The sequence below is a fragment of the Chelonia mydas genome, chromosome 1 (assembly GCF_015237465.2).
Source record: "Chelonia mydas isolate rCheMyd1 chromosome 1, rCheMyd1.pri.v2, whole genome shotgun sequence".
In the NCBI taxonomy this organism is placed as follows: domain Eukaryota; kingdom Metazoa; phylum Chordata; order Testudines; family Cheloniidae; genus Chelonia; species Chelonia mydas.
In genome coordinates, this window is record NC_057849.1 from 347,862,518 (window position 1) to 348,005,536 (window position 143,019).

Genomic DNA, 143,019 nt, shown 5'->3' on the forward strand with positions numbered 1-143,019 from the left:
ATTATTTTTGTATTTAAAGATATAAGTATTGGCTTTATACTGTCTGTATTTCAAACTTATGCTGTGCTTCTGGGGGACACCCCAGACAAGTTGGGGTCAGCTCTGCCTAGCCTGCTTGATGGCCCATTAAGGACCATCAGCTACACAACTGACCCATTGAGAGAAGGCAGACACGCCTTGCGACTCAGCCAGGCATGCAGGGACCTGCCTATGGACAGAACTCTGAGGGTTTTCCAGGCCATGGGATGGGCAGCTTGTCTTTGGGACACAGAAAGAGAGACCACATGGCAAAAGAGTATAAAGAGCTGCTGCAGCTCCTCCATCTGGTCTTCAGTCTTGCTTCTGACCTCTGGAGGGACTTTGCTACACTGAAGCTTTGAACCAAGGACTGAAGGACCCATCCCAGCTGGGGACGTTCTCCAGAGACTTGATTTGAACCTGCCGTTTATTCCATCACTGCTGCAAGCCTGAACCAAGAACTTGGCCATCACTGTATGTCATTGATTCCATTTCACCAATTCTAGCTCTCATCTATATCCTTTTCCTTTTATGAATAAACCTTTAGATTTTAGATTCTAAAGGGTTGGCAACAGCGTGATTTGTGGGTAAGATCTGATTTGTATATTGACCTGGGTCTGGGGCTTGGTCCTTTGGGATCGAGAGAACCTTTTTCCTTTTACTGGGGTATTGGTTTTCATAACCATTTGTCCCCATAACGAGTGGCCCTGGTGGTGATACTGGGAAACTGTGGTGTCTAAGGGAATTGCTTGTGTGACTTGTGGTTAGCCAGTGGGGTGAAACCAAAGTCTTCTTTGTCTGGCTGGTTTGGTTTGCCTTAGAGGTGGAAAAACCCCAGCCTTGGGCTATGACTGCCCTGCTTGAAGCAATTTGTCCTGAACTGGCACTCTCCGTGGGGTCCCGCCAGAACCAGCATCGTTACACTAGGTGATCTGCTTTGATCTGTTTGCTATCACTTATAATCACTTAAAATCTATCCTTTGTAGTTAATAAACTGGTTTATGTTTTAATTTAAACCAGTGTGACTTTGACTGAAGTGTCTGGAGAAAATCTCAGCTTGGTTTAACACAGGTTTATTGTGCATATTCCTCTCCACATCGAGGGAGGGGGGAAGACATATTAATGAGCTTACATGGTACAAATCCCTGTGTAGTGCACAATGGTGTAATTTGGGGTTTATACTCCAGAAGGGGGGTGCATACCAGGGGAGGTGGGAAACTGGCTGGTGTCTGCTGTTGGCACTCAGGTAGCCCAGTCTGGGTGAGGTGCACCACTGCTGTCGTGTTGGGTGATAACAGGCCCTGGGTGAGGCTGGCTGTGTCCCCAGCCCAGCTGTGTGTCTTGGAGAGGCACAACAATTCCCCCGGCTCCCAGACTGCACCTCAGAGGTAACAACCCCATCACAGGCATAAGCAAAAGATGCCCACCGCTTAGCTGGGTTAGCCCTAAAGGACACACAGAGCTGGCTTATCACAGAAGCTTCCATTCCTTTTTGGAAATTTAAGTTTGTAACTCATTTGTGTATCTGTGTCTACCTGCTTTAACCTTGTAAATAACTCTCTGGTTTCCTTTTCCTGATAATAAATCTTTAGATAGTTTATTATAGAGTTGGCTACATGCATTGTCTGGGGTGTGAGATCTGAAGTGCACTGGACCTGGGGTAAGTGACCAGTCTTTTGGGACAGAGTAACCTGAATATTGCTGAGATATTTGGCATAAGGGACCATCTATCGCTAAAGGCTAGTCTACATCGGCAATGCTAAAGTGCTGCTGTGGCAGCCCTTTAACGTGGCTTGTGTAGTCATGGCAGAGGGCCTGGAGAGAGCTGTCCCAGCGCTCTAAAACCCACCTCCGTGAGAGGCAGCTCCCAGCGCTGAGCGCTGGGGCACTGTCCACACTGGCACTTTACAGCCCCGAAACTTGCTGCACTCGGGCGGGTGTTTTTTCACTCTCCTGAGCGAAAAAGTTGCAGAGCTGTAAATTGCCAGTGTAGACAAGCCCTAAGGCAGGCTCCCCTGGGTACCCAGACGGATCAGCATACCCACCGGACTGTCGGGGACTCCATGTTACGGCTATTATGCTGTCTGAGCAGTTTACACTGGATAATTGATGGTGACATAACAGCCAGTCTGGGATTTGTGCCCTGGTTCCTGACAGCCTGCCCTGAGGTTGGGATTCATGCTTTTGAGTCCTTGCGGGACAGCTGGACACTGAGGCCTTTCTGGAAGATGCTTTAGCCGAACGCATCAAGAGAAGGTTTCACAGTTCCACAGGCTCGGCGCTATGCCCTAGCTTCAGAACAGACTCTTGGAGGAACCCCACAGGGTGAGCCACACAGCCTCATCCCCCAGAGACACAGCGTCTGGGGCGTCAGCCCTCCTGCTTTACACCGTGAGCTCTGCCCCGCAACTCCAGCTGAGACAGACCTCAGCAGAGACTTGTCCGCGTTTCAGGGAAGAATGCACCCTAGCAGATATTCGCAGTGACACACAAGCAGCATTTTCAAAACTGTCAGGTTTATTAATCAGCGGGAACGTAGCATTGGAAGTCCTTAGGTCAGCACAGAGACATGCAAAGTAAAGCGTGGTCCATTCTGATCAGCCCAGAACAGTTCACCAGCCATAGAATCATAGAAGATCAGGGTTGGAAGGGACCTCAGGAGGTCATCTAGTCCAACCCCCTGCTCAAAGCAGGACCTATCCTCAATTTCTACCCCAGATCCCTAAATGGCCCCCTCAAGGATTGAACTCACAATGCTGGGTTTAGCAGGCCAATGCTCAAACCACTGAGCTATCCCTCCCCCATTTTCAGGCTCAACCCACTGAGCTATCCCTCCCCCATTTTCAGGCTCCGCGCCTCTCTGTGACTTCCTTCCTTAGTCAGTTCCCAGGTGAGATATCTAGAGTCCTTAAAAGGCAGGCCTGCTTATAGTTCAGTTCACATCCCACTTGCCAGGGTTTCCTGTTTGTCAATGTTGATGGTTCAATCACTGGGGGGGTCGCTTTGTCTTGCTGGATCCTCTGGAGGTCTGGGTCAGTTTCAACGCAGTCATTCCACCCGGACAGCTGGGTGACACACACTCATCTCCTGTCCCTGTGCTGTTCCAGCAGCAGTGGAACCCCCATGGGTGGCCATTCAACACACACACACACACAGGGAAACTGAGGCATGCCTCGGATTAATGAAAATATTAGAGAAAATTCCCACTTCATCATATGGGGTAACTGGGTAACAGAGTCTGGCGTGGGTCCTGCAGGAGGTCAGACAAGATGATCTAATGGTCCCTTTTGGCCTTAAAAAATCTATGACCCTGCCCTCCAGCTTGCTTATCTCCCCAATCCCAGGCTGGCTTGTACCCCCGGCCTCTCTTCCAGGCTGGTTCAGCTTGGCCCAGCCCCTCGGGGAGGCAAAGCCCAGCTGTGGGTCCAGCTCATTCCAGCCTCATTATTCTGATCGTCACACCGTCTCCTAGCAACACATGGGAGAATGTGGCTATGTCAGCCCAAAGCGAGGCCTGACGATGTCACAATGGTGTCAGGGAGCCGCGTCTGGTGATGGGGACCCTGGCCTGGCTGCCCTTGGGGCTCCTGCCCCTGCTGCTCCTGGCGACGCAGGGATACAGCTCGACGTGTGAGCAGGATGTGGGGGCAGGGGCACTGGAACAATTTGTATAGTTCGGGTGCTGAGAGCCATTGAGCCAAATTGTAAATCCTGCCTATAATGGAAACCACTTCAACTCAAGGGGTGCTGGAGCACCCCCCGCAGCCTTAGTGCCAGCACCTATATGTGGGGGGCTCCCACGGAGACGGCAAAGGGCTCATGCCGCCCACTCATGCCATGAGCACAGCCCCATGGTGGGGCCTGCCCATGCATCGGTGCCCAGACACACTGCCTGGGAGAGCCCCAGCCCCTCCCATGCCCCCAGGGGGCAGCTCCCTGCAGGAAAGGAGGCGGTGAGGCCAAGACCTTCCTTTGCAGGGGAAAGTGGAGGAGGGCAGAGCAGGAGGTGTTGTGGGGCTGAGGCCTTTTCCCACAGGGAGGTGGAGGATGCAGCAGGGTGGAGACATCTTCAGAGGGTTGAGCCTGGCCCTGTGAAATATCCCCCAGGCCCCAGCCCCAGGAGTGAGAGACATGGGGCAACCCGGAGACATGGGGCAACCCGGAGATTGTTTCCAACTGGCCACAAGGGGTCGCCATTGCCTCGCACTAATTCATCTGAGCATCGTTAACTCCGGCAAGGCCGATGCCAGAGGCGGGGAGCCCAGGGCAGGGGTCGCAGGGGGCTGTGGGTTGGATTGAGGGGTGTTGGCAGAGCTGGGGGGGGTGGAGCCCAGGGCAGAGGTCGCAGGGGGCTGTGGGTTGGATTGAGGGGAGTTGGCAGAGCTGGGGGGGAATGGAGCCCAGGGCAGGGGGCTGTGGGTTGGATTGAGGGGAGTTGGCAGAGCTGGGGGGGTGGAGCGCAGGGCAGGGGTCGCAGGGGGCTGTGGGTTGGATTGAGGGGTGTTGGCAGAGCTGGGGGGGTGGAGCGCAGGGCAGGGGTCGCAGGGGGCTGTGGGTTGGATTGAGGGGAGTTGGCAGAGCTGGGGGGGTTGGAGCGCAGGGCAGGGGTCGCAGGGGGCTGTGGGTTGGATTGAGGGGAGTTGGCAGAGCTGGGGGGGGGTGGAGCGCAGGGCAGGGGTCGCAGGGGGCTGTGGGTTGGATTGAGGGGTGTTGGCAGAGCTGGGGGGGGGTGGAGCGCAGGGCAGGGGTCGCAGGGGGCTGTGGGTTGGATTGAGGGGAGTTGGCGGAGCTGGGGGGGGGGTGGAGCGCAGGGTAGGGGTCGCAGGGGGCTGTGGGTTGGATTGAGGGGAGTTGGCAGAGCTGGGGGGGGGGTGGAGCCCAGGGCAGGGGTCGCAGGGGGCTGTGGGTTGGATTGAGGGGAGTTGGCGGAGCTGGGGGGGAATGGAGCCCAGGGCAGGGGTCGCAGGGGGCTGTGGGTTGGATTGAGGGGAGTTGGCAGAGCTGGGGGGGGGGTGGAGCGCAGGGCAGGGGTCGCAGGGGGCTGTGGGTTGGATTGAGGGGAGTTGGCAGAGCTGGGGGGGGGGGTGGAGCGCAGGGCAGGGGTCGCAGGGGGCTGTGGGTTGGATTGAGGGGAGTTGGCGGAGCTGGGGGGGGGTGGAGCACAGGGTAGAGGTCGCAGGGGGCTGTGGGTTGGATTGAGGGGTGTTGGCAGAGCTGGGGGGGGGGTGGAGCCCAGGGCAGGGGTCGCAGGGGGCTGTGGGTTGGATTGAGGGGTGTTGGCAGAGCTGGGGGGGGGTGGAGCCCAGGGCAGGGGTTGCACTGGGCTGTGGGTTGGATTGAGGGGTGTTGGCAGAGCTGGGGGGGAATGGAGCCCAGGGCAGGGGGCTGTGGGTTGGATTGAGGGGAGTTGGCAGAGCTGGGGGGGTGGAGCCCAGGGCAGGGGTCGCAGGGGGCTGTGGGTTGGATTGAGGGGAGTTGGCGGAGCTGGGGGGGGGTGGAGCGCAGGGCAGGGGTCGCAGGGGGCTGTGGGTTGGATTGAGGGGAGTTGGCGGAGCTGGGGGGGGGTGGAGCGCAGGGCAGGGGTCGCAGGGGGCTGTGGGTTGGATTGACGGGTGTTGGCAGATCTGGGGGGCGGGGGTGGGGTCCAGCCCTGGGAATGCAGGGGGCTGTGGGTTGGCAGAACTCGGGGTGGGGGGGGCACCTCTGTCCCCTGGGTTCTTTGTTGACTCCATCTCTGCTCTCAGGGGAGGGGAAATGGCTCTCGGGAACTGCCTGGGGTCTCTGTGTTTCCTTCCTGCCCTCGATGGGTCCCTTCAGTCTCACACAGCCCAGCCATTGCTTTCCACGCACAGACGGGATCTTCTCACCCTGTCTTTGATCCTCTCCGCAGCCTGTGGGCGCCGCCCCCTGGCGTCTGGCTACGGCGGGATGCGGATCGTGGGTGGCGTAGATGCTCTGCCGGGGGCCTGGCCCTGGCTCGTCAGCATCCAGATCCCCACCCGAATGGGCCCCCGGCATTCCTGTGGCGGGTCCCTCGTCAGCCCCCGCTGGGTCCTCACTGCCGCTCACTGCTTCAAAGCCAAGAGAAGGTGAGACGGGGGCAGTCTGGGCCAGGGCCCTAGGGGGACAGTGGGGGGGGGGAGGCCGCGGGCAGGAGGGGAAGCTGGAAGACACTTGGGGAGCACGAGCAGCTGATCCATAGAATGTAAGGCTAGAAGGGACCATGAGAGCCTCTCGTCTGACCCCCTGTATTAAGCCCAGTAACTTGGGTTTGGCTAAAACCTTTTCCAGAAGCATCTAATCTGGATCTGGAGACACTGCGAGATGGAGAATCCACCACTGCCCTTGGGAGTTTGTTCCAGTCCTTAGTCACCTTCACTGTTGAATATTTGGGCCTAATTTCTCATTTGAATTTGTCTGGCTTCTGCTTCCAGCCACTAGTTCTTGTTTGGCCTTTCTCTGCTAGATTGAATAGGTGTTTAGTGCCTGGTACGTTCTCTTCATGAAGGCCTTTACACGCTGTACTTGAGTCACTTCTCAATCTAAGCTGAACAGACAGTCTGACTCTCACTGTCAGGCATTTTCTACAGCCCTTGTGTCATTTTTGTGGATCTTGTCTGCACCCTCTCCAGTTTTTCAACATCCTTTTTAAAATGTGGAGACTAGACCTGAATGCAGCGTTCAGCTGGGACTCACTAACGCTGCAAACAGAAGTAAAATCCTCTCCCAGCTCGTACTCACGTCTCCCCAGTTTACACATCCACAGATCACAATAGCCCTTTTGTCACAGCGTCACAGTGGGAGCTCATGGTCTATTACTTGTCCACTATGACCCCTAAATCCTGTTCAGTGTCACTGCTTTCCAGGCTACAGGCCCCCATTCTGTAGCTGTGGTCTGTGTTTCTTGTTCCTAGATGCATAACTTTCCATTTGGCTGTATTAAAATCTATGTTGTTTGAATGGGACCAGTTGACCAAACAATCCTGATCGCTCTGTACGGCTCCCCTTGCCTCATCATTATTTACCACTCCACTCATCTCTGGGTCATCCCTAAGCTGTACCAGCAGCGATTTGATATTCACTTCCAGAGCACTGATGAAAATGGTGAATGGCATCGGGCCCAGTGCTGAGGGAAGGGCCGAGTGCCTTGGCGAGTGAGACGGGGCAGAGCTCTTCACTCACCTTCACTGTAGATCTGATACTCTGCTAGCTGTGGGCTGCTGGGTCTCTCTCTCCCTTCAAGCCTGCACAAAGGGCGAGGGAAGGGTGTGGATCTGGGGCCCCCCCCTTTCCCTGGTCCCTGCACCTCATTCACTGTTCACATGAGATATGCTGCCAGGTGCTGTGGTTCTGCACACAGGCCATGCCTGCCTTGGGGAGGTGGGTCGTTTTAGAAAGCGGTCCCCCAGATTAGCCACAACCAGCTAAGAAGATTTCACCGTCGCCTGCCTCGGTCTACACTGGAGGCTAAGTCATGACAACACATTCTCTGAATGACACACTCCACCCATGCAGACGTGGCCTCAGCAAGGGTCAGAACTGTGGGCTGAGGGCACGCGGATAAAGCGGACTCCTGGAAAATATTTGGAAATTGCTAGCAAATACTTCAGAGCCGTGATGTTCACGGTTAAGCACCACATAGCTGCTTGGCACTGGTGCTGCAGACTGACAGGGCCTGCCCTATGCCCTGGATTGTCAGCACTCCCTTGGGAGGACCTTGCAGTGTGCCGGACCCCCAGCAGGTCACACCTTTCCACAGGGGTAAGCCATGCGGCCTCAAAGACTGCTAGACCATGTCTCCAGGCTGCAGCACTCCTGTTCCTCCTTGTGAATGCTGCCCGGAGAGTCTGACTGAAGCAGAATCCTGTCCAGAGACTTTTCTCCCGGTCAGGGATTCATAGCTTCCAAGGCCAGAAGGGTCACTGTGAGCATCTGGTCTGACCTCCTGTGTAATGCAGGCCAGAGACCTGCCCCCAAATTAATTCCTAGAGCAGAGCTTTTAGACAATCCTCCAATCTTGATTTAAAAATTGTCACTGACGGAAAAACCACCGTGACCCTTGGTAAATTGTTCCAATGGGTAATTACTGTCACCATCAAAAATTTACACTTATTTCCAGTCTGAATTTGTCTAGCTTCAACTTCCAACCATTGGATCATGTTAGACCTTCCTCTGCTAGATCGAAGAGCCCGTTATTAACTATTTGTTCCCCCTGTAGGTACTTATAGACTGTGATCAAGTCGCCCCGAACCTTCTCTTTGTTAAGCTAATGATTGAGCTCCTTGAGTCTATCGCTATCCGGCAGGTTTTCTAGTCCTTTGATCTCTGTAGGGTCTTCCATTGATATAGAACCATGGGACTGGAAAGGACCGTGAGCGGTCGTCTAGTCCAGTCCCCTGCACTCCTGGCAGGCCTCAGTATTATCTAGACCATCCTTGGCAGGTGTTTGTCCAACCTGCTCTTAAGCATCTCCAATGAGGGAGATTCCACAACCTCCCTGGGCAATTTATCCCAGGGCGTGACCACCCTGACAGTTGGGAAGCTTTTCCTAATGTCCAACCTAAATCTCCCTTGCTGCAATTTATGCCCATTGCTTCTAGTCCTGTCCTCAGAGGCTACGAAGAACAATTTTTCATCCTCCTCCTTGTAACAACTTTTTATGTAGTTGAAAACTGCTGTCAAGCTCCCCCTCAGTCTTCTCTTCTCCAGATTAAACAAACCCAATTTTTTCAATCTTCCCTCATAGGTCATGTTTTTTAGATCTTTCATCAGTTTTGTTGCTCTTCTCTGGACTTTCTCCAATATGTCTCCATCTTTCCTGAAATGTGGCACCCAGAACTGGACACAATACTCCAGTTGAGGCCTAATCAGCGCTGAATAGAGCGGAAGAATTACGTCGTGTCTTGCTTTCAGCACTTCTGCCAATACAGCCCAGAATGATGTTCACTTTTTTTGCAACAGTGTTACACTGTTGATTCATATTGCTTGTGATCCACTATGACCCCAAGATCCCTTTCCACAGTACTCCTTCCTAGGCAGTCATTTCCCATTCTGTATGTGTGCAACTGATTGTTCCTTCATAAGTGGAGTACTTTCCATTTGTCTTTATTGAATTTCATCCTATTTACTTCAAACCATTTCTCCAGCGTGTCCAGATCATTTTGAATTTTAATCCTATCCGCCAAAGCACTTGCAACCCCTCTCAACTTGGTATTGTCCACAGACTTCATAAGTGTGCTCTCCATGCTATTATCTAAATCACTGATGAAGATATTGAACAGAACAGACCCAGAACTGATCCCTTCGGGACCCCACTTGATATGCCCTTCCAGCTTGACTGTAAACCACTGATAACTACTCTCTGGGAACGGTTTTCCAACCAGTTTTGCACCCACCTTATAGTAGCTCCATCTAGGTTGTATTTCCCTAGTTTATTTATGAGAAGGTCATGCAAGACACTATCAAAAGCCTTACTAAAGTCAAGACATACCACATCTACCACTTCCCCCCTATCTACAAGGTTTGTTACCCTGTCAAAGCAAGCTATTAGATTGGTTTGACATGATTTGTTCATGACAGATCCATGCTGACTGTTTCTTATCACCTTTATTATCTTCTAGGTGATTGCAAATTGATTGCTTAGTTATTTGCTCCATTATCTTTCCAGGTACTGAAGTTAAGCGGACAGGCCTGTAATTCCCCGGGTTGTCTTTATTTCCCTTTTTATAGATGGGCACTATATTTGCCCTTTTCTAGTCCTCTAGAATCTCTCCTGTCTTCCACGACTTTTAGAAGATAATCACTAATGGCTCAGATATCTCCTCAGTCAGCTCCTTGAACATTCTAGGATGTACTTTATCAGGCCCTGGTGACTTGAAGGTATCTAACTTGTCTACATAATTTTTAACTTGTTCTTTCCCTACTTTAGCCTCTGATCCTACCTCATTTTCATTGGCATTCACTATGTTGGATGTCCAATCGCTACTAAACTTTTTGGTGAAAACCAAAACAAGAAAGTCATTAAGCACCTCTGCTGTTTCCACATTTTCTGTTATTGTTTCCCTCCTGCCCATTGAGTAACGGGCCTACCCTGTCCTTGGTCTTTTTCTTGCTTCTAATGTATTTGTAGAATGTTTTCTTGTTACCCTTTATGTCTCTAGCTAGTTTAATCTTGTGTTGTGGCTTGGCCTTTCTAATTTTGTCCCTACATACTTGTGTTATTTGTTTATATTCCTCCTTTGTAATTTGACTTTTTTTAGGACTCTTTTTCGAGTATCAGATCATTGAAGATCTTCTGATTAAGCCAGGGTGGTCTCCTGCCATACTTTCTAACTTACCTATGCAGTGGAATAGTTTGCTTTTGTGCCATTAATAATGTGTCTTTGAAAAAACTGCTAACTCTCTTCAACTGTTTTTCCCTTTAGACTTGCTTCCCATGGGATCTTACCTATTAACTCCCTGAGTTTGCTAAAGTTTGCCTTCTTGAAATCCACTGTCTTTATTTGGCTGTTTTCCCTCCTATCATTCCTTAGAATCATGAATGCGACCATTTCATGATCGCTTCCATCCAAACTGCCTTTGCCACTTTCAAATTCGCAACCAGTTCCTCCCTATTTGTCAAAATCAACTCTAGAACAGCCTCTCCCCGAGTAGCTTTCTCCCCCTTCTGAAATAAAAATGGTCTCCAATCCATTCCAAGAACCTGTTGGGTAATCTGTGCCCTGCGGGGTTCTTTTCCCAGCAGGTGTCTGGGTGGCTGAAGTCCCCCATCACCACCAAGTCCCGGGCTTCGGATCATTTTGTTAGTTTATAAAAAAGCCTCCTCCACCTCTTCTTCCTGGTGAGCTGGTCCGTAGTAGACCCCGACCATGACAGCACCACAGGTGCTAACTTTTGTTTTTCCCAGTGGGGTGGGTGCTCCACCCCTGTTCCGCCCCAAGCCCTGCTCCCATTTGGCCTCTTCCCCCAAGGCCCCGCCCTCATTCTGCCTCTTCCCAACCCCACTCCGCCCCCTCCCCCAAGGGCTCCCACCCACCCACCTGCCGCTCGCTCCTCTCCCCTCCCCCAAATGCCTCCTGCCAGCCGCTTGCTGATCTGCGGTGAGCCCCAGGGCCCCAAATAGCTGATCAGTGCCCAGCCCCGGGGCCTGGAACCACTGGCTGGTGGGTGCTGAGCACCCCCTGTTTTTTCCCCTGTGTGCTTGAGCCCTGGAGCACCAACGGGGTCAGCGCCTGTGGCATCACCCTTCCCTTTTATCCTTAACCAGAGACGTTCAACAGGTCTGTCTCCTATTTCCATCTCAGCCTTGGTCCAACAGCTCCTCCCTTTTTCCCCTGCCTGTCCTTCCTGAGCCAGCTGTACCCTTCTATACCAATATTCCAGCCATGTGCATCATCCCACCAAGTCTGTGGTGCCAGCTATGTCATAGTTGTGTTTATTAACTAGCATTTCTAGTTCTTCCTGCTTATTCCCCATACTTGTTGCATTAGTATACAGACCCCTAAGATACTGATTTGATTCCCCTCCCACCCCGTCCCCAGTGTTCTCTCTTGTCTCTCCCTTATCCTGGCTGTAATGGCCCATGCCCTGCCCCCCAGATTCCAACCCTTCTCCGAGGTCTCCATGTTTTTGACTTACCTGTGGGCTTTTGTCACCTGCCTCCATCAAACCTAGTTTAAAGCCCTCCTCACTAGGTTAGTCCCTAGTCCCTATATGGGCTGGTCCCAGCCAGTCCCTAACAATCCATTCATACCACCCCAGACAAAACACCTTGTGTCTCCTGCTTTGTCCCAGGGGCAGAATTTTAACCCTGCTGCACCCACAGGGTAGCAATACCGCGGTGATAGGTATGGAGTCATACAAATAGTTCATAAAAATATTGCAGGAAAGTCCCACTTCTCTCCCAACTAGCTAAATGTAGCCCCTTTGAACAGAGCTCATATTTATAGTGTCCCAATTAAACAGTTGTTATTCACTGTCATTAGGTTTAGCAAAGTGCCCAAGGGATGGGGCCCCAGTAGCGGGAAATGGAAATTGAAACAAAATACAGTGCAGCGATGTGAGTGGGGCAATGACCCACTGGAAGAACTGACGTGTGGTGGGTTCCAGGCTGTCTCTTTCCAATGATACATCTACCCTTGAAGCTAGGGGTGGGAGTCCTAGCTCGAGGAGCCGTGTGCATGCTAGCTCTGATTGAGAGAGCGTGTCAGAAATAGTAGTCTTGGTCTGTGCACTAACCTGGCTGTGCGTGTGTAACCCACTCACCTCCTGGGTGCGGTGTTCTCTCCCTCTCTCCCTCCCCGAGACCACTTAGAGATTAAGCCATGTGGCTTTTAGCTCATGCAGTAGAGGCTCATGCATTAAGCTCCAGAGGTCCCAGGTTCGATCCCACTTGTAACACCGACAGGCCCCGGTCGATAGCTGTGTGTGTGTGTGACGTACAGTGGATGTTTTGGATCTGTGGGACCGTCTGTAGCTCTGTGCACTAACCCAGCTCTAGGTATGTGACATGTAGTGGGTGTTATGGGTCTGTGGGGCCCACATCTGTGCAGTAACCCACCTGTGTGTGTGATGTACGGTGGGTGTTACAGATCCGCAGGGCTCGGGTCTGTGCCTTAACCCAGCTGTGTGCGCGTGACGTACGGTGGCTGTTACAGATCTGCAGGGCCCCAGTTTGTGCAGTAACCCAGCTGTGCGTGTGACGTTCGGTGGGTGTTAGGGGTTTGTGGTGCCCGGGTCTGTGCACTAACCAGCTGTGTGTGCATGACGTACGGTGGGTGTTACGGATCTGCAGGGCCCCGGTCTGTGCACTAACCAGCTGTGTGTGTGTGTGACGTACGGTGGGTGTTACGGAGCTGCAGGGCCCCGGTCTGTGCACTAACCAGCTGTGTGTGTGTGTGACGTACGGTGGGTGTTACGGAGCTGCAGGGCCCCGGTCTGTGCACTAACCAGCTGTGTGTGTGTGTGACGTACGGTGGGTGTTAGGGGTTTGTGGTGCCCGGGTCTGTGCACTAACCAGCTGTGTGTGTGTGACGTACGGTGGGTGTTAGGGGTTTGTGGTGCCCGGGTCTGTGCACTAACCAGCTGTGTGTGTGTGACGTAGGGTGGGTGTTACGGATCTGCAGAGCCCCGGTCTGTGCACTAACCAGCTGTGTGTGTGTGTGACGTACGGTGGGTGTTAGGGGTTTGTGGTGCCCGGGTCTGTGCACTAACCAGCTGTGTGTGCATGACGTACGGTGGGTGTTACGGATCTGCAGGGCCCCGGTCTCTGCACTAACCAGCTGTGTGTGTGTGTGACGTACGGTGGGTGTTACGGAGCTGCAGGGCCCCGGTCTGTGCACTAACCAGCTGTGTGTGTGTGTGACGTACGGTGGGTGTTAGGGGTTTGTGGTGCCCGGGTCTGTGCACTAACCAGCTGTGTGTGTGTGTGACGTACGGTGGGTGTTAGGGGTTTGTGGTGCCCGGGTCTGTGCACTAACCAGCTGTGTGTGCATGACGTACGGTGGGTGTTACGGAGCTGCAGGGCCCCGGTCTCTGCACTAACCAGCTGTGTGTGTGTGTGACGTACGGTGGGTGTTACGGAGCTGCAGGGCCCCGGTCTGTGCACTAACCAGCTGTGTGTGTGTGTGACGTACGGTGGGTGTTACGGATCTGCAGGGCCCCGGTCTGTGCACTAACCAGCTGTGTGTGTGTGTGACGTACGGTGGGTGTTACGGAGCTGCAGGGCCCCGGTCTGTGCACTAACCAGCTGTGTGTGTGTGTGACGTACGATGGGTGTTACGGATCTGCAGGGCCCCGGTCTGTGCACTAACCAGCTGTGTGTGTGTGTGACGTATGGTGGGTGTTACGGATCTGCAGGGCCCCGGTCTGTGCACTAACCAGCTGTGTGTGTGTGACGTACGGTGGGTGTTAGGGGTTTGTGGTGCCCGGGTCTGTGCACTAACCAGCTGTGTGTGTGTGACGTACGGTGGGTGTTACGGAGCTGCAGGGCCCCGGTCTGTGCACTAACCAGCTGTGTGTGTGTGACGTAGGGTGGGTGTTACGGATCTGCAGGGCCCCAGTCTGTGCACTAACCAGCTGTGTGTGTGTGACGTAGGGTGGGTGTTACGGATCTGCAGGGCCCCGGTCTGTGCACTAACCAGCTGTGTGTGTGTGTGACGTACGGTGGGTGTTAGGGGTTTGTGGTGCCCGGGTCTGTGCACTAACCAGCTGTGTGTGTGTGTGACGTACGGTGGGTGTTAGGGGTTTGTGGTGCCTGGGTCTGTGCACTAACCAGCTGTGTGTGTGTGTGACGTACGGTGGGTGTTAGGGGTTTGTGGTGCCCAGGTCTGTGCACTAACCAGCTGTGTGTGTGTGACGTAGGGTGGGTGTTACGGATCTGCAGGGCCCCAGTCTGTGCACTAACCCAGCTCTGTGTGTGTGACGTAGGGTGGGTGTTAGGGATTTGTGGTGCCCGGGTCTGTGCAGTAACCAGCTGTGTGTGTGTGTGTGTGTGTGTGTGTGTGTGTGACGTACAGTGGGTGTTAGGGGTTTGTGGTGCCCGGGTCTGTGCACTAACCAGCTGTGTGTGCATGACGTACGGTGGGTGTTACGGATCTGCAGGGCCCCGGTCTGTGCACTAACCAGCTGTGTGTGTGTGTGACGTACAGTGGGTGTTAGGGGTTTGTGGTGCCCGGGTCTGTGCACTAACCAGCTGTGTGTGTGTGTGACGTACAGTGGGTGTTAGGGGTTTGTGGTGCCCGGGTCTGTGCACTAACCAGCTGTGTGTGTGTGTGATGTACGGTGGGTGTTAGGGGTTTGTGGTGCCCGGGTCTGTGCACTAACCAGCTGTGTGTGTGTGTGACGTACGGTGGGTGTTAGGGGTTTGTGGTGCCCAGGTCTGTGCACTAACCAGCTGTGTGTGTGTGACGTAGGGTGGGTGTTACGGATCTGCAGGGCCCCAGTCTGTGCACTAACCCAGCTCTGTGTGTGTGACGTAGGGTGGGTGTTAGGGATTTGTGGTGCCCGGGTCTGTGCAGTAACCAGCTGTGTGTGTGTGTGTGTGTGTGTGTGTGTGAGATGTACGGTGGGTGTTATGAATCCACAGGCCTGGGTTTGTGCACTAACCCAACTGTGTGTGCGTGTCTAGGGTCCTGGCTCGGTGGAGGATTGTGACTGGCATCTCGGAGCTCTCCCACCTGTCGGACTTAGTGCAGATCCGCTCCGTGCACAGGGCCGTGCTGCACCAGGAGTACAATCCACGCAAGGAGACAAATGACATCGCCCTCATCCAGCTTGACCGTCCTGTGACCTTTGATGACCTCACACAGCCGGCCTGCCTGCCCAGCGCACTCATGGCCGTCACCACCTTCTCCCCCTGCTACATCAGCGGCTGGGGCAGCACCACCCAGAAGAGTGAGGGGCTGCGCGCGGGTGCCGCCTTGTTACCCCGGCGGGTCTAGGAGAGAGATGGACCCAGCCCTTACGGCTGGGCTGCACTAGATCAGCCACGCACATGGGGACATGCACACGCAGCTACGCCCAGGGGGATGCACACACAATACATGTATGGCCACACACACATGCAGATACCCTCATGGCCACACACACATGCACTGCACTTATGAATGGGGTTGGAAAATGGGTTGTAAGCCCCTCCTGCCCCACACTGCCAGCAGCCCCGTGGGTGGGGGCTCACTTATGCTCTCCGATGGACAGAGAGGCAGGCTCTGCCTGGCACGGCACCTGAGCTGTGGCTTACAGCTGGCCAGCTGCCTCAGTGGTGTGAATGGCGAATGCTGGGCGGAGAATACTTGTCACCTGCTCGGGACAGGTGTAGGTGACACACAGTGCTGGGCAGTGGCATGCAGCTGTTATTGGTGGGGGGTGTTATCGTTCATGGTCAACTTATCCATCAGCATGAATTTCATCCTGCCCCTTCCTCCTGAGTCCCTACCCTCTGTTCACTCCTCTCCCCGTCACTTGCCTCTCTTCCCCTCCCCCTCCCTCCTACAATAGTATTTGCAGCTGCTTCCAGTGCAGGTGAAATCCTGGCCCTGTTGGAGTCCGTGGGAGTTGAGTATCTTCTGCCTAGTTCATGAAGTTCATGTTTGCTTCCCTGCTGTAGGCTATTATTGAAATTGCCGTAAAGGACCTGGCCTAAGCTACTCCCCGCAGTCCCACCTCTCCCGGCTCACATCTACTGACCAGACACTACAAGTCTAGTTACTATGGGCAGGGCAGGTGAGGAGGCCCCGCGTCATCATCTGCGCCAGCCCCTACTCAACTGGGGCTGCCTCCTACCTGCATCTGGTGGCTGCAGCTCCTAGCCCTGGCTCTTCAGTCACATCGTTGCACTAACCTGCCCCTTGAGCATTACCCCCTTTCCCCAGTGTCTTTGCTTTTTCCTCTGCAGGTTCTACAGAGCAACACCCACCTCTCCAGTCTCCTAATATTCTTTCTGTGTGACACTGAAATAATGGGGGAACCAGCTGATTTATTTGGATGTTCCAAAGGCCTTTGAGGGTGTCCTCTTGAGAGGGTGTTAGGGAAAGGCAGCCAGTCCTGGGGGGAGAGGCCATGTGCTGTCTTGGGCGAGAAACTGGCTAAGAGAAGAGCACAACTAAATGGTCATCTCTCATCCCGGCAGAAGGTCAGCAGCAGGGCCCAGGAAGCTGTACCAGGACTGGGGCAGGTTCATGTGTTATTAATAATCTGGAAAGGGGGCTGTGCAGCAAGGGGGCAAGTCTTGCAGCCGACACAGTCAGTTCCAGAGATGACAGTGAGGCCCGTCAGAGGGACCGGAGCCAGCCAGGGCATGGGCAACACGAGGGCGGATGGAATTCAGTGCTGGGCACTGCACGGGGGAAGGACTAGCTAGACCAGCCCACACCTTGCTGGGTTCCAGCGTAACTGTGACCACAGAGCACGGGGGCCTGCAGCCCAGGGAAATGTCTGCTCAGTGTGCAGCAGCCACAGACGGGCTGTTAGGGTGCATCAGGTAGGGGACAGCATGTAACTGGATGTTAGCACAGTAACTGGCCAACCCTCCTCCGGGCACTCTGTGCAGTCACTGGGTTGGGAGGGCGGGAAATTCAGAAACAGGCCAAGAACCAGCAGATCTGGGAAGAGAGACTGGGACTGTTTGCCTTAGAGGGGAGACAAATAAGTGATGGAGGGATTCAGAAGAACGACTGGGATAGAGAAACCAGTCAGCCAGCGGAGTATAGGTTGTTGGGAGGCCGGCGTGCCGGGAGTACTGCTTAGTGTGAAACACAATTGTTACCTTCTCCATTTCCCCTTTTCCCTTCAACCCTCCCGCCTTCCCAATTGACAGCAGATCAAACCTCGCCTCTGCCAGGAGGCCTGCAAACCCTCAACAGTGGCTAGGCAGTGGGGGAGCTGGGCCCAGGGCTCGTCCTGCTCACCAGTGTTGTCTCACTGCTCTCCCCTGAAGTCACCTGTTGTCTTTTGGTCTTAGAGGGTGAACTCCTGGGGCAGGGACTGGCTCCTTGGTCTGCGTTTGAATAGCACCTGGCAGTGGGGCTGGGACCTGTGTCTGGCCGCACCTAGGGACTCCCACCATACACATAAATAGCAATAACTGCATTAAACTCCCTGGGGCAGGGACTTTCTGTCTTTTCTGCTTAATGTCTGCACGGCCCATGGCACAATGAGACAGCTGTAGTGGAGACAGCTCCGGGAGTACTGGTGGAGGGCCGCCTCCTGCTCAGACCTTCGGCTTCATCTGCCAGTGGGATTTAACGCTGGGACCATTGACCTGCTTTGGAGACCTAGCAGGGCGTGATGGAAAACCTGAGAACAGCTCTGTTGCTGCCTGTGAGCCTGCTCACAAACCGTGTGGTGGATAACTGTCCCACTGCCCTGGAGCCATCCCATAGAGCTCTGTACCCACGTTCACAACTACCCCCATCCAGAGAGCACCAGCAGGGAGGCTGAAGCCAAAGCTGGGCCAAGCAGGGCCAAGCTGGCAGGCAGAGGCCTTGTAGCCCACTATGGATGGGAGCTACTCTCACAGCATCACAGTAGCCAGCATCCTCTGCCCGCCTCATTCAGCCTGGACACAAGGACAGCCGTGGCCACAAACACGCTCCCGTTCAGCTACACCGAATCAGAAACCGCACCACCCTGTCTGCGGTAATCCAGGCTCTGTGAGCCAGGCTGGGCTATCAGCACTCATTGCACGGAGCTACACGTGCTTAGACTTGGTCCAGCATGCATCAGACACCATGCACGCACATACACACCTCTACCTCATGCTACGCCCACTGCATGGCTTCCGGGGAGGGCCCAGCCCACTTCATGGTCTCAGGGTTAATCTTCAAGGTCCTCCACAGAAGTGGTGCCAGACACCGCCGAGCGCACGTGTCCGTGACACCTGTATGCCTGGGGAGCTGTGACGCTGTCAGCCACACGGAGGAAGCCTGGGAAGCAGAAGCCTGGCTTTCTGGGCAGCGGGGCTGAGGTGTTGTGGCTCATTAGTGAGGAGAGGCGAATGAGCACAGCTCTCACAGCATCCTCAAGTGTTAGAGTCACGTCTTCGCCTTCCCCAGCCGTGGTGGGGAGAAAGAGACAGGAATAATCACTAAAATCCCCAGCTGCCCTGTGTGGGTCTGGGCGGACAGGCGGACCTGGGCTTGTTGGGTGCCATGGCTGGGGGGCGCGCCATCCCTGGGGTGACTGCACATTGATGACTTGACTGTTATTCATGGCAATGGGAGGGGGAATAGTACAGTGGCTGAGAGGGGCCTAGGCTGCTCCCCCCAGCCATTGCCTTTGGGCCCCAGCTGCTGGAGCAGGAGTCAGAATGACAGTTCCTGGCGCTCCATGGGGCACGGTGAGAACTCCAGGAGCCAGAACTGGCCTGTGCCGGGGCATTGAGACACGACGCCGTGGTAGGGGAGGGGGACACGAGGGCACAGAAGGGAGGGGCAGAGCTGCGGGCGGGGTCTGGGCTGGATGAACAGGGAGAGAGCTGAAACCCTCTCCTTCCCTGCAGCGGTGGGCACTGCCGACATCCTGCAGGAGGCCAAGGTGCAGCTCATTGACACTGCGACCTGTAACAGCAGCCGCTGGTTCAACGGGGCCATCGCCAGCAACAACCTGTGTGCAGGGTACGAGCAAGGAGGCATCGACAGCTGCCAGGTACGCAGGCCGGCGCCCTCTCACTGCACAGCCCTGCCCCAGCACTAGCTCTTCTCCCCACTGGCCTCTTTGGGCATCACCAGCCTGTCCCCAGCCAGCAGCGGCTGCCAGGTACACAGGCCCTGCGCTCCTGTTAACACCCTCTCTCCACGCCCCCAGAAACGAGTGCATGACGGGGGGAGAGCTGAGCTCTGTAGGTATCAGGGCTGCTTGGGCCTTAGGGGCTGCCGCTGGGGCTAAGGAGTTGGAGGTCACAAGTCCTCAGTAACACTCCTTCCCTCTTTCTGCAGGGGGACAGTGGGGGACCCTTAATGTGCAAAGATGAGGTCACATCCCGGTATTATGTGATTGGCATCACCAGCTGGGGCCAAGACTGTGCCCAGGCCCACAAGCTGGGCCTCTACACCTCTACCCAGCCCTTTCTGGAGTGGATCCTGGAGAACACTGGGCTCCTGGAGCCCGAGGAGAAGACACCTGAGGAGATATTGCCACCACAGATTGTGCCCCTCCAGCCTCCTGCTGCTGCCACCAAAGTCGGGCCTCTCCTGCTCCCTGTCCTGCAAGAGCCAGTCGCCCCGCTGGAGCCACCCTACGTACCTCCAGAGCCACCCTACACACCCCCAGAGCCCGTCGCCCCGCTGGAGCCACCCTACGTACCTCCAGAGCCACCCTACATACCCCCAGAGCCTGTCGCCCCCCTGGAGCCACCCTACGTACCCCCAAAACCACCCTACGAACCTCCAGAGACACCCTACATCTCCCCAAAGCCAGCCATTCTCCCAGAACCAGTAAGCCCACACAGAGCATTCCTCACCCACAAAGCCATTTATCCCCCACAAATTAATCCCCCCAAAGCCAGTTATCTCCCCAGACCAGTAATTGTCCTGAAACTACTGATCCCCCCCAAGATACACACCCATTCCCGTCACAAAGAGAGCGGCCCCTCCCCACCAGCTGTCTCTGCCCTGTCTGCACCCCAGGGGCCTGGAACCTCCCAGGATTTTAAGAATGACTGAGACAAACTGGGAAGAAGAGTCTTGACTCCATCAATGGGGGGAATGTAGCAGCTGGTGGGGACCAGCCGCGCCTGTTGCCCTGAGGGACAGTGATCTGAGTGACCCAGCCCCTGCATGGATTACATGTGTTGAATTTCCCTCTGGGTGCCCTTCTGGTCTGTTTAGCCTGGGGCCCTTGGAAGGCACCAGTGTCCCTGCGCCACCCCAGGAACTGAGGCGGGGCCTACATGGCTCAGCACTGCTCTGGCAGCCAAGGCACGAGGACCAAGTCACACCCATGGAGGCCCTGCCCATAGGGGCCCACCTGTATGTCCACCCATCCCCTGCTGCAAGCACCTTCCTAAAATAATCTGCAACCCCACAGATTTGGAGATTGAGAGGACAAGGATGGTGAGGAGATCATGCAGCGTGTCCTGCTCTCCTGACGTCCCTTCCAGCCCATGGTCTCCTGCGATCACAGGTTCTGCAGCCAAGATAGACGTGGGGAGAGGAGCGACGGTAGATAGTCTAGGGGTACCATATTTGAACATTCAAAAAAGGGGACACTTCCCTGGCGGGGGGCGGGGTATTTGCTCGCGCCCCCGCCCCCTTCCCTGCCCCCATTCAAACCCCTTCCCCAAAGACCTCGCCCCCACTCCACCCCCTCCCTGCCCCATTGGTCCCCTTCCCCAAATCCCCGCCCCGGTCCTGCCTTCTCCCCTGAGCGCGCAGCGTTCCCCCTCTTCCCCCCTCCTTCCCAGCCATGCGAAACAGCTGTTTCGCAATGCAAGCACTGGGAGCTACGGGGAAAAAACAGGCACTCTCTCTCTCAAGTGATCAGCATTCACTCTCTTTCTTGAATGATCAACTTTTCTTTGGGGAAAAATAATAATGGCAAAATCCCGGACGTTTTTAGATATTTTAAAATTCCTCCCGGATGGGGATTTAAGAACCAAAAAGCTGGATATATCCGGGAAAATATGGACGTATGGTAATCCTAAAGTATTCTGGTTCCTGTGTTGCAGTGGGGAACTGAGGCACACAGGAAGTCTGTGGCAGTGCCAGGCATTGAATCCAGAGCTCCTGAGCGGCAACCCTTTGCTTCAGCGACCTAGGCTCTTTCAGGTCATTAGCACCTCTGTGTTTTCTCAAGAGCCTCACTCCCAAGGACGCTGGGCCTGCCCCACACGTTGTGTGACCCCAGCTCTTCAGTTACATTGTATGTGGGACCCAATGTAGCCACAAGGGCCTCCCACCTTTGTGACGTGGAGGAGTGAGGCCAGTTCAGTCGCTCACAGCTCCCAGGCGGTACAAATGAATCAGACTGTACCTCAGTTGTTCTCACCTGGCCGCTGTTCAGCCTCCTGGGGAGATCAGTGCACACTAAGCTAGGACTAAAGCCTCCACGTTGGCTCCCTCCCTAATGTATACAAAGCCACACTTTGCAGCTCTACACACCCCTTACGCAGCACGACTCCCTCAAGCTGATGCCCAAGTTACCGGCACTTTTGCAGCTAGTGCGCCTGGAGGCCCAGAGCTGCTTGTTAATTGCCCAGCATGGGAATCTATGGGACAGTTCTCAAAGAAAGAAAAGTGATTCCTCACCAGTGTAATTATGACCCTGCTCACTTTCCCCTTCTTCAGAGTCTTGGGGAAAGCATTCACAGAGTAGGCGGAGGGAATATGGGATGTTTGGGGTCCTTTTATGCCTTGAAAGCCAGGATGAGGGGCCCCAATGGATGCTGGTTTTAGGGCTTCCGACCTTGCCTCTTGTGAAAGTGTTCACCCTAATGGTGTGGGTCCACATGGATAATCACCAGGAAGAACCAGTCAGGAGGGGAAAGAATGAGTTTGGGGAGCTGGGAGAGAGGGGAGGTGAAAGCAAAATCATGACACAGTCCCCTCCCACACTGCCATCAGCTGCAGCGCTAGGAACAAAGAATGTAGGTCACACTTACCAGCCGGGGTGTGTGGGGGGGGACTGTATCCTGGAAAGCAGTGCCTCTGAAAAGGACTCAGGGGTCATGATAGAAAACAACTGAAATGAACTCCCAGGGCAATGCTGTGGCTAGGAGGGTGCATGTGAGCCATGGCTGTGTTAGCAAGGGGATATCAGGTAGGGAGATGGTATTACCTATATATACAGCTTTAGTGAGACCACTGCTGGATACTGTCTCCAGTTCTGGGTCTGCACTTCCGTAAGGATACTGATAAATTGGAAAGTATTAGGAAAAGAGCTATGAGAACGTTTCAAAGTCTGGGAAACATGCCTTAGAGTGAGAGGCTAAGAGCAGGTTGAGCGGTGACTTGACCATGGTCTACAAGTACTTACATGAGGAGGAGATTTCTGATAGCACAGGACTCTTTACCCTGGCAGACAAAGGCAGAACAAGATCTCGTGGCTGGAAGCTGAAGCGAGACACATTCAGAGTAGGAGTAATGCACAATTTATTTAATGATTCTGTTCTCTTCTCATCTTAAAATCTTCCAGTGCACCTTGCTCTGCTAGGGTTACTTGGGCACTCAGGCTCCCTGGCGTTCCCCACCACGGAAGAACCCTGATACCAGCTGCAGGGAGTTTACAAGCCTCAGAGAGGCACCCCCCAATTCCTCATTCAAATCCACCATGCCCACAGGAAGTGACTATAGTAGAATTATACGGGAGGACAATTGTTTTCAAAGGCCTCACCCTTTGCAGCAGGTTGACTTCTCTGGCAAGGTGTCCCCATTGCTGTCACACTTAGAGGGAGGCTCTCGTCTGGAGGGCTCTGCTCGTGCCTTCAGAACTTAGAAAGCTTTTTCCTTGCTGCTGGATGGCCCAGGTCTGATGGGTTCCTTGCAGCTAGACTGGGGTGTGCAGCTGGAAAAGCTAAGCTCTCGAACAACACTGACTTTCTAAATGCATCTGTGCTGTGTTCACTGCCCCTGGCAGCACAAGCGAAATGAGTAATGATACTGAGCTATCGGTTGGTGCTTTGCAGCTTCAAAGCACTGTTTAAATACTCACTAAATACCTCTCTGCTGTCATAAACAGAGCCAGTCTGTGCAGTACTGGGCTTCCCCCAGTGCAAACTGTGAGCAGGGCCTCTGGCCAGGCTCTAGCAAGACTTCACCATCCCCACCCCCGTGACACACCCCACCACACTGGGCACAGCTTCTTACCTCAAAACCGTGCACCATGTGGGGACATCTGTCTGCCCACATTCAATGTAGATAAATGCAAAGTAATGCACACTGGAGGGGAAAATCGGAACTACTCATACACTGTACAGGGCTCCATCAGCTCAGAAAGGGACCTGGGTGTCGGTGCAGCAGCTCAATGTGCAGCTGCAGTCAAAACAGCAAACAAGGTGCTGGAGTGCATAAGGCACGGACTGGAGTCTAACAGCAACCATTCCAATGGTTGAGGTTCAACAAGGACAAGTGCAGAGTCCTGCACTTAGGACGGAAGGATCCCATGCACCGCTACAGACTAGGGACCAAATGGCTCGGCAGCAGTTCTGCAGAAAAGGACCTAGGGGTGACAGTGGACGAGAAGCTGGATATGAGTCAACAGTGTGCCCTTGTTGCCAAGAAGGCCAATGCCATTTTGGGATGTATAAGTAGGAGCATTGCCAGCAGATCGAGGGACGTGATCGTTTTTCTCTATTCGACATTGGTGAGGCCTCATCTGGAGTACTGTGTCCAGTTTGGGGCCCCACACTACAAGAAGGATGTGGAAAAATTGGAAAACGTCCAGCGGAGGACAACAAAAATGATTAGGGGACTGGAGCACATGACTTATGAGGAGAGGCTGAGGGAAGTGGGATTGTTTAGTCTGCGGAAGAGAAGAATGAGTGGGGATTTGATAGCTGCTTTCAACTACCTGAAAGGGGGTTCCAAAGAGGATGGATCTAGACTGTTCTCAGTGGTAGCAGGTGACAGAACAAGGAGTAATGGTCTCAAGTTGCAGTGGGGGAGGTTTAGGTTGGATATTAGGAAAAACTTTTTCACTAGGAGGGTGGTGAAGCACTGGAATGGGTTCCCTAGGGAGGTGGTGGAATCTCCTTCCTTTGAGGTTTTTAAGGTCAGGCTTGACAAAACCCGGGCTGGGATGATTTAGTTGGGGATTGGTCCTGCTTTGAGCAGGGGGTTGGACTAGATGGCCTCCTGAGGTCCCTTCCAACCCAGATAGTCTATGGTTCTATGATTCTAATGCCTTTATATATTCAATGGTGCGGCCTCACCTGGGTATGGCAGAATTTGAAGGAGTGCAGAGAAAGGTGTTGGGAATGCTCAGAGGCCTGGGAAAACTATCATATGAAGAGAGATTGAAAAGATTGGGATTATTACTTTAGAGAAGAGATGAATAAGAGGGGACATGATACAAATCTGTAAAGTAATAAATAATCTAGTGAAGTTAGATCAGGAGCTTCTGTTCTCCCTGTCTCACAGCACAGGGACAAGGGGACATTTGATTAAATCAAAAGGTGGCAAATTCAAAACCAGTAGAAGAAAACACTGTCCATCACAATACATAGTTTGCGGAACTCATTGCCACTGGAAGTTGTTAAGGCCAAAAACTTGGCAAAAGTCCAAAAAGGACTGGACATTTATATGGATAATGAGAATATCCAGATTTATAAGAGTTAATGCAAAAAGAGGTGTGGGAAGGAATATTAAACATTGGATTAAATCCTGAAGCACAATCTCCAACAATTAAAGATTAGAATCAGCCCTTTCCGGGGGAGGGGCAGATTGCCCCGCATCTGCTGCTTTGAGGTTCTTACACTTTCCTCTGGAGTATCTGGTTCTGGACAGTTGGGCACAGGACAGTACTGGCCAGTCCTATGTTCCTTGTTCTAGTGTATGTATCAGTGCACTCTGGGACAATGTGGACAGCTGCTCCATGATGCCGCAGCAGGGCACAGAGCGCCTGGAGAACATGCTCACACAACCTGCACTGTGTGGGGTAATGAATCCAGTGTGCCCTACTACAGAGAGAGCAGGGCGGGAGGAGAGCTGGCCAAGCTGGATACACTGTTCAGGGAGATTTCGGTCTGTGCTGGAAGCAGTAGCCTACCCATTCCTACCTGCCCCGGGGTATCTCCATCGCCCATGGAAGTCACCGTCCATGTCACCCTCGCAGCGCTCACAGCTTTGGCCCTGATGCCTCCATCAGCACCTTCCCAGCTCCACTCGCTCGTCACAAAGGAAGGCGGAAACCAGAGACCTGTGTGATGTCATACTGGCCAGTCACCGATTGGACGGCGGCCCTGGACTTGGTTTATGGTGTCACGAGTGATGAGACACGTCTCGTAGATGCAGTTGCCTGGTGCTCCGGTGGAAGATGCGGCTTCTCTCCCTCCTCCTGTTCCACACCCTGGTCTGGCCCATGCACAGCACGAAGGGCAGCTGCGAGTAAGTGACACCTGGGCCATGAGAGGAACTACTGAGAGGGGCCCTGATGGGGCCCTTCCCAAGCACCGAAGGGCATTGGCCCCCCCCACATGAGGCCGTCCTGAATGACAGGGATTCCTGCCCCTTCCCAGGGTCACGCCCAGGGTCAGGTGACATCGGTGCCTCATGGGTTAGCAATGAGGCCCTGGCATATCAATCCCATGGGCCATCTCACATGGGGTGGATAACACACTGGGCTCCTAGGCCCTGCTGCTTCCCTCGGGCTGTGTCCAGGGAGAGGCAGGTGGCCTGACACAGAAGATGCCTGGCAAGACCTGGGCGTGAGATAGAACCAGCCGGAGGCAAAGGTCAGCCCCACGGTAAGTGTCAAATCCCTGCTGCCTTGTCAGGCCACTGCCAACGGGGCAGTGACGCTCCTCTGTCTCCAGTGCAGTCTGTGGGCGCCGCCCCCTGGCGTCTGGCTACGGCGGGATGCGGATCGTGGGTGGCGTAGATGCTCTGCCGGGGGCCTGGCCCTGGCTTGTCAGCATCCAGATCCCCACCCGAATGGGCCCCCGGCATTCCTGTGGCGGGTCCCTCGTCAGCCCCCGCTGGGTCCTCACAGCCGCTCACTGCTTCAAAGCCAAGAGAAGGTGAGACGTGCGACCTTGCGGGAGGGGTGCCCTCACAGCCCAGGCAGGGAGTCAGCAGCTCAGGCCACCCACCCACTCTTCCATGTACTCCCAGCACTTGCAAGCCAGAAGGGCATCTGGGCAATGCCATGGAACTGGCCATGCCATGGGGCTGATCCTTATGGGGCGAGACAGCTGGGCACCACGGCCTATTCCACAGACTGGCACTGTTCCCTGGCCAGGCATCAACACACCCTAGGCTGAGCCTGGTGTGCATGGGCACTGGCTGACAGCTTGTCCCAAGGTGAGAGCATGCTGGAGAACACGCTGCCCTATTGTGTCTCTGTACCCGGTTCCCTGCTGCCGTGCCCTCTCCTTGCCTCAGACAGTAGGGCAGTGCAATGCACCCAGCTACAGTGCAGCTCTCTGCGGCCCTGCACTGGCCGGGAGAGGAACTGCTCTATCCCCTCCCACCTCCGCCCTGGGACTGACTCCCGTTCTGCTCTCCAGGCTGCTCCCGCAGTGGCGTGTTGTGGTCGGTGCGTCCCAGCTATCCCAGCGTGGCCCCGAGGCCCAGGTGCGCTCCATCAAACAGGTGGTGCTGCACGAGCGCTACGAGCCGCGCATGGAGAGCAATGACATCGCTCTGCTGGAGCTCGAGCAGCCCATCGAGTGCAATGACTACGCACAGCCCGCCTGCCTGCCCAGTGCCATGGCGGAGGTGTCGAACCTGTCCCACTGCTACATCAGCGGCTGGGGAGTCACGCAGGAGACATGTGAGAGCCCCAGGCTCCCTGTTAACTCTAACTGGGCACCTGACCTCAGCTGGGACTACTGGGATCTGGCTGCACTGAAGGTCTAGGCCTCTGCTGCCGTGAAAAGACAGCAGCTGCCCCTCCTGACGGTGCCAGTGCCCCACACACCTCACTGAGCCAAGGGCTTGTGCCCACCAAGGGCTGGATCCAAACCTCACCTGCCCAGGCAAGGGAGGAGGAGGAGGAGATGCATGAGCAAAACCACCTCCCACAAAAGTGTGGGAGCAGAGTGAAGGTTAGGCTCTGGGGGAGGGGCACACCCATGTGGCGCATTGGGGAACGGGAGATAGGGCTAAGAGCTGTGCAGTAAATATTCTTCATGTCCCTGCAGCCCTGGAAACAGCCGACATCCTGCAGGAGGCCAAGGTGCATCTCATTGACATCACGACCTGTAACAGCAGCCGCTGGTACAACGGGGCCATCGCCAGCAACAACCTGTGTGCAGGGTACGAGCAAGGAGGCATCGACAGCTGCCAGGTACGCAGGCTGGAGCCCTCTCACTGCAGAGTCCTCCCCAGCTCTGCTCAAATGCTTGTGCTGTGGCCTCACACCCTCTCTTCTGGGATCCCCGCCTAGAACTCTCACTACCCCCTGCTCTGCTGGAATCCTCACCTGGGACCCTGCCTCCACTTCCTCCAATATCCTGACCCGGGGTTCTGCCTCCCCCTCCTCCGACCTGAACAGTTTCAGCACCCTTGTCTACGGTCTCCTTCAGTCCCAGACAACGCTGTTTCTGGCATACAAAAGAAAGTGGAACCACATCTTTCCTCCTCACCCATCCCCAGGCTCCTCCGCTGGTGCCCAGTCCCTTCCAAACTGCCCCACCCCATTTTAAAACCCATGCCCCATGCCTCTGTCCTTCTGCTTGTCCAGCACTGGCCTCTCTCTACCTGGTGGTGTGGGAGCCTTCTCCTCTGTCTGCCTGCTGCCAGAACTCCTTCCATTTGCCCATCTCGTAGGTAATCTTTGCTTTTCTCTCTCTGTCATTGTATTAGGGGTGTAAAGCCCCAGGGATGCTATGCAAAAGGAGGGGGATTGTAGAGCCCACGATGAGCTGCACTGGGCTGTGGCAGTCTCCCAAAGGAAGTGGGAAGAGTCCCATTTAAGTGTCCTCAGCAATGGAACTGGCCAGGACACTAGGGCAGCGTTTCCCAAACTTTTCTGGCCACGGAACACTTTTTAGCCGATTACGGAACACTTATAATATTATTTTGTAGTCGTTTGGTTTTCAAATAAAAATGGCGTTATTTATGCTCCAATATATTTTATTTCATAAAACAAAGCAAAAATACAAATGTAAAATAACTGGAACTAACACTTTCTAACTGGAAAGCGTGTATAAAGTAGTACAAAAATCAAGTGCAAGAGTCAAAATTAAATTCTAGATTCTTTCACGGAACACCTATTCCCATCGTGCGGAACACCAGTGTGCCACGGAACACCGTTTGGGAAACGCTGCCCTAGGGAACAGGCCACAGGAAACCATCCACAGGAATGGACTGGAGGGGCCCAGTCAGCGGTTTTTATCTCTCACGTCAATGACTCAGAGATCCAATCTGGGTCAGGAGCTCTTAGGATTAAGAGCACAGCTACTCCTCAGGGCCAGTGAGGCAGATACCCTGAATTTGGTACGCAGAGCTGGGAGGAAGGCCCTGTGCCTTAGCACACGGGGCAGGGAGTGAGGCCTCCATGCCATAGCGCCGATGCGTAGTGGCTGCGTTCAGAGGTGTGGTACCCAAGAGGGCTCTGTATGGGAGGAGGAAGAGGAGGAAGCTGACTGCTCAGCACTCACCAAACCAGCTATGAGCTAACACAGAAATGCAGCGGACTCCTGATGGGGGAAGCGCTGGCTGCAGCTCCTAGACAGTCCATTCCCAGGGGTGGGGGGCACTGCAAGATCATCCCCCTTTGGAACACGTGCTAGGGCTTTGCCAACGCTAGGCAGGCCTTGGGGGTGAGCCCCCTTCCTCTGAGCTCTAGCTGACAACTGTCTCCCAGTGGTGGATGCCAGAGGGACGAGTTGTGTGTCCTTAAGCCTCTTCCAAGAAGGAGTCAGCCCTACTGCCAAGCCTGACCCACCAGTGATGAGCTGGCTGTGCCTCAGACCTCTCTCCTCTGCTGCAGGGCGACAGCGGTGGCCCCCTCATGTGCACAAAGGAAAGGTCAAAGCGCTTCTGGGTTATTGGAGTCACCAGCTGGGGGCTGGGCTGCGCCAAGGCACAGAGGCCGGGGGTCTACAGCTCCACTCAGCACTTTCATGACTGGATCTTGGGGAAAGTCAGGCCCAGGCCCAGAACAAGGACAGGCCCCTGCCCGTCAGCCCAGAGCAGTCTGTCTGACTTCTTCAGGAAGCTCAACGAGTTCCTACAGGGCCTGAAGGGAAAGGGGACTTGAGAAGGGAGGGGAGCAGAGCACAGCGGAGGCTGAGATGGACAGTGGCCATTTCTGACGCTTTGCCCACTGCTCTAGAGGACTCTGTACCAGCATCCGGCTCCCATCCTGCCTGTCGTCCTTGTGGATGGAGACTGAGAGCTTACCTCACAGCAGAAGTAAAACGGTGCCCACAACACAGCCAGCTCTGCCTCTGTTCTATTCAACCTCTTATGCCATGCCCAGAACCACCCAGGAGCAGAGGCTGCACACAACCAGCTGGGCTAGAACGGTGGAGCGAGGAAGGGGAGGGATGGCTCACAGTGGGTTGGGACAGTGTGGTTGGAGAAGGGTGGCACACAGAGCCAGAGAAGCATTGGGGTGGAGTGGTTGGGCTGCTACGGTGAGTGGGGTCAGGGAGGGGTGAGAGGTAGAGCTGGCTGGGTTGAAACAGCAGTGGGAAGGGCTGCTATTTGAACATGGTCCGGTGCAGGAAGGACCCAGGCTCAACGCTTTGTAAAAAAGTCCTTTAGTGTTGGTTTCCTCAGTCTGGGCTCCGCTAATAGACACCTGGGCAGGACCTTTCCCTGCAGGGCAGGCAGTGCCCAACACCACAGAAAATGCCCCCCTTCCCTGCCAGAGCGGCAGGCAGTAGTCACATGTATTCTTGTCCCTTCTGCATCCCGGATGCTCAGGAGGATGGGGCCCAGGCCAGGAAGATCAGGCCCAAACAGTCTCCCTCCCAGGGAGGGATGGTCCCAGCCAGAGCCTCCCAGCATGGCCAGTGCATGAGAAATCTGCTCTCCCCAGGCAGAGAGTGATGGTTCTAACTAACCATGAAGAAGCTGGGGCAATAGGGAGCAGTACAAGGTTGGTCTGAGGCCTGGGCTCAGGTGGATGGGGGCTTCTCCTCGGCGTAGTTCTCCTCTTTATCTGAGTCCTCCCGCTTTTTCTGCAGCTCAAAGTTCTGGAAGGGAGCAGGATGGGGGAATGGTGAGAAGCAAATGGGAACCAGCCATTTCCCACCCCACCATGGCACTCCCAGCACAGCACCTCATCCCCTCACCCCTAATCTGGGACTGTCTGTACAGGACCCCACAATGCTCCCAACACAGGCCACACTTCACCCCACTCTAAGCTGGGACTGGGGCATTATGGGATCCCCACGACGCTCCTAACACAGGCCCCACCTCACCCCACTCTGCACTGGGACTGGGGGCTTTTTCCTGGTGAGGGAAGGCGTGTGGTGCTGGCAACTCACTAAGGAGAGGGAGGGGAGCTTCAGGCAGGGCACTCTTACCTCCAGCTCCCGCATGACCTCATCCATAAAATCCCCTGAATTCTGTTTGTACGCGACAGCCAGTTTGATAGCATCACTGAAGAGCTGAGGAGAAAGGAGGGGCACTTGTCACTCTGGGAATGAGAGGTGCGTCTAGGATGCCCAACCCCAGACGAACCCACAGGACTTTTCCACCCACCCTACAGCACCCTAGAGAAACCAGCCATGAGATAACCCCCCAGCTACGGGACCCCCCACCCACACCTGGGAAGCAGCCAGCGAAACATCCTGTCTCCCAAAGAATGCCTGCTCCTTCTCACCTCCCCATGCCGCCTTGCACCAGTCCCATCTCACATAGCCAAGCTTTACCTTCACTACGTTGGTGCCATCTGCAGCTGAGACAAAATAGAAGGGCAGATTGAACTTCCGGGCAAAGTTGAAGCTTTTCTGAGTCATTTTCAAATCCGCTGAAGGAGGAAAGGAGAAGCAGTTGTTGAGCCATCACTGCTGGTAGCAGGCCAAGCATGCCCTGGGACAGCATACAGAAGAAGTCCATGCAACCTTCGTGGGGGCATCTCTCGCTGGCAAGCCCCCTTCATGCAGCGCATGGTTTGGATGGTGCCTTCTGACAACTAGAGGAACCTGCAAAGGGTGGCAGGCTAAACTAACAGTTAGCAAGGAAGTACGTGATGGAAAAGGACCTTTTGTTGCTGGTCAAGGCTTTCCACAGAGGGACCCTGACACGGACTCTTACCTCATGGGGGGACATCTGGTGCAGTGTAAACAACAGAGCATTACTTATCATCTGTCCCAGCTCCCAGGTCTGCATGGCTCTGTCTGTGCTAGGGATGTCTTTCAAACGTTTCTCACTATTGCTAACAGTGGTACACTTGCAGCGTACCGGTGTTGTCACAGAACCATCACCTTTGCCCTCCCTCTGCTGCTCTTCCACTGTTTGTCACGCTCACTTGTTGCTTCTCGTCTCAAAGCAGACTGAAATCTCTTTGGGACAGGGACAGTCTCACCCTATGTTTGCGCAGCACCCTGCACAAAGGGGCCTGATCTGGATGGGGCCTCTGGCTACTTCCACAATACAGACTATAAACTGGAACAATGTCAGGGAACCTGGTGAGCTAAGAGGGCTCTGCCAGCTGGCCAGTGTGGTGCAAGCTGCTGTTCAGGGAGCGGGAGGAGATTGGAAGGAGACTGGGTGATATCAGGCCAGGGCTCAGCTACCCGTGCTATATATTTATGTCTGTGCTGAAAACAAATTTGTGTTTTCAGTTTCTTTTTCTGAGCAAAACAAAGTCAAGAGGCAAAAACATGCTATAAAAGGCCAGCACTTTATCTAGTAAAATATGATCTGTGGAGTCCATCTCCAAGAAGCCCTTGAGACCAGCCAGGTGGTCACTTCCTTCAGCCATGTCACAAAAGGTCCATCCCACAGCACTGAAAGGCTAAGAGGCAGAAACACTCACCATCAATTTTGTTGGCCACCACGATGCAGGGGATCTCTGGGCGGAACTCTCTCAGCTCCTTGTACCAGTTATTCAGGTTCTTGTAGGTGACCTTCCTCTGCACATCAAACACCTGCCAAGGAAGAGCCACCTGTCACCAGGCCTGCAGCGGGACAGTCCCTGAGCAACCCGCTGCACTGAATATTTGCAAAACCCACCATGCAAAATCACTGCCTTTCTTTTTAAACACACAGAATTGCAGAGTTAGTCCCTGAAGGGAAGATGCTGAAGGGAGATTATTTAGATTGGATCAAAATGTTTGATACAGCATCCCATGGAACATCACTGTCAGAATTAAATACAATTGGCTTAGACCAGACACCAGCATAGGGGCTGACAACTGGCAGGAAGGCGGTAAAACAGAGGCTATGGTAAATGGCAAACTATCATGAAGCCATTAAAAAAACCCCAGCCCCTCTCCCTGCACTAAGCTATCATCAGCCTCTTGATCTCTCTGCACATCCTGCCTTGTATAATGCTGAGGATACTCACCCTTAACAATAATGAGGGTGGGGAAGGCTCTAATGTGCCCTGTAAGGATAGGTGTCAGCCCCAGTCTGATTTACAACTTCATTAATGAGCTAAACAAGGGGGTCAGCAACATGTTAATGAAGTTTACAAATGATGCTAAGTTAGGAGGAGCTGAGAATAACCGTGTGGACAGAGGAGAGTAAAGAGATTAAAGCCTGGAAAGGGCAGGAAACTCCAGCAATGGGAAGCAGCAATGGCTGAAAGACAAGGGCAATGAGAGGAGGCAGCAAATGGGACATGAATTTGCAATGTAATAATCCTGCATAATAGACCAATGCAGCTTTGTGCTGCATGCTCCAAGGTATCGAGTCACAAAGCAACAAAGGGTCAGACCTCCCTATATGGCTTTGATGTGACTGCACCAGGAAAAGTGCATTCTGTTCTAGGCATGATATTACTGGAAAGCTGTTGATGAATTGGACAGAGTTGAGAGAACAAAATAAATACAAAGGGGTTGAGGAACGGAGTTATGAGGAAAGATGAAAGGAGCTAAAGGTAAACAATGACGGGAGAAGGGACAGGAGAACAGTAGAGGAAGGAATGTTAACAGCAAGCAAGGAAAGGAAATATTTACAGCACTACATAAGAACATAAGAATGGCCGTACTGGGTCAGACTAAAGGTCCATCTAGCTCAGGGTCTCAAACACGCGGGCCGCGGGCTGCATGCGACCCGCCAAGTTATTTTCTGTGGCCTGCCATAGGTGCCAGCTCCACTGGCAGCCAAGCTCCCCTCACCCCCCCCCCGCACCTCCCCCAACGCGCCGCGTCCCCACTTCTCCGCCTACCTCCCAGCGCTTCCTGCCACCAAAGAGCTGTTTGGTGGCGCTTAGGACTTTCCAGAAGGGAGGGGGGACGCGGCGTGCTCAGGGGTGGAGCTGGAGAAAAGGCAGGGCCAGGGCGGGGATTTGGGGAAGGGGTTGGAATAGGGGCAGGGAAGGGGCGGAGTTGGGGCGGGGACTTTGGGGAAGGGGTTGGAATGGGTGCCGGGAAGGAGTGGGAAGAGGCGGGGCAGGGGCGGGGCCTCATGGACTAGACATTCAGCATGTATGATTCTTTGCTGTGAGTAGTTGGGAAGAATGTTTGTTAAAAGTGACAACGTATTTTGTATGAATAGTTACTTTAAAAAGTTCCTGCCATTACAGCTACATTGATAGACTGTTACCGTAGATCATCATCAGTATTACTGACCACATAAGGAATAGTTACAGGTATTTATATTTTATTAAAACCCCTCTTCGCATTACAGTTTTAAAAAAGTTAATACATTGACTTTTAATAGCATACTATATTACTCTTCATTTTTGACTATACTTTTGAAGGGTTGTACGAAAAGGTTTCAGTGATGCGGCCCTCGGGCCAAGGTACTAGTCCTCATGTGGCCCTCGTGGTGATCTGAGTTTGAGATCCCTGATCTAGCTCAATATCTTGTCTTCTGACAGTGGCCAGTGCCAGATGTTTCAGAGCGAGTGAAAAGAACAAGGTAATTATCGAGTGAGCCATCCTGTTTTCCAGTTCCAGCATCTGGCGGTCAAGGGCTTAGGGATACCCAGAGCATGGGGTTGCATCTCTGACCATCTTGGCTAATAGCCACTGATGAACCTATCTTCCATGAACGTATCTAACTCTTTTTTGAACCCAGTTATACTTTTGGCCTTCACAACATCCTCTGGCAATGGGTTCCTCAGGTTGACTGTGCAGTGTGTGAAGAAGTACGTCCTTTCGTGTGTTTTAAGCCTGCTGCCTATTAATTTCATCAGGTGACATCTGGTCCATGTGTTATGTGAAGGGGTACATAACACTTCCTTATTCACTTTCTCCACACCAGTCATGATTTTATCAACATCTACCATAACATAGAATCATAGAATACCAGGGTTGGAAGGGACCTCAGGAGGCCATCTAGTCCAACCCACTGCTCAAAGCAGGACCAATCTCCAACTAAATCATCCCAGCCAGGGCTTTGTCAAGCCTGACCTTAAAAACCTCATATCCCCACTTAGTTGTCTCCTTTCCAAACTGAACAGTCCGAGTCTTTTTAATTTCTCCTCATCTGGAAGCTGTTCCATACCCCTAATCATTTTTGTTACTTTTCTCTCTATCTTTTCCAATTCTAATATATCTTTTTTGAGATGGGGGTGACCTGAACTGCACGCAGTATTCTAGGTACGGGTGCAACATGGACTTATATAGTGGCATTTTGATATTTTCCATCTTATTATCTATCCCCTTCCTAATGATTCTGTTTGCTTTTTTCACTGACGCTGCACACTGAGCAGATATTTTCAGAGAACTATCCACAACGATTCCAAGATCTTCCTTGAGTGGTAACAGCTAATTTAGACTGCATCATTTTGTATGTACAGTTGGGATTATGTTTTCCAGTGTTCCCTACTTTGTGTTTATGAACACTGAATTTCATCTGCCACTTTGTTGCCCAGTCACCCAGTTTTTTGAGATTCCTTTGTAATTTGTGGTAATCCGCCTTGGACATAACTATCTTGAATAATACTGTAACATCTGTAAACCCTGCCACCTCACCGTTTACTCCTTTTCCCAGATCATTTATGAATATGTTGAACAGCACTGGTCCCAGTACAGATCTCTGGAGAACCCCACTATTTATCTGTCTCCACTGTGAAAACTGGTCATTTATTCCTACCCTTTGTTTCCTGTCTTTTAATCAGTCCCTGATCCATGAGAGGACCTTCCTCTTATCCCCTAACAGCTTATTTTGCTTAAGAGCCTTTGGTGGGGGATCCTGTCAAAGGCTTTCTGAAAGTCCAAGTACACTGCATCAACTGGATCACCCTTGTCCACAAATTTGTTGATGCCCACAAAGAATTCTAATAAATTGGTGAGGCATGATTTCCCTTTACAAAAGCCGTGTTGACTGTTCCGCAACATATCATCATCTATGTGTCTGATAATTCTGTTCTTTACTATAGTTGCAACCAATTTGCTTAGTACTGAAGTTAGGATTACTGGCCTGTAATTGCTGGGATTGCCCCTGGAGCCTTTCTTAAAAATTGGCATCACATTAGCTATCGTCCAGTCATCTGGTACAGAGGCTGATTTAAGCGGTAGGTTGCATTCCACAGTTAGTAGTTCTGCAATTTCTTATTTGAGTTCCTTTAGAAGTCTTGGGTGACTCCCATCTGTTCCTGGGGACTTACTACTACTGTTTATCAATTTGTGCCAAAACCTCCTCTCTCAACACCTCAGTCTGGGACAGTTCCTCAGATTTGTCACCTGAAAAGAATGGCTCAGATGTGGGAATCTCCTTTACATCATCTGCAGTGAAGACAGATGCAAAGAATTCATTTAGCTTTTCTGCAATGGCCTTGTCTTCCTTGAGTGCTCCTTTAGCACCTTGATTGTCTAGTGGCCCCACTGATCGTTTGGCAGGCTTCCTGCTTCGGAGGTATTTAAAAGTATTTTTTGCTATAGTTTAAAGTCTTTTGCTAGTTGGTGCTCAAATTCTTTTTTGGCCTGTGTAATTATACTTTTACGCCTGACTTGCCAGAGTTTATGCTCCTTTCTCTTTTCCTCCGTAGGATTTGACTTCTACTTTTCAAAGGATGCCTGTTTGCCTCCAACCGCTTCTTTTACTCTGCTGTTTAGCCAGGGTGGCATTTTTTTGTTCCTCTTACTATTTTTTTATTGGGGGTGTACATTTAATTTTAGCCTCTATTATGGTGTTTTTTAAAAGTTTCCATGCAGCTTGCAGGCATTGCACTCTTGTGACTGTTCCTTTTCATTTTCTTTTAACTAGCTTCCTCATTTTTGTGTAGTTCCCCTTTCTGAAGTTAAATGCTACGGGATGGGCTTCTTTGGTATTTTGCCCCGCACAAGGATGTTAAATTTAATTACATTACGGTCGCTATTACTGAGTGGTTTAGCTATATTCACCCATTGGACCAGATCCTGTGTGCCACTAAATCGAGAATTGGCTCTGCCTTTGTGGGTTCCAGGACTAGCTGCTCCAAGAAGCAGCCATTCATAGTGTCTAGAAATGTAATTTCTGCATCCCATCTTGAGGTGACATGTCAATATGGGGATAGTTAGAATCCCCTATTATTATTAACTTTTCAACTTTTATAGCCTCTCTAATGTCCCTTAGCATTTCATAATCACCATCACCACTGTGGTCAGGTGGTCGATAGTATATTCCTACTGCTATACTCTTACTATTCAAGCATGGAATTACTATCCATAGAACTTCTACGGCTGTTTGATTGATTTATGATTTTTACTACATTTGACTCTGTGGTTTCTTTCACATATAGTGCCATTCCCCAACCAGCCTGACCTACTCTGTCATTCCTTTATATTTTGCACTCTGGTATTACCCTGTCCCATTGATTATCATCATTCCATCAAGTTTCTGTGATATCAATATCCTCATTTAATACGAGGCATTCAAGTTCACCCATTTTAGTATTTAGACTTCTTTCATTTGTATATAGGCACTTATAAAATTTGACAATATTTAATTGTCCGCCTTCATGTGATGTAACCGAGTGGGACTCTTTCATTTGACTGTTTCTCTTAAGCTTCTACCTATACTTTATCAACTTCTTTTGTAGGACATAGAGAATCCCCATTAATAGATTCTCCCCTAAGGAATGTCTCTGTCTGCACCATGTTCTCCTCCGCACCTTTCAGCTTTCCCCAGCCCTTTGTTTAAAAATTCCTGTATGACCTTTTTAATTTTAAGTGCCAGCAATCTGGTTCCATTTTGATTTAGGGGGAGCCCATCCTTCCCATATAGGCTCCTCCTTTCCTAAAAGGTTCCACAGTTCCTAATAAATCTAAACCCTTCATCTCTACATCATTGTCTGATCCATGCATTGAGACCCTACAGTGCTGCCTGTCTATCTGGTTCTGTGCCTAGAACTGGAAGCATTTCAGACAATGCTACCATGGAAGTCCTAGACTTTTATCTCCTATCTGATAGCCTAAATTTGACCTCCAGAACCTTTCTCCTACCTTTCCCTATGTCATTGGTACCCGCCTGTACCATGACCACCAGCTCCTCCCTAGCACTGCACATAAGTCTGTCTAGATGTCTCGAAAGATCTGCAGCTTTTGCACCCAGCATGCAATTTACCATGCGGTTCTCCTGGTCATCGCAAACCCAACTATATATATTTCTAATAATTGAATCCCCCATTACTATTACCAGTCTCTTCCAATAACTGGGGTCCCCTCCCACATAGAGATATCCTCAGTGTGAGAAGATACCATGGCATCATCTGAAAGGAGGGTCCCCACTACAGGATCATTTCCATCTGCTCCAGTTTGACGTTCTCCTTCCCCAAGACTTCCATATTCCTCAGCAGCACAGAGGCTGGGGGTGGGACCACTCTGCTGTGTCCTGGAAAGTCTCCTCTTGTGTCCCTCTCTGTCTCACTTAGCTCCTCCAGTTCAGACACTCTGGCCTCAAGAGCCTGTACTTGGGGTAACATTATTAAAGATAATGTGTAGGATGAATACCAAACAGGTTCTGTTACCAGCCAGGAATCCTCTACAAACACAGAGTGAAAGCCACAGGTAGAAGAATGCCCTTACCATGATACAAGCATGGGCCTTGTGGTAATAGGATGCATGCATACTCTGGAACCTCTCCTGTCCGGCTGTGTCCCAGAAGTCTGAAAGGCACAAACCAGCAAGTTCAGCATGCCATGACAGGAAAGAACTTCCAACCCCTTCATAACCCAACCCCAGAGTTCAGCCCTCTCCTGTATGTCTACTGATACGAGCCTTTGCCATGACAGACTGAGACATTCCCTGACCAGTTTACGAACACAGGCTCTCGCTATACGTGGGGTTTAGATGTGCCTGTGCAACACCCCAGCAGAGACAGTTGGCATCAGTTTAAATACAGTAGTGCAAAAAGTTCTGTGTAAACTGGATTTAAAAAAAACACAGAAAAACAAGGCATGGCATGGGTGCAAAAGCTAAAGAAAATAAGGTGAGAAGTACTCAGATAGTACAGGGATGATTGTGGGATCCAAACCTAAACAGATTGGGGTGATCTCAACAATGGCAGCGTGATCTTTTTTAGCAGGGTGGTCCACAGAGCATTCTCCATGCCAGGACCCTGGCTGTCATCCTCCCTGGGCAGCCTAAATGTGGCTCTGTTCACCTGCAGTGTCCCTGTGGCTGCAGAGGCATGGAGGGTAAGGTGGTCTCTGAAGTAGCCAGGTCCCAAACTACTGAGTGCCTCACAGACTAAGACTCTGCTGTGAAGTGTAAGAGGAAGGGGAAGAAGTGTAGCCTCACCAACTTCCCCCACTGCACAGCTCCAACCCCCTCCTTTCCACTCCATTATTTCCTGCATTGTACCAACACCCTCCACCGTCTCTAACCTCTCCATATTGCCTCCAGCTGCTCAGACTCCCCTGCCCCTCCTCTTCCCATCCTCACAGTTTGGACACTGCTCCAACTCCTCCAACATCACACCCATTGCTATGGCTACTCACATACCCCCCCATCTTTCCCTCCTTCTTGCCATCCATGCCTCTGTTAAGGCTAGAAGGACCATGGGCAGGTGGTAGGATTGTGCGGAGAGTGTGTACCAGCTGGAGGTAGGGACAGGCAGGAGAGTCGACATGTGAAGTTCCTAACCCAGATCTGTCCCTAGTGCACAAAGAAGGGTTCTACGCACCCATTCACAGCATAGGAGGCTCAGCTGAATACGAACACTCCATGAAGAGGAATACAACCAGAAACAATAGATCCGAGAGACGTGAACTGCTCCATTCATCTCAGTGGGAGTTCTCATTCTCCTTTCTCAAGCATTTAGCATACCAGCATGGAAAGGGGTTTAGAGGCCCTCAGGGGGGCAGGACCCTCAGATGCTTGCTCAGCAATCTGGTTCCATGGAGGGGGAAGATAAGGGGCTCAGACCCCCTGATCAAGCCACACATGGGGGTCAGGGAGAGGGCTATACATGGGGGGCAGGGAGGGACAACCCTTAAAAGAGCTGGGGGGGGAAGGCAGGTAAAGGGCTTCAGACTCCTCTCTCAGTATGGAAGGGCCTCCCAGATCCTAGCTCACGTGGGGGACAGGAAGAGGGACTCACACCCCCACAAGGATCCCAAGGATCTGTACAGGGACCTGTGCTGTTCAACATATTGATTAATGATTTGGAAAAAAGGATGAACAGTGAGGTGGAAAAGTTCAAAATTATTCAAGATAGATACGTTCAAAGCAGACTGTGAGGAGTTACAAAGGGATCTCACAAAACTGGGTGACTGAGCAAGAAAATGGCAGATGAAATTCAAATTGATAAGGACAAAGTAATGTACAGTGAAAAAAAATCCCAAATATACATACACAAGAATGGGTTCTTAATTAGCTCTTACCACCAAAGAAAGAAATCTTGGAGTCATTGTGAATAGTTCTCTGAAATCTTCCACTCAATGCACAGCAGTGGTCAAAAAGACTAACTGTATGTTAAAACTATTAGGAATAGGATAGAAAATAAGACAGAAAGAACATAAAAATGGCCACACTGAGTCAAACCAATGGTCCAGCTAGTTCAGTATTCCATCTTTCTGACAGTGGCCAGTGCCAGACGTTTTAGAGGGAATGAATAGAACAGGGCACTTATCAAGTGATCTATCCCCTGTCATCCAGTCCCAGCTTCTGGCAGTCAGAGATTTAGGGACACCAAGAGCATGGGGCTGCATCCCTGACCATCTTGGCTAACAGCCATTAATGGACCTATTCTCCATGAACTTATCTAACTCTTTTTTGAACCCAGTTATAGTTTTGGCCTTCACATCACCACCTGGCAATGAGTTCCATAGGTTGACTGTGTGTGGTGAAGAAGTACTTACTAATGTTTGTTTTAAACTTTTTGCCTATTAATTTCATTGGGGAACCTTTGTTCTTTTGTTACGTGAAGGGGTAAACACCACTTCCTTATTCACTTTCTCCACACAAATCATGATTTTATAGACCTCTATCATATCCCCCCTTAGGCCCAATGCCACTATATAAATCCACACCTGTGTCCAGTTCAGGTCACCCCATCTCTAAAAGAAGACAGTGGAACTGGACAAGGGTGAGACAAAGACAACAAAGATGATCAAGTATATGGAACAGCTTCCATAAGAGGGGAGACTACAAAGATTAGGGCTGTTCAGCTTAGAAAAGAGAGAATCAAGGGAGCATATGACAGAGGTCTATAAAATTATGAATGGTGTAGACAAAATGAATAGAGAGAAGTGTTATTTACCCTCTCAACACAATACAAAAATAGGGGTCACGTAATGAAATTTATAGGCAGCAGGTTTAATACAAACAAGAGGAAGTACTTTTTCACACAACTAACCTGTGGCACTCATTGCCATGGGACATTCTGATGACCAAAGTATAATTGGTTCAAAACAGAACTGGGTAAGTTCATGACAGAAAGGTACATCAATGGCTATTAGCCAGGATGGTCGGGAATGCAACCATGTGCTTTGTGCAACCCTAAATCTCTGACTGCCCGAAGCCAGGCGTGGAAGACAGGGGTGGATCACTCCATAATTGCCCTGTTTTGTTCACTCCCCCCTGAAGCTCTACTACGGACCACTGTCAGAGACAGGATGCTGGCCAGATGGACCAAGGTCTGACCCACTATGGCAGCTCTTGTGTTCTACAGTTTGAGCCCCATGTGTGTGCAAAAAATAATTAGAAGAACAAGATGTTTTTGTGAAATTATGGGTTTTTAAGAGGTTGATAGCTCAGAAACCCCCTGCTCAAATGACCCCACCTTTGGACTACTAACACCATCCAGCACCCCAATAAAGCACTATACATTTCAAAACAACCCAACTCATCATATGGATTTTAGAATACTTAAAATGGTCCACCTTTAAACAGGAAGCGATGCTCAACCTTAACTATAGCAGAGTTGGGCTCTGCTATAAATACCAGTACAACTTTTCTAGTGTAGATGCTGTTATACTGGTACATAAGTACTTCACACCACGAAAGGAACAGTGGAATACAGTAGAACCTCAGAGTTATGAACACCTTGGGAATGGAGGTTGTTCATAACTCTGAAATGTTTGTAATTCTGAACATAATGTTATGATTGTTCTTTTAAAAATTTAGAACTGAACATTGATGTAATACAGCTTTGAAACTTTACTATGCAGAAGAAAAATGCTGCTTTTAACCATCTTAATTTAAATGAAACAAGCACAGAAACAGTTTCCTTACCTTGTCAAATCTTTTTTTAACTTTCCCTTTATTTTTTTTTAGTAGTTTATCTTTAACACAGCACTGTACTGTTTTGGCCTTTTTTTGGGGTTTGGGGGTCTCTGCTGCTGTCTGATTGGGTACTTCCAGTTCCAAATGAGGTGTGTGGTTGACCGGTCAGTTTGTAACTCTGGTGTTCGTAACTCTGAGGTTCTACTGTAATTAAAACGGGTAAGGTCAACTGTCTATTGGTATAATTGCATCCACACTGTGGCTTTTACTAATATAACTATTTTGGTTAAATATAAAATCACAACTTTAACCAAAATAATTTTAGTAATAAAACTTTCAAGTGCAGACAAGGCCTCAAGTATCAGGAAATGTTGCACCTGAGTCCTGAAACAAAGAAAATAGTGAGTAAAATGGTAATTGGGCCCAGACACCCACAGAGAAGGTGTGGGCTTTCTTAAACCAGCTTCTCTTAGAGAACAGAGGGAAGAAAAAATACACACAGAAGGATCTGGGCTTTGCTAGGAGAATGTTAGTAGATTCTGTTCTGTTACTGTAACAGAAAAGAAGAGTCTGTCTAATTTAGCTTGTAGTGAAGTGTGAAATTAAATGGATTAAAAACTCGCTGATTGATAGATCTCAGAATGTAAACTGAGATCTATCAATCATCTATCTATCAAAACTGAGATCCCACAGTATTCTTGTCAGCAAGTTAAAGAAGTATGGGCTGGATGAATGCACTATAAGGTGGGTAGAAAGTTGGCTAGATTGTCGGGCTCAACGGGTAGTGATCAATGGCTCCATGTCTAGTTGGCAGCCGGTGTCAAGTGGAGTGCCCCAGGGGTCGGTCCTGGGGCCGGTTTTGTTCAATATCTTCATAAATGATCTGGAGGATGGTGTGGATTGCACTCTCAGCAAATTTGCGGATGATACTAAACTGGGAGGAGTGGTAGATACGCTGGAGGGCAGGGATAGGATACAGAGGGACCTAGACAAATTGGAGGATTGGGCCAAAAGAAACCTGATGAAGTTCAATAAGGATAAGTGCAGGGTCCTGCACTTAGGACGGAAGAACCCAATGCACAGCTACAGACTAGGGACCGAATGGCTAGGCAGCAGTTCTGCGGAAAAGGACCTAGGGGTGACAGTGGACGAGAAGCTGGATATGAGTCAGCTGTGTGCCCTTGTTGCCAAGAAGGCCAATGGCATTTTGGGATGTATAAGTAGGGGCATAGCGAGCAGATCGAGGGACGTGATCGTTCCCCTCTATTCGACATTGGTGAGGCCTCATTTGGAGTACTGTGTCCAGTTTTGGGCCCCACACTACAAGAAGGATGTGGATAAATTGGAGAGAGTCCAGCGAAGGGCAACAAAAATGATTAGGGGTCTGGAACACATGACTTATGAGGAGAGGCTGAGGGAACTGGGATTGTTTAGTCTGCGGAAGAGAAGAACGAGGGGGGATTTGATAGCTGCTTTCAACTACCTGAGAGGTGGTTCCAGAGAGGATGGTTCTAGACTATTCTCAGTGGTAGAAGAGGACAGGACAAGGAGTAATGGTCTCAAGTTGCAGTGGGGGAGGTTTAGGTTGGATATTAGGAAAAACTTTTTCACTAGGAGGGTGGTGAAACACTGGAATGGGTTACCTAGGGAGGTGGTAGAATCTCCTTCCTTGGAAGTTTTTAAGGTCAGGCTTGACAAAGCCTTGGCTGGGATGATTTGATTGGGGATTGGTCCTGCTTTGAGCAGGGGGTTGGACTAGATGACCTCCTGAGGTCCCTTCCACCCCTGATATTCTATGATTCTATGAACTATAAACAGGGGATTATTATTGCGCAGTGGGCTCCCACAGGGATCGGTTCTTGGCCTTATACTATTTAACATCTTTATCAATGACCTGAAAGAAACAAAATCATCACTGATAAAATTTGCAAATGACACAAAAACTGGGGGAGCGGCAAATAATTAAATAATTAAAAGGACAGGTCACTGATGCGGAGCAATCTAGATTGCTTGGTAAACTGGGTGCAAGCCAACAATATGAGTTTTAATATGCCTAAATGTAAATGTATACACCTGGGAACAATGACTGTAGGCCATATTCACAGGATGGGGGACTCTAGTGATGGAAGTGAAGGAAGTGATTCTGAAACAGATTTGAGGTTCCTGGTGGATAATGAGCTGAACATGAGCTCCAGGTATAACTCTGTTTCCAAAAGGGCTAATGCGATCCTGGGAACAGGGGAATGTTGAGTAGGAGCAGAGAGGTTATTTTACCTCTGTATTTGGAACTGATATCAGAGAATCATAGAATATCAGGGTGGGAAGGGACCTCAGGAGGTCATCTCGTCCAACCCCCTGCTCAAAGCAGGACCAATCCCTAATTTTTGGCCCAGATCCCTAAACGGCCCCCTCAAGGATTGAACTCACAACCCTGTGTTTAGCAGGCCAATGCTCAAACCACTGAGCTATCCCTCCCCCCGACCACTGCTAGAGTACTGTGTTTATTTCTGGTGTTTACAATTCAAGAAGGATGTTGGTGAATTAGAGAACATTCAAAGAAGAGCCATGAGAATGATTAAAAGATGAGAAAACATGCCTTAAAATGATAGACTCAACTAAAAGGAGGTGAAGAGGTGACTTGACTAGAGTCTATAAGTACCTGCGTAGAGAACAAATACTTAATAGGCTCTTCAGCCTAGTAGAGAAAGGTATAACATGATCCAAGGGCTGGAGGCTGAATCTGGACAAATTCAGACTGGAAATAAAGCATACATTTTTAATTATAAGAGTAATTAATCACTGGAACAATTTACCACGGGCTATGATGAATTCTTCATCACTGGCAATTTTAAAATCAAGATTGGATGTTTTTCTAAAATATCTGCTCTAGGAATTTTTAGGGTGGGCAGGGGGAGTTCTGTGGACTGTACTATATATAGGAGGCCAGACTAGATGAATGCAATGGTCCCTTCTGGGGATGATTATTATTATTGATGAGACTATATGTGTAATGTGTGTGTAGGCTCTTTGTTGTTTTAAAATCCCCTTTTCTCTAACACAGTAGAGGCTGGTTATTAACAATCCTGATACTGACAATTTTTGGTTATTAGCAACATTTTGCTGGAAGCTGATCCTATCCCATTAAGCATAAAGTTAACTGGACTCAGATATTTGCAACTGTCATGCTGCTTATTGACAACTTTTCTTCTTTGCCATGGAGCCTCCCCCACGGGTGGAGACCCAGCAGCCACACAGGAGATAACGCAGGAATCCTGGCGCTGCAAAGTGGGAGGAGAGGCTGGGAGGGTAGGCTGCAGACAGGGCAGCAGCATGGAGATGGGCTGCAGCCTGAATGCCAGGGCTTTCCACAGGGGGAAGGGATGTTGGGGGCCCATGGGGCTGCACAGTACTTCTTCCTGCACTGTCTAGGCTGTGCCCTGTCTTGGCACTGGGGGCCTGGGCTCAGCACACTCCAGCGCCCTCATTCTCCATGGAAAGACCCAGTCATAGGCAGGTTTTTGGGGCTGCAGCCAGGTATGGAAGCACTGGGATATGACAAGCCCAGGGAGAGGGAGAATGCAGGAAGAGGTACAGTGCAGTCCCATGAGCCCCCAGCATCCCTGCGGAAAGCCCCAGCATCTAGGCTGCTGCCACACTCTCTCCTGCCCACAGACTACCCCCACAGCCTCCTCTCCCATGGTGCTGCAGGCTGGAAGGGGGAGCTACAGGCAGGGCAGCAGCTGGGATGCGGGTTGTGGTCCAGATGCTTTCCAGGGGGAGCAGGAATGCTAGGGGCCTGCATGATGCCTCTCCTGGTGCTCTCAGGGTTGCATCCTGCCCTGGCGCTGGGGGCCCAGGCTCAGCATGTCCCAGCACTTCATTCCTGGCTGCAGCCCTGTAAACCTGCCTTTTGGTTATTGGCAACTTCTGGATAATAGCAACTTCTTGCTGGGAAATGAGAGGCTGCTGGTAAGTGGTATACGCTGTACTTCATTCCAACTGCTAAATCAAAACAATTGGTTTTAAGAAAGCTGTTGGTCAATATTGCTTTTCACAGGGTCCTGAAGGTAGGAAGCACACAGGTTCCTGAAACTGAGTCTGGCCAGCAAGATGATAAGGGTTTGGTGTTCATGGGTCAGTGTACCAGGATACCATCTAAGAACAGAAGAATCATGAGATTCCACCCCATGACCGGTACAGGCAAGAGACCAAACACTCTGGAGTCAGAGAGATCAGAAAGAGGACTGAAGTGCCACCAGCTTCACTGCTATGACATGGCCAAAACAGGACAGAACACTGAGTCGTTTGTAACCGTATTCTAAGGTTCTCACACAGTTCCTGCCCCACTGGAGAAGCACATTAGTAACGTTTCCCATTTCTGATGACACCACCACCATCCTGTCGCCCAGCCTTACTGACCTCTCCCTCTCCTCTCTCATCCAAATCTCACTGCTTTTTCCTGCACAATATATTGAAAATCCAGCTCTTCTTTTTGGTCCCAAAAGCTAAAACACCTGTGAGGCTTCAGTCACCTCCCATCCTGATTACAGCAGGCTTATCCTCGGTGGCTTCCATGATTCCTTCATCATGCCCCTCCAGTCCATCCAAAATACAGCCCATAACATTAACTTCCTTGCCTGTCAAGCTGACCTCATCATCCCTTTTGGTCCCTTTGCTGGCTCCCTCTTTGCAACTGCATTAAATTTAAATTCCTCGGCCTTTCCTCCAATGTCCAGCGTCACTGCACATCTGCCTACATCACAGTACTTTTCCCTTAACATGTCCCTCGTACCCCTTCCACTCCACCAATGGTACCAGCCTCAATGATCTTTTCATTCCTTCTCCCACTTCTGTCTCTGGGCCTTCTTCATGCTGCCTCAGGTGCAAAATGATTTCCCAACCTGTGTTCACCAAGTTCTCATTCAAATTCCTCTTAGACTCATTTCTTCTGCAGTACCCCAAAACTGGGAGTTCATAGCAATAACAAAGGTCATTCTCTCGTCTCAATTTCCCAGTGTGATCTGTTTTCCTATTGCTGCCTTTGAGATTGTAAGCTCCTCAAGGCAGGCACTGTCTTTGTGTCCTATTTAGCCCCAAGGACACTGTCAGCATGAAAACTACAACTAAAAACAGCACAAGTGTTTCTACAAAAATGGTCAACAGTGACACTGATACCATGGACACTGCCATTGCCCTTATTTGGGTTCAGTTTACATCCAGTTGAGATGAACAGGAATTCCTGGACTCAACAGAGGTCCTTTAGTGATGCCATAGCAGGGATTTCCCATGGCTGTACCCAGCACTCACAGGGAGGATATGTGCTCGTCTCCTAGGAGGTGCTTACCCACAAGGATATTCTTCCCATCCACATTGGTTGTGTATTTGTAGAGTGTCAAGGCAAACGTAGAGAGCTGCTGGGGTCGGCTGTGCATAGGTTAAGGAGCTGAAAAGTGAGTCTTATCCAGACACCAATCTCATGTTCAGTAGAGCACCTGTGAGGGGAACTTGCTTGAGGGGGGCTAGGGCAAGCAGTCAGCAGCTGGGTCACCAAGCTGCTCCTCTGCAGTGTGTAGCATAGCTAAGCCAGTCATTCAAATTTGCCTCAGATTTTCAATCCCAAACTAAGGGTTAGTCTACACTGGAATCAATACAGTGGCGCAGCTGTACCGAGCACTGTGGTGCTGCTAGTGCGACGCTCTATGCTGACGGGAGAGAGCACTCCCATTGGCATGATTACTACATCTCCCCGAGTGGTGGCAGCTATGCGGGCGAGAGAGCGTCTCCCACCGACATAGCACTGTCCACACTAGCGCTTAGGTCAGTGTAACTTACATCGCTCGGGGAGGGGGAGGCTTTTCCACACCCCTGAGTGACTTAAGTTATCTTGAAGTAAGTGCTAGTGTGTACAAGCCCTAAGGTGGGGAGTAGGAGCTCTGTAGTTGAAGTGCCCATGACAGTCCTATAGGCCTCACAGGACCAGCTGCTAGCACTGCAGTGCTCAGGAAAGGAATTCTAAAGAAGATACTGTAGTTGATAGTGGGGGGAAGACCTTCTGAGGAGGAACAGAAGTTATAAGTTCCCAAGTGCTGTGTGGATTTAGCTAGCTTATCAGTGTACTATAAAGAGAGTCTAGGTCAGGCAGGGAAAGCTAGGAAACAGAACTCTGCTGAGGATGGGATGAGAGCCCCTGATGGGAAGAACATGGTTAAACAAAAAGGCCTCAAACAGACCATTTCCCCTTCATGTACCCTCCTGGGCCCTAGAACAAAAATAAACAGTGGTGAGGTCTGAAAAACCCAAAGGATACAATCCATCCAGGAGGAACCTTTCCATTAACCTGCAAGTAGAGAAATGACACAGGCCCATTAGTCCTTACCTGATCACCTTATTATCTTCTTCCTCCTCATCCCTGATACAGATAGGCCCCCCAACTCCTATACATTCAGCCTCTCCGTTGGTCTCAGACACAGCTAATAAACCACTGTGAGGTAACAATAACTGGAGCTGCTGCTTTGTGCAGCGGAGAGGCAGAGACCAGACACTGGTTGAGGAGTGCCAAGCTTGTATGCTGCTGGAGCCTTCCTGGCACGTGCAATAAGGGCCAGTTACTCACTTGGATTTCCCCACAGCGCTGTCCCCCAGGCAGATAATCTTCACATTCTCATCTGCATCATACTTCGTCTGGTCCAGCTCCTTGCAGGAATCTCCCCCTGGTGCATCTCTAGCCATGCTGCCTCCACCCTAGCTGCACAGAAGCCACCTCTCCTGGGACCAAGGGGAAGATTTTACTTTTCTGAGCCCCTCAGAAAGAGCTAGGGTAAGCTCATAGTGTTACAGTCTCCTTCCTAGCCGTCAAAAAGCAGTTACGATCAACAGAACTGCTGTGCTGGATCAGACCCCAGCCCTGTGGTGGATACACCTACCCCGAATGGAATGGAAAGGCACCACTCCATCCAGAGCCTCCTGACATCGCCCACAGCTCCTGGCTCTCCCACCTATCATCTCCCGCATCGATCACCCCGGCCCACACTGGGGACAGCTCCTGGCTCTCCCACCTATCATCCCCCACATCTATTCCCCCCCCCACACACACACCACTGGGGACAGCTCCTGGCTCTCCCACCTATCATCCCCCGCATCGATCACCCCGGCCCCCACCGGGGACAGCTCCTGGCTACCCCACCTATCATCCCCCGCATCTATTCCCCCCCACACACACCACCGGGGACAGCTCCTGGCTACCCCACCTATCATCCCCCGCATCTATTCCCCCCCACACACACCACCGGGGACAGCTCCTGGCTCTCCCACCTATCATCCCCCGCATCGATCACCCCGGCCCCCACCGGGGACAGCTCCTGGCTACCCCACCTATCATCCCCCGCATCGATCACCCTGGCCCCCACCGGGGACAGCTCCTGGCTACCCCACCTATCATCCCCCGCATCGATCACCCCGGCCCCCACCGGGGACAGCTCCTGGCTACCCCACCTATCATCCCCCGCATCTATTCCCCCCCCCCACACACCACCGGGGACAGCTCCTGGCTACCCCACCTATCATCCCCCGCATCTATTCCCCCCCCACACACACCACCGGGGACAGCTCCTGGCTCTCCCACCTATCATCCCCCGCATCGATCACCCCGGACCCCACCGGGGACAGCTCCTGGCTCTCCCACCTATCATCCCCCACATCTATTCCCCCCCCCCCCCCACACCACCGGGGACAGCTCCTGGCTACCCCACCTATCATCCCCCGCATCTATTCCCCCCCCCCCACCGGGGACAGCTCCTGGCTACCCCACCTATCATCCCCCGCATCGATCACCCCAGCCCCCACCGGGGACAGCTCCTGGCTACCCCACCTATCATCTCCCGCATCGATCACCCCAGCCCCCACCGGGGACAGCTCCTGGCTACCCCACCTATCATCTCCCGCATCGATCACCCTGGCCCCCACCGGGGACAGCTCCTGGCTACCCCACCTATCATCTCCCGCATCGATCACCCCTGCCCCCACCGGGGACAGCTCCTGGCTACCCCACCTATCATCTCCCGCATCGATCACCCCAGCCCCCACCGGGGACAGCTCCTGGCTACCCCACCTATCATCCCCCGCATCGATCACCCCGGCCCCCACCGGGGACAGCTCCTGGCTACCCCACCTATCATCCCCCGCATCGATCACCCCAGCCCCCACCGGGGACAGCTCCTGGCTCTCCCACCTATCATCTCCCGCATCGATCACCCCAGCCCCCACCGGGGACAGCTCCTGGCTACCCCACCTATCATCCCCCGCATCGATCACCCCAGCCCCCACCGGGGACAGCTCCTGGCTACCCCACCTATCATCTCCCGCATCGATCACCCCAGCCCCCACCGGGGACAGCTCCTGGCTACCCCACCTATCATCCCCCGCATCGATCACCCCGGCCCCCACCGGGGACAGCTCCTGGCTACCCCACCTATCATCCCCCGCATCGATCACCCCAGCCCCCACCGGGGACAGCTCCTGGCTACCCCACCTATCATCCCCCGCATCGATCACCCCGGCCCCCACCGGGGACAGCTCCTGGTTACCCCACCTATCATCTCCCGCATCGATCACCCCGGCCCCCACGGGGGACAGCTCCTGGTTACCCCACCTATCACCCCCCGCATCTATTCCCCCCCCCCACCGGGGACAGCTCCTGGCTACCCCACCTATCATCCCCCGCATCTATTCCCCCCACACACACCACCGGGGACAGCTCCTGGCTCTCCCACCTATCATCCCCCGCATCTATTCCCCCCCCCCCCGCCGGGGACAGCGCCCCACCGATCACCCCCCCCCCGCCGGGGACAGCTCCCCACGGATCACCCCCCCGCCGGGGACAGCGCCCCACGGATCACCCCCCCCGCCGGGGACAGCGCCCCACGGATCACCCCCCCCGCCGGGGACAGCGCCCCGCCGACCGCCCCCTCTCGGCAGAGCCCCGGCCCGACACTCACCAGCCGGCCCAGCCGCGTCCCCGCTGCTACGCGACGCGGCGCGCGAGGCCCCGGGCTGCGCACGCGCCGCAGGGACCCCGGGCCGAGGCCGCCCAGCAGCGCCTGAGGCGCCGAGCGCGGCGCGGGACACCAGGGGCCGCGCCCAGCCCCCGCGCCGGCCCCTCCCCTCCCCGGCCCGCCAGGGCGACGCGCCAGCCCCGCGCTCGTGCCCGCGCCCCCGCCGCCCCGTGCCCGCCTCCGAGCGGCCCCTCCCCTCCCCGGCCCGCCAGGGCCGCCCCGTGCCCGTGCCCGCGCCCGCGCCCCCGCCGCCCCGTGCCCGCCTCCGAGCGGCCCCTCCCCTCCCCGGCCCGCCAGGGCGACGCGCCAGCCCCGCGCCCGCGCGCCGCCGCCGGGAGCGCCATGGGGGCCGTGCCGCGCTCCGCGCGCCCGCTGCAGCTCACGCTGGCGCTGCTGAAGCCCGACGCCGTGGCCCACCCGCCGGTGCTGGAGGTGAGGGGGCGGAGCGGCCGCCGGGCCCCCCCCGCAGCGGCCCTGCTCCACGCCCCGGGAGGCCTCCGTGGGTGATTCCCCCCCCCGCCTGTCCCATCCCCCCCCCGGCCCGTCCCCCCGCGGGGGCGTTAGTGGGTGGTACCCCCCCTGCGGCCTGGCCCATCCCCCCCAGCAGGCGGTAGTAACCCCATCTTCCCCCCCCCACACACACACACTTCGGATTACTGGACACCGATCCATGTGAACCCAGCTCCTGGGCCTAGTTGCTGCTGCTGCGGAACCTGCCAGATCCCTCCCTGGATTGACCGTACAGAGCCGTGCGCCGCAGACTTAGTCGTCTTTTGGAAAGTCGTTTCCTGGGGTTCCTCTGTCTGAGTCTGCAGAGGCTGGCACAAGAGCTTGATGAGGCAAGAACTGCCCCATTCTTGCTGGAGGTGCCACAGGACCCAGGGGCCCTACCCCAGAATTCAGGTCGGTGGAGTATGAGGCCTTGTGAATTATTCTAGTTGCACTGTACCCATTTCCAGGAGCTAGCCTGTACCTGCCCCCTGTGCTCAGCCCTGCCGTCTCTCTTTCTCTGACCACACCTTTCTCCCAGTAGTCAGGACCCCCCTGGTTCCTTGGCTGAAGTCTTTGCTCTGCAACATCTGATGTGTTTGTGCCTCACCCTTGCCCTGCCTTTCCAGGCCGTGCACGAGACCATCCTGAACAACAAATTCCTCATCGTGCGGACCAAGGAGCTGATGTGGAGAAGGGAAGATAGCCAGCGATTTTACCAGGAGCACTCAGGTAGTGATCACAGGGAGCTTGCCGCTGGCTCTAACTGGGCCCTTCAGGGCATGAACCCTGGGACGGGAGGTTGTCTTTGCTCATGCAGGAAGTGTGGAAATGGGCAGTGGGGAGCACAGGGAAGGGTACAGGTTAGCCTCTCTCAGGAGGGACATTGCAGAAGGATGGGGTTGAGAGATAGGCAAAGACCAGGAGAGAGTTGGAAAGACTCTTGTGTGGAGAGAGATTCGAAGACAGGGATTGTGTAGTTCAATGAAGAGAAGAATGAAAGGGGGCATGACAGAGGGATACAGAACTGATTTCTCTTGGAAAGTGGTCTGATACTATGGGGATAGATGCCAGTATAAACCCTAGGGTAGATAGGAGGTAAAATCAGGAAGTCCTGTTCACTCTCTCCGAATGCAACAGGTCATTCAAAGAAAGTGGAAGGCACTACATGCAAGACTTATCATAGGAAATATTTATTATGCAACACACAGTCTGTGGAGCTCACTGCCATGAGGCATTACTGAGACCAAGAGTTCAGTAGGAGTGAAAACACAATTAGACACTTACATGCATAGTGCTCTGCTACAGACTTCCCGCATGACCTTGGACTAGTCACTTAGTATGTCAGTTCCCGTTTCGAGACACGGAGGTAATAGCACTTCCCTACATACCTCATGTTGTGAAGATAAATACAGTACATTAAAAATTGCCAAGTGCTCTGCTCCTGGAGTAATAGGGGCCAGATATGTACTCTATTGGGATGGATGGGATGCAAACAAACGGCTTCTATTATATCTGCTAGGATAAGATAAACCCTCCTGCTGCAGGGAGGATCTAGCCATTGACAGATAGGGCTGCGGAGACTCTGCCAAGAGCAGATTATCCCAGAATTGTCCACTGCGGGGTTCTGTCCCTGCTGTCGAAGCAGCTGGTATCAGTCCCAGTCAGAGACAGGATGCTTTGCTAGATGTGGCCTGGACTGGCAATGCCTCTGTTCTTATTGTAAGAGCAGCACAGGAAAGGGCAGGGGGTGAGAGGAGGGTGGTAGGGCAAGGCCAAGCAAGGGTATCAGTATGATGGGGGAACTGGACATCTATGCCCCCTTAGAGTGAAATGCTCTCTCTCATATTGCAGGGCGATTTTTTTATCGGAGGCTGGTGGAGTTCATGACCAGGTACCTCCCCTCCCCTATCAATCATAGCTTAACAGTGAATCCCAGCCATAGGGGTTGGGAGCTGTTCTGGCTGTCAGGAGTGAGTGGGGGTGACACCTACTCTCACACACATGCCATTGCTCCCTCATGCTGGTGCTTCTTCTAGCAACACTGCTGCCCTTTGGGTAACCCCTCCCCCCCCCCCCCCCGCCTTGATAAGGGGAGAATGGGGGTGGGACAAGGCACTGGGCAAGGTCATTCTGGGATTCATGACACTTATGTCCCAGAGAGGCAGCTTTCATGGGACAATGAAGGATGCTCAGGCCTCAAGGCTAGAACGTTGTGATTCCAGTCTGGCAACAGCTGATCCTCGGTGCTGTCCTGCCAGTGTAGCCCTTGAGGGAGTGCATTCTATATTGTTAGAAATGCCATTCTTTCTAGGCTACCTTATGCCACATCACTGCCTTGGAATCAGGGTGTTTTAACAGCCTGGGATAACCCTGAGGTCCTGGCTACAATGAGCCTGCTCTGTGTCCTAGAGGAGTGCTGCATGGCAGCCACCTTCGCCTGCCGCTGTGACGCTGCTGTGTCTGTGAGGATAGAAAGCACATGAGGTGCCCACATCCTGGTGTAATCTTGTCTTCTCTTGTCCCCACCTGGCTGTGTTTCCCCAGTGGCCCAATGCGGGCTTATATCCTAGCACATGAAGATGCTGTTGCACGCTGGAGGTCTCTCATGGGACCCACAAAAGTGTACCGAGCCCGAAATACAGCTCCAGACTCCATCCGGGGAGCCTATGGCCTCACGGACACGAGGAACACCATACATGGCTCAGGTAAGAACACCAGGGCAATCATTGGGGTGGAGGAAGGGCCAGAGGGGGGCACTGTCTCGGTGCACTCATTGCCTCTGCTGGTGCCCAAACCACATGTCCTTGCATCCCTGCAGGTTCCTCCAATCCAAGTAGACAGGCTCCATTCACCCCAGTTCCATGACTCAGGGATGCAGTGGTAAAACTTAGGCCCATGAGCATAGGCTGTCCCCTCCACCCCTCTGAGTAGAGCTCAGGGTACGATCAAGACAGTGTGCCACCACCACCTCAGGGCGCGCTCTCTCTCTCTCTCTCTCCCCCTCTCCTCTAACAGACTCGGCGGCATCAGCCCGTAGAGAAATTGCCTTCTTCTTCCCGGAGTTCAGCGAGAGTCTCTGGTACCAGCAGGATGAGCCACGTCTGCGCTGCGGCCTGGCACACTATGACACAGGGGAGCGTGTTCACAGCCTACCCAAGGCGAGCAGGACAGAGTCATCCTAGAGCGGAGGAGACTTACCCTTGACTAACCTCCTTGGAGATGCGGAGGGCCTTGCCTTTCACGCAGGAAGTGCTGGTAGCAGTGCCAGCTAGACCAGTGGTCCCCAACCTTTCCTGTGGGAATAGCATATTGGTATTCCCAGAAGACTGTGGCAGGTGCCGGACACCCCACCGCCGAGAAGCGTCGCTGCCGAAATGCTGCCGAGAAATGGCAACGGTTCTCGGTGGCATTTTGGCAGGCGGTTCTCCGGCAGCCGCACACGGTGGCGGCGTTTTGGCAGCATGGTGTCTGGCGGGCGCCATGGTGCCCACGGGTACCGCGTTGGGGACCCCTGAGCTAGACTATCCCTGTAACGAGGACAGGGAGCTATGTAATGTCTGTTACAGTGGGCAAATACCAGATGCAATACACATTACGCACGCTCTGGGGGAATGTCTCACTTACCTCTGGCTGCACATGTAGCACCTAGATAGTGTGGATGCTACAGACAAACCTGAGATACCAGCAGGAATCCACTGAACTCCAGCATAGCAGAGGAACTCCAGCCTGCAATTCACCAGCACGGAGTGTGCTCACATATAAACTAGGAGCAGTGGGTACAGGGGGCTGCCCCCACAGGGCACAGATCTTGGTGATGGGTGTGGAATATCTCTGTGAGGTGCAAAACCACCCCACTGCCTTGCCCACATGCACTCTGGCTGTTCATTACGAGTGACCATCTTCATTGCTTATCTAGTGCTTTCCTCTGTAAAGCATTTCTCCAACACAGCCATGGTGTGCTGCAATAATAAAGTTTCCTTTGGTGCAGGCATTTTCACTGACAGAGCGGATCAGCTGGTATGTCTGAGCCAGATCTCAGAGATACCTCTGTGTCACATGGGGGAGACAACTTCACCTCTCGGGTGCTGGTTTCAGCCTGGGCCCAGGTTGTGGGGATGCAAGGAATCAGGGTAGGAGCCTGTGGTTGGGCTCACTAACCTTCGGAGCACCCCCTAGCATCAGTGTCACTATCTTTGGCTCCAGCAGCTCTTACTGCCCACCTGCCTATGGCACCAGCTCTTCTGTGTTGCAACCCTCCACCCAAGTCACCTAAGTTCAGACCTCTTATGGGGTATCATGAACAAGTCAAAACAAAATTGAATAGTTCTGCACTCTTGGGCTACTGAAATCTTCTCTTCTCTACTTACAAACCCTATCTCAGGGCTTCCCTTGTAGGAACCTAATCTTTCCCTGTAGTCCACTACCCCCATTCTGTCTGTGTACCCTTGCGCTGGGCTTCTCTCAGAAAGGTCTGTCTCCTCTGCTGTTTCTCCTGCAATTGAGCTCCCTCAGTCTACTTTATTATGGCATAGCTCTGCGCCCTCTGACCAGGAGCCGGTTCGCTATCCACCTCCCTGGGTGCAAAGCATGACTAATTGGGTGTATTCACTAGCCTTGCATATGATGGGGGTTAAGCCCCATCACAGAGCCTTTATCCTCTAGTGGATGCCGGTTCTGATCCAGCCCCATGTCAGGAGACTGGCTGGATTGGAAAACCTACCTTATAAGAAGAGACTCAAGGCTCTTAGCTTGTTTAGCCTAACCAAACAAAGGCTGAGGGGAGGTAGGATTGCTCTCTATAAATAAATAGAATCATAGAATATCAGGGTTGGAAGGGACCTCAGGAGGTCATCTAGTCCAAGCCCCTGCTCAAAGCAGGACCAATCCCCAATCAAATCATCCCAGCCAGGGCTTTGTCAAGCCTGACCTTAAAAACTTCTAAGGAAGGAGATTCTACCACCTCCCTAGGTAACGCATTCCAGTGTTTCACCACCCTCCTAGTGAAAAAGTTTTTCCTAATATCCAACCTAAACCTCCCCCACTGCAACTTGAGACCATTACTCCTTGTCCTGTCATCTTCTACCACTGAGAATAGTCTAGAACCATCCTCTCTGGAACCACCTCTCAGGTAGTTGAAAGCAGCTATCAAATCCCCCCTCATTCTTCTCTTCTTCAGACTAAACAATCCCAGTTCCCTCCGCCTCTCCTCATAAGTCATGTGTTCCAGACCCCTAATCATTTTTGTTGCCCTTCGCTGGACTCTCTCCAATTTTTCCACATCCTTCTTGTAGTGTGGGGCCCAAAACTGGACACAGTACTCCAGATGAGGCCTCACCAATGTCGAATAGAGGGGAATGATCAAGTCCCTCGATCTGCTCGCTATGCCCCTACTTATACATCCCAAAATGCCATTGGCCTTCTTGGCAACAAGGGCACACTGCTGACTCATATCCAGCTTCTCGTCCACTGTAACCCCTAGGTCCTTTTCCGCAGAACTGCTGCCTAGCCATTCGGTCCCTAGTCTGTAGCGGTGCATTGGATTCTTCCGTCCTAAGTGCAGGACCCTGCACTTATCCTTATTGAACCTCATCAGATTTCTTTTGGCCCAATCCTCCAATTTGTCTAGGTCCCTCTGTATCCTATCCCTGCCCTCCAGCATATCTACCACTCCTCCTAGTTTAGTATCATCCGCAAATTTGCTGAGAGTGCAATCCACACCATCCTCCAGATCATTTATGAAGATATTGAACAAAATCGGCCCCAGGACCGACCCCTGGGGCACTCCACTTGACACCGGCTGCCAACTAGACATGGAGCCATTGATCACTACCCGTTGAGCCCGACAATCTAGCCAACTTTCTACCCACCTTATAGGGCATTCATCCATCCCATACTTCTTTAACTTGCTGACAAGAATACTGTGGGAGACCGTGTCAAAAGCTTTGCTAAAGTCAAGAAACATCAGAGGGATAAATACCAGGGTGGGAGAGGAGTTATTTAAGTTAAGCACCAATGTAGACCCAAGAACAAATGGATATAAACTGGCCATCAACAAGTTTAGGCTTGAAATTAGGTGAAGGTTTCTAACTCTCAGAGGAGTGAAGTTCTGGAACAGCCTTCCAAGGGGAGCAGTGGGGGCAAAAAAACTAACTGGTTTCAAGACTGAGCTTGATAAGTTTATGGAGGGGATGGTATGATGAGACTGTCTACAATGGCATGTAGCAGGGTACATGGTTGGCAGATTCTCTCCTTCCAAGGGTTATTGGTCCAAGCAAGCGGTCAGAATTGGGACTTGGGCAGTGTTTCCGAGTGGTCAGAGCAGGGGTGGTCAGGCCTAGTAGACAGAGCCAGAATAGGGAAGCAGGAACCGAGCCAGGGGTCAGAGCCAGAAGCAAAGTTTAGGGATGATGAAAGAGTCAGGTCCAGTGCAGCAGCCAGTCAGGAAGTGCTTCAGTGATTCAAACAACTTCATGTCTCCCCTTCTGGCTTAAATAGTATGTTCCAGACGGTCACTGGGGCTGGTCATCACCCCAGTCAGGGTACTCATCAGCAATGCCTCTGGGAGCCCCTCACTTCCAGTAGTTCAGGATGAGATACCCAGCGATAGCGCAGGTGTGAGGGCTGCGTGGGAACCTGTGGGCCAAGATTTGAGACCCATAGCCATTTACAACAGGATTCTTTAAGTGCAGACAACCAGGTTGGGTAAACACCAGCACTTCAGGTTCAAGGAAGAATAGAGCTGGCCACAAAGAAATTGGTGAGAGAGGAGGCCTGATGAGAGGCAAGAGGTCACAGCTGCTTTCTGCTCAGTAGGAGATAGATGAGAATGGGCAGACTGGAAACTACGGACGATACCTCTTGAGATCCAGCAGGTCCAAGGGAACAGATGTATGGGATACACGTGGATGGCAGCTCAGTCCAACCTCTAAGAAAATCAAGCTTACTTGCCAAGAGTTCTCTATCCATCCAAGGAGGACAGAGGATCCTTGTTGGAGATTCAGTAGTCAGAAGACTTGAAAGAACATTCTGCAAGGAAGAGGCAGATAACAGGATAGCATGCAGCCATCCTGGAGCTAAGACATGAGATGTCGCTCTAAGATTGGACAGGCTTCTGAAGTTGATGGGCAAGGATCCATTGGTGATAGTTCATATCAGTGCACAAATGCTACTGCATCGCAGGATATCTTGTGCATAGTAGATGACTTCAGGGAACTTGGAAACATGCTGAAGAAGAAAAATGTCTCTAGCCTCTGTTTGCCAGAAGCTGGGAATGGGTGACAGGGGATGGATCACTTGATGATTACCTGTTCTGGGGTATCTGGCATTGGCCAGTGTTGGAAGACAGGATACAGGGCTAGATGGACCTTTGGTCTGACCCACGATGGCTGTTCTTATTTTCTTATTTAATATTTTTATCAATGACCTGGAAGAAAACATAAAATTGTCACCGATAAAGTTTGCAAATAATACAATAATTGGGGGAGTGATAAATAATAAAGAGGTCAGGTCACTGGTTCAGAGCAATCTGGATTGCTTGGTAAACTGGGCACAAACAAACAAAATTGCATTTTAATAGGGCTGAATGTAAACATATACATCTAGGAACAAAAAATGCAGGCCATACTTACAGGACAGGGGATTCTGTCCTGGAAAGGAGTGACTGAAAAAGATTTGGAGGTTGTGGATGAGCTCCCAGTGTTACGCTGTGGCCAAAAGAGGTAATACAATCCTGGGATTGATAAACATGGAATCGTGAGTAGGAATAGAGTGGCGTCTTTGCCTTTTTATTTGGCATTAGTGCGACCACTGCTGGAATACTGTGTCCAGCTCTGGAGTCCACAGTTCAAGGATGTTGATGAATTGGAGAGGATTCAGGGAAGAACCACAAGAATGATTAAAGGATTAGTAAACAAGTCTTATAGTAATAAACCCAAGGAACTCAATCTATTTAGCTTAACAAAGAGAAGGTTAAGGGGTAACTTGATTACAGTCTGTAAGTACCTTCATAGAGAACAAATATTTAATAATGGGCTCTTCGATCTAGCAGACAAAGGTATATCAGGATCCAAAGGCTGGAAGTTGACTCTAGACAGATTCAGACTGGAAATAAGGCATACATTTTTAACAGTGAGAGTAATTAACTGTGGGAACAATTTACCAAGGGTTGTGGTGAATTCTCAGTCACTGACAGTTTTTAAACCAAGACTGGATGTTTTTCTAAGAGATCTGCTCTAGGAATTATTTTGGGGAAGTCTGGCCTGTGTTATACAGGAGGTCAGAGTAGGTGATCATAATAGTCCCTTCAGGCCCTATAATTGATTAATCTGTATCTAAAACAGGAAGCCTGTGGAAGAATTTGTGGGTCCCCTAGATCACCAAGGAGTAAAAGAGAACAATTAAGAAAGATAAGGGCATTGGTGAGGAGCTAAATGATCTGTACCAGTCAGCCCTCACTGCAGAGGATGTTGGGGAGGTACTACCCCAGACCTGCTCTTTCCTGATAATATCAGTTCCTAGCAGTGACCAGAAGAAATGATGCTGGAGCAAATTGTTAGTTTATGAAGCAACAAGTGTCATAAATATAAAGGGAAGGGTAACCACCTTTCTATCCACAGTGCTATAAAATCCCTTCTGGCCAGAGGCAAAACCGTTTCACCTGTAAAGGGTTAAGAAGCTAAGGTAACCTCGCTGGCACCTGACCCAAAATGACCAATGAGGGGACAAGATACTTTCAAATCTGGAGGGGAGGGAACAAAGGATTTGTCTGCCTGTGTGATGCTTTTGTGGGAACAGATCAGGAATGCAGCCTTACAACTCCTGTTAAGTTAGTAAGTAATCTAGCTAGATTTCCTTTTGTTTAGTGGCTGGTAAAATAAGCTGTACTGGATGGAATGTATATTCCTGTTTTTGTGTCTTTTTGTAACTTAAGGTTTTGCCTATAGGGATTCTCTGTGTTTTGAATCTGATTACCCTGTAAGGTATTTACCATCCTGATTTTACAGAAGTGATTCTTTTACCTTTTCTTTAAATAAAATTATTATTTTAAGAACCTGATTGATTTTTCATTGTTCTTAAGTTCCAAGGGTTTGGGTCTCTGTTCACCTGTACAAATTGGTGAGGATTCTTATCAAGCCTTCCCCAGGAAAGGGAGTGTAGGGCTTGGGGGAAGACGTCTCCAAGTGGTCTCTTTCCCTGTTCTTTGTTTAAAACGCTTGGTGGTGGCAGCATAGGGTTCAAGGACAAGGAAAAGTTTGTACCTTGGGGAAGTTTTTAACCTAAGCTGGTAAAAATAAGGTTAGGGGGTCTTTCATGCAGGTCCCCACATCTGTACCCTAGAGTTCAGAGTGGGGAAGGAACCTTGACAACAAGTTACCAGGCCCAAGAAAGTTATTTAGGTTAGCTAGGATCAGAGAGGACTATGAAATATTCAGAGACTTGACCAAGCCAGAGGGATGGGCAACATGATGGCAAATAAAGTTTAATGTCAATAAATGCAAGAACAATGCACACTGGAGGAAAATGTAAACTACTCCCGTACGTTACAGGGTCTGAATCAACTCAGGAAGGGGACTTGGTGTCAGTGGAGACCGATTGGTGGCAAATTCTGCTCAGTCCACAGCTGTGGTCAATAAAGCAAACAAGATGTTAGGGTGCAAAGGGCACGGAATGGAGGATCATATGGAAAATATTCTGATGCCTTTATATAGATCAATGGTGCAGCTTTCTCTGGACACTGGATGCGGCAGAGGTCTCCCCATCTCAAAAAGGATATGGCAGAAGTAAAGGGGGTTCAGAGAAGAGCACAGCATGGGGAGGAGGTGACCAGCCCTCTGGAGAAAGAAGTGGTTCAGGACTATGTAGAAAAGCTGGACGAGCACAAGTCCTGGGGCCGGATGCGCTGCATCCGAGAGTGCTAAAGGAGTTGGCGGATGTGACTGCAGAGCCATTAGCCATTAGCTTTGAAAACTCCTGATGAACGGGGGAGGTCCTGGACGACTGGAAAAAGGCTAATGTAGTGCCCATCTTTAAAAAAGGGAAGGAGGAGGATCCGGGGAACTCCAGGCCAGTCAGCCTCACCTCAGTCCCTGGAAAAATCATGGAGCAGGTCCTCAAGGAATCAATTCTGAAGCACTTAGAGGAGAGGAAAGTGATCAGGAACAGTCAGCATGGATTCACCAAGGGCAAGTCATGCCTGACTAATCTAATGGCCTTCTATGACAAGATAACTGGCTCTGTGGATGAGGGGAAAGCAGTGGATGTGTTATTCCTTGACTTTAGCAAAGCTTTTGACACGGTCTCCCACAGTATTCTTGCCAGCAAGTTTAAAGAAGTATGGGCTGGATGAATGGACTATAAAGGTGGATAGAAAGCTGTCTAGATTGTCGGGCTCAGCGGGTAGTGATCAATGGCTCCATGTCTAGTTGGCAGCCGGTATCAAGTGGAGTGCCCCAAGGGTCGGTCCTGGGGCTGGTTTTGTTCAATATCTTCATTAATGATTTGGAGGATGGCGTGGATTGCACCCTCAGAAAGTTTGCAGATAACACTAAACTTGGAGGAGTGGTAGATACACTGGAGGGTAGGGAAAGGATACAGAGGGACCTAGACAAATTAGAGGATTGGGCCAAAAGAAATCTGATGAGGTTCAACAAGGACAAGTGCAGAGTCCTGCACTTAGGACGGAAGAATCCCATGCCCTGCTACAGACTAGGGATCGAATGGCTAGGCAGCAGATCTGCAGAAGAGGACCTAGAGGTTACAGTGGATGAGAAGCTGGATATGAGTCAACAGTGAGCCCTTGTTGCCAAGAAGGCTAATGGCATTTTGGGCTGTATAAGTAGGGGCATTGCCAGCAGATCGAGGGACGTGATCGTTCCCCTCTATTCGACATTGGTGAGGCCTCATCTGGAGTACTGTGTCCAGTTTTGGGCCCCACACTACAAGAAGGATGTGGAAAAATTGGAAAGCATCCAGCGGAGGGAAACAAAAATGTTTAGAGGACAGGAACGCATGACTTATGAGGAGAGGCTGAGGGAACTGGGATTGTTTAGTCTGCAGGAGAGAAGAATGAGGGGGGATTTGATAGCTGCGTTCAACTACCTGAAAGGGGGTTCCAAAGAGGATGGATCTAGACTGTTCTCAGTGATAGCAGATGACAGAACAAGGAGTAATGGTTTCAAGTTGCAGTGGGGGAGGTTTAGGTTGGATATTAGGAAAAACTTTTTCACTAGGAGGGTGGTGAAGCACTGGAATGTATTACCTAGGGAGGTGGTGGAATCTCCTTCCTTAGAGGTTTTTAAGGTCAGGGTTGACAAAGCCCTGGCTGGGATGATTTAGTTGGGGATTGGTCCTGCTTTGAGCAGGGGCTTGGACTAGATGACCTCCTGAGGTCCCTTCCAACCCTGATATTCTATGATTCTAAGAGCAACAAGAATGATCAGGGGGCCTGGAAAAACCTATGAATAGAGATTGGAAAACTGGGATTGTTACCTGGGAGAGGAATGAAATGAGAGGGGACACAAGCTGGAGCTTTCCAGAGCCCAGAAGCAATTCTCTCAGTTTCTGACATTCAGTCCATGCACAGCTGGATTAATTTGGGTTCCTGTGCAGGTCACACCACATCTGCATGGCCTTTCCCTGTTCTCCACTAGTGCAGGCAGCTGCTCACACAGGAATACAAACCTCTTGCACTCGGAGAGCTTACATCAGCGCAATTGTACCAATGCAGTTGCATCGCGAAGTTCTCTCACATAGCCGCTGTAAGCCGAGGGGAGAGCGCTCTCCCGTTGATGTGATTAATGAACCCCTCGTAAGCGGTGGTAGCCAAGTTGGCGGGAGAAGCTCTCTTAGCAACATAGGGCTGTCCACACCGGCGCTTCTGTAAGTTTCAGTTTATTCACACCCCTGAGTGACGTATGTTAGAGTGACATAAGTGGTAGTATAGACATGGCCTGAGAATCCCCTCTACAACTCCAGCTCCCTTCAGAGCCCCATGCCCAGGCCTGCATGGAAGTTGAGTGATGTGGGATCTCACACATGCCCTGGCTTGTGGCTCACTGTCTGGCCCTCGCTGGGGTCTTACACACACGCCCTAGGCCAGCGCTAACTGCACACCCTGAGGTCACTCTCGCATACCCATACACTGTGGGTCAGCGCTCCCTGCCCTGAGGTCTTGCGCTTGCGGATACACAGGGTCAGCACTCACTGCACAACCTGCTGGGGTGTCTCATCTGCATCCTTGCCCCTTTGCAACCCTGCTGTAGGTAGCGTGATGGCCCTGGAGACCAGCACCGGGGAGGGAGCATTCAGCCTGCTGGGGCTCTAATTGCAGCTGGTGATGCAGCAGCTCCTGTTCATGGTGCTATGTACATCGGATGCTGTCTGGAAATCGGATGATCATGGGGGGATCCTCGGAGACTGACACCTACATTTGCCCACATACTTCTTCCTCATCACCATCCCATGATGCCCAGCTTGTGGCCAACCTACTGTGGGCAGGAGCCCCCAGCTCCTCCTGCCAGCACGCGGCCCAGCTGTACCTCTCCCTGTCTTTGGGCTTGGCTCATTGCTGCTGGTGACGGTCAAGAGCCTGTGTTGCCATCTGCCACCCCCTGTGTTAGGTCTTCATCTTGAGCTGCCTGTCTGCCTGCAGCCGGCACCTGGTTGTGCAACTTCCTCTTTGTGATTTTGCGCATAGTACTCACCCTGCTGCTGCCTGCCAGCAGCCTTTCCGAGATCCCCCACTTCCTGTGTGAGATGCCAGCTGTGATAAGGATACCATACGGCAGTCTGTTCCATTGCCCTACTCTTCTCACAGTTAGGAAGTTTTTCCTGAGAATTAATCTAAATCTGCTATGCTGTCATGTGAACCTATTGCCTCTTGTCCTGCCCTCTGTGGCAAGAGAGAGCCATTTTTTCTCCATCTTTTTATGGCAACATTTCAAGTATTTGAAGACCCACTATCATATCCCCCTCAACCTCCTCTTTTCCAAACTGAACATACGCAGTTCCTTCAGCTTTGATTATCTTTGTCGCTCGCCTCTGGATCCTTTCCAGTTTCTCTACATCCTTTCTATACATTGGTCACCGAAATTAGACACACTACTCCAGCTGAAGCCTAACCAGTGCCAAGTAGAGCAGTACTATCACCTCCGTGACTTGCATGCTGTGCCTTCGTTAATGCAACCTAAAATTGCATTTGCTTTTTTTGCAACAGCATCACATTGCTGACTCATGCTGATGTTGTGATCCACCATAACTCCCAAATTCTTCTCTGCCAGGCCAGTTCCCCCCAGTCTGTATTTGTACATGATAACATGTTTTTAAAGCATAAAAGATTGTTACAAGATGAGGGAGAAAAAGTATTCTTGTTAACCTCTGAGGATAGGACAAGAAGCAATGGGCTTAAATAGCAGCAAAGGTGATTTAGGTTGGACGTCAGAAAAAAAAACTTCCTCTCAAGATAGTTAAGCACTGGAGGTTGGGAAATCTCCATCTGTGGAGGTTTAAGAGCAAGTTAGACAAACACCTGTCAGGGCTGGTCTAGAGAATTCTTAGTCCTGCCTCAGTGCATGGCACTGGGCTATATGACCTAGTGAGCTCCCTTCCAGTCCTATGATTTCTATGATAAGGTCAGTTCCTGAAGTCTTTCCCCATAGATCATCACTAGATGTCAGGAGATAGCTCATTCAGACCCTGCTTACAGGACTAACTCATTCTGTCTTGTTTTTGCACCTTTTCCCCATCAACATCTATTGTTGTTGTAGGTCCACACTATAAACGTTTATCCACTTTCCCAGTTAGGGTATATTTTTAGGCTGAACTGTCACAAGAAGTGTCTCAGAGTGTAGACAGGTGTCTGTCCTGACAAAGCAAGCTCGCCGACCATAGATTAATAGAGTGCAAGGTCAGAAGGGATCATTAGATCATCTAGTCTGGCCTCCTGTATAACAGGCCAATAATTTTCACCCAGTTACCCTGTATTGAACCTAATAACTTGTGTTTAGCTAAAGCATCTTCCAGAAAGGCATCAAAGTCTGGATTTGAGGATTTCAAGAGATGGAGAATCCACCACTTCCCTTGGTAGTTTATTCCCATAATTAATCATTCTCACTGTTGAAATTTCTTGCCTTCTTATTAATTTCCATTTGTTTGGCTTCAGTTTCCAGCCACTGGTTCTTGTTCTCCACTAGATTAAAACATCCTTTAGTATCTGGTATTTTCTCCCTTGAAGGGTGTTATATTCTGTACTCAAGTCACCTCAGGGGTGAAAGTAACATTTAACACTTACCGGTACGGGGGCCGGCTCTGGACCCCAGAAGGGGGCGGGGCCTCGGCCGGAAGGGGCGGAGGGTCAGCGTCCTCCAGCCAGCCCATCTGTGCTGCCTGGCCTGTGCCACCCGGAGCTCCAGCGGCGATTTAAAGGGCCCAGGTGATTTAAAGGCAGCGCTTTAACGTCAGCTGGGTACAGGCCGTTACCGATGGCCACTTTTTACCAGTATGCTGTACTGGCCCGTATCGGCTCACTTTCACCCGAGTCACCTCTCAGTCATCTCTTTGCTAAGATAAACAGGCTGTGTGAGCTCTAAGTCCCTCACTGTCAGGCATTTTCTCCAGCCCCTAAACCATTTCTGTGGCTCTTTTCTGCATCCTCTCCAATTTTTCTGACATCCTTTGGACACAGCAGTCCAGTATCCATCTCAGCACTCCTCTGTAGAGGTAAAATCATCTCGCTACTCCCCTGTTTATACATCCAAGGATTACATTAGCCCTCTTTTGTCTTGCAGCAAGTCACCGATGAAAATGCGGGATCAGTCCCCTGGTGTGACGATGATACCAGCGCTCTGACATTGCAGTTTTACACACGTTCACGTTAGAATTGCTGTGAATGTTCAGCCTTACACAGCCCACGCAGATGCCAATTTCACCTCAACGAGCAACCTCTAAAGTGTTTCCTTCCTTTCCCAAATGCAAAATTTACACCTAAAAATTGCACTGGCCTAGCGCCTAAGATGGCCAGGTTGGGTCCTGCTCCAGCGAGCCCATTGGAAAGTGGAGCTTCTCAGCTGTCCAGGGCGATAAAAAGCACTTGCTTCTAGTTCTGGGAAATCCCTGGAGATGGGTTACTCTACATGTGGCAGTTTTATGTAAAGAATACTTATTTCAATCTCAGCCCGCCCGGGCAGCTCAGGGAACATCTGGGCTTCACAGCAGGAAGGATTCACGCAATAGTCCCATGAAAACAAAATCTAGTGCACATGTGGTGTGTGATTTTCGAAGGCCAGTAAGTCAGGCATATCTAACACAGCTTTTGCAAGGACAAACAAGCGCCAGTTTTCTAAACAAAGGCTATTCCCCTGCCAAATTGCACCTCCTACTGTCAGTCCTCTCAGTTCTAGAACTCTACAGACTATCATAAAACAAGCTCTCTATAATGGGGAAAATGTACTTCTTTGCCCTCCTCCTAATCAAAAATGACTTTCCAGAATGACTCTCCCTCAAAACTAGCCCAAACCTGGAAAAATTTCAGCCTTAAAAATGTGGAAGTTCAGAAAATTCAGAGTGTTTGAAAACAGATTGGACTGGAAAAGTTTGTGCAGCCTAAACTCTAGCTGTGACCACCACAAGCAGACTGTAGAGGTTGGAGTCACGCACTCAAATGTGCAGCCATGTGAATAACTAGCACTGATCATGCACATTGCCTGCCCACTGGTCCTCTTGCCCACTACTTCCCCTTCCCTAGTGGATCTGCTGCTAAAAACCCTGAGGAGTGTCACATGCTGCTATTTTGCCCTTAAAAGAAAGCAAGTCAATGACGTGTTTCCTTCTTATCCTAAATGTGGAGGCAGTATGGGGAGAATTCCAAAATTACACTGGGCCAAGGGGAAAGATAGTATTGAGCCCTGGACCAGCGGCGGAGCTTAAAGTCTGCGTCTTGAAGCCCAGCATGGTTAAGACAGGTGCTACACACTGAAAAAGGGAGATTCCCACCTTCCCAGGAGGACATAAGTCTTTCGGCCTGGAAGAGGCAGAGATACTGGCTCTTCATATCGATCCCATTTTGATAATTTTTGGAGGTTTTGAAAACTTGGTAGTTCTCATTTCTTCCTCTTTCTGGGCCCTGCCAATGGGATCGTGGTGCTAAGACTGATGCTGAGTCCACAGGAGGAAGGAATAGGAATGAGAGCCAACACAAAGGGCGTTGTGAGCTATATAGCTTGTACTGGTACTCAGAAGTAATGCAGCCATCCCAGACATGTTAAGGTGAGAAATGCACAATTAAGGCACCTAAACAAACCTAACTGTACCCCGCAGTGACATCAGGCAATAACCATAAGATTTTGATTAAGGCAGGTCAGTGTTTTTGGTTGCAGATTAGACTAAATTGATTTTTAAAGACGATTTTTCCCCCCTAGTTATGTCTCTCCAGGGCAGAGCTAAGGGCCTTTAGGTGCCTTAACTGTGCATTCCTTTAAGTGTATCCTTAGCTCTGAAATCCCTTGGGGTTCTAGTATCTAATTTTGAGGTAACTACAACCTCCATGTAAAGTTCTGTATCTTAATATTACTGTGGCCAATGATCACAACTTGATTACTTTCAATCTAGGCAAACAGAGGACAGCCCCAGCTGTTAATACACACACTACTTCCAAATGGCTCATTTCCCAAAACTGAGGAAGTTATGAGTGACATTGAGTAGAAAACCAAAATTAGACAGAAAAATGTGCATGAAACTTAAAAGTTGTTTAAGAAGGATTTGTTAGATGAAGAAACAGGCATGATTCCACAATCAAGACTGAGGACAACTTTAGCTAAAGTCCATCCTGTTTCAGTGGGGAAGTGAAGACAGCAATTAGAAATAAAAAGCCACATAACTGTGACAGATTTTGTCACAGAGACCCCCTTGGGACTGTCACCTGATGTGCTGGAATTACCTCTGAGCCTGTTTTCCATTCCAGCTTGGGACTCCAGACCCCTGCCTTGTTGAGCCGGACATGCCAGTCTGCTGAAAACACAGACCCAGGGTCTGGTCCACACCCGCAACGCTGCAGACTTTAACCAAAAACTGCTCAGGAAGTTACCTATCTCCAGCACCCAGACACCCAGCTCCCAATGGTATCCAAACCCCAAATAAATCCATTTTACTCTGTATAAAGCTTATACAGGGTAAACTCATAAACCTCTAAAACACTGATAGAGAGAGATGCACAGCTGTTTGCTCCCCCAGGTATTAATCACTTACTCTGGGTTAATTAATGAACAAAAGTGATTTTATTAAGTATAAAAAGTAGAATTTAAGTGGTTCCAAGTAATAACAGACAGAACAAAGTAAGTTACCAAGCAAAATAAAACAAAACACGCAAGTCTAAGCCTAATACATTTAAGAAACTGAATAAAGGTAAATCTCACCCTCAGAGATGTTCCAATAAGCTTCTTTCACAGACTAGACTCTTTCTTAGTTTGGGCCCAATCCCTTTCCCCTGGTTCAGTCCTTGTTAGTTCCAGCTCAGGTAGTAACTAGGGGTTTTCTCATGACTGCGACCCACTTTAGTCTGTTCCACCCCCTTTTATAGCTGTGGCGCAAGGCGGGAATCCTTTGTCTCTCTCTGGGTCCCCACTCCTCCTTCTAAATGGAAAAGCACCAGGTTTAAGATGGATTCCAGTTCCAGGTGACATGATCACATGCCCTGTGAGACCCCCAAGCCTTCATTCTCCACATCAGGTACACAGGAAGGCTTGCAGGTAAACAGAGCCATTTACAGCCAGCTGTCCTAGTCAATGGGAGCCATCAAGATGCTAAACCACCATTAATGGCCCACACTTTGCATAATTACAATAGGACCTCAGAGTTAACTTCCTATTTCTAGTTTTAGATACAAGAATGATACATACATACAAATAGGTTTCAGAATAGCAGCCGTGTTAGTCTATATTCGCAAAAAGAAAAGGAGTACTTGTGGCACCTTAGAGACTAACCAATTTATTTGAGCATAAGCTTTCGTGATGCATCCGATGAAGTGAGCTGTAGCTCACGAAAGCTTATGCTCAAATAAATTGGTTAGTCTCTAAGGTGCCAAAAGTACTCCTTTTCTTTTTGCGAATACATACAAATAGGATGACCACACTTAGTAGATTATAAGCTTTGTAATGATACCTTACAAGAGACCTTTTGCATGAAGCATATTCCAGTTGCATTATATTCACACTCATTAGCATATTTCCATAAAACATATGGAATGCAACATCACACTAACAAATAGAAAAGGGGACAGTAGATAGCAAATCAATATAAATTAGAAGTTATGAAGTGTAGAAAACTAATAAGGGAAGTTAAAGACACCAGGGAAAAATCCTTGTCTGGCGGGACTAATGACACCAAGAAGGCATTTTAAAAGTATATTAGGAACAAAAGAAAAAGCAGCACAAGTGGAAGGATGGGCCCAAGTATCAGCCCATTTGTAGAGCCCTGTGCGGATGCAAAAATGTGGATCCGCATCTGATCCACATCTGCCAGGATCAACCTGTGATCCGACCCACAATCCGCTAGCTGTCTTTTACCTGTATCTGCATCACATCTTCACCCACAGCAACAAGCTGTCTCACAAGGGCTAGCGACGGGGGGGAGAGGGGGTTGGAGGAGTGAGTGGGTGAATAGGAGGGTGGGGTCTTGCAGGGAAGGGGCAGTGTGGGGGCAGGGTCTTGCAGGGAAGGGGCAGTGTGGGGGCAGTGCGGCGGGGGGATTGGGGGGAAAGGGGAAGGGGTAGTGTGGGGGCAGAGTCTTGAGGAGAAGGGGCAGTGTGGAAGGGGGGTGGGGGAAGGGGCAGTGCGGGGGACAGGGTCTTGCAGGGAAGGGGCAGTGCAGAGGGGGGATTGGGGGGAAGGGGTGTTGCATCATGTGTTGCTCCTGGGGGCTCATGAGTGACGGCACACGGCAGCAGCAGTCCATATTTCAACACGGGGGTGGAGGAGTGGGGTGCCGGGGCTCCGCCCATTCCAATACCAATGGCTGGGGACAGGCCCTGCTGCCCAGGAGCCGGCTGGCCAGGACTGTGGCCCGTGCTGCTGGGCCAGGCCATGGTGGGAACGCTGGCCCTCTGACTTACCAGCCTGGGCTCCCTTTCACACTATGCTGCTGTGACAAGCTACAGACCCACTTCTGGTCCTACACTTCCATCAGCATTCACACAGGTAGGGACACACCCAGCTGCAGTTACACGCAGGTTTACCAGCCACTGCATGAACCAACAATAGAGAGGTTACAGCCAAAGTAACCTCCAGTCCCCCAGAGCTGTACCGTCCTGCCTGGATTGAAACCCCGATCCCTTTGAATTTATTTCCCAGTTCGCCTCCCCCTCAATGTGGAGTGGAAATGCAACAGCCTTTGCCCCTTGAGCGAAGATTTCCAAGCACTACATTCAAACTCACTAATTTAGATAAAGCAAAAACAATCAAAGCAGATTACCTAGCAAACAAACAAAAACGCAAACTAAGCTTAACATACTAGATGGACTGCTAATTCATATTCAATCTCTCACCCTGTCTGATGATACAAGCAGGCTTGCAGAGTCTTAAGGCACAAGCTGCACTTGCTTTTCAGCTTGGGTTCCCCACCCTTGTTCAAAGTCCTTTTTCCTTAGGAGCTTCTCTGAGGTGTTTAGCTGTGGGGGAGAGAAGAACAGATGAGGTCACTCCCTGCCTTACATAGCTTTAGCACAGGGGTCGGCAACCTGCGGCATGCCGAATTTTACTGGCATGCTGCTGCCAGCCAGGGTCCCGGCCACCGGCCCTGCTCAGCCCGCTGCTGGCCGCGGGTTCCGTTGGGGGGCCCCTGTAAATGTAACATTTATTACTGGCACATGAAACCTTAAATTAATGAAGACTTGGCATGCCACTTCTCAAAGGTTGCCGACCCCTGCTTTAGCATATGGCAGGAACCCTTTGTTTCAGACTTGGTTCCCAGACCAGTTTGTGAAAAAATACAGACATCCCAAAATGGAGTCCAGAGTCATGTGGCCTGGTCACGTGCCCTGGCATATCTTGCTGAGTCATAGCAGCCATTACTTACAGGCTGTCTGGAGCTTCCCAGGTCATGGATAAGCTTCTCCTAAGGGCTATTGTTTTTCCTGAATGGCCCATTACCCTCAATAGGCCCTTTTACCTAGTGGGTGTCACCCAGGTGTGACTACATGTGAAATACAGATACATAGTCAATATTCATAACTTCAGATACAAAAATGATACATGCATACAAATAAGAATCAGATTCAGCAAATCATATCTTTTCCAATGACACCGCACATGACCCATCTTGTACAAAATGCATCATAATTATGTCATAATTATATCATAATCATACAACTATGAAGAATATGGAGTGCAGTGTCACAGGGACCTCGAGTCCCCTGAACTCAAGTCAGGACTAAGGTGTTTGTCTAACCTGCTTTTAAAAATATCCAATGATGCAGATTCCACAACATCTTGGCAATTTATTCCAGTGCTTAACCACCCTGACAGGAAGTTTTTCCTAATGTCCAACTTAAACCGCCCTTGCTGCAGTTTAGAATCATAGAATCATAGAATCATAGAATATCAGGGTTGGAAGGGACCCCAGAAGGTCATCTAGTCCAACCCCCTGCTCGAAGCAGGACCAAGTCCCAGTTAAATCATCCCAGCCAGGGCTTTGTCAAGCCTGACCTTAAAAACCTCTAAGGAAGGAGATTCTACCACCTCCCTAGGTAACGCATTCCAGTGCTTCACCACCCTCCTAGTGAAAAAGCTTTTCCTAATATCCAACCTAAACCTCCCCCACTGCAACTTGAGACCATTACTCCTCGTTCTGTCATCTGTTACCATTGAGAACAGTCTAGAGCCATCCTCTTTGGAACCCCCTTTCAGGTAGTTGAAAGCAGCTATCAAATCCCCCCTCATTCTTCTCTTCTGTAGACTAAACAATCCCAGCTCCCTCAGCCTCTCCTCATAAGTCATGTGTTCTAGACCCCTAATCATTTTTGTTGCCCTTCGCTGGACTCTCTCCAATTTATCCACATCCTTCTTGTAGTGTGGGGCCCAAAACTGGACACAGTACTCCAGATGAGGCCTCACCAATGTCGAATAGAGGGGAACGATCACGTCCCTCGATCTGCTGGCAATGCCCCTACTTATACATCCCAAAATGCCATTGGCCTTTTTGGCAACAAGGGCACACTGCTGACTCATATCCAGCTTCTCGTCCACTGTCACCCCTAGGTCCTTTTCCGCAGAACTGCTGCCTAGCCATTCGGTCCCTAGTCTGTAGCGGTGCATTGGATTCTTCCGTCCTAAGTGCAGGACCCTGCACTTATCCTTATTAAACCTCATCAGATTTCTTTTGGCCCAATCCTCCAATTTGTCTAGGTCCTTCTGTATCCTATCCCTCCCCTCCAGCGTATCTACCACTCCTCCCAGTTTAGTATCATCCGCAAATTTGCTGAGAGTGCAATCCACACCATCCTCCAGATCATTTATGAAGATATTGAACAAAACCGGCCCCAGGACCGACCCCTGGGGCACTCCACTTGACACCGGCTGCCAACTAGACATGGAGCCATTGATCACTACCCGTTGAGCCCGACAATCTAGCTAACTTTCTACCCACCTTATAGTGCATTCATCCAGCCCATACTTCCTTAACTTGCTGACAAGAATACTGTGGGAGACTGTGTCAAAAGCTTTGCTAAAGTCAAGAAACAACAGTTTAAGCCCATTGTTTCTTGTCCTAGGTTAAGGAGAATAATTTTTATCCTTCTTCTTGTAACAACCTTTTATGTATTTGAAAATTGTTAGTCTTCTCTTCTCCAGACTAAACAAAGCCATTTTTTCAGTCTTCCCTCACAGGTCATGTTTTCTAGACCTTTAATCATTTTTGTTGCTCTCCTTTGGACTTTCTCTAATTTGTCCACATCTTTCCTGAAATGTGGCACCCAGAACTGGACACAATACTCCAGCTGCGGCCCAATCAGCACTCAGTAGAGAGGAAGAATTACTTCTTATGTCTTGTTTACAACACTCCTTCTAATACAGCCCAGAATGATTTTTGCTTTTTTTGCAACAGTGTCACACTGTTGACTCATATTTACCTTGTGATCCACTATCACCCGCAGATCCCTTTCCACTGTACTCCTTCGTAGGCAGTTATTTCCTGTTGTGTATGTGTGAAATTGTTCCTTCCTAAGTGGAATACTTTGCATTTGTCCTTATTTATTTCATCTTATTTATTTCAGACCAGTTTGTCCAGTTTGTCCAGATCATTTTGAATTTTAATCCTGTCCTCCAAAGCATTTGCAACCCCTCCCAGCTTAATATTGTCCACAAACTTCATCAGTGTACTCTCTATGCCATATCTAAATCAGTGGTTCTTAACCTGGGGTGCACACACCCCCTGGGGGTGCGAGATGCCCTTCCTGGGGGTCCGAGACATACCTGAATTTTTTAGAAGGTAAATCATCGAAAACACAAATTAAGCACAGGCACGTAAGTACAACTACTTTGTTTCATCAAACCTATGTATGTATTAACATTATACATTTAACAATTACTGTAATATACAAACAAAAATATATCTAGGTTTAAAGAACTGACCTACTTCAACGATTTTTGACAAGGGGTGCAGGAACATATTTTGATTTTTGATAAGAGGTGAGAGAATATATTTTGAGACCCAAAGGTGCAGGCTTCAGTAAAGGTTAAGAACCACTGATCTAAATCATTGATAAAGATACTGAACAGAACCAGACTGATCCATGCAGGGCCCCACTCAATATGCTTGTCCAGCTTGACTATGAACCACTAACTACTCTCTGGGAATGGTTTTCCAACCACTTATGCACGCACCGTATAGTACAGGGGTTCTCAAACTGGGGGTCGGGACCCCTCAGGGGGTCACAAGGATATTACCTGGGGGGTCGTGAGCTGTTAGCCTCCACCCCCAGGCCCCGCTTTGCCTCCAGCATTTATAATGGTGTTAAATATATAAAAAAGTGTTTTTAATTTATTAGGGTGGACGTACTCAGAGGCTTACTATGTGAAAGGGGTCATCAGTACAAAAGTTTGAGAACCACTGTTATAGTAGCTCCATTTAGGCTATATTTCCCTAGTTTGTGTATGAGAAGGTCATGTGAGACATTATCAAAAGCCTTACTAAAGTCAAAATATACCACATCTATTGCTTCTCCCTCTCTCTCCCCCGCCCCACCCCACCCCTCCATCCACAAGCCTTGTTACCCTGTCAAAGAAAGGTATTAGGTTGGTTTGACATGATTTGTTCTTGACAAATCCAGGCTCTAAGTGTCTGCAAACTGATTGCTTAATTATTTGCTCCATTATCTTCCCAGGTACTGAAGTTAAGATGACTGGTCTGTAATTCCCCAGGTTGTCCTTATTTCCCTTTTTTAGATGGGCACTGCATTTGCTCTTTTCCAGTCCTCTGGAATCTCTCCTGTCTTCCATGAGTTTTCAAAGATAATCGCTCAGATATCTCCTCAGTCAGCTCCTGGAGTGTTCTAGGATGTATTTAATCAGGCCCTGGTGATGTGAAGACATCTAACTTTTCTAAATAATTTTTAAACTTGTTCTTTCCTTATTTTAGCATCTGATCCTACCTCATTTTCACTGGCGTTCATTAAGTTAGAAGTCCAATTGCTACTAACCTTTTCGGTGAAAACCCAAACAAAAAAGGCATTTCCACATTTTCTGTTATTGATTCCCCCCGTCATTGAGTAATGGGCCTACCCTGTCCTTGGTCTTCCTTTTGCTTCTAATGTAGTTGTAGAATGTTTTCTTGTTACCCTTTATCCAGACGCTTGGGGCAAAGCTAGCAGCATCCCATGTAGAGAGCCAGGCTTTCTGGGAATACTTGACAAACAATGAGCAATAAAAATGAGAAGCTTCACAGAATACCAGAAAAGTTAACTTCCCTACTCACCACCCTCCAAATAAGCCACTCCCCATGTCCAGCCATGCTGTGGAGACATTGCATTTCTCCCAGCTGTCTGGAGAGCCCCTGTGCTTCTGGCGTGCCAGGGAGCAACAGCACCAGCCTTCCCTATGTGTCCCCACCTAGGACCACGGGAAAATTTTTTCTGGGTCTTTCAGTCATCACCAATGCAGCACTGACATTTTGCACTTGTATAATATAGACTTCAGCAGACAGAAGCCCAGAACCACTGACTGCCCAGGAATATTTCAGAGACAGTCTGACTAGGACAAGAGCAGACCCTGGGAAGAACGGGTGCTTCATGAATCACCAGGTGTAGGCAGGAGAGGGCAGAGTCAGCTAATGGAACTGGGCATTGATGGGAACATTAAGCCTTGGGGTGGCTCTGGGGGATCGGACTGTTGCTTTGGTGGGTGTGCATAAAAACTCTGTGGGCACGGGGGAGGCAGTTACACCTTGTGTAAAATTAATATGGATAATATAATGTTATGGAGGTTAAACTATGGAAGGAATGTGCATTTTCCCAGGACGTGTACAGTGTATACTGGAGAAGGGGTAAATGAAATGCAAACAAAACATGGTACTTAAATAAAATCCTATTAGGGCTCGAAAAGGAGCCACAATAGGTTGTGCTTTCTTTTTCAGATCTTTGTGTAATTTGGAGCAGGAGATGAAAGTGGAAAGTAATCAGAACTCTTGTGGAAGTGGAGTGTTTCCCTTTTAAGACAGTCTTGGAGCTGCTAATAGCTTTGGATCCAAAAGCAAGCTAGAAAGCCTCTGTGTAAATGCAAATTACCTAGCTGATGGGCACAAAGTAGCTGCAAATAATGAAAACAACTGGTCAGCAAACAAGCTACTAGAAGACTCAGATTATGGCCTTCCAGGAAAGGGAGGTGAAAAAACAAGTCAAGCCTGAAAGTAAGGGGAACAGGTTAAACCTAAGGGGTGGAGTGTTAGGATATAGATATTCAGGCCTGTCTGTAAAGGCCTATACTCTAAGAATTTAGGTGTATTCTTATCACTTGGCTAGTTGTAGAGGTATAAAAGAAAGAAAGAATGAAAATCACTGTCTGCCGGTGTAAGGGCCTTCTCTTACTGAGACAGTCTGAGGCCCTTTTCTTGGGCTAACGCCTTTGGCTAAGCAGCAGAGGCAGCCCTAAGCTGGGAAGCGAATGGTCAGATCCTCACATTCCAAACTAGTCTCCTTGAAATAAGGTGCTATTGAGCAGTTAGAAATACAATCCTGTCCTTATAATGCCTATCGCCTCCAGAGAAAGGGAAGTCCCTAGAAGATGTAAAAGGAAACGTAGTTTGATAGCATCCTGTCTGGCAAGAACTCACTTATCAATAGACACAACTGGGAAACGCCTGTGTCTTTATAGATGTAGTTGTGAAATCCTCACTTCTGTATTGTTTTGTCATTATATTCCCACTTTGCTATTGTTTATTTGCATGGTCTCTGTCTGGTTCTGTGATTGTTTTGGTCTGCTGTATAATTAATTTTGCTGGGTGTAAATCAATTAAAGTGGTGGGATATAATTGGTTACATAATCATGTTACAATATGTTAGGATTGGTTAGTTAAATTTCAGTAAAATGATTGGTTAAGGTATAGCTAAGCAGAACTCAAGTTTTACTATATAGTCTGCAGTCAATCAGTAACGGGGGGATGGGAACAGGGAATGGGAGTGGGGAAATTGGAATCATGTTTTGCTAAGGGGGGGAATGGGAACAGGGACACAGGCAAGGCTCTGTGGTGTCAGAGCTGGGAAGGGGGACACTAAGGAAGGAAACTGGAATCATGCTTGCTGGAAATTCACCCCAATAAACATTGAATTGTTTGCACCTTTGGACTTTGGGTATTGTTGTTCTCTGTTCATGCGAGAAGGACCAGGGAAGTAAGTGGTTGAAGGAATAAGCCCCCTAACAGGCATTAACACAAGAATAACCATACAGGGTCAGACCAATGGTCCATCTAGCCCAGTATCCTGTCTTCTGGCAGTGGCTGGTGCCAGACACTTCAGAGGGAATGAATAAAACAAGGCAATTTATTGAGTGATCCACCCAGTCATCCAGTCCCAGGTTCTGGGAGTCAGAGGTTTAGGGACATCCAGAGCATGGGGTTGGGTCCTGACCATCTTGACTAACAGCCATTGATGGACTGATCCTCCATGAACTTCTTTAATTCTTTTTTTGAACCCACATGTACTTTTGGCCTTCACAACATCCCCTGGCAACAAGTTCCACAAGTTGACTGCATTGTGGGAAGAAGTTTGTTTTAAACCTGCTGCCTATTAATTTCATTGGGTGACCCCTTGTGCTTGTGTTATATTAAGGATAAATAGCATTTTCTTATTTACTTTCTCCACACCATTGACAATTTTATAGACCTCTGTCATACCCCTCCTTAGTCATCTTTTGTCCAAGCGGAACAGTCCTAGTCTTTTTAATCTCTCCTCGTGCCCACAACTATTTTTGTTGCCCTTCTCTGTACTTTTTTCCAATTCTAATACATCTTTTTTTGATATGGGGTGACTAGAACGGCACGCTGTATTCAAAGTATGGGTGTACCATGGATTTATATAGTGGCATTATGATATTTTCTGTCTTCTTATTGTAATTCTTCTGCCAGGTGGAGTTGGCAGCAACAAGGGCTGTGTTCAATATCTAAGGGTTTCTCTTAACAATACAAAACAGAACCAGCTCAAGCTCCCATCCATTAATCTGGGAAAATTAACCACCACTTCTGGGTGCCTCCAAGAGGCAATACTACTCCTCTCACAAGCACAGAGTATGTGTAGCCAAGAAAGCATTCAGTAAAAAGGGAAAAGGAACCCAGCATTGATTTGGGAAAACACCACAACCACGATTCAAAAGCACATGACCACGAGCAAACCCCCACCCCAGGACACGTTGGGCAGTGTCCTTTGCTTCAGTTTCTCACCTTGTGTGAAAGGCCAACAAACGTCCCTTTAACACACCACTCAGTTGCTGTCTTTGGTTAGCAAAGACCCAGAGTTGAGAGAGAGATTCACAGGAGTTCATTTTTCCATTGCAGTGTAGAGCAATGCCCTAGCTGGTACAACTAGTCCACAGTTACTGCTGATCACTCTGCCACTGTTGGTCCAAGGTTCAGCACCTGCTTATCAGTGATTTCAGCTCTAGTGATAGCTGAGCAAAACAATAACTTACAATGGAGTCTAATCAGCTGTCTTTAAACAGTGGAGAGTCAAATGCTGTATAGGGCTCCTTAAGCAGCCCCCCTCCCCGGAACATCTGTCCTCACCTTGGCTCTTCTTGTGGCATTTGGCATCCTTACCCACTGCTTAGCGAGTGCAATTCAGTTGAGGGTGACCCCCTCAATCAGGGCAGGCTAAGCACATTTCTTCTGCCCTTTACTCGTACAATCAGGATAACACCACTTCATCACGCACTACTACAGTGATTTGTAACAACACTGGCCAAATGTGATTTGGCAAAGCACCTCCATCATGCTGTGCATTTAGGCGGAGCAGGCAGTTCTGTGCCAACACGGTCTGTTCCTGACCAGCTCATCACTAGATGGCAGGGGAGAGTTCACCCAAGCCCCAGCTGAAGTGGTCTATCCCTTTTCTAGGGCTTCCTGTCATCATTAGCTTTTTGAAGGCTGCTGCACATTAAGCAGATGTTTCCAGAGAACTATCCACAGTGACTCCAAGATCCCTTCCTTGAGTGGTAACCGCTAATTTACACCTCATCATCTTGGATGTATAGTTGGGATTATGGTTTTCCAATTTGCGTTACTTTGCATTTATCAATATGGAATTTCATTTGCCATTTTGTTGCCCAGTCACCCAGTTTTGTGAGATCCTTTTGTAACTCTTCACAGTCTACTTTGGACTTAACTATCTTGAGTAATTTTTTATTGTCTGCAAATTTTTCCACCTCAGTGTTTGCCACCTTTTCTAGATCACTTACGAATATGTTGAACAGCACTGGTCCCAGTACAGATCCTTGGGGGATGCTGCTATTTACCTCTTTCCACTGTAAAAACTGACCATTTATTCCTATGCTAAGTTTCCTGTTTTTTAACCAGTTCTTGATCCATGAAAGGACCTTCCCTCTTATCCCATGAAAACTTACTTTGCTTAAGAGCCTTTGGAGTGGGACCTTGTCAAAGGCTTTCTGAAAGTCCACATACACTAAATTGAGTGGATCGCCCTTTTCCACACGTTTGTTGACCCCCCTCAAATAATTCCAAAAGATTGGTGAGGCATGACTTGACTTCCTTTTACAAAAGCCGTGTTGACTCCTCCCCAACAAATCATGTCAATTTATTTGTCTGATAATTCTGTTCCTTACTATAATTTCAACCAGTTTGCCAGGTACTGAAGGTAGGTTTACTGGCCTGTAATTGCCAGGATCACCTCTGGCAAAGACCTATAAAAACAGGCTATTTGGTTTACTCCAGTATCAGGAATACCTTCTCTCCTACTGTAGATACAATGGTATTCCCTCACCCCATCCCAACACACAGAGCAGTCCACACACAGACTCTCCTTCACTTCATATGTCAATTGACAACAACAATCAGCTTGTCTCCTGTTGCTCCATATGAAGTCTAGAAACATCCATCTCACAGATGCCATTACACGAAGAGTCAGGGACACCAGGATACGTCTCCCACCCTCTGTTGTGAGAGGCCTGGACTTGACATGACCCACAGCCCTCTTGTGTATGACTTAGCATAACCTGCAGCCATCTTGTATTCTCAGCTACCATAAATTAGAAATAAAAACTATAAAGTCAGGAAAATTCATCCTCAGCAGACAGAAAAATACCAGCTGCATCCTTACTAACAGGAATAGATACAGTACAATCACAGTTTCATGGGAATAGAAGGAAGTATGAACAAGCTAACCTTGAATTTCTGCAAGTTTCTTACTAGGTGCCTGAACTTTTAGTTCAAAGTTGCTTTTGCTGATAAGTAGCAATTATGAGGTTTTGCTGTTGCTAGAGAAGTGGTTTGAGCCCATTAGGGATTATGATTGGTTAAATTTATTGCATAGTCATGTTTTAAGTAAAATACTTCGTTAAAGTATAGATAAGAAGGACTCTCATTTTAACTATATAATGAGGGTCAAAAAAGATGCCCGCTGGAACTAACTCCGGGACACAGCTCAAGAATAAAGCTGCCAGAATGCTTACATCGTGCACGACCATTCCGTGTAGAAGCCGGCGCCCCGGACGAGATCTGATGCTGACCGGCCATTGGGAGAAGTCTGGCTGCTTTATTGGGAGTGGCGAGCATTAGGTACTTGGCGTGTGTATTCTGTTGATTAATTGTTAATAAATACATGTACATGTTTAAGGGTATTACTGTGTAAAGACTCCTTCACTTGCACAAGATCCTGTTAACCCATAGAGGGCCACTGGACCCAGGGGAGGGGGAGGGCCTAAATTGTGTGGGTAACTCCTCCAGGATACATAGCAGCTGGAATAATTTACACATTAGTAACATCTTGATGTGAAGGTCATATTGCATCATAGGAGAGAAGGGATCTGGGCAGGGATACAAGGCCAGACTTCTAGCTCTTTGTGGCACTAACTATAAGCTTCTTGACTCAGGTTGTTTTTTTGTTTTGTTTGTTTTAAAGAAGTGTGTTTTAATTTACCTGGGCTCCATATTGACACTCTAAAATGCTGCAAAATCTTTAACTCGTTTCTATTCTTTTCCTGTCTCGTTCAGTACTTTGTGTCTATTCTTTTCCCAGGAGCTTAGAACATGGAAAAGAAGGAAGGGCTGAGCAGAGGGGGAGAACTTTCTGCTTTACCAACTAGCATTTTCTCCCCCTTCCCCGGTGTTTTCACATTATGGTGCAATTAACTAAATTTAGAAATAAAGTTTTTAAAGTCACAGTTGAGCGCAAACACTGCAGCAGCAAGTGTCTCAGACAAACTTTTAACAAGTCCCTTTGTGCCTTATTTAGAAGTTACAGAAAAACACCCTGGTTAATAAATCCCCAGGAAATTCTGTACTGTTGTCATTAATGCTCAAACCTTGGGGGGATTTGTCATGGAGACAAGTGAGGACTGTTGGGGGACAGGTCCTGAGCAGAGACAAGGAGCAGGAAAACTTCACTTTCAAACTTCAGCTTTTCCATTCAGTTTAAAGTGTGCTATTGAGGGGCACTAACTGACCCCTGTGCAGTTTCTACCTCTCAGCAGAGGGAGGTACAAGCTGAGGGCTGAATAGGTAGAGGCTGTCATGCAGGGAACCTCCTGCAGGTCACTGGCAGAGGCTAGGAAGGGGAGAGGGTGGCTGGAGCAGCTGCGGTCTGTGCTGTACCTGTTCCGTGCAGTAACAGACCCACCAGGACTGTCAAGCCAGCACATTTCATCAACACTATACAAGACACTAGAGACAGAGTGTCGCTGCTGTGGCTGCAGAAGAGATTTCACAGGGGGTCACCATGTCCCTGTGGGAACATCCAGGCCAGTAAGGATCCCCGAGATCCGAGCTGGAACCAGTCCCCTCCTGACCCCTTTGATGAGGTCCTGACACTCCACGCTCCCTGGCTTCGTTCAGGCTGACGGGCCCCCCCGTCCCTTCCCTTGTGTGAGGCTGCAGAGTCACCTCCCACTTTTCCTGAAGTTCCACCTAGTTTTCCTCTGTTTTCCTCTCACTGCTCACAGTTACAGTCAAATCAACTTCCTGCTGAACTGGGCCAGTGCGGCTCTGTAAGGCCCAGCCCAGGGCCATATTCCCTAAGGAAGTCAAGCTGGTGAGAGGCAGAGCAGCTGGAAGTCTCTGTGCAAAGATACAAGTAAAAAATAGGGGTGAGGTCATGACAGGGGTCTACAGGACACCACTAACCACCTCCTCTTCCTGAACCAGGCATTTCTAGAACAACCAACAAACAGCAACACCACAAGACCGGAGGGACGCTACGCAGACATCTATTGGGAAGGTAATATGGCAAATGCAATATTCCCAGTCAAGTCTTGGAATGTATTGGAGACCATTTTTTGTTTCAGGAAGTGGAGGAAGTAACCAGGGGCACAGCCATATTAGACTGGATTCCAACCAACAGGGAGGAATTGGAAGCGAATCTGAAGGCGGAAGGCAATTGGGGTGACAGTGACTGTGAAATGAGAGATTTCATGATTGCACGGAAAGGGAAGAGTGAGAGCAGTAGACTAAGGACAGTGGACTTAAAAGAAATAGGGTTTCACAAAGTCAGAACTGGTAGGTAAGGTCCCATGGGAAGAAAATTGAAGGAATCATAGAATATCAGGGCTGGAAGGGACCCCAGGAAGTCATCTAGTCCAACCCCCTGCTCAGAGCAGGGCCAACCCCCAGTTTCTACCCCAGATCCCTAAATGGCCTCCTCAGGGATTGAACTCACAACCCTGGGTTTAGCAGGCCAATGCTCAAACCACGGAGCTATCCCTCCCCCGCAAAATGATACATGAATATGTAATGGCAACAGACCCCAGTTGTCAGCAGGCAGGATCGAACCGGGGACCTCTGCAGCTTAGTGCATGAGCCTCTACCACATGAGCTAAATGTCACTTGGCTGTTCAGTCACCTGAAAAAGAAGATCAGGAGAGCTGGCAGTTTCTCAAGGAGAAAGTATTAAAGGCACAACTGAAAACTATTCCAATGTGAAGGCAAGAGAGGAAAAATAGTAAGAGCCCAATATGGCTCCATCAGGACCTCTTTAGTGACACAAAGGGGAAACATGGCTAACTGCAAAGGAGGAGTGCAAAAGAACAGCACAAGCACGTAGGGGAAAATTCAGAAAGGCTAAAGCACAAAATGAGTTACATCTAGCAAGGGACATAAATACATTAAGAGCAAGAGAAATAACATCAAGAAGGCTAAAGTGTTTAATGCCTCTTTTGCTTCACTCTTCACTAACAAGATTAATGGGGACAGATACTCAACACAATTAACATTAACAACAAGAGGGAAGAAATGTGAGCCAAAATAGGGAAAGAACAGGTTAAAGAATATGAAGATAAGTTACATGTATTCAAGTCAGCAAGGGCCTGATGAAATTCATCCTAGGGTACTTCAGGAACTAGCTGAAGCAATCTCAGAACCATTAGCTAGCAATTATCTTCAAGAACTCAAGAAGGACGAGTGAGGTCCCAGATGACTGGAGAAGAGCAAACACAATATGTATCTTTAAAAAGGGAAACAAAGAGGGTGCAGGAAATTACAGACTAGTCAGCCTAGCTTCGAAACCTGGAAAGATACTCGAACAAATTATTAATCAGTTTGCAAGCACCTAGAGGGCAATAGGATTATAAGAAAAGGTCAGAATGGATTTGTCAAGAACAAATCATACCAACCTAATTTCCTGTCCACGTTCAGACATGCAGGGGAGTGTTTTGTTTGGGAATTTTCTTTACAATCTCTGTCCACATGTTGCTCTGTGTTAATGCTGGAGAGGGTGAGCTCAGATACAAGAATACTTAGTAGGGCTGTCAATTAATTGCAGTTAACTCACGCAATTAACTAAAAAAATTAATTGTGATTAAAAAAACTAATCACAATTAATTGCACTTATAACAATAGAATACCAATTGAAATTAAATATTTTGATTGTTTTTCTACATTTTAAATATTGACTTCAATTACAACACAGAATACGAAGTGCACAGGGCTTTTGCTTACAAATATATGCACTGTAAAAATGATAAAAGAAACAGCATTTTTCAGTTCACCGCATACAAGTACTGAAGTGCGATCTCTTGATCATGAAAGTGGAACTTCCAAATGCAGATATTTTTTTTGGTTACATAACTGCACTCAAACAAATCAGTGTAAAACTTTAGAGCCTACAAGTCCCCTCAGTCCTACTTCTTATTCTGCCAATCGCAAAGACAAACCAGTTTGTTTATATTGACGGGAGATACTTCTGCCTGTTTCTTTATTTACAATGTCACCTGAAAGTGAGAACAGGCGTTTGCATGGCACTGTTGTAGCCAGTGTTGCAAGGTATTTACGTGCCAGGTATGCTAAACACTCATACGCCCCTTCATGCTTTGCCCACCATTCCAGAGGACAAGCTTCCATGCTGATGATGCTCATTAAAAAAAATAATCCATCAATTAAATTTGTGACTGTACTTCTTGGTAGTGGTGGTGGTGGTGGGAATTGTATGTCTCCTGCTCTGTTTTACCCGTGTTCTTCATATATTTCATGTTTTTGCAGTCTCGGACCATGACCCAGCACCTGTTTAAGAACACCTTCACAGCAGATTTGACAAAACGCAAAGATGGTACCGATATGAAATTTCTAAAAATAGCTACAGCACTCGACGCAAAGTTTAAGAATCTGACGTGCCTTCCAAAATCTGAGAGGGACGAGGTGTGGAGCATGCTTTCAGAAGTCTTAAAAGAGCAACACTCTGATGAGGAAACTACAGAATCCAAACCATCAAAAAAGAAAATCAACCTTCTGCTGGTGGCATCTGATGCAGATGATGAAAATGAACATGCATCGGTCCCCACTGCTTTGGATGGTCATCAAGCAGAACCCATCATCACCATGGACGCATGTCCTCTGGAATGGTGGTTGAAGTATGAAGGGACATATGAATCTTTAATGCATCTGGCACGTAAATATCTTGCAACGCCAGCTACAACAGTGCGATGCGAATGTCTGTTCTCACTTTCAGGTGACATTGTAATCAAGAAGCAGGCAGCATTATCTCCTGCAAATTGTAACCAGTCTCGTTTCTCTGAGTGATTGGCTGACCAAGAAGTAGAACCAAATAGACTTGTAGGCTCTAAAGTTTTACATTGTTTTATTTTTGAATGCAGTTTTTTTTGTAGATAATTCTACATTTGTACATTCAACTTTCATGATAAAGAGATTGCACTACTGTATTGGTATGAGGTGAATTGAAAAATACAATTTTTTTGTTTTTTACAGTGCAAATATGTGTACTCAAAAATAAATATAAAGCGAGCACTGTCAACTTTGGGTTCTGTGTTGTAATTGAAATTAATATATTTGAAAATGTAGTAAACATCCAAAAATATTTAAAATATATGGTATTCTATTGTTGTTTAATCGCACAATTAATCGTGATTAATTTGCTTAATCGCTTGACAGCCCTAATACTTAGCTCTTACAGCAGAGTGGAAGGTGCTCAGCTGGAGACTCTGCTTACCCTCTCCTCACCTGTGAGATAAGGGACCTGCCATCCTTTGCTTATTACTGTCCCGTCCTAGTAGCAACACTTCTGTGCACCCTGCTGCCCCAGAACCTCTTTGCTTGGGACGCAGGGGCACCACTTCCAACTCCTCTGCGCTAGGACTTCTCTTCTGGCTCAGTAGTGCCAGCTCTCACTCCTCCCCTCCCTCAGGCCTCTCTCTGCTCTAGGACCAGACATGAAGGCAGGGCAGGTCTGGGTCCTCCACCCCAAGGCTCTTGCACACAGCTCTGTCCACATGCCCAGCCCTGCATATTGCAGGGTCAGAGGCAATCATAGAATCATAGAATATCAGAGTTGGAAGGGACCTCTGGAGGTCATCTAGTCCAACCCCCTGCCCAGAGCCGAACCAATCCCCAACTAAATCATCCCAGCCAGGGCTTTGTCAAGCCTGACCTTAAAAACTTCTAAGGAAGGGGATTCCACCACCTCCATAGGTAGCTCATTCCAGTGTTTCAACACCCTCCTAGTGAAAAAGTTTTTCCTAATATCCAACCTAAATCTCCCCCACTGCAACTTGAGACCATTACTCCTTGTCCTGTCATCTGCTATCACTGAGAACAGTGTAGATCGATCCTCTTTGGCTCCACCTTTCAGGTAGTTAAAAGCAGCTATCAAATCCCCCCTCATTCTTCTCTTCCGTTGACTAAACAATCCCAGTTCCCTCAGCCTCTCCTCATAAGTCATGCGTTCCAGACCCCTAATCATTTTTGTTGCCCTTCGCTGGACTCTCTCCAATTTTTCCACATCCTTCTTGTAGTATGGGGCCCAAAACTGGACACAGTACTCCAGATGAGGCCTCACCAATGTCAAATAGAGGGGAACGATTACGTCCCTCGATCTGCTGGCAATGCCCCTACTTATACATCCCAAAATGCCATTGGCCTTCTTGGCAACAAGGGCACACTGCTGACTCATATCCAGCTTCTCGTCCACTGTCACCTCTAGGTCCTTTTCCGCAGAACTGCTGCCTAGCCATTCTGTCCCTAGTCTGTAGCGGTGCATTGGATTCTTCTGTCCTAAGTGCAGGACCCTGCACTTATCCTTATTGAACCTCATCAGATTTCTTTTGGCCCAATCCTCCAATTTGTCTAGGTCCCTCTGTATCCTATCCCTACCCTCCAGCGTATCTACCACTCCTCCCAGTTTAGTGTCATCCACAAACTTGCTGACGGTGCAATCCACGCCATCCTCCAGGTCATTAATGAAGATATTGAACAAAACCGACCCCAGGACCGACCCTTGGGGGACTCCGCTAGATACCGGCTGCCAACTAGACATGGAGCCATTGATCACTACCCATTGACCCCGACAATCTAGCCAACTTTCTACCCACCTTGTAGTGCATTCATCCAGCCCATACTTCTTTAACTTGCTGGCAAGAGACCGTGGGAGACCGTGTCAAAATCTTTGCTAAAGTCAAGGAATAACACGTCCACTGCTTTCCCCTCATCCACAGAGCCAGTTATCTCATCATAGAACCAGTTATCTCATCATATGTCATCACAACAGCTCCTTCTGCAAGGGCCAAAAATCCTGTGACTCACACTCAGTTCACAAGTTCGCAACACTGCAACATTGCCTTCCCCTGGCTGCTCCAAGGGGAGTTGCCTTCCCCCCCAGTCCAGCCCCATGCGGGGAGCTGCCAGCCAGTCCCCAGGGTCAGACTGCAAATTCACTGCTAAAAATTTACACTGAGTAATCAACCATTGGAACCATTCTCCAAGGCTCGTTGTAGAGTCTCCATCACTTGACAATCCAGACTGGATGTTTTTCTAACCCAGGCTCTAGGAATTATTGGGGGAAGTTCTAGTCTGATCTCCTGTGTATCACAGGCCAGAGATCAGACTAGATCATTACAATGGTCCCTTTTGGCCTTGGAATCTGTGAGTCTCCCACTCCCAGCACTGGCCTCTGCAACCCATCAGCGTCGCTTTTGCCTCTTTCTCCCCCCACATTCTCCCCTCCCCCTTTCACAGGGTCTCTGCTGTTCCTCACAGTCCCTGAGTCCTGTCCAGACCCCTGAACCATAGAGTGTCAGCCATTTTGCTTGTGGGCATGGCTTCAACCTCACTGAAAGCAGTGGGAGGTGGTAGCCATCTTTGCTAGTTAAATGGAAATTAAAATGTACAGTGACAAAAATGAAATCACTACAAGCTGCATGGAAACTTTTAGAGATACGATAATAGAGGCTCAACTTAAACATATACCCCAAATTTAAAAACATAGTAAGATGACCGAAAAAAAAAATGCTACCATGACTAAACAACAAAGTAAAAGAAGCAGTGAGCGGCAAAAAGGTATCCTTTAAAAAAAGTTAAATCCTATTGAGGAAAGTAGAAAGGAGCATAAATTCTGGCAAGTGAAGTGTAAAAATATAATTACGCAGGCCAAAAAAGAATTTGTTGAACAGCTAGACAAAGACTCAAAAAGTAAGAGCAAAAATTTTTTTAAGTACGTCAGAAGCAGGAAGCCTGTGAAACAACCAGTGGAGCCCCTGGACAATCGAGATGCTAAAGGAGCATTCAAGGATGATAAGGCCCTTGTAGAGAAACTACATGAATTCTTTGCAACGGAGTTCACGGCTGAGGATGTGAGGGAGGTTGCCAGACCTGAGCCATTCTTTTAGGTGACAAATCTGAGGAACTGTCCCAGATTCAGGTATGAATGGGGGAGGTTTTGGAACAAATTGATAAATTAAACAGTAATATGTCACCAGGACCAGATAATGATATTCACCCCAAAGTTCTGAAGGAACTCAAATGTGAAATTGCAGAACTACTAACTGTGGTCTGTAACCTATCATTTAAATCAGCTTCTGCACCAGATGACTGGAGGATAGCTAATGTGATGCCAATTTTTAAAAAGGGCTCCGGAGGTGATCGCGGCAATTACAGGCCAGTAAGCCTGGCTTCAGTACCGTGGAAATTGGTTGACGCTATAGTAAAGAACAAAATTAACAGACACGCAGATGAACATGATTTTTGGGGATGAGTCAACATGGTTTTTGTAAAAGGAAATCATGCCTCACCAATCTACTAGAATTCTTTGAGGGGCTTGACAAGCATGTGGACAAGGGAGATCCAGTGGATATAGTTTCAGAGTAACAGCCGTGTTAGTCTGTATTCGCAAAAAGAAAAGGAGTACTTGTGGCACCTTAGAGACTAACCAATTTATTTGAGCATAAGCTTTCGTGAGCTACAGCTCATTTTAGCTCACGAAAGCTTATGCTCAAATAAATTGGTTAGTCTCTAAGGTGCCACAAGTACTCCTTTTCTGTTAGTGGATATAGTATACTTGGACTTTCAGAAAGCCTTTGACAAGGACCCTCACCAAAGGCTCTTAAGCAAAGTAAGCTGTCATGGGATAAGAGGGAAGGTCCTCTCCTGGATCAGGAACTGGTTAAAAGATAGGAAATAAATGGTATGAATAAATGGTCAGTTTTCACAGTGGAAAAGGTGTCTCCCAGGGGGTCTGTACTGGGACCAATACTATTCAACATATTCATAAATGATTTGGAAAAAGGGGTAAACAGTGAGGTGGCAAAATTTGCAGAAGTCCAAACCAGACTGTGAAGAGCTACAAAGGGATCTCACAAAACTTTGTCCTCACTGACAACTATTTCAGATTTGGGGATAATTTATACCTTCAAGTCAGCGCACTGCTATGGGCACCCACATGGCCCCACAGTATGCCAACATTTTTATGGCTGACTTAGAACAACGTTTCCTCAGCTCTCGTCCCCTAGCACCCCTACTCTACTTGCGCTACATTGATGACATCTTCATCATCTGGACCCATGGGAAGGAGGCCCATGAGGAATTCCACCAGGATTTCAACAATTTCCGGCCCACCATCAACCTCAGCCTGGACCAGTCCACACAAGAGATCCACTTCCTGGACACTATGGTGCTAATAAGCGATGGTCACATAAACACCACCCTATACCGGAAACCTACTGACCACTATTCCTACCTACATGCCTCCAGCTTTCATCCAGACCACACCACACAATCCATTGTCTACAGCCAAGCTCTAAGATACAACCGCATTTGCTCCAATCCCTCAAACAGAGACAAACACCGACAGGATCTCTATCAAGCATTCTTAAAACTACAATACTCATCTGGTGAAGAGAAGAAACAGACTGACAGAGCCAGAAGAGTACCCAGAAGTCACTTACTACAGGACAGGCCCAACAAAGAAAGTAACAGAACGCCACTAGCCGTCACCTACAGCCCCCAACCAAAACCTCTCCAGCGCATCATCAAGGATCTACAACCTATCCTGAAGGATGATCCCTCACTCTCACAGACCTTGGGAGACAGGCCAGTCCTCGCTTACAGGAGGACTGGCCTGAAACAAATACTCACCAACCTGAAACAAATACTCACCAGCAACTACACACCACACAACAAAAACACTAACCCAGGAACCAATCCCTGCAACAAAGCCCGTTGCCAACTCTGTCCACATAATCTATTCAAAGGACACCATCATAGGACCTAACCACATCAGCCACACCATCAGGGGCTCGTTCACCTGCACATCTACCAATGCCATGTACATTGGCCAAACTGGACAGTCTCTACGCAAAAGAATAAATGGACACAAATCAGCCATCAAGAATTGTAGCATTCAAAAACCAGTCAGAGAGCACTTCAACCTCCCTGGACACTCAATAACAGACGTAAAAGTGGCAATTCTTCAACAAAAAAAACTTCAGAAACAGACTTCAAAGAGAAACTGCAGAACTGGAATTAATTTGCAAACTTGACACCATCAAATTAGGCCTGAATAAAGACTTGGAGTGGATGAGTCACTACAAAAAGTAATTTTCCCTCTGCTGATACTCACACCTTCTTGTCAACTGTTGGGAATGGGTGATGGCCTCCTTGATTTCACTGGCCTCTTTAGCAGTGACCCCCAACAAGGTACGGCAACTCCCATCTTTTCATGTGCTGTAATACATATGCACTGCTTACTGTATTTTTCACTCCATGCATCTGATAAAGTGGGTTTTAGCCCACAAAAGCTTATGTCCAAATAAATTTGTTAGTCTTTAAGGTGCCACAGGGACTTCTCATTGTTTTCACAAAATTGCATGACTGGACAACAAAATGGCAGATTTCAGAGTGGTAGCTGTGTTAGTCTGTATCAGCAAAAAGAAATTGAGAAATGCAAAGTAATGCAAATTGGAAAGCATATCCCCAACTATACATATAAAATGATGGGGTCTAAATTAGCTGTTACAACTCAAGAAAGAGATCCTGGAGTCACTGTGGATAGTTCTCTGAAAACATCCACTCAATGTGCAGCAGCAGTCAAAAAAGCTAACAATGTTGGGAATCCTTAAGAAAGGGATAGATAATAAGACAGAGAATATCATATTGCCTCTATATAAATCCATGGTATGCCCACATCTCAAATACTGCGTGCAGATGTGGTCGCCCCATCTAAAAAAAGATATATTGGAATTGGAAAAGGTACAGAAGAGGGCAACAAAAATATTAGAGGCGTGTAACAGCTTCCATGTGAGGAGAAATTAATACGTCTCGGACTTTTCAGCTTGGAAAAGAGATGTACAAAAGGAAGTATTTTTTCACAAAATGCACAGTCAACCTGTGGAACTCCTTGCCAGAGGATGTTGTGAAGGCCAAGTCTTTAACAGGATTTAAAAAAGAACTAAATAAGTTCATGGAGGATAGGTCCATCAATGGCTCTTAGCCAGGATGGGCAGGGATGGTGTCCCTGGCCTCTGTTTGCCAGAAGCTGGGAATGGGCAACTGGGGATGGATCACTTGATGCTTCCCTGTTCTGTTCATTCCCTCTGATGCACTTGGCATTGGTCACTGTCAGAAGACAGGATACTGGGCTAGATGGATCTTTGGTCTGACCCAGTATGGCTGTTCTTATTAAAAATGACAGTCCATCTGGCCAAGCCATAGCAATCCAACAACCAGGCTGTGGTAGATTCCATCTTAGGCTCCATCTCTCTCTGACCTCTTAGTCAATCCCAGGTGAGAACAGCCAGTTTCTTCCAGAAGTCCACTCTTTATCCCCTACAGGTCACCTGCTAGTCCTTTGTCTCCAGGCTGGGCCATGCTGAGCTCTCTACCCTACTTGCCGGAGCTTCCCGCTGTTGAGGCTCGGTTGTTTAGTTGTTAGGGATTTCACAGTCCCTCTGGACTGTCTGTTGAATTGGATCAGTTTCAACTAGTTCCTTAATGACACTATTCATTGCAGCAAGGTGACACCTACCCTTCATGTCCTGTGGTGCTTCCAAGAGCAGACTTCACCCTGTTTTCCCCACTGGGTAGCAATGCGAAGGACAGAGGGAAACTGAGGCACATGTGGGCTTCATAAAATGATTACAGAAATTTTCCACTTCATCACACCCTTCCTGTTTGAGTGCACTTGTTTGAAGTGCCACTGTTCACTCCATCAGGCTCCCATAGGGAAGTCCACAACAGCCTCAGAATGGACATGATTCTCAAGATTTGGAGGGGAAGTCAGTTGGATAGCACCAGGATGGGTGCAGAGTAAAAACCTGAACAGAACAGATCATTGGCACTGATGCAGTCCCCATTCCATACTCAGCGCTGAAACCAGTGCAGCAGGAATCCAAGCTTGTAGCTGGACTCTGGGGTTGGCACCAGGCTCAATAATCAGCTTCCCTAGTGGTGGGAGGTTCAAATCAGGACCGTAACTGAGGAGGTCAGTAACATCCAGAGATGGTTTCATTTGTCAGCATCTAACCCACACTTCCGTAAGCAAGGCAGGCAGCTGGCCCTCCTGAATCCCCATCAGTAATGGGCCCACCGTCTCTGCTGGCTTTAGACAGCTATGAAGGACAGTGACTCCACTGCAAGTCTGAGAACATGGAAGTGGGGAGACCCAGCTGTATCGACGGTGCATTTCTTCTCTCGCCTGATGCAGTTCCCAGGGCAGCCGTCAGCTCCAACTCAGCCTGCCCTCTGAGACGTAGGTTCACAATTCCTGGCAGCTCTGGCTGTACCGCATGTTCCCCAGCCTGGCCCAGCTCCAGGCAGCACTGCTGTTCTGGGCTGGGCAGCTGCCATGGTGGAGGTGCACGGAAAACTCTCTGCTTTGGCTACCACTGTGGCTTAGGGATGCAGTGACTCTTCAACTCCACTGACTGGAGCGAGTGCGACTTGCTCCACCAGCATCCAGCGTCCGTGTCTGTCCCACCCACAGCTACCCTGCTGCCTGGGTGCACTCACGCTGCCCCAGGCTGTAGAACTGCCTATCAGCAGCACAGACGGATATGTGCAGGGTGCTCAGGTTTGCCTGCTGCTGACTAAGAGCAAGAGAGGGGGAAAGGATGGGGGCTTCAGTGTGACAGGACCTGCAACCTGGCAGGCTGTATATCCAAGGGATGCACTTTCAGCACTAAAATGAACTCTGGGAAAACAGAAAAATGATTCTGGACACTCCATAAAGCCCTTTTGTTGGTGTTCAACTGTGGGGACCTAGAGGTGGGGCCTGGGATTGGGAGATCGGGGGCTGGGGGAGGCCCAGTAAAGCTGACATTCTGGGCTTCATCCATCTGACTTAGATCCAGCACCAACACCCGAGAAGCCCCATGGGATGGAGTGGGAAGGGAAGTGTTTTTACAGGGCTCTGTTCCTGTCATTGACAGTGAGCTGCATTTGAGAGTCTGTCCCTGTGGGCTCTCTCAGCCGGGGTTAAATACCACGCCCTCCAGGCAGCCCCAGCCTCAGACCCAGGGAGCAGACAGGTTCCTCCTCACGCAGGTGAGACCCAGGCATTTCCATGATCTTTTCTCTTCACAGAGCATTTGGTGTGGGCGTGAGCTGCCATCCCACCAACTCCCAATGGCAGAGGTTCAGCAAGGGCCCAGCTAGAGCTACTGACACCCCCTCCTCTCCGCCATGCCCGTGTGGCTCCAGCCTGAGCGATGGACCCAGCGACAGGACACCCTGCTGGGTAAGTCGCTCTGCAGCCTCTGCTCTGGGCTCAGGGATGAAGGAGCTGAAAGCCAGTCCCAGCCTCTTCCCCATGGGGCTGTCAGCCAGTGATCCTGCTGCTTCTACTGCATGGAGAGAAAGGGTCAGAGAGTCACTGAATACTGGGATGCTGGGGAAAGTCTCCCTCAGCAATGAGGGTGGGGAAGAGGACAGCTCCAGCCAGGCATCTCCCTGTGTGTTGGGGACGGGGGGATTCTGGCCAGTCATCTCCCTTAGCAACACTCTGAGAAGGGCATGGGGGCTGGAGTCCGGAGGCCAGAAGGGTGTCTCCCCAAGTCCTGGGCGCGCAACTCGCTTGCACCTAAGAAGAGCCACTTGGACAGGTTCTGTAGGGAAGTGTCTTGGCAGGTGGAACATTGCAGAGCAAAGTGATTCCCAGCTACGTAGGCGCAGACCATGGTGGCAGAGGCTTCATGTGGAAGGGCAGCTGCTCTCTCCCAGCACAGAGGGTGAATTTACCACGAGCAGAGGGCCAGCCCAAAGTCTAGGCAGCATTTACCTTTCACAAAGGTGCTGGGTGCTCTGGGTAACTCTGACACTCAAGGAAAGTGACCTGCCAGCACAGACAGTTCTGAAAAGCTGCTGGCAGGGCAGCTGGAGCCAGAGGTGGGCTGGAGAGGAATTTGCTCAAGAGAAGTAAAGAGAGTTACCCTGTCATTCAGGGCATTCTGCTCCCGATTCGGCTGTCTGCCCTGTAACTGGTGCTGGGCTTCTCCTGGGGATGGGGGGGGGGGGGGGGCAGGGAGAGAGAGGGGGGAGGGCAGGGAGAAGGGGGAAAAAAAAGAGACCGGGAAATTAAATGTGGAAAAACTCCAGCCAACATCCAGAATAAGAATTTTAAACAGAGGAGCGAGGAAATTCAAAACACTGGGTCCCATTAATTTAGCCCCATTGTACCTATTGTATACAGAACAGGAGTAGCAAACTCTGGTGATACGTAGAGGATGCTTTTTAGTTTCATTGTGTGCCACCTTGTTATGAGGAAAGTTAAACAGGAGCATTCCCCTTCCAGTCATTCTGGATCCCTCTCATGTTCCCTCTCCTCTAAACCGAGTAATCCCAGCCTTTCAGTCTGTCTTCATGTGAAAGTCTTTCCAGACTCAGCCATTCCTATCAGTCTCTTAAGCCCTTTAGTTTTGCTTTATCCCTTTTGAGATGAGGATGACCAGAACAGAGCATCACCTCCTGGGGATGTGTGCCATCAGTTTGTATAATGTATGCCACCTATCTTTAGTACTATTCTCTTACCTGTATTTGCTTTTACTGCTGCCCACAGCAGATATTTGCATTGACCTGGCCACAATATCTATTTCTTTTTGCTAATTTGATTATAGTTAAATTAGAACCTAGAAGTGCATCTGGGAAGTTCAGCGTGGAAGTAAACTGAATAGCATCTGTCATCAAGTTGCCCCATTGCTTAGCTTTGTAACGTCTCCCCAGAAGGGACCATTAGATTATGTTATATGACTTCCTGTTTATCAGAGGCCCTTAAATTTAACGCACGTACCCCGGTATTGAGCCCAATCACTTGGGTTTGGCTAAAATGTATATTCCAGGAAGGCATTCAGTCTTGATTTGAAGACATCACAAGATGGAGAATCTATCACTTTCCTTGGGAGTTTGTTCCAATGGTTAATCACCTTCACCATTAAACATTTCTGCCTTATTTCTAATTGGAATTTGTCTGGTTTCAGCTTTCAGCCACTAGTTCTTGTTATGCCATTCTCTGCTAGATTAAACTGCCCTTTATTTTCTCCCTGTGAAAGGTATTTATACAATGTAAGCAAGTCACCTCTGAGTCTCTTCCTTGATAAACTAAGCATACTGAGCTCTAAGTAGCTCAACATTAGGCAGTTTCCCCAGCCCGTAAATCACTTTTGTGGCTGTTTACCGCATGCTCTCCAATTTTTCAACATTCTTTTAAAAATGTGAATGCCAGAACAGGACACAGAATTCCAATAGCGCTCTCCCTAATGCCGTACACAGGGGGTAAAAAATTACCTCTCTACTTCTACTCACTACTCCCCTGTTTGTACATCTGAGGAACACATTAGCTCTTTTTGCCACAGCATAGTACTAGGAGCTCCTATTGAGTTTTAGTCCTTTATGATCCCTAAATCCTTTTCAGGATACAGTCCTCCATTATGTAGGTACAGCCTGCATTTCTTGTTCCTAGATCCATGGAAGAATGTGACCATGCAGACAAGGCAGGGGAAGAAACCAGCTAGTAGTGGTGAAATCGAGTTGAATAACAGGGTTTTCTGCATTGGGAAAAGAGGAAGCAGAAGACGGCATGGCAAGGAAGAAAAGAAAGGAAGCCAGTCCCTGCAGAGGAGGAGAAGAGACGATGGACATAGCCAGGGACCACAGCCTAAGGAAAAATGAGGAACATTTAAATGGGACCACAAGGGAGAACATAAGACTGATTCATACCAACACCAGGGAGAAACAGGTCTATGTGATTGGGGACCTCATACTCAGGAGAATTGACAGGCCGGTCATCAGACCAGATCCAGAGAATAGAAGAGCATGCTATCTGCCAGGAGCAATACCACAAGATGGAGACGTGAGGTTGAAAACTATCCCAGTAGGACTGGAGAAAAAAAAATCCACTGATTCTGCAACATGTTGGGACAAATGACACTGCTAGATTCCCACTAGCATAGCTCAAGGATGACTATGGTTAAGATGTTTAAAGAAGTGGAAATTCAGATGATCTTCAGCAGAATACTTCTGGTCCATAGCGAAGGAGGGAAAAGGCATGACAAGATAATGAAGATCAATAGATGGCTCAAGGATTGGAGCGACAAGGAAGGTTTTGGGATGATCAATCATTGGGAAGCATTAACAGAAAGAAGACTCTTCTCAACTGATGGGCTCCACTTGAGTACCTGGGGTATTTGCCTTCTGGAATCAAGGCTGGCATGACGGATAAGAAGGAATTTAAACTAGGAGATGAGGGGAGAAGGGTGGGAGAGTCTCAGGAAATCTTCATGCCTGGCTTAAATATGCAAGACGAGTCAAAATCAGTTAAAGGAAGATTTAGTAGGGGAATAATGGAACTCCACAAGGTAAGAGTATGGACAGCAAGAAAGAAAGTACAAATATTGATTGGAATAGTAATCAGATAGGTGGTACAGTTAGTGAAAGGACTATACCTAGTATGACTAGAAAACTGGATGAAGTCCCAGGGAAACAACTGAAATGTTAGTACATGAACGCAAGGAGTCCAGGCAATAAAATGGAGGAACCAAAACTACTGGTGCAGAAGATTGAACCAGATATTATAGGGATTACAGAAACGTGATGGAATAGCACTCATGACTGGAATACAGATATTCAAGGGTATATGCTGTTTAGGAGAGATAGGAATAAAAGGTAAAGGTGGTGGGATAGTGTTGTACTTTAGCAAAGTGGTGAACTGTAAGAAGTGATGGAATGGACAAAAACACTTTGGGGCAGGATTGTAAGAGAGGGTCTGTTAAGATAAAATAATGTTAGGGATCTGCTATTGACCCACAGGGTCAGTCTTGGATATGGCTAGAGATCTGTATTATTAGAAAGATAATTACTACCAGGAATTGGGTCATAATGGGAAACTAACTTGCCAGATATAGACTGGAGCATAAATGCTACTAATACTGGTAGGACCCACTTATTCCTGGGTGTGAGAGATGACAGTTTACTTCAAAACTGCCACTTAACCAACAAGAGAGGATGCAATTTCACACTTGGTTTTGATAAGTAGTAAGGGTTCCCTAGAAGAAACGGTCATAGGAAATGAAGGATAATCAAAGCCAGGTCATCAACTACGTTTTTGATTTCAGAAGGGCAGACTTTCAAGAATTAAGGGCACTAGTTAAAGAAGTCAACTGAACTGAAGAGCTCAAAGACTTAAATGTGGAGGAAGCTTGGAATTTCTTCAAGATCAAGTATATAAAAATGATCTGATATTTGCATCCCAAGCAAGGCGGGGGGGCGGGGGGCGGCGGGGAGGGGGAAAGAAGAGAGACAAAAATTATAGGGAAAGGCCTCAGACACAGCTGGATGAATAACCACCTCAAAAAAGTTGTTAGGACTACACAGAGAGCCTATAGGGAATGGGAAAAAGGACTGGTCAGCAGAGATGCATCTTGGAGGTTAGAAAATGTAGGAATAAAGTGAAAATTGCTAGCAGTCAAGCTGAATTAGCTCTTGCCAAGAACATTAAAATTAGAGGTTTTTTTAATTACATAAGAAAATAAGGAAGGATGAGTTTGTGCTGCCATGCAGTGCAGATGGGAAGGAGATTAAAGACAACCAAAGCAAAGTATTCATTTACTTTTGGGGCCATATGCAGGTTTTCAATAAGGATGATAATATGGAACATGGGCATGAAGATAAGGTAGCAGATGGAAATGAGTGTACAGAAATGGAAGTTACCACATCTGACATTGGCTCAATTTGTTCATGACACCCTATATTTGTATTTGTACCCCATTTCCTTCCTCAGTCCACCCCATGCCGGTGTTTGTTTAACATTCTCCTGGCTGTTCCAGGCAGGCGCCAGCCAAGATTAGCCCTGCTAGAAGTGCAGGCGGTGTTGCTTGTGCAGCACCCTCTCCCCTTCCACTCATGCACCCCAGTCTCTCTCCTGCCCTATCCCATCCCCCAGTGACTCCCACCCCATGCCCATGCACCCCTTCCATTGCTCCCATCCTCCTCCTCCTCCCTCAGCATCCCACCAGCCCCATTCTCCCTGCAAATCCCAGCCACCTTTCTGCCACCCATTCTCTGCACCCCGTTCACCCTCCCTTTTCTCCTGGACACCCTCCCAGCTTCCCTTCTACTCCCCCTGAACCTGTCTCAGGCTTCTGCCCCATTTCTTCCTCCCTCATTTCCCCTGCATCCCCCCAGCCTCCCTCCTTCCATTCCCCACATCCCTCACTCTCCCTGAGCCTCTCTTGCCCTATCTTCCCCAAATACTCCCATTTCCCTCCCCTGCATCCCCTCAGCCATCCCCCCAGAGAGAGTCCTGGACTTTCAGGGCCAGCACTAGGAGTTGGCTAAATAGGCAGATATTTAGTTTTTCAGGGATGGCTCTTTCCCAGCTATCCCAGCAGAGCACCAGAAAAGAGCTTTGGGGGAAATCTGCCCCACTAAGGACAACCCAGAGCACCAGTGGTGACTGGGAGCTGCCATACTAGAGTCATAGATTCCAAAGCCAGATGAGATCTAGGTCCTAGCTTGACCTCCTGTATAACACAGGCCATAGAAAGCCCCCAAAATAGTTCCTTTTGAACTACAGCACATCTTTAACAAAAGATAACAAAAGATTTAAAGATTGCCTGTGATGGAAAATCCACTGCGGTGCTTGGTAAGTTTTTCTAGTGGTTAGTTACCCTGACTGTTAAAATTTATATCTCATTTCCATAGCTTGTCTAGCTTCAGCTTCCAGCCATTAGAACATGTTATGCCTTTCTCTGATAGCTTGAAGAATCCATTATTAAATATTTGTTCCTCATGTAGGTACTGATAGACTAGGATCCTTACGCCTTAACTGTCTCTTTGTTAAGGCAAATAGATTGAGCTCCTTGGGTTTATTTCTATAAAGCTTGTTTACTAATCTTTAATCATTCTTGTGGCTCTTCTCTGAACCATCTCCAATTTAATCAACATTCTTCTTAAATTGTGGGCACCGGAACTGGACACAGAATTCCAGCAGTGGTTGCACCAGTGCCAAAGACAGAGATAAAATATTCAACTAATTATCCACCACAACCCCCAAGCTTTTTTTGCTATCCCTGCTTCTCAGGATAGAGTCCACCATCCTTTAAGTATGGCCTACGTTCTTTGTTCCCAAATGTTTGTATACATTTAGCCATATTAAAAACACACATTTGCTTGTGCCCAGCATGGCTCTAACTGGACCCGACCATCCCTTCCCCATCAGCTGGGACATTCAGACAGACCATGGGGAATTACAGACCAGCCAAGTTAACTTCAGTATCCGGAAAGATAATGGAGCAAATAATCACGTCATCAATTTGCAAAGACCTTGAAGATAATAAGGTGATAAGTAGCAGTCAGCCTGGATTTGTCAAAAACAAATCATGCCAAACCAACTTAATAGCTTTCTTTGACAGGATAACAAGCCTTGTGGATATGGGGAAGCAGTAGTTGTGGTATATCTTGACTTTAATATGGTTTTTGATACTGTCTTGCATGACCATCTCAAATGAACTAGGGAAATATAGCTTTAGATTATGGCATAGAGAGTACACTTATAAAGTTTGTGGATGATACCCAGCTGGGAGGGGTTGGAAGTGCTTTGGAGGATAGGATTAAAATTCAAAGTGATCTGGAGAAATGGTCTGTAGTAAATAGGATGAAATTCAATAAGGACAAACACAAAAGTACTCCATTTAGGAAGAAACAATCAGTTGCACACATACAAAATGTGAAAGGACTGTCTAGGAAGGAGTACTGCAGAAAGTGATCTGGGGGTGATAGTGGACTGCAAGAAAAATGCGTGTTAGTGTAACACTGCTGAAAAAAAAAAGTGAACATCATTCTGAGATGTATCAGCAGGAGTGTTGTAAGCAAGACATGAGAAGTAATTCTTCCACTCTACTCCGCTCTGATACAGCCTCAACTGGAGTATTGTGTCCAGTTCTGGGCACCACATTTCAGGAAAGATTTGGACAAATTGGAGAAAGTCCAGAGGAGAGCAAGAAAAATTATTAAAGGTCTAGAAAACATGAGCTAGGAGGGAAGACTGAAAAAATTGGGTTTGTTTAGTCTGGAGAAGAGAAGACTGAGAGGCGACATGATAACAGTTTTCAAGTACATAAAAGGTTGTTACAAGGAGGAGGGAGAAGAATTGTTCTCGTTAACAAGGAGGACAGGACAAGAAGCAATGGGCTTAAACTGCAGCAAGGTAGGTTTAGGTTGGACATTTTGAAAAACTTCCTGTCAAGGTAGTAAAGCACTGGAAAAAATTGTTTAACCTGTTCTTAACCACCACCAATGATGAAGATTCCACAGCCTCCGCAGGCAAACCCCAGTCAGGAATGGTCTAGTTATTACGTAGTCCTGCCATGAGTGCAGAGGATTGAATTACGTGACCTACTGGAGGTCCCTTCCAGTCCTACACTTCTATGATTCTCTGACAAAGGATCTGCCCCATAAGGACTCCCCGCCACCAGGAAATCAGCCGTTGCCAAGGGCCAGAGTGGGGATGCTCTGTCTCCCTAAGGGTGGCCCCCAAGAAAGGCCTAGGTTAAGAGTCACGCTTCTGGCTCCCCAGGTGTATCCTCTTTTGGGCAAAGACACTAAGCTGGGAGGAGAGGTAGATACGCTGGAGGGTAGGGATAGGGTCCAGAGTTACCTAGACAAATTGGAGGTTTGGGCCAAAAGAAATCTGATGAGGTTCAACAAGGACAAGTGCAGAGTCCTGCACTTAGGAAGGAAGAATCCCATGCACCGCTACAGACTGGGGACTGACTGGCTAAGAGGCAGTTCTGCAGAAAAGGACCTGGGGGGTTACAGTGGGCAAGAAGCTGGATATGAGTCAGCAGTGTGCCCTTGTTGCCAAGAAGGCTAACGGCATATTGGACTGCATTAGTGAAAGCACTGCCAGCAGATCGAGGGAAGTGATTATTCCCTTCTATTCCGCACTGGTGAGGCCACAGCTGGAGTACTGCGTCCAGTTTTGGGGCCCCCCACTACAGAAAGGATGTGCACAAATTGAAGAGAGTCCAGTAGAGGGCAACGAAAATGATAAGGGGGCTGGGGCACATGACTTACGAGGAGAGGCTGAGGGAACTGGGGTTATTTAGTCTGTGGAAGAGAAGAGTGAGGGGCGATTTGATAGCAGCCTTCAACTATCTGAAGAGGGGTTCCAAAGAGGATGGAGCTAGGCTGTTCTCAGTGGTTGCAGATGACAGAACAAGGAGTAATGGTCTCAAGTTGCAGTGGGGGAGGTCTAGGTTGGATATTAGGAAACACTATTTCACTAGGAGGGTGGTGAAACACTGGAATGGGTTACCTACCGCAGTGCTAGAATCTCCATCCTTAGAGGTTTTGAAGGCCTGGCTTGACAAAGCCCTGGCTGGGATGATTTAGTTGGGGTTGGTCCTGCTTTGAACAAGGGGTTGGACTAGACGACCTCCTGAGGTCCCTTCCAACCCTGATCCTCTAGGATTCTCTCTCCCTCCTGACCAGGGTTTTCCAAGGCTGCATAGTTCCCAGTCTGTACTGTGAATTCCCCAGCAAGTCTACCTAAGTAGGCCAGCATTTATTTTGTTTTCTCTCCAAAAACTATGAACAGTGTAATTACCCAGTTATAAAAAAAAAAGTTACCACACAGTCCTTTTTAAGCAAGCACATTTATTGTTAATGTGAAAGCATTAGAGAAAACACAAAAACAATAAAAGTTCCAATATGCATGCTAATAAGCTTACCAGAAGTCACTCATGAGTGTGACATGGCCTTTGTAGGCCAAAATTCTTCCAACCCATCCCAGAAAGGTTTCGGGCCCCCCTTGGTCAGAATGTCCTCTCCATTTGCTGATCAGGAAGATTGTACTGAGCCTGAGTTTTAACTGACTATTCATCCAAAAGTCCTTTCTTTGTTGGTCTCTGGAGAATCCAGATTGAACCAATATATGTGAGCCTCTCCAGGAGGTGATACAACCTGAGTGAATTGGCCTAATCGCCCCCACTGTTCTTTGTTCCTTGGGGGGCTGCAGTCACCTTCTCTAATGGAGTTACAGACATCTGGCCTGCAAGGATACATATACCTAATACAGTAAGATCTCCCAAGGCTACTGCAGGAAAGTGTCATTCCTGTCACAGTGTGAACCTGTTGTAGTCAGACTTACATACACACAAGGGACAACAGGTAGCATTTTGAGCTCTAAGTTTCCATCTTTTCTGCATGTGAAATCACAGTCTCATTACTGGAAGGAGGTGTTTTAGCTCTGAATTCCTGACTCTCACTCCCTGTCTCTTCTCTCTTCCTGTCCCTCTCCCCCACAGACAAACTTTACTGGCCCCATGAAACAGGAGAATCAGACACAGGTGACAGAGTTCATCTTCCTGGGCTTCTCCAGCCTTCCCCATGGCCAGGCCTTCCTCTTCCTGGTATTCCTGGCGATCTACCTCGTCACCCTGGTGCAGAATTCCATGATATTCACCCTCATCCAGCTGGATTCCCATCTTCACAGCCCCATGTACTTTTTCCTCAGCCACTTATCCTGCTTGGATATTTGCTTCTCATCAGTCACAGTCCCCAAGATCCTGCTGAACTTCCTGCGTGAGCAGGAAACCATCTCCTACTGCGAGTGCATGGCCCAGATGTTCTTCCTGATGTCATGCGCGGGAGCCGAGTGCGCACTCCTAGCCGTCATGGCCTATGACCGGTACGCAGCCATCTGCAACCCCCTGCGCTACACTGACATCATGAGCCGGAGGGTGTGCTTCCCACTCGCCATGGGGTCCTGGCTCTGGGGTCTCCTGGACTCAGCCATACACACCTTCATGGCCTCCAGCTTATCCTTCTGTGGCACCAATCAGCTTCCCCACCTCTTCTGTGATGTCCCTCCCCTGCTGAAGATCGCCTGCAGTGACACCTATGTCAATGAGGTCACACTCCATCTGGCTAGTATCTTCGTGGGCCTGAGCCCATTTCTGCTCATCGTCATCTCCTACCTCTACATCCTGGCAGCCATCCTCAGGATCCGCTCCAACACAGGAAGGCGCAAGGCCTTCTCCACCTGCGCCGCACACCTCATCGTGGTCACCATATACTTTGGGATGGCCAACCTCAACTACAATCGCCCCAGTGCAGGCTACTCCATGGGGGTGGACACCCTGGTCTCCACGCTGTACTGCATCGTCACCCCCATGCTGAACCCCCTCATCTACAGCCTCCGCAACCAGGAAGTGAAGGGGGCCCTGAGGAAGGCTCTAGGGAGCCCGAGGAGGGAATATTCTTCCCCAGGCAGGCAGTGAGGTCCCAGATGAGGAGAGAGCTGGGAGGTGACTCCTGCTCTGCTCTGCCTGTAATGGCTCCTTCTCACTTCCAAGGGAAATGTTTTATTTTATATTCATGTTAAACAAAACCTCTTTTCTTTAGAATAAGTTAGCTGCGCCTTGATGATGCAGTCTGGGGGTGCAGGATCTATGTCTCTGTCATCTGCCTAGCACAGTTGGCCCCAGTCCCTGGTGGAGCCCATACACACTGCTGCAATAATAAATAATTATCTTCCCTGCTGTTTGACTCTTCTTTCTCCCGAGGCCTGGGTGTGTGGACTACACAGCACCAGCCCACGGATCCAATCTCCACTGAAATTCAGCTCCACCAGCTGAGCGTAGTCTTCACTCTGCTCTCTAACCAAGAAATGGGAGCTATGCAGAACTGTGCACAGCCGCGTTGGCAGAATTTACCAGTTTTGCTGAAGTTGCCTCCCTTTGGGATCCTTCTGTTCCTGGAGGCTCCCTGCTGCTCTCCAGGGCCCCAGCAGACACCAGAGATGTGTGGGGCTCATGCAGCTGACCTACATTCATAATACCCACTTCCTAACTGCTCATAAAGCAACAAACATGCCCCCTACCATTGGAGCCCACCAACAGTTCTGTCCCTTCCTAATGGCCAGAGCTGTAACCCAGGGCTCCATCCCTTTACCAGATAGGTTGGGCAGGATCCGCTCTTCTGAGTGGATAAGATTTGTTCAGATGAAGTGCAGTGGAAGGACTCACCCATTATCCTGGGAACCAGGATGGGGAAAGTTTGGCCAAGTACCAAGTAACTGCAAAGGCCTGGTTGTGATCCCACCTCTCACCCCATGTTAAGTAAAATGACTAAGTGGATAAAAAGAAACCGATAAGAATACAATGACAACAAAAGCATCAGAGAGTGTCCATGTTAAAAGCCAGAGCCAGTCCTATGCCAGTCTCACTGACCTAGCCTGCAAACTCTCATGTACAACTGGATGAGAGGAAAAGAAAGTGGAGGAATCCCTGACAAGATAGACTAGAGGTTGGAGCCCTGGCCAGTAGGCCCTACAGGCCAATGCCTAGTTGCCTCCAGCAGACTACAGACTAGAAGGGACATCTAGACACGCGTCCTGAGGAGCCTGGTTAGCCCTGTGACCCTCAACAGGGCTGCTCTAGGGGCTGAGCTAGGAATGGCTGTGTTCATTCTTGATTGAAACTGACTAAAAGTATTCGCAGCCGTGCCTCTCTTCCAGCCCCACTAAAGGATTTTTTAATTTCAGCCCCGTGTGCGAGCGCTTACTAGGACCCACCAGGTGCTCCAGTCTATAAGGCCTCCCAAGAGGCAGGCTGGTCTTGTGGTGCAGGTATACGTCCCTGGTCGGAGACTAAGAAGACATGAGTGCAATTCCCACCTCTGCCACTGACTCACTATGTGGCCTAGGCCAAGTCACTTTCTCTCTCAATGCCTCAGTCCCCAAAAAGTAACATAGGGATAATACTCACCTACTTTTCAGGGGCATGTGAGGCATACATTAATGGATTTAGCAAGGTGGTCAGATACTATAGCAAAGGAAGGAATACCACCTAGACAGACAGCTCCAGGTACACCGGGTGCTGAGTATCTGAGAAGACTGGGTGTACCCCAGCACTCAGTGACGCCATCAGGCAGCACAAAATTACATAGAATCATAGAAATGTAGGACTGGAAGGGCCCTCAATTGGTCGACTAGTCCAGTCCTCTGCATTGATGCAGGACTAAGTATTATAGACCATCCCTGCCAGGTATTTTGTCTAACCTGTTCTTAGAAACTGCCAGTGACGGAGATTCCACAACCTCCCTAAGTAATTTGCTCCAGTACTTAGCTACCCTGACAGGAAGTTTTTCCCAACGTTTAATCTAAATCTTCTTTGCCACAATGTAAGCCCATTACTTCTTGTGCTGTCCTCAGTGATTAAGGAGAACAATTTATCACCCTCCTCTTTATAACAGCCTTTTATGTACTTGAAGATTTATGTCCCCCCTCAGTCTTCTCTTCTCCAGACTAAACAAACCCAATTTTTTAAATCTTTCATTGTAGGTCACATTTATAGACCTTTAAACATTTTTGTTGCTCTCCTCTGGACTTTCTCCAGTTTGCCCACATCTTTCCTGAAATGTGGTGCCCAGAGCTGGACACAATACTCCAGCTGAGGCTTGATCAGAACTGAGTAGAGCGGAATAATTACTTCTTCTTTCTTGTTTACAACACTCCTGCTAATATATGTGGTCTAGCAGTGCATTTCCTTCCTAACATGGATGATTCTAATAAGATACATACACCAGAATTTCTCTCCCCATGTTAGTTTCCATGACAATCAAGCCTGATAACATCACTGCAAGATGCAACAGGAGTAGAATCTGTGTTGAGGTTTCGCCTAAATAGCCCCTCCCTGAGGTGTGCCTTAAATCTCCTTCCTTCTCTCCCAGATGATTAGTATCACCAGTATTTGGAGTTGCTTCTCTCTCCTCACCTCAGTTGGGTCCTACGTTCTTTTTTCTTGGTGCCTCCACTCAAAGCAACTCCTCACTACACCAGATATACAGAGGTACTATTCCTTGAGAAAAAACAGCGATTAAAGGAGGATTAAAGGATAAAGGAGCTTGAGGCACAAGTGGTGTTCTCATCCATCCTCCCCGTGGAAGGAAAAGGCCTGGGTAGAGACAGTCGAATCGTGGAAGTCAACGAATGGCTATGCAGGTGGTGTCGGAGAGAAGGCTTTGGATTCTTTGACCATGGGATGGTGTTCCAGGAAGGAGGAGTGCTAGGCAGAGACGGGCTCCACCTAACGAAGAGAGGAAAGAGCATCTTCGCAAGCAGGCTGGCTAACCTAGTGAGGAGGGCTTTAAACTAGGTTCACCGGGGGAAGAAGACCAAAGCCCTGAGGTAAGTGGGGACGTGGGATACCGGGAGGAAGCATGAGCAGGAGAGTGCAAGAGGGGAGGACTCCTGTCTCACACTGAGAAAGCGGGACGATCAGTGTGTTATCTTAAGTACATCTATACACATAAGTTATCTATACACAAAATGCAAGAAACCTGGGAAACAAGCAGGGAGAACTGGAAGTCCTGGCACAGTCAAGGAATTATGATGTGATTGGAATAACAGAGACTTGGTGGGATAATTCACATAACTGGAGTACTGGATGGATATAAACTGTTCAGGAAGGACAGGCAAGGCAGAAAAGGTGGGGGAGTTGCATGTATGTAAGGGAGCAGTATGACTGCTCAGAGCTCAAGTATGAAACTGCAGAAAAACCTGAGTGTCTCTGGATTAAGTTTAGAAGTGTGAGCAACAAGGGTGATGTAGTGGTGGGAGTCTGCTATAGACCACCGGACCAGGGGGGATGAGGTGGACAAGGCTTTCTTCCGGCAACTAATGGAAGTTACTAGATCGCAGGCCCTGGTTCTCATGGGAGACTTCAATCACCTTGATATCTGCTGGGAGAGCAATACAGCAGTGCACAATTTTCCTGGCCAAATCCTTTCACCTGTAAAGGGTTAAGAAGCTAAGGTAATCTTGCTGGCACCTGACCCAAAATGACCAATGAGGGGACAAGATTCTTTCAAACCTGGAGGCGGGGGGGGAAAGGCTTTTGTCTGTCTATCTGTGTGATACCTTTGCCGGGAACAGATCAAGGATGCAAGCCTTCCAACTCCTGTAAAGTTAGTAAGTAATCTAGCTAGAAAATGCATTAGATTTCCTTTTGTTTTTTGGCTTATAAAATTTGCTGTGTATTCCTGTTTTTGTGTCTTTTTGTAACTTAAGGTTTTGCCTAGAGGGATTCTCTATGTTTTGAATCTCATTACCCTGTAAAGTATTTACCATCCTGATTTTACAGAGGTGATTCTTTTACCTTTTCTTTAAATAAAATTATTCTTATAAGAACCTGATTGATTTTTCATTGTTCTTAAGATCCAAGGGTTTGGGTCTGCGTTCACCTGTACCAATTGGTGAGGATAATAATATCCCTTCCCCAGGAAAGGGGGTATAGGGCTTGGGGGGAAGACGTCTCCAAGTGGTCTCCTTCCCTGTTCTTTGTTTAAATCGCTTGGTGGTGGCAGCGTAATGTTCAAGGACAAGGCAAAGTTTGTACTTTGGGGAAGTTTTTAAACCTAAGCTGGTAAGAATAAGCTTAGGGGGTCTTTCTTGCAGGTCCCCACATCTGTGTCCTAGAGTTCAGAGTAGGGAAGAAACCTTGACAGGGGCATTGCCAGCAGATCGAGGGATATGATTGTTCTTCTCTATTCGACATTGGTGAGGCCTAATCTGGAGTACTGTGTCCAGTTTTGGGCCCCACACTACAAGAAGGATGTGGAAAAAATTGGAAAGAGTCCAGCGGAGGGCAACAAAAATGATTAGGGGACTGGAACACATGACTTATGAGGAGAGGCTGAGGGAACTGGGATTGTTTAGTCTGCAGAAGAGAAGAATGGGGGGGGGGGGATTTTATAGCTGCTTTCAACTACCTGAAAGGGGGTTCCAAAAGGATGGATCTAGACTGTTCTCAGTGGTAGCAGATGACAGAACAAGGAGTAATGGTTTCAAGTTGCAGTGGGGGAAGTTTAGGTTGGATATTAGGAAAAGCTTTTTCACTAGGAGGGTGGTGAAGCACTGGAATGCGTTACCTAGGGAGGTGATGGAATCTCCTTCCTTAGAGGTTTTTAAGGTCAGGCTTGATAAAGCCCTGGCTGGGATGATTTAGTTGGGGATTGGTCCTGCTTTGAGCAGAGGGTTGGACTAGATGACCTCCTGAGGTCCCTTCCAACCCTGATATTCTATGATTGACTGAGCCTGTGAAGGCCTTACACTCAATGACATTTCTATCTGTCTATAACATAATAGCTTTTGAATGCTGCATCCAATCAATCCAAAAATTTCAGGAAATACGCTAGGCATCAATGGAAAGAACCCTATTGATTTGTGGGAAAATTGGAAAACTGAAAGGGGAAAATCATAGAATCATAGAATATCAGGGTTGGAAGGGACCTCAGGAGGTCATCAAAATGGGGGAACTTGAATCCCCTGCCAGCTTTTTAGCACACCCATGTCTCCAAGCACTTCTGAAATTGTCTATAGATCAAACAACAGGTTGCTGGAACTCATTAAGACACGCATATCAAAAATATGTCTGTCTATCTCATCTCTGCCTAATCTCTCGACAGAGCGTAATGTATGGACACCCTCAATGACTTAACTCCCAGACAGAAAAATAATGGTAGGTGGAGGGGTGGGGGGTGGAAATGGGGTCACATACACAGTCCCTGCCATGGCAGGGGTCCGGGGAGGAAGAGGAGGAATGGGGCACACAGAACTCCTGGTGGGGGTGGAAATTGGGGGAATATAGTATGTGGTTAGGGCAGAATGAGGAGCACACAGAGTGCCAGCAATAGGGGGGCACCCACATGTCAGTCAATCTATATTGGTGAGGTGTATAGCACACCAAAGTAATGGGCATTACAAGCGTAACATTAACATTGTACATTTTATATCTGGATGAATTTTGGGTAGTTATGCCAAGTTATATAACAAGGAATATGCTTTTCCCAGAATGCTGTTCATTCACACAAAGGTGTAGCCCGTGACACTTTTCACAGCATATCTCTGTCCTTGGCACAGGATACAAAACCTGTTGGAAACAAGATAAGAATAGTATGTCCTGGTATAGTTAAGAGGGGCTTCCATGGCTCATTGACACCTGGAATATGATATCCAAAACAAAGATAAGGAAGGTACAGAAAATCAAAATAAGGAATGAATATAAACTAATGGGTTGAGTCTTGGGTGACTTTACTTGCTTTTAAACAGGTCTATTAGAAATAAAGTATACTTACAGGTCTAGTATACATTTATAAAGATATCAATATTTTGGAAGCAGACCCTTTATGTAAGGTGAACACAGTGAGACTTCTTCCCAGAAAGGGTGATACGCATCTTTTTCCTGGTGTCCAACTTGTCTTTGCCTAAACTAACAGCTAGTCTACACTGACAGTGTTAAACGGCTGCCACGGCAGCGCTTTAACATGGCTTGTGTGGTTGCGTTAGAGCAGACGGAGAGCGCTCTCCAAGAGCTCTAAAAAAACCCACCTCCACGAGAGGCGTAGCCTTGGGGCACTGTCTACACTGGCGCTCTACAGCGCTGAAACTTGCTGTGCTCAGGGGGCGGGTTTCTCTCCCCCCGAACGAGAAAGTTGCAGAGCTGTAGAGTGCCAGTGTAGACAAGCCCTAACTAACGCCTTGTCTACACTGGCAAGTTTCTGCGCAGTGAAGCAGCTTTCTGCATTGTAACTCCCGAGGTGCACACACGGCCAAGCCACTTAGTGCACAGAAACCGCGCAGTTACAGCGCGGTAAAAAACCACCCCGACGAGAGGCGTACAGCTTTCTGCACCGGGGCTACAGCACCGCGGTGCCAGTGTAGACTCCCTAGTTGATTACAACCCTGTGATGGGCCTCCGGGAGGTGCCCCACAATGCCTGTTCTCGCTTCTCTGGTCATCGGTTTGAACTCTACTGCCCTGCCCACAGGTGACCAACCGACATCCCCACCCCTTAAATTCCTTGGGAATTTTGAAAGTCCCCTTCCTGTTTGCTCGTTGATGCGTGCAGTGGGCTCAGCGCATCTTTCCAGGTGGCCAGGCCTGCTCCACGCACCAGGCGATCCCCCACTTGGAGCAATGCCGAGCTGCTGGACCTTGTCAGCATTTGGGGAGAGGAGTCTGTCCAGTCCCAGCTGTACTCCAGCCATAAGAATTGATACCTACGGACAGATTTCACAATGCATGACAGAAAGGGGCCATGACCAGGACACACTGCAGTGCAGGGTCAAAGTGAAGGAGCTGCAGAACGCCTACCACAAGGCGTGGGAGGCAAACCGTCGCTCCAGTGCTGCACCATGAGCTGCCGGTTCTACAAAGAGCTGGACGCGATACTTGGTTGCGACCCCACCTCCACTGCGAAGGCCCCTGTGGATACTTCGGTGGCTCACATGCCAGTCGAGAGTGGACCGAGCCAGGAGGAGGAAATCTTGGATGAGGATGTGGAGGTGGATCCAGAGGCCAAGAACGACTTGGAGGTCAGAGATGCATGCAACCAGGAGCTCTTCTCTACCCCGGAGGAGGCTAGCTAGTCAAAGCTGTCGGCTCTTGGTGAAGTGCAAACAGGAGAGGAGGCCCCTGGTAAGTGGCTTTGATTTTGCGAATCGCTGAAGCGAGTTGTTGGGGACAGGAGGGTTGCAGAAAGCAGGCTTGTGTCTGTATGGTGTGCATACTTCCACATGCCTAGTCTGAGTGGCAGAACAGGGTGTTGATTGACTCCCTCACTTCAGGGAAATCTGCCTCAGATCTCCGGAAACTCTTATGGAGATACTGGGCAATCCACTGCCGCAGGTTCTTTGGCAGAGCCTCTTTGTTTCTTGCCCCATTAAGGATAACTTTCCACGCCACTCTGCCATCACTGCGGGAGGGACGACCATTGCTGGACACAGGAGAGCCACATAAGGGCCAGGGCGGAAGCCGCAGTTTTGGAGAAGATCCTCCCTTGATTCCCTGCTCACTCTCAGCAGCGAGGTATCTTCCATAATGAACATACCCTGTGGAAAATGTGGGGACAGTAATGATTATCAGGCCCCCTACAGTGCTGGCTCTCCCCAAGAGCCACGTGCCCAGTGTATAGTACAGTCCTGGAACACTGATTTCCCCTGCCCTTGTGGTTACTCACCATTCTGGGGATCTTGTGGCTCATGTGTGCTTGCCTGGGGTCAGCCAGTTAGTGACAGGTACGTGAATAGTGGCTGTGTTTTAAATCAGCGGTCTCTGTGTCGCAAACAACACTGCTTCTGTAAAATGTTGCATTTTGGCTTCACAGATATGACCTTGGGAGCCCAGCCTCCCTCTTCGTTATCGCCAGCTGAACAGCTGTGAAGAATTAGAAAACGACTACGAAGAACTAAAGAAGACTTTCTGTGTGATGTCATGATGCACTCCACGGCTGAAAAACAAGAATTGAAGGAGTGGCAGGACATCAAGAGGAGGGACTTAAAGGAAAATCTGGCATGCTAGAATGAAGCCATGGAGCGGCTCTTCAACATTATGGACTGCCAAGTGGAAACACTCCAGGTGCTACTAGCACTCAAACCGAGCAGCTCTGTGTCCGCCCTCCCCTGCAGCCGCCGTCATAAAACTCTTTCCGATGCACCCTGCAGACACCGCCAACACACTCTTATCAACCCTCCTGACTCCTGTCTATACCAGGGGCATTCCACTCCTGCCCCGTCATAGTCCAGCCCTGCGGACTCCCAGTACCCACTGCACTCAACACCTGTCCCTCTGCAGTTTAGCCCTGCTGAAATACAGTTCCCACTGCACTGTACTCCACAGGAGAAGGTTGGATATGATACCTGGACATACACAAATCTTTAACTGTCCCGGGACCCCACCTCCTCCTGGGCCTCCTTTTCCCCATCCCCCTCAGTGTTGATGTGTTTGGTTTTTTTTTTTGTCTCTCTCCTCCAGTTGTTTTTTAAGAAAAGAATTGTTTTGGTTTGAAAGCAATCTTTATTCCATTAATTGAAAGCAAACAGAACCCTGCAAAGCACGAGGCAATTTTCTTACACCTTCATAGTGCATTGTCTTCACCAATCACAATCACCTCCTCACATTACGAGCACTGCACTCCTGAGCATAGCAACAAATATTAGTGGCTTTCAGCTTCAAATTGCTGCCTCAAGGCATCCCTGATCCTTATGGCCCCGTGCTGTGCCCCTCTAATAGCCCTGGTCTCTGGCTGTTCAAATTCAGCCTCCAGGCTCAGAGCCTCAGCGATCCAGCCCTGAGCGAAGCTTTCAACTTTCCCTTCACAAATATTATGGAGCATGGAGCACGCGGCTATAAGCATAGGAATATTGTCATTGGCCAGGTCCAGCCTCCCATATAGGCAGCACCAGCGGGCTTTTCAATGGCCAAAACCACACTCAACAGTCATTCTGCATTTGCTCAGCCTGTTGTTGACCCACTCCTTGCTTCTGTCAAGATGCCCCGTGAATGGCTTCATAAGCCATGGCATTAAGGGGTAGGAAGGGTCTCCCAGAATCACAATGGGCATTTCGACTTCCCCTTCGGTGATCTTCTGCTCTGGGAAGAAAGTCCCTGCTTGCAGCTTCCTGAACAGGCCAGTGTTCTGAAAGATGCATATGTCATGCATCTTTCCTGCGTTAATGTACGTGAAATGCCCACAGTGATCCACAAGTGCCTGGAGAAGAAATACCCCTTCTGATTAATGTACTCGGTGGCTAGGTGGTCTGGTGCCAGAATTGGAACATGCGTGCCATCTATCTCCTCTCTGCAGTTAGGGAAGCCCATTTGTGCAAAGCTATCCACAATGTGATGCACATTGCCCAGAGTCACGGTCTTTCAGAGCAGGATGCGATTAATGGCCCTGCACACTTCCATAAACACAAGTCCAATGGTCGACTTTCCCACTCCAAAATGGTTAGCAACTGTTAGGGTTCCTTCCCCACTCTGAACTCTAGGGTACAGATGTGGGGACCTGAATGAAAGACCCCCTAAGCTTATTTCTATCCACTTAGGTTAAAAACTCTCCAAGGCACAAATTCTCCCTTGTACCTTGGATTACAGAACACTGCAACCACCAAGTGATTTAGACAAACTCAGGGAAAGAATCATAGAATATCAGGGTTGGAAGGGACCTCAGGAGGTCATCTAGTCCAACCCCCTGCTCAAAGCAGGACCAATCCCCAATTAAATCATCCCAGCCAGGGCTTTGTCAAGCCTGACCTTAAAAACTTCTAAGGAAGGAGATTCTACCACCTCCCTAGGTAACCCATTCCAGTGTTTCACCACCCTCCTAGTGAAAAAGTTTTTCCTAATATCCAACCTAAACCTCCCCCACTGCAACTTGAGACTATTACTCCTTGTCCCGTCCTCTTCTACCACTGAGAATAGTCTAGAACCATCCTCTCTGGAACCACCTCTCAGGTAGTTGAAAGCAGCTATCAAATCCCCCCTCATTCTTCTCTTCTGCAGACTAAACAATCCCAGCTCCCTCAGCCTCTCCTCATAAGTCATGTGTTCCAGACCCCTAATCATTTTTGTTGCCTTTCGCTGGACTCTCTCCAATTTATCCACATCCTTCTTGTAGTGTGGGGCCCAAAACTGGACACAGTACTCCAGATGAGGCCTCACCAATGTCGAATAGAGGGGAACGATCACGTCCCTCGATCTGCTCGCTATGCCCCTACTTATACATCCCAAAATGCCATTGGCCTTCTTGGCAACAAGGGCACACTGCTGACTCATATCCAGCTTCTCGTCCACTGTAACCCCTAGGTCCTTTTCCGCAGAACTGCTGCCTAGCCATTCGGTCCCTAGTCTGTAGCTGTGCATTGGGTTCTTCCGTCCTAAGTGCAGGATCCTGCACTTATCCTTATTGAACCTCATCAGATTTCTTTTGGCCCAATCCTCCAATTTGTCTAGGTCCTTCTGTATCCTATCCCTCCCCTCCAGCATATCTACCACTCCTCCCAGTTTAGTATCATCCGCAAATTTGCTGAGAGTGCAATCCACACCATCCTCCAGATCATTTATGAAGATATTGAACAAAACTGGCCCCAGGACCGACCCTTGGGGCACTCCACTTGATACCGGCTGCCATCCAGACATGGAGCCATTGATCACTACCCGTTGAGCCCGACAATCTAGCCAACTTTCTACCCACCTTATAGGGCATTCATCCAGCCCATACTTCTTTAACTTGCTGACAAGAATACTGTGGGAGACCGTGTCAAAAGCTTTGCTAAAGTCAAGAAACAATACATCCACTGCTTTCCCTTCATCCACAGAACCAGTAATCTCATCATAGAAGGCGATTAGATTAGTCAGGCATGACCTTCCCTTGGTGAATCCATGCTGACTGTTCCTGATCACTTTCCTCTCATGTAAGTGCTTCAGGATTGATTCCTTGAGGACCTGCTCCATGTTTTTTTCGGGGACTGAGGTGAGGCTGACTGGCCTGTAGTTCCCAGGATCCTCCTTCTTCCCTTTTTTAAAGATGGGCACTACATTAGCCTTTTTCCAGTCATCCGGGACTTCCCCCGATCGCCATGAGTTTTCAAAGATAATGGCCAATGGCTCTGCAATCACAGCCGCCAACTCCTTTAGCACTCTCGGATGCAACGCATCCGGCCCCATGGACTTGTGCACGTCCAGCTTTTCTAAATAGTCCCTAACCACTTCTTTCTCCACAGAGGGCTGGCCACCTACTCCCCATGCTGTGTTGCCCAGCACAGCAGTCTGGGAGCTGACCTTGTTCGTGAAGACAGAGGCAAAAAAAAGCATTGAGTACATTAGCTTTTTCCACATCCTCTGTCACTAGGTTGCCTCCCTCATTCAGTAAGGGGCCCACACTTTCCTTGGCTTTCTTCTTGTTGCCAACATACCTGAAGAAACCCTTCTTGTTACTCTTAACATCTCCTGCTAGCTGCAGCTCCAGGTGCGATTTGGCCCTCCTGATTTCATTCCTACATGCCCGAGCAACATTTTTATACTCTTCCCTGGTCATTTGTCCAATCTTCCACTTCTTGTAAGCTTCTTTTTTATGTTTAAGATCCACAAGGATTTCACTGTTAAGCCAAGCTGGTCGCCTGCCATATTTACTATTCTTTCAACACATCGGGATGGTTTGTCCCTGTAACCTCAATAGGGAACTCTCCTGGACTCCTTTCCCCCTCATGTTATTCCCCCAGGGGATCCTACCCATCAGTTCCCTGAGGGAGTCGAAGTCTGCTTTCCTGAAGTCCAGGGTCCGTATTCTGCTGCTTACCTTTCTTCCCTGTGTCAGGATCCTGAACTCGACCAACTCATGGTCACTGCCTCCCAGATTCCCATCCACTTTTGCTGCCCCTACTAATTCTTCCCGGTTTGTGAGCAGCAGGTCAAGAAGAGCTCTGCCCCTAGTTGGCTCCTCCAGCACTTGCACCAGGAAATTGTCCCCTACCCTTTCCAGAAACTTCCTGGATTGCCTGTGCACCGCTCTATTGCTCTCCCAGCAGATATCAGGGTGATTGAAGTCGCCCATGAGAACCAGGGCATGCGATCTAGTAGCTCCTGCGAGTTGCCGGAAGAAAGCCTCATCCACCTCATCCCCCTGGTCCGGTGGTCTATAGCAGACTCCCACCACTACATCACTCTTGTTGCTCACACTTCTAAACTTAATCCAGAGACACTCAGGTTTTTCTGCAGTTTCATACCGGAGCTCTGAGCAGTCATACTGCTCCCTTACATACAATGCTACTCCCCCACCTTTTCTGCCCTGCCTGTCCTTCCTGAACAGTTTATATACAACCATGACAGTACTCCAGTCATGTGAGTTATCCCACCAAGTCTCTGTTATTCCAATCACATCATAATTCCTTGCCTTCACCAGGACCTCCAGTTCTCCCTGCTTGTTTCCAAGGCTTTGTGCATTTGTATATAGGCACTTGAGATAACCTGCTGATTGCCCCTCATTTTCAGTATGAGGTAGGAGCCCTCCCCTCACAGACATTCCTGCCTGTGCTTCCTCCCGGTATCCTGCTAGGACTAGGAAAGGACTACTTGGAGTTCCTACTCCCCCCCTAATATCCCCCAAGCCCCCTTTCCTGGGGAGACTTGAGAATAAACAAGATGAGCACAGACCAACCTTGGTTGTTTTTTTTTAGTGTCCTAAAAAAAAAAAACATTCAGATTCTAAAAAGAAACAGAACTTTATTAGAAAGAAAAAAGGTAAAAAGCACCTCAGCAAAATTAGAATGGAAGATAATCTTACAGGGCAATCAGATTCAAAAACACAGAGGATTTCCCTCTGGGAAAACTTTAAAGTTACAAAACGAAAACTAGGAATACACCTTCCTCTCAGCACAGAGAAAATCACAAGCCAAACAAAAATAAGCTAACACATTCCCTTGCTAGTACTTTAATTCTAATGGAGTTGGATTGCTTGCTTCCTTGATCTGTGTCCAGCGAGCACACAGAACAGACAGACCAAAACCTTCCCCACCCCCGCCCCACCCCGCGTCCAGATTTGAAAGCATCTTGTATCCTTATTGGTCCTTTTGGTCAGGTGCCAGCCAGGTTACCTGAGCTTCTTAACCCTTCACAGGTAAAAGGATTGTGCGCCTCTGGCCAGGAGGGATTTTATAGTACTGTATACAGGAAGGTTGTTACCCTTCCCTTTATATTTATGACAGCAACCGATTGGTAGCTGTCTGGAGTAGCCAGCTTCCACAGTGGGGAATAAGCAGGAAGAACTCAAAATGCTAGTAAATAAACACAACTACGACATAGTTAGCATCATGGAGACTTGGTGGGATAATATGCATAACTGGAATATTGGTATAGAAGGATACATCTTGCTGAGGAAGGACAGGCAGGGAAAAAAGTGAGGAGGTGTTGCCTTATATATTAAAAATGTACACACTTGGACTGAGGTTGAGATAGAAATAAGAGACAGACTTGTTGAAAGTCTCTGGGTAAGGATAAAAGAGGTAAAAAACAAGGGTGATGTCATGGTAGGGGTCTACTACAGACCAGCTAACCAGGAAGAAGAGATGGATGAGGCTTTTTTTAAAACAACTAACAAAATTATCCAAAGCACAGGTGGTGGTGGGGGACTTCAACCACCGAGACATCTGCTGGGAAAATAACACAGCAGGGCACAGATTATCCAACAAGTTCTTGGAATGCATTGGAGACAATTTTTTATTTCAGATGGTGGAGAAAGCTACTATGGGAGAGGCTGTTCTAGATTTGATTTTGACAAATAGGGAGGAACTGGTTGATAATTTGAAAGTGGAAGGCAACTTGGGTGAACGTGATCATGAAATGGTAGAGTTTTTGATTCTAAGGAATGGTAGGAGGGAGAACAGCACAATAAAGACAATGGATTTCAAGAAGGCAGACTTTAGCAAACTCAGGGCATGTCTACACTATGAAATTAGGTCAATTTTATAGAAATCGATCTTTATTAAGCAATTTTATACTGTCGATTGTGCATGTCCCCACTAAGTATATTAGGTCCGCAGAGTGCGTCTCCAATACTGTGGCTAGCATCGACTCACGGAGTGGTGCACTGTGGGTAGCTAGCCCACAGTCCCTGCTGTCCATTGGAATTCTGGGTTAAGCTCCCAATCCCTGATGGGGAAAAAACATTGTTACGGGTGATTTTGGGTATGTCATCAGTCTCCCCTTCCTTCCTCCCTCCCTCCCTCCTTGAAAGCAATGGCAAACATGGAGCCCGCTCAGAGGCACACTGCTTTTGTGAGCATTGTAAACACCTTGTGCGTTATCCTGCAGTATGTGCAGAGCCGAGCTAAGAGCCGACAACACAAGGAAGATTGTGAGGAGGACATGGACACAGATGTTCCTGAAAGCATGGGATGTGGCAATTGGGATATTATGGTGGCATTGGGGCATGTTGCTACAGTGGAATGACGATTCTGGGCCTGGCAAACAAGCACAGAGTGGTGGGACCGCATAGTGTTGCGGGTATGGGATGATTCCCAGTGGCTGCGAAACTTTCGCGTGCGTAAGGCCACTTTCATGGAACTGTGTGAGTTGCTTTCCCCCACCATGAAGTGCAGGAATACCAAGATGAGACCTGCCCTGACAGTTGAGAAATGAGTGGCAATAGCTCTGTGGAAGCTTGCAATGCCTGACTGCTACCGGTCAGTCAGGAATCAATTTGGAGTGGACAAATCTACCATGGGGGCTTCTGTGATCCAAGTAGCCAGGGCAATCAACCTGCTGCTAACAAGGGTAGTGACTCTTAGAAATGTGCAGGTCATAGTGGATGGCTTTGTTGCAATGGGGTTCCCTAACTATGGTGGAGTGATAGATGGAATACATATCCATAGCTTGGCAACGGACCACCTTGCCAAACAGTACATAAACTGCAAGGGGTACTTCTCAATGGTGCTGCAAGCACTGGTGGATCACAAGGGATGTTTCATCAACATGGGATGGTCGGGAAAGGTGCATGATGCTCGCATCTTTCGGAACTCCGGGCTGTTCAAAAAGCTGCAAGAAGAGACTTTCTTCCCAGACCAGAAAACTACCATTGGGGATGTTGAAATGCCAGTAGTTATCCTTGGGGAACCAGCTTACCCCTTGCTCCTACGGCTCATGAAGCTGTACACAGGCAGCCTTGACAGCAGTAAGGAGCAGTTCAACTATAGGCTGAGCAAGTGCAGAATGGTGGTAGAATGTGCCTTTGGATGTTTAAAAGGGCACTGGTGCTGTTTGCTGAATAGGTTAGATCTCAGCAAAAGCAATATTCCCATTGTTATTGCTGCATGCTTCATATCTGTAAGCGTAAGGGGGAGATGTTTATGGCAGAGTGGAAGGTTGAGGCAAATCGCCTCGTAGCCAATTTTGAACAGCCAGACACCAGGGCAATTAGAAGAGCACACCAAGGCACGCTGCACATCAGAGAGGCTTTGAAAAACAGTTTCATGACTGACCAGGCTACGGTGCGACAGTTGTCTGTAAGGCAAATATAGTGCCCGTATTTAAAAAAGGGAAAAAGATAACCCAGGGAACTAAAGACCAGTCAGCCTCACTTCAGTCCCTGGAAAAATCATGGAGCAGGTCCTCAAGGAATCCATTTTGAAGCACTTGGAGGAGTGGAAGGTGATCAGGAACAGTCAATGTGGATTCACCAAGGGCAAGTCATGCCTGACCAAACCAGATTGTCTTCTGTGATGAGATAACTGGCTCTGTGGATGAGGGGAAAGTGGTGGATGTGATATTCCTTGACTTTAGCAAAGCTTTTGATATAGTCTCCCACAGTATTCTTGCCAGCAAGTTAAAAAGTATGGATTGGATGAATGGACTATAAAGGTGGATAGAAAGCTGGCTAGATTGTTGGGCTCAACGGGTAGTGATCAATGACTCGATGGCTAGTTGGCAGCCGGTATCAAGCAGAGTGCCCCAGGGGTCAGTCCTGGAACCGGTTTTGTTCAATATCTTTATTAATGATCTGGATGATGGGATTAATTGCACCCTCAGCAAGTTCGCAGATGACACTAAGCTGCAGGGGAGAGGTAGATATGCCGGAGGGTAGGGATAGGGTCCAGAGTGACCTAGACAAATTGGATGATTGGGCCAAAAGAAATCTGATGAGGTTCAACAAGGACAAGTGCAGAGTTCTGCACTTGGGAAGGAAGAATCCCAGGCACCACTACAGGCTGGGGACGGACTGGCTAAGCAGCAGTTCTGCAGAAAAGGACCTGGGGATTACAGTGGATGAGAAGCTGGATACGAGTCAGGAGCATGCCCGTGTTGCCAAGAAGGCCAATGGCATATTGGGCTGTATTAGTAGGAGCATTGCCAGCAGATCGAGGGAAGTGATTATTCCCCTCTATTTGGCACTGGTGAGGCCACATCTGGAGTATTGTGTCCAGTTTTGGGCCCCCCACTACAGAAGGGATGTGGACAAATTGGAGATTGCCCTCCGTTGGACTATGAAAAGGATTAGGGGGTTGGGGCACATGACTTACAAGGAGAGGCTGAGGGAACTGGGCTTATTTAGTCTGCAGAAGAGAATAGTGAGGGGGGGATTTGATAGGAACCTTCAATTAACTGAAGGGGGGGTTCTAAAGAGGATGGAGCTTGGCTGTTCTCAATAATGGCAGATGACAGAACAAGGAGCAATTGTCTCAAGTTGCAGTGGGGGAGGTCTAGGTTGGATATTAGGAAACATTATTTCACGAGGAGGATGGTGAAGCACTAGAATGAGTTACCTAGGGAGGTGGTGGAATCTCCATCCTTAAAGGTTTTTAAGGCTTGGCTTGGCAAAGGCTTGGCTTGGCTGATTTAGCTGGTGTTGGTCCTGCTTTGAGCAGGGGATTGGACTTGACCTCCTGAGGTCTCTTCCAACCCTAATATTCTATGATTCTATTTGTGTTTGTCCTTGATGCAAAGCTGCCCCTTTGGTGAATGTGACTTCCCTGTAAGCCAATCTCCCTCCGACCACAGCTGGCACAAGAAATAAAGTCCCTGGCGTTCTGAATCCATTCATTCTTTATTTATTAAAAAAAAAAAAAACACACAACAACAACTTGAGATCACTGACAACGCTGACTAGTAAATGGTAGCCCGAGTGGGGTAGGGGAGGAGGGAAGGACAAGGCCACATTGCTTATTGTAGTCACACTATAAATTAAATCTGTTTGAACGACAACCTTCTGTTGCTAGAGACACATCCCCTGGAGTTGAGTGGCTGGATGCCCAGAACCTCCACCCCCACATTCTTGGACATCTGGGTGAGGAGGATATGGAATTTGGGGAGGAGGGCAGGCAGTTGAACAATGGATGCAGCGGGGGTCTGTACTCTAGTTGCCTTTCCTGCAGCTCCACCAGACACCTCATCATGTCCGTTTGCTCCCCCATTAGCCTCAGCATCTCCTCCTGCGTGCTCCGATCACACTCACTGTATGCCTCCCTGGCCTCTGCCACCGAATGCCTCCATGGATTCAGCTGGGCCCTATCAGTTTGGGAGGGCCGCATGAGCTCGGAGAACGTTATCGCGAGTGCGTTTTTTTGCCTTCTAATCTGCGATAACCTCAGGGATGGAGTTGATACGGGGAGCACAGAAACATTTGCAGCTGCAGGGGCGGGGTGGGGGGGGGAAGGGAGAGTAGATTTTAAGAAGATCCTTTTGTTCTCAGAAATGTGAGACTCTTTCACAGTGAATTAAGCAATTCACAGCAGACAGCACATGTGTTTCAGGTACACGGTCGCATTTTGCCTTTTATATTGAGCGCCAGCCGGTATGGCGACATCTCACTTGGCTGGGCAACAGAATTTGGTTTCTAGGCAGCCATGGTAAGCCAAAGGGTACATGGGGTTGGCTTCTTCCGTGTTCATAACATGTGGGAATGGTTTCAAACTGCAGCACCCTCCTTTCCCATAGAAACCAAGGCCAGTTGGGTTTGTCGTTTAGAAGGAGGGGCTGCGGTTTGGGGGGGGGGGATGTGCAGCAAACCCCTCCCCCCACCACATGGCTATTCTCCGGGATGATCCCTTTTAGCCAAGCACAAACAGCCCAGCATGACTAGAGAGAGTCTAATGTGCCAGGGATCACCAAACAGAGGGGGGATTACTGTTCCCTTACAAAAATTCCTCTATTTCAACCAGGTGACCATGAATTATATCACTCTCCTGAGGCTGACACAGAAAGATAAAGACCAAATGATGCATGAATGCGACCAAAACCCAGGACCATTCGCTGCCATGCTTTCTGCTGTAATGATTCCAGATTACCATGCCAAGCCAGTAGCAAGTAAAGTGTCCTATCGTAGAGGGCGAAATAAGGCAGCCCTCCCCAGAAACCTTCTGCAAAGTCTTTCAGAGTACCTCCACGAGAGCTTCATGGAAATGTTCCTGGAGGATTCCTGCTCCATCCCCAGACATGTTAAACAGACTTTTCCACTAGCTGTACTGGCTGCGAATGCATCCCCATTGTTCAGGGCAAATCAAACATTAAACACAATTGCTTTTAACCCCTTTAGTGTAGTTACAAATGTGCCCTCACCAGAAGTGCCTTCTCCGTCTTCAGGATCCAGGAACAATATGCCCTGGGAGGGTATTGGCTTCAGGGTGATGAAAAGGTCCTGGCTGCCGGGGAGAATGGATTTTCTGCTGTGCATTCTCCTCCTCTTCCTCATCCACAAAATCCTCCTCCGTGTTGCCTGAGGCTGCCACCTTTCAGGTGTCCACGGACCGTGGTGGGGTAGTGGTAGGGTCCCCCTCTAGAATGGCATGCCTGGGGCTCTGGCCCAGAGCGACCATTTGCCTTCATCTTTTGGTAGGCTTGCCTGAGCTCCTTAATTTTCATGCAGCACGGCTGTGTGTCCCTGGTGTCGCCTCTGTCCACCATGCCCTGTGCGATTTTGGCATATATCAGTATTTCTTCTGCTGGATCAGAGTTCCGCCTGCACAGATTCTTCTCCCCATACAGCAATCAGATCCAGTGTCTCCCATTCACTCCATGCTGGATCTCATTCGCGATTCTGGGACTGCATGGTCACCTGTTCTGCTGAGCTCGCCAGGCTGACCAAACAGGAAATGAAATTCAAAAGTTCCCGGTGCTTTTCCTGTATACCTGGCTAGTGCATCAGAGTTGAAAGTGCTGTCCAGAGCGGTCACATTGGAGCACTCTGGGATAGCTTCTGGAGCCCAATTGCACAGAGCTGCATCTACAGTACCCCAAATTCGACCCAGGAAGGTAAATTTTAGCACTACTCCCCTTGTTGGGGAGGAGTACAGCAGTCGATTTTAATAGCCCTTTAGGTCGGCGGAATGGGGTGGTTGTGTAGACTCATTCCTTATAAAAATCAACCTAACGTGGCTAAATTCAACCTAATCTCATAGCGTAGACCAGGCTTCAGGGAGTTGGTAGGTAAAAATCGCATGGGAAGCAAGTCTAAGAGGAAAACAATTGAAGACAGTTGGCAGTTTTTCAAAGAGACATTATTAAGGGCACAAGAGCAAACTATCCCACTGCATAGGAAAGATAGGAAATAGGGCAAGAGACCACCCTGGCTTAACCAGGAGATCTCCAATGATCTAAAAAGTCTTACAAAAAGTGGAAACTCAGTCAAATGACAAAGGATGAATATAAACAAACAACAAGTATGTAGGGACAAAATTAGAAAAGCCAAGGCACAAATCAAGATCAAACTAGCTAAGGATATAAAAGGAAACAAGAAAACATTCTACAAATACCTTAGAAGCAAGAGGAAGACCAAGAATAGAGTAGGCCCGTTACTCAATGAGGGGGGGAAAGACAATAACAGAAAATGTGGAAATGGCAGAGGTGCTTAATGACTTCTTGGTTTCAGTTTTCACCAAGAAGGTTGGTGGCGATTGGACGACTCACACAGTGAATGCCAGTGAAAATGAGGTAGGATCAGTGTCTACAATAGGGAAAGAACAAGTCAGAAATTACTTACACAAGTTAGATGTCTTCAGATCACCAGGGCCTGATGAAATGCATCCTAGAATACTCAAGGAGCTGACTGAGGAGATATCTGAGCCATTAGCGATTATCTTTGAAAAGTCATGGAAGACAGGAGACATTCCAGAAGACTAGAAAAGGGCAAATATAGTGCCCATCTATAAAAAGGGAAATAAGGACAACCTGGGGAATTACAGCCCAGTCAGCTTAACTTCTGTACCCAGAAAGATAATGGAAAAAACAAATCAATTTGCAAACACCTAGAATATAATAAGGTGATAAATAACAGTCAGCATGGATTTGTCAAGAATAAATCATGTCAATCTGAGAGCTTTCTTTGACAGGGTAACAAGCCTTGTGGATGGGGGGAGAAGCAGTAGATGTGGTATATCTTGACTTTAGTAAGGCTTTTGATAGTGTCTTGCATGACCTTCTCATAAACAAACTAGGGAAATACAATGTAGATGGAGCTACTATAAGGTGGGTGCATAACTGGTTGGAAAATCGTTCCCAGAGAGTAGTTATCAGTGGTTCACAGTCATGCTGGAAGGGCATAATGAGTGGGGTCCCGCAGGGATCGGTTCTGTTCAATATCTTCATCAATGATTTAGATAATGGCATATAGTACACTTACAAAGTTTGCGGACGATACCAAGCTGGGAGGGGTTGCAAGTGCTTTGGAGGATAGGATTAAAATTCAAAATGATCTGGACAAAACAGTCTGAAGTAAACAGGATAAAATTCAATATGGACAAATGGAAAGTACTCCACTTAGGAAGTAACAGCCAGTTGCACACATACTAAATGGGAAATGACTGCCTAGGATGGAATACTGCAGAAAGGGATTTGGGGGTCATAGTGGATCACAAGCTAGATATGAGTCAATAGCGTTACACTATTGCCAAAAAAGCAGATATTCTGAGATGTATTTGCAGGAGTATTGTAAGCAAGACATGAGAAGTAATTCTTCTGCTTTACTCTGCGCTGATTAGGCCTATGGAGGGAAGATTGAAAAAAATTGGGTGTGTTTAATCTGGAGAAGAGAAGACTGAGAGGGGACATGAGAACAGTGTTCAAGTACATAAAAGGTTGTACAAGGAGGATGGAGAAAAATTGTTCTTAATCTCTGAGGATAGGACAAGCAGCAATGGGCTTAAATTGCAGCAAGGGTGGTTTAGATTGAAAGACTTCCTAACTGTCAGAGTGGTTAAGCACTGGAATAAGTTGCCTAAGGAGGTGGTGGAATCTCCATCATTGGGGATTTTTAAGAGCAGGTTGGACAAACACCCTGTTAGGGATGGTCTAGATAATACTTAGTCCTGCCTTGATGCAAGGGACTGGACTCGATGACCTCTTGAGGTCCGTTCCAGTTCTATGATTTTCCAACAACAGGGCAGCTTTCATTCTTGTCTCCTTGCGCCGCAAGGCTGGGGTGAGCTCATCACACAGTCCCACGAATTTGGCTTTCTTCATCCAAAAGCTCTGCAGCCACTGCTCATCATCCCAGACGTGCCTGACGATGTGATCCCACCACTCAGTGCTTGTTTCCCTGAGCCCAAAAGCGGCGTTCCACTGTGCTGCTGGTCAGCACCTCTGTGAATGCCACAAGCAATCTCGTGTCATAGCTACTATGCGTGGAGAGATCAAAGTCGCACTCCTCTTGCCTTTGTAGTTTAAGGAATAACTCCACTGCTACTCGTGATGTGTTAGTCAGAGCGAGCAGCATACTGGTCAACAGTGCAGGATCCATTTCTGCAAACCGAAGAGGCAGAGCGCGCTGTACACAAACCGTTGAAAGATGGCGCCAAATGCAGATGGAAGCACAGGGATTGCGGGAATGTGAAGCAATGCATCACAGGGCATTGGGACAAGACCCAGGATGCCCTGCTACTCCCTCTGTCTTTCCAGAACTCTTAGCAGCAAAAGAGGAAGAGATGCTCTGTGGGATAGCTGCCCAGAGAGCACTGCTCCGAATACCGCTGCAAGTGTGAACATGGTACTGCGCTGGCAGCTGACAGTGCGAACACACAACAGTGGTTTCATCTTCAGCTCTCTCTGAGCAGCGCTGTCTCTCTGCCGGTGTAGACATATCCTAAGCTTGGCTATTTGGTCTCTCAAATATTTCTAATAGCAAACTGTAGGAGTAGTCAAATGATTGACTATACCTAGTTAACAGTAGCAAGTCAGCCCTGAGACCACTGGCCAGTACTGTTCAGCCCAAATAGCAGACAATCACAATCTGGTTAACTGGGTTCTGACCGTAATCGCATAGAGATAGGACTTTCCCGTTTACAGGTCCTAATAAACAGTTCAGCAGGGGAGGCGTAGAAGGGAAAGAGATTACAATACTGCTATTTTGGTGAAACGCCTTAAATAACCTGTTAATAAAAGAAATCTATATATCATAGTACTGTGATAGCAAAATGCCATTGGTGATAATACATAAAAATTAATGATAGCAAAACAGTTCAGTAAAATGCCATATTTTGAGGCTACATAAACATTTGTTAAAGCAACGAAATGCCAGAGCCCAATTAGCAGTAATGATAGCCGAAAATCATAAGGGAGTGCTCAAATCTTTTCTAAGAAAATATGTAATTGAACATAGGGGTGGTTTGCCAACACTGGACGCTATCCATAAAAATGACCCCTATGATTATGTGCATTCATTATATGCAGGAGAAGTTGAGAAAAAATGAAAGGCTAAAACTAGCAGGCAAGGCAATGCATTGCTTCTTTATTGTTATGGACTATGCAGGTCATAAGGTAGCACAGATGAAAAGCAAAATGAAAGTTAGAAACAGAACAAAATAAAGAATTAAAAACAACAAGTATAGGAAACCTTAATACTTCACTTGTTCAGTCTGGAACCAATAAAAGGAAGACTAGGAGATTGTCAGACTAGGTGCAGCCAGGTGCACACAGAAAGAAATTAGGCTGGTAAACTCAGACTGAGAATTTTAAAAGTGCATTTCAAGTGGTTCTGAAACAATTAACTGGTTTAAAAAAAAGGCACCTTGGTAAATTGCTCAAAATGTAGTAAGGAAAAGAAATCTACCATGCTCCCTTCTTACGAGGACCGTGACACTTGCTGCTGTTGCCTGTGCTTTGGCATTCTTTGCTCCCATTTCTAGACCTTTGCTTTTCTTTCCAATTCTGCATGGGTCTGTAATGCCCTCACAGAATTCCAACCTTTTTGATTAATCTTCCTTGGCTCATACCTCTTACATTTCCCCTTTAGAACAAAGGGAAGGAAGAAGAGAGGGAAGCAATACAGGAAAGGTAATAGTTATTACTGAAAGCCCAGGCATTGGAATGGAAAAAAGATTTTAAAAGCATCTAACCAAGGACATTTGTATGTGGGGAGGAAGGAAATTCAAAACAAAAAAATCCAACTTAGTTTAACAAAGAATAGAAGACCAAGTCATGCTTCTGTCATATACTGTGCCGCAGTGTACCTTGTGTCATAAATGGCTTGGTCTCTTATTATATTGTGGATAAATTAAGTTAATCTGTGTATATGATTCAGGTTATTGGAAACCAGAGAACTGCAGATAAAATTTGCCTTGCAAATCAACATAAATTGTTTAGGGGTGCACCCCACAGAATGAGGACATTGGACTGTATCAGTGCACAGTGAAGAGACCCCTCCAGGCACCAGAAGGGAAAAATATAAACCCACAGATAGACTGGTCAACTGCCTTTCAACATATCATATATGGACAATTGTGTAACAATGCCTTAAGATAAAACTGGGCCCATCCAATACTTTAACTGCTGCAACCATACCAAGTATCAGAGGGGTAGCTGTGTTAGTCTGGATCTGTAAAAGCGGCAAAGAGACCTGTGGCACCTTATAGACTAACAGACATATTGGAGCAGAAGCTTTCGTGGGTGAATACCCACTTCATCAGATGCATGTAGTGGAAATTTCCAGAGGCAGGTATAAATATGCAAGCAAGAATCAGGCTAGGGATAACGAGGTTAGTTCAATCAGGGAGGATAAGGCCCTTTTCTAGCACTTGAGGTGTGAACACCAAGGGAGGAGAAACTGCTTTTGTAGTTGGCCAGTCACAGTCTTTGTTTAATCCTGAGCTGATGGTATCAAATTTGCAAATGAACTGAAGCTCTGCAGTTTCTCTTTGAAGTCTGGTCCTGAAGTTTTTTTGCTGCAGGATGGCGACCTTTAAATCTGCTATTGTGTGTCCAGGGATACTGAAGTGTTCTCCTACAGGTTTTTGTATATTGCCATTTATCCTTTTACGTAGGGACTGTCCAGTTTGGCCGATGTACATAGCAGAGGGGCATTGCTGGCATATGATGGCGTATATTACTTTGGTGGACCTGCAGGTGAATGAACCGGTGATGGTGTGGCTGATCTGGTTAGGTCCTGTGATGGTGTCGCTGGTATAGACACGTGGGCAGAGTTGGCATCAAGGTTTGTTGCATGGATTGGTTCCTGTGTTACAGTTACTATGGTGCCGTGTGTCGTTGCTAGTGAGAATATGCTTCAGGTTGGCGGGTTGTCTGTGGGCGAGGACTGGCCTGCCTCCCAAGGCCTGTGAAAGTGAGGGATCATTGTCCAGGATGGGTTGTAGATCACTGATGATGCATTGGAGAGGTTTTAGCTGAGGACTGTATGTGATGGCCAGTGGAGTTCTGTTGGTTTCTTTCTTGGGCTTGTCTCGCAGCAGGAGGCTTCTGGGTACACGTCTGGCTCTGTTGATCTGTGTCCTTATTTCCTCGTGCGGGTATCGTAGTTTTGAGAATGCTTGGTGAAGATTTTGTAGGTGTTGGTCTCTGTCTGAGGGGTTGGAGCAAATGCGGTTTTACTTCAGCGCTTGGCTGTAGACAATGGATCGTGTGGTGTGTCTGGGATGGAAGCTGGAGGTATGAAGGTAGGCATAGCAGTCGGTGGGTTTTCGGTATAGGGTGGTGTTAACATGACTGTCACTTATTTGCACCTTGGTTTCTAGAAAGTGGACCTCCTGTGTAGATTGGTCCAGGCTGAGGCTGATGGTGGGGAGGAAGCTGTTGAAATTGTGGTGGAATTCTTCCAGGGTTTCCTTCCCATGGGTCCAGATGATGAAGATGTCATCAATGTAGCGCAGGTAGAGAAGGGGCCTGAGTGGACGAGAACTGAGGAAGCGTTGGTTCCAGGTCTGCCATAAAAATGGCATATTGTGGGGCCATGTGGGTGCCCATAGAGGTGCCATTGGTCTGGAGGAATATATAAATTTGAAATAATTGTGCGTGAGGATAAAGTCAGAGTTCAGCAACCATTTGTGCTGTGGCATCATCAGGGACACTGTTCCTGACAGCTTGTATTCCATCTGCGTGGGGGATGTTTGTGTAGAGAGCCTCTGCATCCATGATGGCCAGGATGGTGTTTTCTGGAAGATCACCAATGCATTGTAGTTCTCAGGAAATCAGTGGTGTCACAGAGATAGCTGGGAGTGCTGGTGGCGTAGGGTCTGAGTAGAGAGTTCACATATCCGGACAGTCCTTCAGTGAGAGAGTGCCAATGCCAGAGATGATGGGGGGTCCAGGATTTCCAGGTTTGTGGATCTTGGGTAGTAGAGGTAACCATGATGGAGTCCCAGAATCGCGAAAGAGCTCCAGCATGGACCGAACAGGAGGTACAGGATCTGATCGCTGCATGGGGAGATGAATCCATGCTATCAGAACTCTGTTCCAAAAGAAGAAATGCCCAAACATTTGAAAAAAATCTACAAGGGCATGAAGGACAGAGGCTATAACACGGACCTGCAGCAGCGCCGCGTGAAACTTAAGGAGCTCAGGCAAGCCTACCAAAAAACCAGAGAGGCAAACAGCTGCTCGGGGTCAGAGCCCCAGACATGCCGCTTCTCTGATGAGCTGCATGCCATTCTAGGGGGTGCAGCCACCACTACCCCACCCCTGTGCTTTGACTCCGTCAATGGATTATCACGCAACAGGGATGTGCATTTTGGGGATGAGGAAGATGATGAGGAGGAGGAGGAGGAGAAGGAGGTTGAAGATAGCATACAGCAAGCAAGAGGAGTAACTGTTTTCTCTGAGAGCCAGGAACTGTTTCTCACCCTGGACCTGGAGCCAGTATCCCCCAAACCCACCCAAGGCGGGCTCCCAGATCCGCCAGGCAGAGAAGGGACCTCTGGTGAGTGTACCTTTGTAAATATAATACATGGTTTAAAAGCAAGCGTGTTAATGATTAATTTGTGGCCAGTACAGCTACTGGAAAAGTCTGTTAACATGTCTGGGGATGGAGTAGAAATCCTCCAGGGACATCTCCATAAAGCTCTCCTGGATGTACTCCCAAAGCCTTTGCAAAAAGTTTCTGGGGAGGGCAGCATTATTCCGTCCTCCAGGGTAGGACACTTTACCACCCCAGGCTGGTAGCCCTTAGTCTGGAGTCATTGCATAACAAAAGCATGGCAGCATATGGTCCCAGTGTTTGCTGGTATTCAAGCAACATCCGTTCTTTATCTCTCTGTGTTATCCTCAGGAGAGTGATATTATTCATGGTCACTGGGTTGAAATAGGGTAATTTTATTAAGGGGATATTCAGAGGTGGCCATTCCTGCTGGGCTGTTTGTCTGTGGCTGAACAGAAATCTTCCCTGCTGTTAGCCACGCGGTGGGGGGAGGGGTGAAGTGATCATCCCAGAGAATTGGGTGTGGTGTGGGGCAGGGGGTTAGTTGGGTTTGTGCTGCACGTTAACCCGAAAATCACAGCTCCTCCTTTTAAATTGCCAGCCCATTTTAAATGGCCAACCCAATGGCTGTTTGGTATGGGAAATGAGGGTGCTGCTGTTTGAAACCATTCCCATATGTTACGAAGGTTAAAGAAGCCAAAAGACTGTGGCTTACCATAGCTGCCTGCAAGCCGAATTCTGTTGCCCACTGGCCCCGCATGTGTGATCTCTCACACCAAACCGGCAGACCCTCAATATAAGAGGCAAAATGTGGCCTTGTACTGAATGCACATGTCCTATGTAATGTTAACAGCAAGGTTCATCCTGAAAGTCTACCCAATGTTCTCTAAAATGTGTCTTTAACTACTACTCTCCCTTTTTTTTCCCCCTCCCACAGCTGCAAATGTTTCAACGCTCACACGATCATCTCCGTCCCAGAGGTTAGCGAAGATTAGAAGGTGAAAAAAATGCACTTGCAATGAAATGTTCTCTGAGCTCATGCAGTCCTCCCACACTGAAAGATCCCAGCAGAATGCGTGGAGGCAAGCAATGTCAGAGTCCAGGAAATCACAATATGAACGCAAGGACAGGTGGTGGGTTGAAGATGATTGGTGGCGTCAGCTTGCTGAAAGAAGGCAGGAGTCAATGCTCAGGTTGCTGGAGGATCAAAAACTCATGTGCTCCGGCGTATGGTTGAGGTGCAGGAAAGGCAGCATGAGCACAGACCGCCGCTACGGTCCCCGTGTAACCAGCCACCCTCCTCCCCAAGTTCCACGTCCTCCTCACCCAGACACCCAAGAATATGGTGCGGTGGGCCTCTGGACACCCAACCACTCCACCCCAGAGGACTGCCCAAGCAACAGAAAGCTGGCATTCAATAAGTGCAGTGTGGCCTTGTCACTCCCTCTTACCCCACCCCACCCGGGCTACCTTGGCAGTTATCCCCCTATTTGTGTGATGAATTAGTAAAGAATGCATGAATTTGAAGCAACGATGACTTCATTGCCTCTGCAAGTGGTGATCGAAGGTGGGAGGGGAGGGTGGTTAGCTTACAGGGAAGTAGAGTGACCCAAGGGGCAGGGGTTTTCATCAAGGAGAAACAAACAGAACTTTCACACTGTAGCCTGGCCAGTCATGAAACTGGTTTTCAAAGCTTCTCTCATGTGCACTGCACCCTCCTGTACTCTAACTGCCCTGGTGTCTGGCCACGCGTAATCAGCGGCCAGGCGATTTGCCTCAACCTCCCACCCCGCCATAAACATCTCCCCCTTACTCTCACAGATATTGTGGACTGTACAGCAAGCAGTAATAACAGTGGGAATATTGGTTTCGCTGAGGTCTAACTGAGTCAGTAAACTGCGCCAGTGTGCTTTTAAAGTCCAAATGCACATTCTACCACCATTCTGCATTTGCTCAGCCTATAGTAGAACAGCTCCCGACTACTGTATTAAGGGAGCAGTATGACTGCTCAGAGCTCTGGTATGAAACTGCAGAAAAACCTGAGTGTCTCTGGATTAAGTTTAGAAGTGTGAGCAACAACAGTGATGTAGTGGTGGGAGTCTGCTATAGACCACCGGACCAGGGGGATGAGGTGGATGAGGCTTTCTTCCGGCAACTCACGGAAGCTACTAGATCGCATGCCCTGATTCTCATGGGTGACTTTAATTTTCCTGATATCTGCTGGGAGAGCAATACAGCGGTGCATAGACAATCCAGGAAGTTTTTGGAAAGCGTAGGGGACAATTTCCTGGCGCAAGTGCTAGGGGAGCCAACTAGGGGGGGCGCTTTTCTTGACCTGCTGCTCACAAACCGGGTAGAATTAGTGGGGATGGGATGGAAATCTGGGAGGCAGTGACCATGAGTTGGTCGAGTTCAGGATCCTGACACAGGGAAGAAAGGTAAGCAGCAGAATACGGACCCTGGACTTCAGGAAAGCAGACTTCGACTCCCTCAGGGAACTGATGGGTAGGATCCCCTGGGGGAATAACATGAAGGGGAAAGGAGTCCAGGAGAGCTGGCTGTATTTCAAGGAATCCCTATTAAGGTTACAGAGACAAACCATCCTGATGTGTCAAAAGAATAGTAAATATGGCAGGCGACCAGCTTGGCTTAACGGTGAAATCCTTGCGGATCTTCAACATAAGAAGCTTACAAGAAGGGGAATATTGGACAGATGACCAGGGAAGAGTATAAAAATGTTGCTCGGGCATGTAGGAATGAAATCAGGAGGGCCAAATCACACCTGGAGCTGCAGCTAGCAAGAGATGTCAAGAGTAACAAGAAGGGTTTCTTCAGGTATGTTGGCAACAAGAAGAAAGCCAAGGAAAGTGTGGGCCCCTTACTGAATGAGGGAGGCAACCTAGTGACAGAGGATGTGGAAGAAGCTAATGTACTCTATGCTTTTCAACAAGGTTCAACAAGGATAAGTGCAGGGTCCTGTACTTAGGACGGAAGAATCCAATGCACCGCTACAGACTAGGGACCAAATGGCTAGGCAGCAGTTCTGCAGAAAAGGACCTAGGTGTGACAGTGGACGAGAAGCTGGATATGAGTCAGCAGAGTGCCCTTGTTGCCAAGAAGGCCAATGGCATTTTGGGGTGTATAAGTAGGGGCATAGCCAGCAGATCGAGGGATGTGATCGTTCCCCTCTATTTGACATTGGTGAGGCCTCATCTGGAGTACTGTGTCCAGTTTTGGGCCCCACACTACAAGAAGGATGTGGATAAATTGGAAAGAGTCCAGCAGAGGGCAACAAAAAGGATTAGGGGTCTGTAACACATAACTTATGAGGAGAGGCTGAGGTAATGGGATTGTTTAGAACCATCCTCTTTGGAACCACCTCTCAGGTAGTTGAAAGCAGCTATCAAATCCCCCCCTCATTCTGCTCTTCTGTGGACTAGACTATTCTCAGTGGTAGCAGATGACAGGACAAGGAGTAATGGTCTCAAGTTGCAGTGGGGGAGGTTTAGGTTGGATATTAGGAAAATCTTTCACTAGGAGGGTGGTGAAACACTGGAATGGGTTACCTAGGGAGGTGGTGGAATCTCCTTCCTTAGAGGTTTTTAAGGTCAGGCTTGACAAAGCCCTGGCTGGGATGATTTAATTGGGGATTGGTCCTGCTTTGAGCAGGGGGTTGGACTAGATGACCTCCTGAGGTCCCTTCCAACCCTGATATTCTATGATTCTATGATACTGTCCAGGCTGCCTGTGTATGGCTTCATGAGCCATGGCATTAAGGGGTAGGGTGGTCCCCAAGGATAACTGTAGGCATTTCAACATCCCCAATGGTTATTTTCTGGTCTCTGAAGAAAGTCCCTTCCTGCAGCTGTTGAAACAGACCAGAGTTCCTGAAGATGCGAGCGTCATGTACCTTTCCTAGCCATCCCATGTTGATGTTGGTGAAATGTCCCTTGTGATCCACCAGTGCTTCCAGCACCACTGAAAAGTACCCCTTTTGGTTTATGTACTTGCTGCCTTGGTGCTCTGGTGCCAAGATAGGGATATGGGTTCCGTCTATTGCCCCACCAGTTAGGGAATCCCATTGCAGCAAAGCCATCCACTTTGACCTGCACATTTCCCAGAGTCACTACCCTTGGTAGCAGTAGTTCAGTGATTGCATTGGCTATTTGGATCACAGCAGCCCCCACAGTAGATTTGCCCACTCCAAATTTATTCCCTACTGACTGGTAGCTGTCTGGCGTTGCAAGCTTCCACAGGGCTATCGCCACTCGCTTGTGAACTGTGAGGGCTGCTCATCTTGGTATTCTGGTGCTTCAGGGCAGGGGAAAGCAAGTCAAAGTTCCATACATGAAAAAGTTTTGCAGCGATTGGGAATCGTCCCAGACCTGCAACACTATGCGGGTCCCACCAGTCTGTGCTTGTTTCCCAGGCCCAGAATCGGCATTCCACGGCATGAACCTGTCCCATTACCACCATGATGTCCACATTGCCGGGGCCAGTACTTTGAGAGAAGGTACTCATCACTTGCCTCACCGTGCTGCCATTGCCTACTCACCTGCTTTTGCTGGTTCTGTTTCTGGTTTTGCATATACTGCTGGATAATGTGCATGGTGTTTAGAACGGTCATAACTGCCGCGGTGATCTGAGCGGGCTCCATGCTTGCTGTGATATGGCATCCGTAGGAGAGATGAGTGGCAGTGGAAGCGGCGGGTGGATGATAATGCTGACAGCAATATGGCGCCCGCATGGAAAAGGTGCAAAACGATTGATGGCTGTTGCTTTCACAGAGCGAGGAGCAAGGGTTAGGCAGGCAGCAGATGGTGCAGTACAACTGCTAGCTGTCATTGTCTCCTGGGTGCTCGCGGTGCTGCTGGCTGGGAGAGCAGCCTGAGGCAGAATGGCCCCCTCAAGGATTGAGCTCACAACCCTGGGTTTAGCAGGCCAATGCTCAAACCACTGAGCTATCTCTCTGCCAATATTCCAGGCAGGACTGAATCTCCATTAGACAAAAAACTTAAAGAAGAGAATGACCTGAGTCACTCCCATTTATGTCCAAGTGCCCCTGACAGACCTCACCAAGGCCGGCCAAGAGCACCCAGGAGACAAGGACGCTACCAACCATAATGCACCATCTGCTGCCACAAGGCAATGAGCTGCTGCTACATAGCAATGCAGTCCCCATGTCTGCCAGCACCCAGGAGACGTAGGGTGACAGTGAGCTGAATGGGCTCCATGCTTGCCATGGTATGGCGTCTGCATGGGTAACCCAGGAAAAAAGGTGCGAAACGATTGTCTGCCATTGCTTTCACAGGGCGGGGGGGGGGGGGGGGGGGGGGCTGATGACATGTACCCAGAACCACCCTCGACAATGTTTTTTGCCCCATCAGGCATTGGGATCTCAACCCAGAATTCCAATGGGTGGCGGAGATTGCGGGAACTGTGGGAGAGCTACCCACAGTGCAATGCTCCGGAAGTCAACGCTAGCCTTGGTACTGTGGACGCACTCTGCCGACTTAATGGTCTTAAGTGGGGACACACACAATCAACTGTATAAAATCAATTTCTAAAAGAAAAAATTGGCTTCTATAAATTCAACCTAATTTTGTAGTGTAGACATAGCCTTAGGTTATGAGGCAAGCGATGTGGTTTTTCCACAATTTCTGCCTGTGCTCGTCAGCAGAAGCATTCTATGTATAGGTCCAGACTGTCATGTCGACCCTCAGGAGGAGTCCATGTGGAGTTCTTCTTGTGCTGTTGGTGGCAGGATATCTGTGTATCAGTGTGCTGTTCAGTGTTATCCTCAAAGTATTCTTTGAGTCGGAGAAGGCAAAAGTAGGCTTCCAGAGCCCTGCAGAACTGTATCATGTTTGTGGGGGTGGTGAGGCAAAAAGAATCCCTGAGATAGGACAGGTTTCAGAGTAACAGCCGTGTTAGTCTGTATTCGCAAAAAGAAAAGAAATCCGAAAAAACCTGGATTTGTGCTGGAAATGGCCCAACTTGATGATCACTTTAGATAAGCTATTACCAGCAGGAGAGTGGGGTGGGAAGAGGTATTGTTTCATGGTCTCTGTGTATATAATGTCTTCTGCAGTTTCCACAGTATGCATCCGATGAAGTGAGCTGTAGCTCACGAAAGCTCATGCTCAAATAAATTGGTTAGTCTAAGGTGCCACAAGTACTCCTTTTCTTTTTGAGAAAGGACAGACCCTTCTGCCAGGCTGAATGTGTAGCTGGATAGATGGACGATATTGCTGGGTGAGTTAGGGGTACCACCGTTGTGGCCCCATGTGGCAGGTAGGATTTTAGACAGCTTACAGACCTTTTTCCTTCGTAGAGAGGTGAAGTGTGTAATGTAGATCTCCTGTCATATTTTAGTAAAGTCCGTTTGTATGGAAGGTTGGTTATTTATGAGAGTCTTCAGATTGGAGAGCTCTTTTTTGATGTTTTCCTGTTTGCTGTATAGGATGCTGATTAGGTGGTTCCTCAGTTTCTCACCAGCAGTTCTCACTCAGTTTCTTACCAGCAACGACACACCGCACCATAGTAACTCTAACACAGGAACCAATCCATGCAACAAACCTTGATGCCAACTCTGCCCACATCTATACCAGCGACATCATCACAGGACCTAACCAGATCAGCCACACCATCACCGGTTCATTCACCTGCACGTCCACCAAAGTAATATACGCCATCATGTGCCAGCAATGCCCCTCTGCTATGTACATCGGCCAAACTGGACAGTCCCTACGTAAAAGGATAAATGGACACAAATCAGATATTAGGAATGGCAAAACACAAAAACCTGTAGGAGAACACTTCAATCTCCCTGGATACACAATAGCAGATGTAAAGGTAGCCATCCTACAGCAAAAACCTTCAGGACCAGACTTCAAAGAGAAACTGCTGAGCTTCAGTTCATTTGCAAATTTGACACCATCAGCTTGAGATTAAACAAAGACTGTGAATGGCTAGCCAACTACAAAAGCAGTTTCTCCTCCCTTGGTGTTCACACCTCAAGTGCTAGAAGAGGGCCTCATCCTCCCTGATTGAGCTAACCTTGTTATCCCTAGCCTGATTCTTGCTTGCATATTTATACCTGCCTCTGAGGAAATGGGTATTCACTCACAGAAGCTGATGCTCCAATACGTCTATAAGGTTCCACAGGACTCTTTTCCAGCCATACCTGGGACTTTGCTCCCTAATGTACAATTCAAGCATACATCTGGTATTTTAAATCTTTCCCACTTGAATATGGCTGAATTTGGCCACTGTGTAAAAGCAAATGGGTCCATGTGTATACTTCATTAATAGACTTAATCATAGCAGGAGTGGGCGCAAAGATCCAGTGGCTGGGCAAGAGACAGTTCCACGGTCATATTTTCAAACTATGAGACTCCAAAATTTAGAAGGAATTGTTGGTTCCATCTCAGGACTATCTGGATCAGGGATGTCTATTTGGAACAGGGTGGATAAGGAAAATATATATATATATATATATATATATATATATATATATATATATATATATATATATATATATATATATATATATATAAAAATCACATTGACTATTTTAAGCCTTGGCATATGAAACAGTTTAGAAACCAGTAGGTAAAGAAATTATTTGCACAGCTTCCAGAAATTGTCTGTTAACTACCATAACCAGTTCATTAAGAAATGTTGAAAATGGAAAATTACCTAATAATTAAAAAACAATTACAAAAGCCTTTGATACACACTAATCTGGTAAACTGGCAATGTATCCAGTCTGTATTCTGCAGAAAAGGACCTGGGGTTACAGTGGACGAGAAGCTGGATATGAGTCAGCAGTGTGCCCTTGTTGCCAAGAAGGCCAATGGCATTTTGGGATGTATAAGTAGGAGCATTGCCAGCAGATCGAGGGATGTGATTGTTCCCCTCTATTCAACATTGGTGGGGCCTCATCTGGAGTACTGTGTCCAGTTTTGGGCCCCACACTACAAGAAGGATGTGGAAAAATTGGAAAGAGTCCAGCGGAGGGCAACAAAAATGATTAGGGGACTGGAACACATGACTTATGAGGAGAGGCTGAGGGAACTGGGGATGTTTAGTCTACGGAAGAGAAGAATGAGGGGGGATTTGATAGCTGCTTTCAACTCCCTGAAAGGGGGTTCCAAAGAGGATGGATATAGACTGTTCTCAGTGGTAGCAGATGACAGAACAAGGAGTAATGGTCTCAAGTTGCAGTGGGGGAGGTTTAGGTTGGATATTAGGAAAAATTTTCACTAGGAGGGTGGTGAAACACTGGAATGCGTTGCCTAGGGAGGTGGTGGAATCTCCTTCCTTAGGAATTTTTAAGGTCAGGCTTGACAAAGCCCTGGCTGGGATGATTTAATTGGGGATTGGTCCTGCTTTGAGCAGGGGGTTGGACTAGATGACCTCCTGAGGTCCCTTCCAACCCTGATATTCTATGATTCATGTAAACAGATTCTCTTTAACACCATTTGTGATTTGGGGTCAGTGATGCCACATTCTGATCAAGGCACTATTCCAAACTACCTTGCTCACGGTCAGACTCTGTGTATATCCCCTTTACAGCATCTTTACCAATATTGGCTCCTGACACTGCAACATTTAGTAGATTTGCCTACTGAGTGGACAGCAGCCATTTATAAGACAATATCTACAAGAAGGACCTGATTACCACTACTATTTCACTCAGCAGCACAAACCCAGAGAGCAGGTTGCAGCCTGTGGTTCGGTGAAAGGGTGTTGGTATGTGTGCAGGCGTGATGTCTTCAATATCACAACTCCTCTCCGTGGCCATACCAGGCTGACACGAATCAACAAGACAAGTGAGCTAGCAGCTACTGTGTCCTAAACTGTAATGTGGTACCAAATGGTAACGGCCAGCTGTAAGGTAACCTATGATATGGATGAACGCATGCATCCGATGAAGTGAGCTGTATTTCACGAAAGCTTATGCTCTAATAAATTTGTTAGTCTCTAAGGTGCCACAAGTTCTCCTCCAGGAAGTTTTTGGAAAGTGTAGGGGACAATTTCCTGGTGCAAGTGCTGGAGGAACCAACTAGGGGCAGAGCTCTTCTTGACCTGCTGCTCACAAACCGGAAAGAATTAGTAGGGGAAGCTAAAATGGATGGGAACCTGGGAGGCAGTGACCATGAGATGGTTGAGTTCAGGATCCTGACACAGGGAAGAAAGGAAAGCAGCAGAATACAGACCCTGGACTTCAGAAAAGCAGACTTTGACTCCCTCAGGGAGCTGATGGGCAAGATCCCCTGGGAGAATAACATGAGGGGGAAAGGAGTCCAGGAGAGCTGGCTGTATTTTAAAGAATCTTTATTGAGGTTACAGGGACAAACCATCCTGGTGTGTAGAAAGAATAGTAAATATGGCAGGCAACCAGCCTGGCTTAACAATGAAATCCTTGCTGATCTTGAACACAAAAAGAAGCTTACAAGAAGTGGAAGATTGGACAAATGACCAGGGAGGAGTATAAAAATATTGCTCGGGCATGCAGGAGTGAAATCAGGAAGGCCAAATCACACCTGGAGTTGCAGCTAGCAAGAAATGTTAAGAGTAACAAGAAGGGTTTCTTCAGGTATGTTGGCAACAAGAAGAAAGCCAAGGAAAGTGTGGGCACCTTACTGAATGGGGGAGGCAACCTAGTGACAGAGGATGTGGAAAAAGCTAATGTACTCAATGCTTTTTTTGCCTCTGTCTTCGCGAACAAGGTCAGCTCCCAGACTACTGCAGTGGGAAGCACAGCATGGGGAGGAGGTGACCAGCCCTCTGTGGAGAAAGAAGTGGTTCGGGACTATTTAGAAAAGCTGGACGACACAAGTCCATGGGGCCGGATGCGCTGCATCCGAGAGCGCTTAAAGGAGTTGGCGGATGTGATTGCAGAGCCATTGGCCATTATCTTTGAAAACTCATGGCGATCGGGGGAAGTCCCGGACGACTGGAAAAAGGCTAATATAGTGCCCATCTTTAAAAAAGGGAAGGAGGAGGATCCAGGGAGCTACAGGCCAGTCAGCCTCACCTCAGTCCCTGGAAAAATCATGGAGCAGGTCCTCAAGGAATCAATCCTGAAGCATGTAGAGGAGAAGAAAGTGATCAGGAACAGTCAGCATGGATTTACCAAGGACAAGTCATGCCTGACTAATCTAATTGCCTTCTATGATGAGATAACTGGTTCTGTGGATGAAGGGAAAGCAGTGGACATGTTGTTCCTTGACTTTAGCAAAGCTTTTGACACGGTCTCCCACAGTATTCTTGCCAGCAAGTTAAACAAGTATGGGCTGGATGAATGGACTATAACGTGGATAGAAAGCTGGCTAGATTGTCGGGCTCAGCGGGTAGTGATCAATGGCTCCATGTCTAGTTGGCAGCCGGTATCAAGTGGAATGTCTCAACGGTTCTTTCCTGGGGCCGGTTTTGTTCAATATCTTCATAAATGATCTAGAGGATGGTGTGGATTGCACCCTCAGCAAGTTTGCAGATGACACTAAACTAGGGGGAGAGGTAGATACGCTGGAGGGTAGGGATAGGATACAGAGGGCCCTAGACAAATTGGAGGATTGGGCCAAAAGAAATCTGATGAGGTTCAACAAGGACAAGTGCAGGACTCTGCACTTAGGACAGAAGAATCCCATGCACCACTACAGAGTAGGGACCGAATGGCTCGGCAGCAGTTCTGCAGAAAAGGACCAAGGGGTTACAGTGGACGAGAAGCTGGATATGAGTCAACAGTGTGCCCTTGTTGCCAAGAAGGCCAATGGCATTTTGGGATGTATAAGTAGGAGCATTGCCAGCAGATTGAGGGATGTGATCGTTCCCCTCTATTTGACATTGGTGAGGCCTCCTCTGGAGTACTGTGTCCAGTTTTGGGCCCCACACTACAAGAAGGATGTGGAAAAATTGGAAAGAGTCCAGCAGAGGGCAACAAACATGATTAGGGGACTGGAACACGTGAGTTATGAGGAGAGGCTGAGGGAACTGGGGATGTTTAGTCTCTGGAAGAGAAGAATGAGTGGGGATTTGATAGCTGCTTTCAATCTACCTGAAAGGGGGTTCCAAAGAGGATGGATCTAGACTGTTCTCAGTGGTGGCAGATGACAGAACAAGGAGTAATGGTCTCAAGTTGCAGTGGGGGAGATTTAGGTTGGATATTAGGAAAAACTTTTTCACTAGGAGGGTGGTGAAACACTGGAATGGGTTACCTAGGGAGGTGGTGGAATCTCCTTCCTTAGAAGTTTTTAAGGTCAGGCTTGACAAAGCCCTGGCTCGGATGCTTTAGTTGGGGATCGGTCCTGCTTTGAGCAAGGGGTTGGACTAGATGACCTCCTGAGGTCCCTTCCAACCCTGATATTCTATGATTTTCTTTTTGTGGTATTGGGTAGTAACTGTTTACCAAAAAAATAATAATAATAATAATAATGCATGGCAACCTGACTAGTAATGCCACTACTTCAGATTTGTGTTTTATTCCTCATGTACATCATATTGTGGGTCAAACTATAATTATGCCTAGTCCACTTTTTCCAGAATGAATCCATTACCCAAAGTGAGCCCCATCACCAGGATGAAATTGAAAAAAAAAAAAGTCAGTTTTTAAACCTACATATTGATCCCCTACCACTGAATTTAAAAATTATTAGATTGAAAAGACATCTTCAAATTAGCAATGATGTGCATAAAGCAGAACTCATCCAAAGCTTTAATACATGAAGATAACTTGGAAATACAGTATACTCCCATTTATCCAAAACCTTATTATCCAACCCTCTGCATTATCCGAATCCCTGCCTTGGTCGTTAGCTCAGCAGGAGATGTGTGCTGCAGAGAGCACGTATCTCATGCTGGGGGAGAAGGAAGGGATTTGGCTAACGTAGAGGGTCAGATACTAAATCAGAGACCCCTGGCCAGAGCTGTGAGGAGGAGGAGAAGCCCCTGGCTGTGGGAGAGGCCACCCTGCTGCTGAGTGATTCCTGTGGCAGTGCAGGGAGCCCTCTGCTGCCCCGCTGTCATGGGAGTGAGGGAGCAGGGCTGTGACAGCAGAGCCTCCCTGTGCTGCATCAGGGCCAGGGACATGCAGCCCTTGAAGGTGCAAGGCACAGGGAAGGCTGCAGTCCTGACAGGGCAAAGCACAGTTCTGGCCAGGGGTCTCTGCCCTGCTGGGCCTGCAGCCTTTGGGTGTCACTGGCCCTGCAGCAGCCAGGCAGCCCTCTGCAGTTCTGCTGTCACAGGAGCAAGCAGGGCAGGGCAGAGACACTCCCCCCGAGCCCAGCCAGGACTGCAAAGAGGACGACTATGAGCCCCCAGCTGTGGGGAAGGCACCCAACTCTTGCCCTCTTGACTATCCAGATAAAAATCAATGTCCCCCAGATAACCAAGAGTGCACTGGACTTATTGCAAATATGGGAACAGAGGTCACCTTTAAGGTGAACTGTTCTACAAGCAGTATTAATTTTATATGGTCACTTATGCAGCTTGCTAAAACAGCTATTATTATGGTCAAGTAATTGACTATAAGCTGCTGGCATGGTGGGAAAATGTGGAGCAAACCAAAGCCTTGGCAGGCAGGAGACTGGGAGTCCCTGCAATAGAGGGGGATGGGAGAGTGGCCCCCCAGAGACTTGGAGGTGGGGGAAATGGACAATACTGTAAGTGTGGCTGACTGAAGCTACAAAGTTTGCAGCCCCCTAATATTATTCTTAACTGGCAAGGAATGTAAAACCCACCACACAGAGGACAATAAGGTAAATCAAACAAATACAAAAAAATAGCACTCCACAAATTGCACCATAAGAAAGGTTCTGGGGAAGGAAGGAAGGAATTAGGGACAACAAATTTATAAATAAGCCAATTACCAGCCTCCTGATACTCACAAACTTCTTTAAACCTCACCCAAGGCAGGTGGCACAGCCAAGCTTACATGCCCTAAGACGGAGCATTGCAGCACTGTGGAGGTGGCTGGCTAACACAGAAGCGGGGCAGTAGCTTCTCTTGACTCCAGCCAGGATCACCGGCTCCCTAGTCTGGAATCCTCCTGGAATCCTGACTGGTTCTTGGATCTCACCGTCTCTTTCTGAGTGCAGGTCGCTGCAGCACTGGAGCCACCTGATCCATACGGTCTCTTTCAGAACCAATCCCCCTACGGGGCAGGGCCTTCCTGAGCTGCACTGTCTCCCTCCCAGCTTCCAAATTC

General features: G+C 48.8%; 4 protein-coding genes and 1 long non-coding RNA gene across 12 annotated transcripts; 4 read left to right on the plus strand and 1 right to left on the minus strand.

Moving 5' to 3' along the window:
• Positions 1 to 25,375: 25,375 nt before the first annotated feature.
• On the plus strand, positions 25,376 to 29,376 carry ACR (acrosin). Its single transcript, XM_027829022.3, is given in 6 exon segments — positions 25,376 to 25,442; positions 25,445 to 25,556; positions 25,985 to 26,188; positions 26,678 to 26,943; positions 27,314 to 27,459; positions 29,107 to 29,376. Coding segments are annotated over 6 exon segments (1,065 nt in total).
• Positions 28,230 to 51,092, minus strand: RABL2B (RAB, member of RAS oncogene family like 2B). Of its 6 annotated transcripts, XR_006283620.1 has the most exons (10): positions 50,887 to 51,075; positions 48,507 to 48,658; positions 48,201 to 48,230; positions 47,238 to 47,317; positions 38,252 to 38,331; positions 32,110 to 32,221; positions 31,001 to 31,098; positions 30,653 to 30,736; positions 30,161 to 30,319; positions 28,230 to 30,091 (listed from the first exon to the last, which is right to left on the minus strand). XR_006283620.1 is itself a non-coding variant. In XM_037889515.2 (9 exons), exons 2-9 carry the CDS (start codon positions 48,620 to 48,622, stop codon positions 30,242 to 30,244), a joined length of 678 nt encoding a protein of 225 aa, XP_037745443.1. In that variant the 5' UTR covers positions 48,623 to 48,655; positions 50,887 to 51,076; the 3' UTR covers positions 28,230 to 30,241. The 6 variants fall into 6 exon arrangements, 5 of the variants coding, with proteins under 5 accessions (XP_037745443.1, XP_043377997.1, XP_037745444.1 ...); XM_037889515.2 differs by having other exon boundaries at positions 28,230 to 30,319; positions 48,507 to 48,655; positions 50,887 to 51,076; XM_043522062.1 differs by lacking the exon at positions 50,887 to 51,075 and adding an exon at positions 48,817 to 48,920 and having other exon boundaries at positions 28,230 to 30,319.
• Positions 51,093 to 51,220: 128 nt separating this feature from the next.
• NME6 (NME/NM23 nucleoside diphosphate kinase 6) lies at positions 51,221 to 68,442 on the plus strand. Of its 3 annotated transcripts, none has more exons than XM_037889518.2 (5): positions 51,221 to 51,375; positions 52,062 to 52,164; positions 53,287 to 53,326; positions 53,980 to 54,140; positions 54,451 to 55,426. In XM_037889518.2, the coding sequence occupies exons 1-5, from the start codon at positions 51,286 to 51,288 to the stop codon at positions 54,615 to 54,617; spliced, it is 561 nt and encodes a 186-aa protein (XP_037745446.1). In that variant the 5' UTR covers positions 51,221 to 51,285; the 3' UTR covers positions 54,618 to 55,426. The 3 variants fall into 3 exon arrangements, with proteins under 3 accessions (XP_037745446.1, XP_037745447.1, XP_007066796.2); XM_037889519.2 differs by lacking the exon at positions 54,451 to 55,426 and adding an exon at positions 66,219 to 68,442 and having other exon boundaries at positions 51,236 to 51,375; XM_007066734.4 differs by lacking the exon at positions 51,221 to 51,375 and adding an exon at positions 51,513 to 51,846.
• Positions 68,443 to 79,502: 11,060 nt separating this feature from the next.
• Positions 79,503 to 84,766, plus strand: LOC119565295. The gene is made up of 3 exons (XR_005223912.2): positions 79,503 to 80,694; positions 82,279 to 82,351; positions 84,607 to 84,766. It is a non-coding gene; the product is annotated as an uncharacterized LOC119565295 (long non-coding RNA).
• A 17,794-nt stretch (positions 84,767 to 102,560) lies between these two features.
• On the plus strand, positions 102,561 to 103,929 carry LOC102938779 (olfactory receptor 5V1). The gene has a single exon (XM_007066735.4). It carries the CDS (start codon positions 102,663 to 102,665, stop codon positions 103,617 to 103,619), a length of 957 nt encoding a protein of 318 aa, XP_007066797.3. The 5' UTR covers positions 102,561 to 102,662; the 3' UTR covers positions 103,620 to 103,929.
• The last annotated feature ends 39,090 nt before the right edge of the window (positions 103,930 to 143,019 follow it).

Excerpts from the sequence above, each read along its gene's own strand:
- RABL2B (XM_037889515.2), bottom strand. The coding sequence starts at position 48,622 with ATGGCTAGAGATGCACCAGGGGGAGATTCCTGCAAGGAGCTGGACCAG. Across the intron at positions 38,332-47,237 it reads TGGGAAGAATATCCTTGTGG|ACTTCTGGGACACAGCCGGA; the intron begins GTAAGCACCTCC and ends TGTGCCTTTCAG. Across the intron at positions 32,222-38,251 it reads AGGCCCATGCTTGTATCATG|GTGTTTGATGTGCAGAGGAA; the intron begins GTAAGGGCATTC and ends CTTCCTTGGCAG.
- NME6 (XM_037889518.2), top strand. The coding sequence starts at position 51,286 with ATGGGGGCCGTGCCGCGCTCCGCGCGCCCGCTGCAGCTCACGCTGGCG. Across the intron at positions 53,327-53,979 it reads CTGGTGGAGTTCATGACCAG|TGGCCCAATGCGGGCTTATA; the intron begins GTACCTCCCCTC and ends GTGTTTCCCCAG. Across the intron at positions 54,141-54,450 it reads GAACACCATACATGGCTCAG|ACTCGGCGGCATCAGCCCGT; the intron begins GTAAGAACACCA and ends CTCCTCTAACAG.
- LOC102938779 (XM_007066735.4), top strand. The coding sequence starts at position 102,663 with ATGAAACAGGAGAATCAGACACAGGTGACAGAGTTCATCTTCCTGGGC.